The sequence below is a fragment of the Acanthochromis polyacanthus genome, chromosome 9 (assembly GCF_021347895.1).
Source record: "Acanthochromis polyacanthus isolate Apoly-LR-REF ecotype Palm Island chromosome 9, KAUST_Apoly_ChrSc, whole genome shotgun sequence".
NCBI lineage: Eukaryota > Metazoa > Chordata > Actinopteri > Pomacentridae > Acanthochromis > Acanthochromis polyacanthus.
This window is the reverse complement of record NC_067121.1, coordinates 15,410,893-15,555,071: the sequence shown is the minus strand read 5'-3', so window position 1 is coordinate 15,555,071 and position 144,179 is coordinate 15,410,893. Positions and strand designations below refer to the sequence as shown.

Sequence of the window (144,179 nt, the reverse complement as noted above, 5' to 3'; positions counted from 1 at the left end):
AACCCGAGGTGGCTAACTAATCAAGCTAACGTTAGCTAATAATCTCCCCTCTCAAACTATGAACACTATGCATGGTACACAACTCAATCACTCTTCGGGCTTATATAAACCGTATTGACCTTATCTCGTGTCTAGTCCGACGCTATCTAGTTAGTTAAAAAGTTTACCGACAATGGCACAATTAAGCTAGTATTCACTCAGTCACATTAGCTGTTTAGAATTCAGTATTTTCAGATACAAAACCGCCAGAAAATAACTGAAATGTTCAGTGAGCAACGATATAAAGTAATTCTGACAAGCTGTTTCAGTTGAAATTCCAAATAATGAGTTTAGTAAGTAATGAGGAGAAACTTACCGCACTCTTTCCACTTTGAGAAAATGGCGTACGCAACATTCCAAGGAGTTTGAAAATGAGGAGGACGTGGGCGGAGCTCTTCAGAGTACTTCTAACACTGCCTCATTTAACGCTGGGAATTAACACCAACACTGGGAGGCGTTGTACTCCAGCTGTTGTTGAAATAACTCTGATAGAGTCAATGCACTTTGACACTGCATATTTAACACTGGGGAATTTACTGTGTATTGCAATGAGGATTCAATATTTATTATTTATTGTTGGAAAAAACGATATAAACCAGTCTCACAGCTCAGATCAAATATCAACATTTATTCAATGTTGTCTTGCATGCAGTCTCCTTGTCAACCATAAATTGATGGTTTTTCAATCAACGTATTTTCGAGGTCAACCATTCTTCAACTGTTTATCAACACTGGTGTCATCGCCAGATCAACCAGATATAAATGCTAAATCAACCACAGTAGGCGATCATAAATCAATGTTGTTTCCATGTCATAGCCATCAACATCAGGTATCATCTATGTTGCAATGATGATTCAATGTTTATTTATGGTTGAAAAATTGATATCAACCGTTCTGACGGTTCTGATGAAATATCAACATTTATTCAATGTCGTCTTGCTGTCTGGGAAAGCAGTCCAACCTAAATTAGCAATAAATGTACTTTTAAACATAATACAATAGTAATAAACAATGTGTATGTCCAACAGGAATTGCACAATTTCACAAATCCACATCACATAATGTTGTGAAATTTTCAGGTTTGTTGGACATCAGAGCAGTCAAAAAGCAATTTTCCTTTAAACTCTTCCAGCCGTAGCTGCACATAATGGACAGTCAGGCTTCTCGGAGCCAGCTAACCCATTAGCTTGAGCTAATGCATCCAGGACTGCCCACCATGCACTGCCCATCCCTCCAGACTGGATCTAGTTTCACACGGAAGCCGCCTCATCTCTTTGTGCTTGGGGCAACTCACTTCAAAACTATGACCTCTGAGAAACACAGATCGGATCATAGAGGATTTGTTGTTGGATGTAATACAGAGAATGTGCTTTTTCTCTCCCATACTAATAAGTTTGTGTATTTCTTGGTTGAGGTTACAAGGTCAAAAGCATCTTTGATAGAAAGAACAGTAAGTGGCAAAATGGACGACTTTTTCATGGTCGTTATGGACAAATGTGTTGAGGAGGGACTGTGCAAGGTTAGGATACTATGAAAGGTTTTGCTACAGAAAATTTTGAAATGGAAAATGTGTACAGTAAGTCACATCAGATTTATGTTTCTCCTGAAAATGTAAAGTGGATATTGGCTCAATCAGAGGGTGAAATTGTTTTTGACCATGCCTGTGATCTTGGGTTTCACAGCTTTGCCTTGCTAAATGGACCGGGTGCATTAGGGGCCAGAGAGGAGTGTGCTGCAGAGTGCTCTTAAAAGGCAAGGAGAGAAAAACAACTCTAGACAACCTCCCTGTTTTGTTTCAGGCCTGCTGCTCTGCTGTAGAGGGACAGCGACATGTAGCAGCCATGTATGGAAGCATATCAGGTTGCAGCCGTCAAATCAAAACAATCATCCTGATGGAGAGAAGGCTGAATGTATGTGGACGGTATGGTGACTGACATGAGGGCCCTGATGTGATGGAGGGTGAAAGTTTTCCACGGCCTCTGCTTCGTATAATTGGACAGAGTTTTCAAAAAAATAAAAATTAAAACATATCAGGAGCCCACTAGACAAGTAGAATACTGAGAAAAAGAAGTCAAGAAGCCATTTTTCTGATTGGGAACAAGCCTTTGATCATTTGAATTCTTGACAAACATTTAGTTTTTTAGTTCATTCACATCAACTATCGCAGAGGGAAAAAAGAGAGGAAGAAGAAGAAGAAAATTTTTTTACAGTATATTTATATACATATTTTTGTGGATAGAACAAGTGAATATAACAAAAGACATGGTAACTTGCTGGTGGAGTTTAATTTTCAGTAAGATACAGTACAGGTGTCTCAACTTGTTGAGCTCTTTTGTTTATGTTGGATTGAATGGAATTTTCCTTAAAGAATAATGCTGCAGGTTGTTGTTCTACATTCTTTTGTTGGCCGTTCTGTAAAAAATCAAAATCAACTCTGTAGTAGTCCATATCTCAGTGCCTTCTGACTTCCTCACCCTTTCTGTGGCACTTTTCCACATGCCCATTTGTTTCCAGTGAAGACATTTAGTCTAAAACAAATAATTTCGTTTTTGAGAAAGGCTCACTAACAGTAACAGTTGTGTACTATAGTTTAAAGTAAACATTACTGAAACAAGACAACATAGTGTAATATGACTAGTTATAGCTGTGGATAAATATAGATTTGGTTATATAATTAGTATTTGCAGATCCAATGCACAGTATATGGGATTGACTAAACATAAACTACAGCAGTCACTTTGATTGTAAGGAATTTCCATATTCATGTGAAACTTTTTCTAATTAGAAGATTGCACATCTTTTATATCCGATAAATTTGCCACTTTAAATCAATTGCGAACTTTTTCTTTCTATCCATAATACTTTCTATTGTAATGTTACTCACTGAAACGTAAAAAGTCCTTTAACTCAGAGCTTAAAACTCCAAACTGTGGCCTGACAGAAACAATGTCATATTCTGCAGACTTTTCACTCCGTTGTATTTCAGCATTTCAGTGCCTCCGTCTCATTTTCTCTCACTTCCACCATAACACGAGTGACTCATCTCACTGAAGCAAATATGCCAATGATGCGCACTACCAGCAGGGTGTGTAAATTCCACACCTGTCCCATCATCCTCCCTCCCTCCCTCCCTCTCCTCTCCCTTTCCCTCCCCTTCCCTCCTTTGTGCCTTCTCTCTTTTCACACATGCTCCCCTCCTCATTCACCCACACCTCACACTGAACAGCTTGAGGAGCAGAAAGCAGTGCTGTCTTGCTATGAACATGCAACAGCAAACAGAGAAACCTGCAGAGAGTCATCAGGGTTTGAACACACTGAGGGCCTCTCACTGTCTCATCAACCTGCTTTTTACTTCCAAACTGGTAAGCTGACATTTCCATCTCTAACAGACACTTTTCTGACTAGATCAAAGTTTGTTTCTTGCACTTTGGTCAACAGGAGTCACGCAAGGTGTATGGCATATTTTTGTTATTAAGGAAATGTTTTACTGAATATGTTGCTGCCAAATGTAGACTGTTTTTGACTGTGCTGCTCTTTCTGTCTATCCTGCTCTTCCACATTGGAAGTTATCATTAACCTGAGAAGACCAAATCTGGAGAAGCTGAATAAAATCATGGGTGAAGGTTATCGTGGAGGCTTTGTTTTCCTGCCCAAGATGAATCATCACACTTTTTCTCCACAGCAGAGGAAGAAGTGGCAGGATGACAAAGGCTACAACTGCCTTTTCTTCTCCTTAAGCAGGCTGAAAAATTACATAACGGCAGTCAAGCTCAGGTAACTTCACCTAGACACTGATATCCTTGAAATTAATCCAACTATTGGGTTGTGTTTACACAATTTGTGCCACTGTGAAATCTAAGTCATTTAAAAAGCAGTGGTGTGATGATGTCTTAGTTGGGAAGTAACAATAAAGAAGTGATGAAGATTTCCCAGAATTCTCTTATAAATATGTCCATTTTTCCGTTTATTTTTAATTTCCTATGATTTAAAGTATTTTGGGGGTAATGGAGAGATGGCACATGGTGATGCAATCAGATTCTGTTTTTAATTAATTAGAAAGAAGCAAATTGTAGCATATGATACATACACAAATGATACTTCTCTTAGAAAGAAGTTTACCGAAGGCTGCAGATTGAGGCAGCACAAACATGAGAGTAAGTTGTTTTCCACTGAGCGGTGATGTCATGACTCTGCTGTTTGGGTGGACTAACAGTTTTTTTCTGAAAACTGAGCCTGTGTCCTGAGGCTCAAATAAACTCTATGAGCACAAACGATGAAGGTAGAAACTCCTCACAGGCGGGGAGGGAAGAAATATACCCATCATGTGAAAAGAGAATGTGGATATCTGTGTTAGAAGTTAAAACACTTGGGCATGTTTAAATTCACACGCACTTTTTAAAAACTTTTATAGACTGTGCTGCACAAAGGCAAACCTTCAGTCTAGGTGGCCTGCTTTGACCCCATAGTAATTGCATTTGATTGGGTGGATAGTAACAGTCCATTTCCTAAGTACATTATTAAGGTGCTATTCTTGAGTATTTTCATTTGTGATGCTTCAGATTTCTTCTCTACTATATTTTAAGAGAAAATATTGAACTTTTTCCTCCATTACATTTATATGAAAGTAGCAATAATTACTTTGCAAATTGATTTCATACTTTATTTATTAGGTTCAAAACAAACTTCCACACACTGTCTAAAATAATTTAATTCATTAGAATTAGTTGAACATTAACCTTTCCAATAAAGTAAACAGTGTCCTACCTCAACCACTGACAATGTAAACTGCACCTTACATGTTTGTGCACCACAAATCTAACATCTAGCACATCTAACAATAACTTCTACATAATAATACAAGACTGATTCATGTCATTCTGCTCCATGATAAACACAGCTACTCTTCATACCGCACACACATTTAGCTGCAAATAAACTGTACTTTACTAAATATGAATTTGAATATAGAACTTGGATTTGTAATGGATTGTTGTAATCTGACTTTTACATACTTAAATTACTGAATATTTTTCCCACCACTGCATTTAATGGGTGATCTGAGACTTATTAACATGACAAGAGCTATTCAAGCAATGCAGTTGAAAGTAATCTGAGTTCTACCTCTTGGTCTGCTCATCCCTCTGTCATGCAAGTGACCAGTGTAATTTATTAGAATAATGCAGTCTGTTTTGATCAACAGATTACCTCTGTTTCTGTGCTTGCAGTGAAACTGGATTTCTCATTTGGATCAATCACAACAAGAAGGCAGCCACTGGTTTCTGCAGCAGATGTTATGACAGGATTGAGCAGGATTGCAACATCAAGCTAACTCATTGTCTCCATTAAAAAGCTGAACAGGTTTATGAGTTGTACAAAGATTCCTTTTCTGGCAGAATGAGACACACAGAGCTCAGGTTTCCTGCTGGGACTGCCACTCTGGGATGACTTTTCTGAAGATGCAGAACTTAGCTCATTAGTGAGCATTGAACCAAACAGGAATTGTTCACAGTGGCTAAGTTCAGTGTCTGACATGAAAGAATGAGCTCTCACATACCTGAGAGTCTTGGCCTTCCCCAAACACAGAGGAAGAAGGATGGATGGGATGAAAAAGCACCTTAACTGTAAAACCAAGAGGAATGCTTTAAAAGTCTTTGCATGTTCAGACATCTATCTCTAAAAGTCAGTTTCTTTTGATATATGGGGGGTTTATGGAGAAAAAGAAGGGAAAAGGGCAACAATGAATGACAGATGGTCTAGCCTGTGATTTGTGAAGATCTTTCAACACTGTGTGTCTATTTTTGTAGGGATAATCAATGAAATTTGTAAAATATCCAAGATAAAAATTATTTCTGTGACAAACCTGCATTATGTTTACTTTTTAGAATGTGAAATAGAACCACATCTCATTTGAAATTTATGCCTTCAATCATTTTGGAGAGTGTCATAATGAAGCATTTTCTGGGTTGCGTACTCATGTGCCTACTGAACTGGATTCAGTGTGTCTTTGCAGAACTGGCTCAGTCCAGCAGGAACAAGAGTGACACCTAATAAGACATCATCAGTGATAACAGGGCCATCATCATTGTCCCCATTAAATTGATCAGAAGTAACACACCAAAAATGATCACAAACAGCCTCAGTAGCAAGTATTTCGTCAGGATTGGTAACATAAAAAATGATGTGTGTGTTCCTCCATTTCAGTGTGTGCGTGTGCGTGCGTGTGTGTCCTAATTTGTCTTCCTGTGTAGGGGTATGTGGCTGCCTGTGGGTAGTCGTTATCAACAGCAGCTGACTTGTGCTGAGTAACACTTTTACGTTGCCTCTCTTCATTCCTCACACTATAATAAGCTGTCAGTGTGTCTGCAAGTGTCTTCACAAAATTGGGATGCAGCAGCTCAACACCTCTGCAGTCATTATATACCTGAATGGGCAGGCACTGCATTAGCATAAGTAAAACTGATCATCATGAGACATGCTATTGATTTCGGATGCCCTCAGTTGTCAAGGTGCCGTGTGAACAATTACATTTCACCTTGGACCATCTTCCCGTGTACCCATTCATTAAAAAATCTGCAGAGATGTGCAGAAACTAATATAGCTTGCTCAAAAAGAAGGTCTGACCTGCAATAAAATTTCACATTGATTTTCATTAAATTCACTCTATGCATCTGTGATGCACAACTAAACTGCAAGAGAGCATCTAAGTCTGGAGTTTTTATTTAATATATATGTGTGATGACTTTTGCTGCTTCATGGTATAATTTACATCATTATTTACTGTCTGCAGAAGATGTGAAGTGCAGCGAAGAAGTCTTCTCTCTGTGACACTGTGGTTAACAACAAAGAACGGAAAGAAACTGGTGCACATTTGTGCAAGTTTAACAAAAAAAAGTCCGTTGCAGAGCAGCAGTGAGTCACTAACTTGTGTTTAGATGTAAAAATGATTAAGTGATGATAAACTTTACAAAGACAGACTTTATGTATGCGCTCACTGCAGATATTCATTTGAATAATGCTGCCACGCTTGCACCTCATAGGCGAATATCAGCTTCGATTATTTCACTGCATTGAATGAATCTGTAACACTTAACTGAAACACATAGAGCTTCACAGAGGAACAAAGGTTAGGTTTAGATTTGAACTGATTTGCATAATAGCATGCATGTGTTGCTTTTATCTCATCCCCCTGTAACCGGTGGCTTCTCTTCTCTGTGTTGTATTAATTCAGCCGACACATAGATCTTTTTTTTTTTTGAAGCAATCTCCATTACAGCCCTTTACAGTCCATAAAAAATACACACAAAATCTTTGGTCATGCAATATTTGTACTCCTCTTTCTCAGAACATAAACATAAACAAAGGGGGAGGCTAAAACTGCACATAGGGGTACAGGAACCCCCCAGCAAAGGTTCCATACAACAACTGAGAGACAAACCAAATTTATATAGAACAATAAACATGGTGGCAATAAAAGAACAATAAAATAATATATAAATTAAATGAATCAAAAACATAGTCTAGACATTGATTATGTGGTAAATGAGTATTCTAGCTGGAAACAACAGATTTTTTGGTCACTCCTGTGTTCTAATGCTACATTGTGTTAGCTAATAGTGTTGAAAGGCTAACTGATTATTAGAAAAACCTTGTGCAATTATGTTAGCACGTGAATAAAAGTATCAGTTTTCAAGGAAAACATGAAATTATGAGTGACCCCAAACTTTTGAACATAGTGTATATACATACATATATATATATATATATATATATATATATATATATATATATGAAGCCGGGTTAAATCAGACACCAATACTTCAAATTAAATTTGTGGGGGTTCTTTGTTTCCCAATTTATTTTACATATAATACAAAGTACTCAATGAAAGGTGGTTCACAAAACCTGTGGCGCAATATTATAAGAACCAGTACCATAAACAGTACTACAACCATAAAAGAATAGAAGCCTACAAGAAACATACAGCTGTGGCACCTAGCGGATAAATAAAACACACAGTTACCACATTGCCCTGTATAAACTCCTGTGCTCAACACATGCTGCAGTAACAACAAGCAGTTAGAAATATCTCATTAACCAACACAAAAATACAATGCATATAACAATACAGTCATATTTCATGGAACTAAGAACATAAAATGATACACTGGAAGTCTCCTACCTAGCACACGGATGATTAGCACCAGCGGCACACGTGCAGTGTTCTCATTCTCTAAGCATCTGTACTCCTAAGCACAGTAAACAGACATAAAGTGGATTTTCAATGCAAATAACAAACAATTTACCACTCTGTCACTGTATTTCACATTGCAGTCTTTCAAATCATGGTATTATTTACATTTTCTTACTCTCCCGATCCACGACTGTCTCTGTTACCACAACTTCCGGTATCATACACTTTGACCTCAGAACTACCGCCAGTAAAACAATCACAATACGCCCCCTGCTGTCCAAACCAAAAATCAGCAGAAGAGCCACAAACAGGGATTTCAGTGGATTTCAGTTCATTTGAATGTCTCTGTTTATCACCTGGTTACATTCTCCCCTGCTTAACTGGCAGCGTCCTCGCTGACGGAATAACTCATTTTCACCTCATTCAGTGCTTCTCGGAACAGTACAGTTCCCAAACTGGCAATAATGTTTGACAACACTGCAGGGCTCACAGACATAGACTCTGCAACGGATCTGGGCTCATGATGCACATTTGAGTGAGTTCCAGCGTTTACTCTTTTACTCCGGCGAGGAGCAGGTACTGGACGCTGGCCCTTTGGCGCAGAGTTAAGTTTCTGTCCCTGACAACCTGTTTGAATCTGCTCATTAGACTCCTGCCTGGACTCAACAGGTTCGGGTTTCTCCTGATGAACTACAGCAATCCCCTCTTCACTCAGTTCACACACTGAACCTGCTTCATAGTCAAGACTCAAAGGTTCCTGTTCACAGTCCTTCACAGGACTGTTCCCTGCATCAGGACTTTGGTTTAACACAAAAGAAACTTCCTCTATAATCACTCCTTCTTCCGGTTCTTCATTTGACCTCTCTGTCTCAGCCTCCTTGATCACCGATGGCTCACTTAGTGGTTCTGTCACCCCTCTAAGCATTTGTGCAGGTAGATTACCGCATGGTCTGATGTCCACTCTGTTTACCCTTTTTACTGGTCCTCCCTCTGCAGGTTGGACAGAGTAAGTGGTACCCAATATGTCTACAACCTGGTACACTGTTGCATTCCAAGCATCTTGTATCTTGTTGCGACCTGGAGGTCTATGCCTCAAATACACATACTGACCTATGTCTATTTCTGGACAATACACTTGGTCACTTTGGAAAGCAATCCGTTCTTCAGCTTTCTGTTCTGCATATTCTTTAGCCTTAGCATGAGCATCCCTCAACCTCTGTCGATGAACTGTAAGCCAGTCAAGTTTGTTGTCCCCAGGATGCTCATTTGCAAGAAGTGCATCAACTGGAAGATGTGGTTCCACCCCATAAAGCAGATAATATGGGGAATAGCCTGTTGTTGCATGCGGGGTCACATTATAGGCATACACAAGCTCTGGTAAATGGTCAGGCCAACGCCGTTTTTTCTCAGCTGGGAGTGTACGCAGCAACTCATGTAATGTGCGATTAAAACGCATTGCCAGTGGGGTGATACGGCGTTGAGCGTGTCTTTCTTACCCCATACAGTTTACAGAGCTCAGCAATGACTTCCGATTCAAAGTTACGGCCTTGATCTGAATGCAACCGTTCAGGTACCCCGTACTTCATAAACCATTCCCTCAACAGCACTTTTGCTGTGGTCTCTGCTTTTTGGTCTCGAGTGGCAAAAGCCTGAGTGAACTTTGTGAACACATCTGTGACCACTAAAACATTTTCTCGGCCATCTGTGGCTGGCTCTAACACAGTAAAGTCCACTGCCACCACTTCTAGTGGTCTGGATGCCAGAAATGATTTCATAGGTGGGTGAATCGTAGGATGCGGCATTTTCGTTAGAATACAGCGCTGACAGTTTTTAACCCACTGTTCAACATCATGGTGCATGCCTACCCAGAACGCCCTTTGCCTCAGCAACTGAAGTGTCCTTTCAATGCCTTGATGGCCCATGGAGTCATGCACGCTCTCCAATATCTGTTTCTGCAAAGAAGTAGGAACAAGCAACTGAAAACAGTCTCCATGGCGTACATCTTCACGCACCCTATACAACAATCCATCTCTTTCTCTGATATATTTCCACTGTTTTAACAGAGACTTCACAGCTCTAGGAAGACTTTTCCTCTCTGCTGGACTTGGCTTCCACTTCTGATTCCAAAATGTGAGGAAAACACTGATCACTAAATCCTGGCTCTGGAATGTCTGCAACTCTTCCTTTGAATAACCTGGGAGAGTTGGTGTCGCTCCCTGAGCACTAGACTGACACGCACGTGTTTCTAGAGCCCTGACTTGATTGACTTGACAACATTTAATCCCTGTGTAGCAAGACTGCAAAGGCCCTGGAATTCCTGAGCTGATCAAAACTCAGATAAGCTGTCTCTCTCTTCAGCACTGACCAACACCCATCTCTATAGGAGGATTGAGACATTTGTATTTCTGTAGGTTTTCATTCACAGAAGGATGGAACTCCTGTGAACATTTAAACCCCTGGAATAACTTCTTCTTTTTAAAAGACAATGACTTTCAATTATATGCTATGGACGTTTGTTTAATGAACTTTCATGCTAAAATCCCTTTTCAGCTTTAGGAGACCCTCAGCCAGAGATGTCTCTGCATTCCACAGATCAGATAACAAGTCGTAAAACTTTATGGCTGAAGGCTGGAGTCACCCTCTCTCTCTCTTTGACTGAAACAAAGAAACTGGAACTGAACTTAAAAACCTTGCCAAATTAATATTTCTGGAATGTATTTTGTGTTTACAGGATTACCAACGTCAATGGAAATCATTCATCATTAACATATCCGAAAATCAAGATTCTATCTTTCACAGAAGTCTAGATACTAATTTGTGATGTTTAATCATTTCTTCCCCAGGATACTATGATTTTGGAATGAATTCCAGAATTAACCTCTGAATTTCCTCTCCATTTAGGTTGAATGATGACCATTGTATTTACCTGTTACCAAATCTCTGACTTGTTGTTATATTTTCACTGTGATACATATTTTTAATGTCATAAACATAAACATATAGTTATGAATGAAATGATTCACATCATATGAACATATGTATTAATCTACACATTTCACTTTCACACAACTGAATATGGTGGGATAGACAGATCGTGTTTTGCGCGTTTAATATCATATTTTAATCCATTCTGGATTCCTCTTTCTTCTCTACTCTGTGAGAACAAAGAGATTCCAAATTCCACCAGACTCGCGCCTAAAAGTTCTCTCTCTCCGCCCAGGTCCTCCCCTTAGCTGGACCCACAGATAAAGTCAGCCGTAGCCCACATCATCGCTCTCTCTTGCCTCTTACCGACCTACTCTCTTACCCCTCTCTTCCTGAGAGGCCAACCAAAGTCTCTCTCATTATTTTCTTACCTAAAGCGCGTTTTTCCTATCTTCAAAATTCCCTCACCATCTAAGTTTGTTAACTATTTATCTCTTAATATTTTTGTAACTTAAGGAGACATTTTGCTCACACAGCAGATAAAGAACCAGTGTATGTGAATGAATGGCAGAGGGAGGCTTCAGCTCCCGATGATTGAATAATAGTGTTTCTTTGTGCAAAAAAGGTTTTTAATCGGCCTCGGACGGGGAACCAATATATGTAGCAGTACTACGTTATGATTTATTGCTCTCGTTATCAATAATTGGGGCACCACCCTAGATTTCTAGGGAAAAATTTAATATTAATAAAAAAATTAATATTCATAAAAATTTTGATCAATCTCATATCAAAAAGTCTTGAATCCTCGTTTAAATTGACCACATTCTACACAAAGAAACACAAGACTGTAATTTGGTCTATAATGAGGTATTTATTAACTATTCTATGAAAATAATGACAAGTGAACTATGTACAATGTAGATATGGTGTGTGTGTGTGTGCGTGCAGGACTACGTGTGTGCGTGGAATGTGGGAGTGTGTGTGTGGTGTGTGTGCATGTGTGAGGGATGTGGAAGTAGGTGCGAGAGAGAAGGAAATATGGTGAGGATTAGCCAGAGCTAACCTGACGAGGTAATCGGTAATTTGGATTAAGAATTCTAATGATTTGTAAAAGAATAAATTGATGAAGTGAATTAAATGACCAAGCGGTTAGTACATCACCCATAGAATGGAATCAGAGCAAACTCAGCTGGAGTTATTGAAGTGAACCGTCATGGGGCTGGGACTTGCGAGGCCTTCAGATTCGCAGCACACGGTCTGGACCTGTGGGTTCGGAGCGGTGCGTCGTCGTTGTGGTGGCCTAGATGTCCTGCCGCGGGTTGATCGGTTCTATGCAAAGACCTGGTCCAGCAGATCTCTGGAGTTCTCAGCTGAGTGCTTAAAAATGATGGTTCTCAGGCTTTAGCCAAGAAAAATGGGTGTTGATGAAAAACGGTCAAAATTAAGAAAAATAAATGCTGGTTCTGAATCGGTTCTTCAGATTAAAACGAATAACGTTGGTTTAAAATTGAGCAAAATGTCTCCTTAAGTTACAAAAATATTAAGAGATAAATAGTTAACAAACTTAGATGGTGAGGGAATTTTGAAGATAGGAAAAACGCGCTTTAGGTAAGAAAATAATGAGAGAGACTTTGGTTGGCCTCTCAGGAAGAGAGGGGTAAGAGAGTAGGTCGGTAAGAGGCAAGAGAGAGCGATGATGTGGGCTACGGCTGACTTTATCTGTGGGTCCAGCTAAGGGGAGGACCTGGGCGGAGAGAGAGAACTTTTAGGCGCGAGTCTGGTGGAATTTGGAATCTCTTTGTTCTCACAGAGTAGAGAAGAAAGAGGAATCCAGAATGGATTAAAATATGATATTAAACGCGCAAAACACGATCTGTCTATCCCACCATATTCAGTTGTGTGAAAGTGAAATGTGTAGATTAATACATATGTTCATATGATGTGAATCATTTCATTCATAACTATATGTTTATGTTTATGACATTAAAAATATGTATCACAGTGAAAATATAACAACAAGTCAGAGATTTGGTAACAGGTAAATACAATGGTCATCATTCAACCTAAATGGAGAGGAAATTCAGAGGTTAATTCTGGAATTCATTCCAAAATCATAGTATCCTGGGGAAGAAATGATTAAACATCACAAATTAGTATCTAGACTTCTGTGAAAGATAGAATCTTGATTTTCGGATATGTTAATGATGAATGATTTCCATTGACGTTGGTAATCCTGTAAACACAAAATACATTCCAGAAATATTAATTTGGCAAGGTTTTTAAGTTCAGTTCCAGTTTCTTTGTTTCAGTCAAAGAGAGAGAGAGGGTGACTCCAGCCTTCAGCCATAAAGTTTTACGACTTGTTATCTGATCTGTGGAATGCAGAGACATCTCTGGCTGAGGGTCTCCTAAAGCTGAAAAGGGATTTTAGCATGAAAGTTCATTAAACAAACGTCCATAGCATATAATTGAAAGTCATTGTCTTTTAAAAAGAAGAAGTTATTCCAGGGGTTTAAATGTTCACAGGAGTTCCATCCTTCTGTGAATGAAAACCTACAGAAATACAAATGTCTCAATCCTCCTATAGAGATGGGTGTTGGTCAGTGCTGAAGAGAGAGACAGCTTATCTGAGTTTTGATCAGCTCAGGAATTCCAGGGCCTTTGCAGTCTTGCTACACCTGCATCGACCAGTTCTGGTTCAAGAGGTGTCCCTTTCCAGATAATGTTACAAATGGCCACACAATCATCAAGCTGTTCGTCATCCGGATCAGGCTGCGGCTCCCCTGCTAACGGGTGCCGTGACAGAGCATCAGCTGCAGAGTTACATCGTCCTGGCCGATACTGGACTTCAAAATCAAAAGCAGCCAACTGCACCACCCACCGTTGTTCGATGGCTCCAAGTTTTGCACTCTTAAGATGACACAAGGGGTTATTGTCAGTGATTACTGTAAACTTTGATCCAAGGAGATAACCCCGAAATTTTTCTACTATAGCCCACTTCAGTGCTAGCAGTTCTAACTTCATGCTGCTATAGTTCTTGTCATTCCTTTCAGCATTTCTCAGCCGCCTGCTTGCATAAGCAATCACTCTTTTTCTGTCACCCTGTACTTGATATAAGATAGCTCCAAGACCCTGACCACTCGCATCTGTCTCCAAAAGGAAAGGGCTGGAAAAATCTGCATATCCTAAAACCGGTGCAGTGATGAGTTTCTCCTTTAGCATCTCAAATGCCTTTTGACAGTCATTGTCCCACAATGTACTTAGCTTTTGATTAGCCTTAGCGGAACTATAAGAATCACGACACTGATTCACCACATCATGCAATGGGGCAGCGATCTTTGAAAATCCTTCAACATAACGCCTGTAGTAACTACACAAACCCAAGAAGGACTGAAGCTCTTTCACTGTGGAAGGCAAAGGCCATTCCTTAACAGCTGCCAACTTCGAGGGATCTGTTGCAATCCCGTCTGCTGAGATCTGATGCCCTAGAAACCTAACTTCCTTTTGAAGAAAATGACACTTTCCCCACTTTAGCTTAAGACCAGTGTCTCTGAGTCGCTTAAACACTATGTCAAGCCTTTCTAGGTGGGACTGGAATGAGGGTGAGTATACCAGGATATCATCTAGATATACCAGCATTATCTCAAAGATCAAGTCATTCATGGTTGCCTGCATTAACCTCTGAAAGGTTGCAGGACCATTGCAAACACCCATTGGCATGCGCCGATACTCAAATAGCCCAAATGGTGTTGTGAAGGCAGTCTTATGCCTATCATTCTCCTCAACCACCACCTGGTGGTACCCACTGGCAAGATCGATGGTGGAAAAGTATTTGGCGCCTTTCAACGCGTCAAAACTCTCGTCAATGCGAGGCAGTGGGAACGCATCTTTCTTCGTTTTCAGGTTCAGTTTACGGTAGTCCACACATAGGCGGATGCTACCATCACTCTTACGGACCACAACCACAGGGGAGGCGTATGAACTCTCACTCTCCTGGATTATGCCCTTTTTCAACAACTTTGAAATGTGTTCTTGCACTTCCTTGTACTGGTTGGGTGGGATACGCCGATAAGGCTGTGTCACAGGAGTGTCATCAACCAGCTTGATTTCATGTTTTACTTTGTCAGTAAACCCAAGGTCATCATCATCATTAGTGAAAACATCAATGTACTTAGTCAATAAAGCACGCAGAGAGGCTTGTTCTTCAGCTGTGCCTCCAATGTCAAGATTGTCTAAGAGCAACTGCACTTTACTGTCAACTTGTTCATCTTTAGTGTCAACACAGACTTGTTCAACATCAGCAGAGATGCGATGAAACTTAACATCGCAGGTCTGGTCACTTTCAACACAGTCAACTTGAGATATCACACCTAGTCTGGTTCTTGGACACAGCCACACATCCTCCAATGAGAAGTTTACGATCTGAACTGGAAGGATGTGGCTTTTGTTGTTTACCAGTGTTGGAATAACTGCTACACCTGAGGGTAGTGGTGTGTTTCCAGGTTCAATAATCAGCTGGGTATCTTTATGTGCACCCCTTGGATGACCTCTGACCATGACTGTTGCCACAGAAGCAGCTGGAACTCTGACTTTGTCCCTGCCTGCAACTCTGGCCATTGTTTTCTTTTCGACAGTGCATGTCTGCATTTGCTGGAATACAGTTCTCCAAGCCGTATCTAAAGAGCCCTTCAGCACTGTGTCAAACTCTGCTGTCACTAGCTCTTGACATCTACGTATCACATTCATCCCAATGATACAGTGTTCTGTTACGGTTGTACTGTCAGAGGCTTTTAAAACCAAAAAGCCACAGTTTGGAATCTTTAAACCCATCGTCTCCACTTCCAGTTCAACATAACCTTGATAAGGAATATCAAAGCCATTTGCTGCTGTTAACTTGAGCCAACTAGAGGTGGAAAGCATGGAGTCATCATCCCCAAACAACTTCTTCCTGAAAAACTCATCAGTGATGGTACTGACTTGACTACCTGTATCTAACAAACAACGGGCAGGTGTACTGTTAAGTCGAATATTAACAACTGGACACTCGCCTATTGCACGTGCAATCATTTGCTCTCGAGAAATGTCATTTTTTGCTGAGTCTAACCTTTGCCCCTGTATTGCCCGACTCACTGCAACCAGGGGTTCCCGTTTCCCTGCTGACTTAATGCAGGAGGGTTTTCTACACTTTGATGCCTCTTCTGTGGACACTGCTTAGCAAGGTGACCTTCAGTTTGACATTTGAAGCATATAGGTTTACCATCTGCTGTAAACTTGGGAGTTTGTAGCCTACTACCTCCTGGAGCACTAGGTCTCTGATTCTGAGATTTCAAATCCTTTACTGCTTTAGTCAGTTCTGTGATAACTCTACCTTGTTCTGCAAGGACTTTCACAACATCATCAAGTGAGACAGACTTTTCACTACTTTGACCTGTAGTACTGACTCTACCTTGTTCGGTGAGAACCTTCATGGCATTCTCCAGATACATTGGTTTTTCAGTAGCAGTTACAGCTGTACACTGCACATCTGTTGTTATTTGGCTACACGCTTTGACTTTACTCTTAACACACTTTGTGCTTACAGCTGGCTCTTCTGAGGTCCACAAGTCAGCTTCTTCCCTTACTTCTATCAAAGATGATTCAGGATGAGCTCTGACATATTTACGTAGCTCTCGTCTTAAGGAAGGATCTCTCACCCCCTCTACAAACTGATCCCTTAATGCTACTTTCTCATTAGCCACTGAGTTGGGATAGTGTTTCAGTACCAAGGTTAAGGCCTGCGATAAAGCATGTGAAAATTCACGTATGTCTTCATTTTCCTTCTGTTTGCAACTAAAGAAGCTTTGTAGCAGCTGAGAGGCACTGCGCTTGTCTCCAAAAGCTTCCCTGAGGTAGCTAAATAAATCACTGATCTGATCAGTTGTTTCATCTTTGCATAACCTCACTTCTTCTAAAGCTGACCCTCTCAAGAGTGACATCACAAAATCAAACTGTTCAAGGGGAGACTGATTTCTGGCAGCGAGCACTCGTTCAACCTCTTCAATGAATTCATCAACAGACCTCCCATCTCGATCAATGTCTCCACTGAACGGTGCAATATGACGCTCTCTTGGCACATAAACGTAAGATCTGGATGGTACAGCATGCAATGAAGATATCGCGGTCATGACTTCTTGTTGCTTTTTGGCTAATTCACTAATTTGCAGTTGTATATCAGCTTGTGATGCTTCATCATCAGATGAACTGTTCTCATCATTCCTCGTCTCCTGTCCATCACCTAGTACACTATTTTCATCATGCACTGACATTTTATTACTTGTATGAAAAACTTCAGTCTTTAAAGTCAAGTCTTTGATACACAAGCAAAGGATAAATTTGCTGCAGGATCAGTTCCACCACTGTTCCTGGGCGATGTCCACGTCCTGGAGTCCTTCTCCACCGATGTTCCTGGGCGATGTCCACGTCCTGGAGTCCCTCTCCCTCTGGCACCAAACTTGGTAGACGTCCTCTCCAGCCACCAGCACCAATTCCTCGTCGTCTGGCCTGTTTCACAACATCCACCACACCAGCATACTCTGGGAGCCTCCTTGATTCTCGCCACCACCAAACTCCGTTGAAGTCCTCCAGAATCTGATGCCACGCCACTCTTCACCACAACTGTATGTTTCTGAACTACAAACTACTGCCACCTAGTTTTAAATTTTTATATTTGGAAAAAAAAGAAATACAAAGGAAACCCCACTCCTGGTACCAAGATTTGAAGCCGGGTTAAATCAGACACCAATACTTCAAATTAAATTTGTGGGGGTTCTTTGTTTCCCAATTTATTTTACATATAATACAAAGTACTCAATGAAAGGTGGTTCACAAAACCTGTGGCGCAATATTATAAGAACCAGTACCATAAACAGTACTACAACCATAAAAGAATAGAAGCCTACAAGAAACATACAGCTGTGGCACCTAGCGGATAAATAAAATACACAGTTACCACATTGCCCTGTATAAACTCCTGTGCTCAACACATGCTGCAGTAACAACAAGCAGTTAGAAATATCTCATTAACCAACACAAAAATACAATGCATATAACAATACAGTCATATTTCATGGAACTAAGAACATAAAATGATACACTGGAAGTCTCCTACCTAGCACACGGATGATTAGCACCAGCGGCACACGTGCAGTGTTCTCATTCTCTAAGCATCTGTACTCCTAAGCACAGTAAACAGACATAAAGTGGATTTTCAATGCAAATAACAAACAATTTACCACTCTGTCACTGTATTTCACATTGCAGTCTTTCAAATCGCGGTATTATTTACATTTTCTTACTCTCCCGATCCACGACTGTCTCTGTTACCACAACTTCCGGTATCATACACTTTGACCTCAGAACTACCGCCAGTAAAACAATCACAATACGCCCCCTGCTGTCCAAACCAAAAATCAGCAGAAGAGCCACAAACAGGGATTTCAGTGGATTTCAGTTCATTTGAATGTCTCTGTTTATCACCTGGTTACATATATATACATATATATATATATATACAGGGATGGCTGGTATAAATGGGCTAACAGGGCTCAGTCCTCCCAGGCCAACACAAAAAAAAGGAGAAAATTATTTTTCAAATAACTGACAACAGATTGTTTTGAGTTTAGGTGAAAACAAAGGTAGCAACAGCACCAATCAGTCAAAATAAAAACATAGAATATCTCTAAAAGGGCTTTTTTTTTTTTTACAGCCCCAGCAGATACAGTCCGCTTTCATTCATTTCTTTCTTGTAAGTGATTGACAGGTGTCATGTCCCGCCCCCGTGATTTACTGCTCATTTGGGCTAACTTCGGGCAGCCCACAGGCCTTTGACTCAGCGAGAAAAGGTTAAGCTATGGCGGGTGTTAGCATGAACGAGGTGGATTATTTGCTTTCATGTCCAGTTTCCTCAATGTCTTTGGAGGAAAAGCTGGAAGTTAAGAGACTGGGATCACATCGGCCATCGATGTGAGCTTCTTTTTAAATAAGGTAGGCCCATGTTGACTTGTTAAAGGACTGTGACACCTTGTTTTTGCTGAGGTCATCTGAAGGCGGGTTTTGCACTACATGTCGCCAAACAGTTGTAATAAGACAGTTGCAGCAGGCTATCTGTGGGCAGTCGTTGCAGTTGGAACATGTTTTGTAATGGTGTGTGTGTGTGTGTGTGTGTGTGTGTGTGTGTGTGTGTGTGTGTACTTGTTTCTGCTATACCGGTGGGGACTTTGACCTGACTATTTGCTATAAAGGTGGAGACTTGTCTTACGGTGGGGACCTAAAATGAGGTCCCCACGGGTGGCAACACCGTTTTCTTGGCCATATTGTTGTTAATAAAAAATGTAAAAGTGCAAAAACGTTTGTTTAGGGTTAGGCATTGATTTGGTGATGGTTAAGGTTAGGGTTAGGGTAAGGGTTAGGAGTTAGATATGAATGGGAGTCAATGGTAAGTCCCCACCGGTATAGAAAAACAAACATGTGTGTGTGTGTGTGTGTGTGTGTGTGTGTGTGTGTGAGATATGGAATAAATTTCCTATCATAATTCAAGAGCATTTTAAATTGATTTGAGGGCAGCATTTATCGATTTCATTCTCAAATTTCGTGATATTGTCTCTCAGAACTCTGCTCTCGCGCTCAAATTTGCTTTGCGCGTGCTCAAACTGTGTCCTCGCACTCGGTTACGATGTTGCTCGCGCAAATTTCCTGCGCTCAAACTCAAACTCTTCCTCTTGCTCTCACGGATCTCTGCTCTGTTCTCGGATTTTTTTGTGTATCAACGCTGTCAACCAATAGAAGGCCGGCGAGCTTTGACCAATCACATTATCCCTGTTTGTATACGGGTGCGTTCGCTGTTTTTCCGAGGAGCGTCGCATAACGGCGTGCACTCTTTCAACAGGTTTTATCCACTCCCTACCTCCGGGGCTGTAATAAATGTGATTTATTTTTTGACCACTGTTGGAATAAAATATCATTCAATACATACAACAGCGTCCGAGCTTCTCATTAAAATGGCTATACTGTATAATAATAGCGGCATCGAACACTGCTCTTTGAGGTGCCCTGGTGGAGAAAACAATGTCACCATCCTGAAGCTAGTGGGACAGCAGTTGGCTTGCTAAAATGGACCGGTGTTGTGCAATTTTCACACCCCCCGGAAAAATCTGATTCCCCCTTCGCGTGAACGCGCGTGACTTACGTTTCACTCTGTGGCCGTTTGACGGGTTTTCTGTTGTACGTTTACTGTTTTTGCTGTTGTTTTCGGGTTAAATGTTATTAAGTACCGACCTGCAGATGTGTTTTCCTGTCATATATGATTAGGTGACATGTTTCTCCTCCTCTTCTCATCTGTATGTGCGCACCCTAAATGGCATCGGGGGAGATTCTACCTACTCTCAGCTTCACTACTATGAGGACATCGGGACAGGACAGGGTGTAATCGCCAAATATTGTTCATATTCCATCAGTGTTCTACAAGTGTCAATAAAATATTTGTGCACTGAGAAAACTTTATATCTCCTTACTTAAAATCGGACTCCCCAAAGAATGCAAATATGACATCAAAATATGTGTGGTATTTATGTATAAAGTCTTTAATATAAGTATAGTTCTTAAGTATAAAGTCATTTATTGTTGTTATTTTTATTGGGCCAGTTAACAATATAATAGAATTGGATTTCTTTACTTATCCCACACCTGGGAAATTATTTACTACAAGAGCTAAAACACCAAATTACAAGTTTTTTTTTTTTATTATTATTTTTTAAACCTAGTAAATTACAGTCTGTAAGAACAGATCACAGTATGGCAGATTAAGAACAGACAGACTATTTCAAAACTAGGACTTTAACAGAAATATGCAGATTGAATTAACTGTGCAGATTGTATGATATGAAATCAAATCTGGAGTCAGATTTTGTTGGGTCACTTAACAAAATCTGACTCCCCTACTATTTTGGGAATGCAAGAAGTGGCAACCTCCAAATTTTCTTAGCTACAGCATCTGCACCTCTGCTGCTGCTGTGTGAAGTATCAAGTATGTAGTCCCGCTAGCTTCAGGATGGTGACATTGTTTTCTCCACCACCACACCTCAAAGAGCAGTGTTCAATGCCGCTATTATTATACAATATAGCCATTTTAATGAGAAGCTCGGACGCTGTTGTATGTATTGAATGATATTTTATTCCAACAGTGGTCAAAAAAATAAAAGAAATCACATTTATTACAGCCCCGGAGACAGGGAGTGGATAAAACCTGTTGAAAGAGTGCCTGCCCGCAAGGGCGTAACTTTGGGTCTTCCATTGGGGGGGTTAAACTCTGTGCCTGTTTATTGGTATTTATTGAATCGTTTACTTTTGTAAAAGGAGTCGTGGTAATTTGGCATGCCTGTATTAGCAATACATTGGTGATTTACTTGAAGTTGTTGCAGCTGTGTACTTATGTATTTATGCAACAATGACCAATTAATTCCTATTGTGTTTAAGTACTAGCTAGCAAGACCGTAGCAGCTTCCACTTAATTGATTTTGGGTTTATGTCAACTATCTATGAAAAGAAAAATCAAGAACTTTAAAGATTAATCAATTGCATCACTGTATTGACACAACTAAAGTACAAACAGAAAATGTCTTATGCACAATTCATGGCAACACTCAATACATCACACAATACAGGGTGGCACACTGGAGTGCAGCTTGCACCTCTATTCTGGTGTGGAGCATGTATAGAGAAAGCTAACACAGTACAAGGGCTAAGGTATGTTACCGGGTCATTTGTGCCTCCTGTGCTGCCTTTCCCTGAGCTCTCTCTCCCTCTCTTTGGTCACCTGATGATCCTCCATCACCTGGACTTCCTCTGTCACCTCCTCCTCCTCCTCTCTCTTGCTCAACTGTTGCACCTCCTCTGTCACCTCCTCTCTCTCTCTCTCCTCATCTGTGCTTCTCCCTCTCTGGTCACCTGCCTCTCTTTCATGGCCTGTTCGGCAATCATTCTTGAACCTGGTATAAAAAATGCTTTGTTAATGTTAAAATGGTATCAGCCCGGTTAAAAATGAACAGTAAGGTCAAAGAACAATTTGAGGAAATAAATACATTCAGGTATTTCCCAAATTTTGTCAAGATTCACGAAATAAAGTACTTCTCTTCCCCTCCTCTGTCACTGTCACCGGCTGCACGCTCCGCAGCCACCCTGCTGCAGCAGAGCGTCTGTTGTCACCATGGTTACCGCTTCAGGCCGACGTTCAGGACATTCCTGTTCCTTCAGGATTTAGAAATGCCTTGAAAAATGTAGCTTCTGTGTATGCTATTGCGTTGTTTGATCAGTAAAATAGCTTCACTACTGAAAAGATATTTGATGCGGAAAACAGCGACGTTACAACCTGCCCGGTTCCCCCGAGAAATGTAGTTTAACTACGCCGCCATCCATCACTGTGTATTGGAGCAAAGTCAGCAAACAGCCCTTTAAGTTACAATTCAGTGAAAACTGACATTGGTCCTACACAGTACATCCCCGACACTCTCTGGCTGTACCTCACAGGACAAGCTCAAACCAACTCCAGTCACAAATCATCAGGTAACTTAACAGGACAGGTAGGCTATTTTACCTCTTTTTGGTCAAGATATTTCCTTTTATTTTAAGTTGTTGGTGTCGACCAACAATGAAGAATTGTTGTTTGTCCTTTTCGCGCTCTTTTCATTTCTTCACGGCTGTGCTGTCTCCATCCATGCCAAATATACATGGTCAGGGAAAAGTGAACGTTACGTAGAGGAGGCGCCGCAGGTTGGGTGATACCAAGTATTTGGTAGGGGTGTGGGGGGTTACATTAAGATGATTAAACTTGCTACTGTTTTGTTGGAAAATGATAATAATAATAAAAATCAACAAGATGATTAATGCTTTTAATACATTGGAAAAATGTGATTATATTGTGGGGGTTACATTAGCTGAACGTGATTTTTGCGGGGGTCATGACCCCCGTATCCCCGGTGCAAATTACGCCCTTGCCTGCCCGTATGCGAGGCTCCTCAGAAAAACAGCGAACACACCCGTATACAAACAAGGATAGTGTGATTGGTCAAAGCTCGCCGGCCTTCTATTGGCTGACAGCGTTGATACACAAAAAATCCGAGAGCAGAGCAGAGATCCGTGAGCAGAAGTTCCGTGAGAGCGAGAGGAAGAGTTTGAGTTTGAGCGCAAGAAATCTGCGCGAGCAGCATCGTAACCGAGTGCGAGGACACAGTTTGAGCACGCGCAGAGCAAATTTGAGCGCGAGAGCAGAGTTCTGAGAGACAATATCACGAAATTTGAGAATGAAATCGATAAATGCTTCCCTCAAATCAATTTAAAATGCTCTTGAATTATGATAGGAAATTTATTCCATAGTGTGAGAGAGAAAGAGAGAGAGAGAGAGAGTGAGTGAGAGAGTGTTGATGTAGAGCACTAAAAAAGTATAGTGTACCTGTAATTGATGTAACTGTGTATCATAGGTGATGTTGCTTTTGCAGCTGTGTTAACCATTTAATCGGTATTGTGCATTTGTTAGCCCACCCAACAAATTTCACCACCAGTCGCCACTGTATGTGTATATATATATATATATATATATATATATATATATATATATATATATATATATATATATATATATATGTATATATGGTATATTATATATTACTAATACATATATATTTAATCCACAACCACTGATGCAGTACTGACCTTGTTACACTTTCTCCTCTATAAAATAAATGTAACATAATGCTAGCATCTAATTCAAGTAAAGTAACATCTTACAGCTTCATTACTGACTGACATATGCAGTCTCTTGAGTATTATAATTCCTACAATTGTCCAAAAGGTTTACTTACACAGGGAATTATAATGACATTAAGCACTGACAGCTCTACAAACCACCTTTTCCTTAAGATAACTATATTTTACATCCCATCAAACATCAGTTAAACAATTCTATAAGCATATAAATACATAGGTTTCACACTGAAAGACACGTGATAATAAAGTGTATGTCAATTTTAAAACATAACTGAGAAGCTTTATTGTACTTAAACCCCCTTTTTTGTAGAGATATCATTTATCAACAGAAATAATTCACTGACAAATTTTCAGTGTAGACAAGAAGTTTAGGCTTTTGTTTAGAATGAAAAAGAAGCCACAATTTGCATCTGAAATATTATTATGGGGGTCCAAACTGACTAACTAAGATAAGGCAAATTGCTATACATATGGTGTCAAGTGAGCACAATTATCAGTGTCTTTACTTACATAAAGGCATGTAAAAACCCAAAAACAAACCTGTTCCGAAACACGCTTGACCACTGTACTGTATCGGGACCAGAAAACTTGGCCTGGAAAGGGGAACTCACCAGTGGACACAACGATTCCTTTGCCTCTGCAACATACAGCCGATGTCTAAAACCATTAATATAATCAATCAGGTTGGTGGGGGGGGGATCTGATTCCTTTCACCCATCCTTAAACACCGACAATGGTCCCTGGACAGTGTGACCAAACACTAAGTCATTTGGACTGAACCCTGTACTTTCTTGGACCACCTCCCGTGCAGCTAAAAGTAACCAAGGTAGTCTCTCTTCCCAATCACAAGCCAGTTCTGTACAATATGCATGCAACAGAGACTTGAGCGTTTGATGAAAGCGCTCCAAAGCACCTTGACTCCGTGCGTGATAAGCTGATGACTGATTATGCCTTATACCTAGCAGTTTCATCACTTGTGCCAAAAGCTTGGAAGAAAAATTGGATCCTCGGTCACTCTGGATGATCCTGGGGATACCAAACACAGATATGAATTGTGTTAGAGCCTTAACCACAGATTTTGCTGTAATCGTGCACAAAGGATAAGCTGCTGGGTACCTGGTACTTTGACACATAACTGTTAGCAAATACTGGCTACCTGATTTTGCCCGAGGCAACGGCCCAACACAGTCAATAATTAGATACTCAAATGGCTGACTTATAGCTGGAATTGGCTGCAATGGAGCTGGTTTAATAACCTGATTTGGCTTACCAGTCAGCTGACAGGTACTACAGTTTTTAATGTACTGAGAAACCTTTCTTCAGTCGTGGCCAAAAGAAATGCCGCAAGATTCTATCATACGTTTTTCGCGCGCCCAAGTGCCCTGACCTATCATGAGCAAGCCTTAACACATGATTGCGAAATTTAGTGGGAACTACAACTTGAAAAACAGGTTCTCCCACAAACTCGGGATAACCACTTCCTCATCAAAATTTCATCCTGAAGAAAGTAGCCGCTGGCATTATCCCTTGCCTCACCAGGTGTCAAATTTATTTTTCAAAGATGGATCAGCTCTTTGCTCCCTCTTCAGCTCATTGTGTTACACAGACAAAGGAAATTCAGACAAACATGTCAACATGGTTTCCACTCTCTCATCTGTCTCCTTAGGTTCAGCCCAACTCATTGCTCGTGTAACTGCATACGCAGGAAAAACTTCGACAACGCAAGGCAATTTCATCTAATGGTTCCGACCCAGAAGAGTCGAACATAACTACAGGGGCAGGTGACACATTCCTCCAAACATGACAGCCAGCTAAATCATTGCCCAAAATGATGTCAATTCCTTCAACTGGCAATGCTGGTCTCACCCCCATAGACACTTCACCCTGCACCAACTCGCAGTTCAGATTTAATTTATGTACTGGGACTGGTATAATGTTCATTCCCATTCCTCGCATAACGACTTTATCCCCAGTATCAGTCTCATGTGAAAAAGGCAGGACTGACTCCAACACATAAGAGTTGAATGCACCTGTGTCCCTCAAAACCTTAACAAACACCTTCTTATCACAATCTGGCAGTGTTACAAACCCTTCTCTGACAAATGGCTAAGATTTATACTGGCTGTCAGCCATACCCAAATCAGGCCTCAGCCTTTGTGGACCTACTACCACAGAACTAGTAAAACTTGCAGCCAGTGCAGCAGGTTTTAAATGTGCACCTCTAACATGTTGCTTTTTTCACCCGTAAGAGCGGGCAGTCTGCCTTCCAGTGGCCAGCTTCTCTGCAATAATTGCAAAAATTGTCTCCTTTTCCTGTACATCCCTGGGACCTCCTACCTGAAGACTCTCCAGGATGAACAGCCAACCTATCGCCCTTGTCAGTGTGTCCTGCTGTTTCCCTTACCATCTCACCAAGATGAGACTTATGGATGAGAACATACTCATCCGCCAGTTCTGCAGCCTCCATGACAGTTTCAACCTTGCGTTCTGTTAAATAGGTGGTCACTTGACCAGGCAAAGAATTTTTAAACTGCTCTAAGATTATAAGATTGCTCAGAGTATCAAAATCATCTACATCAGAGGCCAAACACCAACGATTAAAATGATTTGAAAGCTCCCTTGCAAACTCCAAATGAGACTAGTTAGCCCTTTTGTCCCATGTCCTAAACCGCTGGCGATACGCTTCAGGAACTAACTCGTAAGCCTTTAACACAACCGCCTTTACAGATTTATAATTTAATTATCACTGGCTAACGATGCCTGAGCCCCCTGTGCTTTTCCTGACAGCACACATTGCAACAGCAATACTTGGTCCGAATCTGACCACTTCCTTGCCTCTGTAATGCGCTCAAACAGGACAAAACACACATCTGGATCCCTCTCATAATTTAGGCAAAAGTCGTAAATTACTCATTACATCTGAGGACCCACAATAGAGAGAAAAGGAATTCCCTTCGTCTTGCAACCCATCAACAAACAGCTTACCTTCTCTTATTAACCCCAACTTTGAAGCCTGCAAGGCTCTCTGTGCCTGCTCTGTCTCACACCGCAGTCGTTGGATTTGCACTTCTTTATCAAGTTCCATTTTGTGTTTTTCCATTTCAAACCTTTGCTTCTCCTTATCATGAGTTAATTACAATAAAAGCAATTCTTTCTGCTGTTCAAATGTTAAGTTTCCCATTGCAGAACCAATTGGCTGTGCTAACAGTGACTGACCTTGTTTCTGTTGCTTTACCACCAGCATGCCACCTTCTACCAACTGTACTTTAACCACAGCCTTTATACTGTCCTTACGTCGTTTATCACCAAGATCACTTAGATCAATCTTATATTGTTCTGCAATTTGAAGAAGTTGATCCTTAGTGCAGCGATCCAAAAATGCTTCAGATGGAGCAGCAACAAACTCTTCTATCCCTGCCATTGTGGTTACTTCCTAGGCCCAGTAACCAGAACAAAACAAGCCAGAACCAACAGACAGTGACACTTTAAGTCCTCCAGAGCCCAAAAAAGGACAATAAATTTGTTCCATAGACAAAATGCGGAAGTCTCTCTCTATCTGACATACTTAAATAAAACTAATCTACCTGATCCCTGTCTTTCTGCATGGAGTTTGCATGTTCTCCCTGTGCATGCGTGGGTTTTCTCCGGGCACTCCGGCTTCCTCCCACAGTCCAAAAATATGCTGAGGTTAATTGATTACTCTAAATTGCCCGTAGGTGTAAATGTGAGTGTGATTGTTTGTCTGTATATGTAGCCCTGTGACAGACTGGCGACCTGCCAGGGTGTCCCCTGCCTTCGCCCGAGTCAGCTGAGATAGGCTCCAGCACCCCCCCGCGACCCTAGTGAGGATAAAGCGGTGTATAGAGAATGGATGGATGGATACCTGATCCCTATCTTCATTTGGGTCAGCGGTGGGATATTTAAACACCAAGCCCAGTAGTCCAGTTAGGCCCCCAGCGAGCTGGTTACCCACTTGATAACTCTAGAGGTGTACCCAAGACAACTGCGCTAGCCGCACCCCACACAAAAATAACAAACGAAAAAAAACAAACCAATGAGCCCAGATGGAACACGTTGCTATGCCTGCGGGGAAACTCCACAACATTGAAAAATACCACAGTAGCGGACCATACAATCACTGCTGATAGCTCAGGCCTGCACAAAAATTATCTTACAACTAAATGCAGGACCAGCCTCACCGAACTGAAACAGCCACCAAACAAAACCATCAAAGCAACATTTTAACAACCTATCCCAGCTGACTCGGGCGAAGGCAGGGGACACCCTGGCAGGTCGCCAGTCTGTCACAGGGCTACATATTCAGACAAACAATCACACTCACATCGGTGGGAAACCGCATAGTATAAATTTACACAAATTCTTCAGTTTGACCTATTTACATCCATCCATCCATCCATCCATCCTCTATACACCGCTTTATCCTCATTAGGGTCACGGGGGGTGCTCGGGGGGTGCTGGAGCCCATCCCAGCTGACTCGGGCGAAGGCAGGGGACACCCTGGCAGGTCGCCAGTCTGTCACAGGGCTACATATTCAGACAAACAATCACACTCACATCGGTGGGAAACCGCATAGTATAAATTTACACAAATTCTTCAGTTTGACCTATTTACACATTTTTTTTTTAAAAAAAGGAGGAATAATACTAATAAGTGTAATATTTTAGAAGTAGGCATGTTTATAAATGTGTTCACAACTTTATAAGATACATAAAGATACCATGGCAATGCATACTGAAGAGAAGTAAAATTGACAACATTGCAATTACTACATTTCACAGTCTCATAAAACAGTTAAATAACTGTAGAGCTAAGAGTGTTTGATCTTACAAAATAAGAACTGATCATAGTTTACAAAAATAAAATAAATTCACATTGTGACAGTAGCTTAGATTGACTATTTACTGAACACTGACATCATGGCCAGGCAATGAGTGTACATAAAGCTTTCATGCAATTGATAGCTGTTTTGTGTATGGCATCATCTTGTGTGCACCCTTAGAGTTAGAGGATACATCAGCCAGAACAAATCAACAGGGTCTAGTTTGTTTCATGCTCTCTGCTGCAGTTCCTCCATAGGTTACAAAATCTGGTTTATTGGATGGATTATGTATTGGCTATGTATGTATGTATTGGGCTGTTTATTATGTTAGCGACAACAAATGTTGCCATGCTTCTGTTTACTCTTCTTATGCTCAAAAGAAGCATGCAGGCATAAAATTCTCATCATATATCTGTAGTAGACCATTTTAAAAATGTATGTACAAAATATTTCAGTTATATCTGTTAATTAAGGTATTTAAATAAATTATTCTTGTACAAGTTTGAAGCAGACATCTCCTTCCATCAGTGCAGGCAGGAAGTAAAGAGGTCTAGTCATGTGACCATTCACACTAGTTACATGACATTGATGCAATTTAGAGGAGGCAACCTATTCTTTGATTTTAAAATTTGCATTAGCTGTCCAAAGCCAAAACAACATTTTTTGAGAATAAAAATTAAAAGAAAAATGAGCGGCAACAATTGTTGTCAGTGTGATTAAACAGGTTTTAAGGTTGAAATTAGTCCAGTGAATTTGCACAAGTCCAAATATTAAGATTAGGACTCTAAAACAGGCTATTATTTATTGTAACGACAAAAGTACCTGACTAAATTAGATGATTAAGACATTATATGGTTAAGACAATATATCAAATACAAGTTTGCCTGACAAAACTAAATATTAATATTGCAAGAGCTTTTTATTTATTCTGTTTGGAAAACTCATAACATACATCATTTTTTTATATTGGAAAGCACTTTGGTGAGGGGGCTGCACAGTGATGTAGTGGTTAGCACTTTTGCCTTGCAGCAAGAAGATCCCCGGTTCAAATCCCGGGGTGGGCCTGGGATTTTTCTGAATGGAGTTTGCATGTTCTCCCTGTGCATGCGTGCGTTTTCTCCGGGTACTCCGGCTTCCTCCCACAGTCCAAAAATATGCTGAGGTTAATTGATTACTCTAAATTGCCCGTAGGTGTGAATGTGGGTATGATTGTTTGTATGTGTGACCCTGCGACAGACTGGCGACCCAGGGTGTCCCCTGCCTTCGCCCGAGTCAGCTGGGATAGCGGTGTATAGAGAATGGATGGATGGATGGACGGATTTTGGCTATGCATGTGTTATCTTAAACATGCTACACAAATAAGGATGGCTTGACTTAATATCACTCCAGGCTTTGACAGGTTGAGATGTGGGTGAAATGTGTTTTCTGTTTTCTTATAGATATTGCATGCCGGATCTTTAAATAAAACGTGATTAGTAACTGAATATGCTAAACTGAAGTAGAAGTACATAGTAGGAACAGTATAAATAGTCCAGTAGAAGCAGATGTACGACATGACAGAACCTGTAGACACCCGTGTGAGGTGAGCTGGATGTAATACCTCGACTCTCCACTATGGGGCGCACAAACCCCACAGATCACCTGAAGTAACAAATTAGAGCAATTAAACTTTTCCCTCCATTAAGTTCTCCTACTGAGCGCAGTTTAAGTGTCGCCTTCTCTCGTCCTGTCTTGTTTTTTCCTCTTTCCTCTCCTCTGTTTTATCTCCTGCTGGCTAAAAGGTTACATCTGTGAGGTCGGTGAAGAGAAACAGTCCGTTTATTTCCCACCTCGTCGGGGTGTGTTGGTGTCGGTGTGTGTGGAGAAATGTAGGAAGTAACTGACTCTCCGACCTGGACGACTAGGACACGTTCCTCTTCAATTTCTGTAAGAAGCTGTGATTTATAAGAGTAATAACGACGCCGAAGTATTTGGGAAATCACTTTCTCGTTATTTAAAACTCGACATGAGCACTTTCTTGGCTCACCTTTTTTGGGAGTTCAGGTGAACTTTTTCTTTCCAAGTTGTGTGATTGGAGTTCGTTAAGGCTTCCGGAGCTGCGGAAATTTTCCCTTTCTGTTCGCTGTCAGCGATATTTCAGCTTTTAAAGATGAAATGAAGAGTTTTTCTCGACAGGTGAGACTTCTTTTGACATTTTGTTCCAGTTTTAAACGTGTTACTGTTTGTCATTGATCCCCTGGATGAATGTATATGTGGGAAAACGGATTGTAGTAATGTAGAGGAAATGTGCATTATCGGTGATACAGTGGCATGGTATTTACATGTTGCCGCTGAAGGTTGAGGTGAAGCAAGGAAAGAAGTTTAAACACAAGAAAAAGTGCATTTTCTTGTAACTTTAACATAATTTCTAGTCTCTTTTTTTTTCAAACTGCCATTGGGTGTGATTTTTTGTGTTTGCAGTGGATGCCTGCAGAGAGTTATGCTGAAGTTTGTCTCTGAGCATCAGGATGAGCACCACAGATGGAGCAGGGGTCTCTGAACAGGATGGAGAGGTCCATGTTGTGCAGATCTACCCCAGGCTGTCCCAGGACACCGCTACCTACTGTCCCGTACAGGTCAGCGCTGGGGACACGGCGAGTGCGGTCATCCACAACGCCGTGGTCACTCTGGGCCTGGACTCTAGCCTGACGTACTGCTTGCTAGAGGCAAGGGAGAGTGGTGGAGAGGAGAGGCTGCTGGAGGCTGGGGACTGCCCCTTAGACCGAGTCCTGCTGTGGCCCCCAGAGACACAGAAGTGGCACCCTCCGAGCCACGGGTACTACTTCATTCTGCAGGAGCAGCCGGCCAACAGTGGAGGAAAGCGAGTAGAAACCATCAAAGAGGACTATGATGACCTCTGCAACCTCCCCACTGTGACCGAGGAGAGTGTTCTGGAAGCTTTACGTCAACGCTTCTACAAACACAAGATCTACACCTATGCCAGCAACATCCTCATAGCCATCAATCCCAATAAGTTCCTACCCGTTTACTATAATCCAAAGTATATCAAGATGTACGAGAACCAGCCACTGGGCAAACTAAGCCCTCATATATTTGCCATAGCAGATGTGGCCTACCGTGCTATGCTGAACAGGCAAATTAACCAGTGCATTGTGATTTCTGGAGAGAGTGGCTCAGGAAAGACTGAAAGCAGCAGTTATCTCATTCACTGCCTGACTGGACTCAGCCAGAAGACATACTCCAGCGGGCTGGAACGGACCATCCTCGGGGCCGGTCCGGTGATAGAGGTAGGTCACTGTGACATGAACCAAGGCCCCTTGCTGAAACAGCTGACATCAAATTGTGGTGCAGCGGTCCACAGTGTGACCCCTAAGGAGACCTCAAAGGGTTTCGTTGCTTGAGGTGCAGAGTATCTCAGATTATCAGTGTTTTGATTTAGAAACACTGAAAAATGCCATTTACAGTTGTCTAAACCTCAAAGTGATGCTTTTAGACATCAAATTTTGTGAAAGTCCATACCACAAATATATTTCCATTTGCAGCAAATTCTTCAGTCACAAAAAGCCAAAATCAGTGAATGTTGAGCATACTTTCTTGAAAAACATACTTTAGCAGATTTTTTTTAATATTTCACTCTTCACACCCCAAGTAATGCTGCTGTTTGCATCTTAGTTGACACAGTCAATCCTGGATTGATTTAAAGAATGATTATCTAAATGACTGAGGAAAACTGATCATTTGCTTCTGCTGCCGTCTGATCAGGGTGGGGTCTGTGAAGTCAGGATGTCGATGTGAGTTTGCTGGTCACCGAATTGATGTGCGTAATTTTTTGTCTTTGTTTTTGTTTTGTGCCAGATGCACTTACAAAGAGCCCATCGTAGTTCCACATTAGACCTGCTAATCATTTCTTTTCAGAACCAGAGGGCTGTAACCATTTCGTTTTCCTTGTACTTTCTGCAATAAAAATGTAGTATAATTGAAAGCAGCCACTAGAAGCTGTGTAAGCTAATCCAAGAAAGTTGTTTTGTTGATCAGGTATTTGTGAGCAAACCTGTGTTGACAAGGCTGCAATTTTATGATCTGAAATACATCTAAAACATGGTGTTTACGCACTTGGTTTTGTGGCATTTCTCTTACATTGGGTTATAGATGAAGCCCAGACATTTCCTCAAATCAAAAAGCACCAGATTGCAAAACAAAAATCTGCTGGCTGGAGATGCCACTTTTTTTAACATGTAACTACAGTGTCACTGGTGTCCCCGTTGTTTCTACCACTCCAGTGCTGCGCTGCAGTTGCTGTCAGTGAGTAACAGGACGCCACATTTCCTCTTGCTTTCTGTTTCAGTCATGTGTTGCACAGTTGCACAATATGTTAAATGATTACTGACGTGAAACTAGGCAAATTGCTTTTAAAGGGAAATAACGTCTTGTTAGGAAAGCATCCAAGTTTGTGTTTTATGGGGGAGGGGGAAGCTGATTTCAATGTTAAGGCCTGAGAACAAATCAAGACATTTAAAGCAGGGTATTAGTGGGTTTCACTTCATTTACAATGCGGTATTGAGAAACAATGTAAGTTAAAGTTACCATATCAACAGTTTCATCTACTGCCTGTTGCGCTTTGCTTTGGACCATTTACATCTGTTCCAAAATGTGTAGTAGGTGTGGGGATTTAAACTAAATTCTTCTTCAGATCTCTGCACATGTACATGGTTTATCTTTCTATCAACACTGCAGCTAACATTTTACATAAAGAATCTTAGTACACTGTGTGTGTGTGTGTGTGTGTGTGTGTGTGTGTGTGTGTGTGTGTGACCAGTCACAAACACAATCCCAAGGAGCTAGCCTTTTATTAGGCAGTGACTAAATATGTATACGTCTTGTCTCTGAACAAGTCCAGCAAGTTTCTCCTTGTAATTAGCAACAGCTTAAGCATTTTTCCTGTGAACTGATCTGGCATTTGGTTGTTTTGTTCTCTGCTCCCAATAGGCTTTTAAGGAAGCACAGATTTAGCTTGAGGAAAGAGCATGGCTTGTTGACCCTGTGTGATTAATTTATTGTTTCACTGAGAAAATGGGAGAAAACTGACTGAAGCGTGAGATCTCACACTACAAAAACAGCTGCCCTCAATTTAACCAGAGAATGCAGTGCACAAGTGTTTACACCAATAAAAAATGTTTTTCTGCTGCTTTGGGTATTTAGGGTTCTCTAATCTTGTTTTAGACAGTCTAGGATGTCACACCTTGTGACTTGCTCCTTTTAATCTAAAATCAAAACACTGTAACTCCTTTTTCCCCTTCATGTGTAAGTATATGTTTTCTCACCTGTCATCAGGATGGAGTAACTACATACGATTTTGATCTTACTGGTGCTAGAAAACGCCCAATTTCTCATTTGAAATGTTTTTGTACTGAAGATAATATTGTATTTTGTTCACAGCTTGCTTGTAAGATGAGGAAAATATCTGCAGTCAGATGCCAGCACGTGATAGCACCTTGCTCTCATTCAAAGTGCTGTTTGCATGACTGACTTGGTGGTTGGTGTTCGAGGTTTGTGTTGAGTCTCGGTGATAAGGAAGCTGAGTGCTAAGCTCCACGAGGGGAATGTGCAGGGCGTTGTCTCTGAGGGAACACCAAAGAGAGAGGAGAAACAGGAACGTGTCAGAACAGGCTCAGCCAGATTTGCTTGCAAACCTGCACAGCTCTCAACTCTTACTGTCTAAAACCGCTTTTCACAGAGGGACCATTCCCCCCCACCCCTCTTCATTCTGCTGCGTTTAATTCAGGGAACATGGATTTTTAGAGGTTTACATTTTAGGGGACATTTCAGTCCCATGTTTAATATTTGAAAGCATTTTCAATACCATTTTCTCCTTATTTGGTGTGATTTTTATCAGTCTTCAGTGTCCCACAATGTCTGTGGCACCGACCGCATCAGTTGGACAGGTAGTAAATCTCAGGGGCAACAAGCCAGTTGAGAAGTTGATAGCATGTTTCATTCATATTTTTTTGTGAATTATAGGGACGTTATTAAACTCAGTTACCCCTAAAATGTATTTAATTATTAAAGGAGAAACATTACTGTATGGTTGACCTGGTTAAAAAAAATTAGGTCATTTTCCTACCCGTGGCAGCAAGAGTCACAAGCTGTTTTGCAGACAAATTGGGGAACTACCAAATGAAATGAATGAAAGAGCACCTGCAGGATGTAAATATATTATGTCAGGCATAAAAAAAACTATCTATCTATCTATCTATCTATCTATCTATCTATCTATCTATCTATCTATCTATCTATCTATCATTTTGTCAGAAAGTGAAAATGACCATTAAAATTATGTCCTCAAATTACTACTTTAGTCTGAAATCAGGCAAGAACCCGAATACTTCACATTTATAATCAATTAAAATAGAAAAAGCTGCATTTTGGCACTCTTGTCAGCTCAGTATGTAAACTCAGCTAACTGCATATTTGTTTTGCATTCTGGTATTTACCACACTGTAACACTTCACAAGTGGTCTGCTGTCTTCCTGCATACAGTCATTTCTGTGTCCTTAAAGGAGAAAGCGAAAGTTCTTAGTGTAGAATCTGAGGTTCTGACCTTCGTAACATCCAGTCCTTACACTGGGACATGCCAAACACCTGCTTCTCTTTCTACTCTTATGCACTGTTGTCTTCACATACCTTTCATTTTTGTGCTGCTGCATCCACGTTCTTTGTGTGAATTTGATTGATTTTGCATGTTTGGCCAACCCCCCCCCCCCCCCCCCCCCCCCACACACACACACACACACACACACACACACACACACACACACTGTATTTAGAGAGGTGCACTGGATAGGAGCATTCCAGCGATTTTGAGCTGGTCCTGCTGTGTGTGTGATCAGTGCAGTCTGCAGGTCTAGCTCCCTGCTGTCTTGCTCTGGCCTGTTAGAACACAGCCCTGGTGCTGGAATGAAGTACAACAATACTTGCAGAAGCCAACATAGAATCAGTTTAGATTTTCTTTTTTTGGGGGGAAAGTTAAAGCTTAGAAAAGTGGAAGCTGATCAGAAGCAGCTAATAAGTCCTTATGATCCTGTCATTTAGCCCAGTGACTTAGTGTAGTGAAGTCTGTTGTGTTATTGATGACAAACCTTAATAAGAGGTCATATAACTGAGGGATCAATTGTTCAGTTTTCTCTTTGGCTGCAAATAACAGTGATCTTTATCAGTTATTATAGTATTTTGTTTTTCAATTTATAGTTTAGACTACAACATGATGACCCAAATTGTCTTGAAGTTGTTTACTTTGAACAGTATATGCCAGTTTTAGTTCCTTTTCAAGAGCTGATTAAATTATTGTCTACCCAATAATAATACGTGGCAACAGTAGTAGTTTTCTTGCTTTGCTGGCCCTACTTTAACAATAAATTTTTTATTTAGTTATGATAGACTACAAAGAACATGTGCACAGAATATCCTACCCACTAAAAATGTAATTGTGCTTCTGCTTATTCAGAAGCCTCACTGGGCAAATGAACAAACTAGACAAGCCCTCAGTAGATGGCAGAACCACACCCATGCATGATACTCTGTATCAATTTTGATCATCCTACATATATCCCTTCCTATACAAATGATGCAGTATGCAAGAAATATGCTAAGTGACCCCTGTGACCTTGACCTTGATCTGCTGAACTCTTAACTCCACAACTGAGCAGTTTCAGCAAGTTTGATTATCCTGACTTCAGCACATGCAGAGATATCTGAACGGACATACGTACTTACCCAGCCAGCTAGCCAGATACCGAAGCGAATGCAGTAACCCCGCTGACGTACACGTCAGGCGTGGTTAAATACTTCTTTAGACCTCAGTAGTTAAGGTGAAACTGTGATATTGATTTTGTGGTTGAATTGTAACTTGTTGTTAGTGACGATTCACAGGCAAAAAGTGTCAGTAGATGCAGAAAAAAATGCACAAGACATAAAAAAGTATATCATTTTGCTAATGCTAATGTTAATTCTATTCCCTTAATGGATTGTGTATTTGTTTCTTACAGCATTTAGATACTGCCCACTATCACTGCACTACTATTGGTGTTGTTCTTCATTCTTGAAACAGGCTGTGTAATACAACATAACCAAATTAATTCAGCACCAGCGTGATCTTTCTCAAGTACATACAACTGCTAATGGAAACAGCTGCCATCCAGAAAACAAAATAATTTATTTTGTAGCCCCCCTGTGCAGTCAGCATTTACAGTGTTATGGGTGAGTGCCATGTCTGTTGGAAACATGTCTACAAATTTCTCTGTTTATTTTAGTGGAAGTTTATGTTTTCAACAGGCCTTTGGCAACGCCAAGACTACAGAGAATAACAACTCCAGTCGCTTTGGGAAGTTTATCCAGCTCAACTACCTGGAAAGTGGTGTCATCAGAGGGTGAGCCATCATGTTATATTTTTCTCACTGTAATTGCTAAGTGAATTTCAAGGCTTCTGTTGCAGTGTTGCATGTTTATCTAAGTTCATTTGCTTTGTACACTAGTTCATTTTCTTCCAGTGTCATAATTGAGCGATGTTGACAACTACACTGAAGCTTCACAGGTGTAACATTCTCTTCCTCTTGCATGTCTTTTGCAGGGCAGTTATTGAGAAGTACCTACTTGAAAAGAGCCGCCTGGTGTCTAGAGAGAAGAGTGGGAGGTATAATTATGACTCAAATAGATGGCATTTCAAATCAGCACACTTCTTATTTATATTTTAATTCATAATCTGGGCATGAAATGAATTTTCTGATACCAGCCTAACTAGCAACTTCACCAGATTGTACCTGAACCCTGACCTCTAAGGCCAGCCATAAAATGCAGACCACATTCTAAGCACTCGGGCCAAATAAACCAGTGCAGTGAAATGTTCAGTCAGTAACAGAACTGAAGTGAAATTTACATTAGCCCTAATTGATTATCATTTCCGTGTGACCTCTGACCCCTAGGAACTACCATGTGTTCTACTACCTGCTGATGGGTGCGTCCAAAGATGAAAAGGAGGAGCTTCATCTGTTTAGGCCGCAGGATTATCTCTACCTCAACCAGGTACCTTTGATCTTCACATTTTACAGTCACAGTGATAGAGGAAGAGGAGAACAAGCATCAGGCACGATGTGTCATTTGATATGTACAGTGCCTATCATAAGTATTCACCCCCTTTGATGTTTTACCCTTTTATTGCTTTCATAAAGCAATCATGGTCAATAAAATTTAGCTTTTTTAACAAAAAAAATATTGGAAAAAACTCTTTAATGTCAAAGTGAAAACAGATTTCTATAAAGTAATGTAAATGAAAGAAAATTATATAAATGAAAATAATTGTTTGCATAATTATTCACCCCCTTCAAGTCAGTATTTAGTAGATGCACCTTTGGCTGCAATCACAGCAGTGAGTCTGTATGGATAGGTCTCAATCAGTCTTGCACATCTGCCTACTGCAATTTTGCTCCATTCTTCTTTGCAAAACTGCTCAAGCTCTGTCAGGTTGCGTGGGTATTGGGCATGAACAGCCCTTTTCAAGTCCAGCCACAAATTCTCTATAGGATTGAGGTCTGGGCTTTGACTCGGCCACTCCAGAACATTTACCTGGTTGTTTTTTCACCATTCATGTGTAATTTTTGCAGTATGTTTTGGATCATTGTCTTGCTGGAAAATAAATCTTCTCCCAAGACGTAGTTCTCTTGCAGACTGAAAAAGATTGTCCCCCAGGATTTCAGTGTATTTTGCAGCATTCATTCTGCCCTCTATCTTTACAAGCCTTCCAGGTCCAGTTGCTGAGAAACATCCCCACAGCATGATGCTGCCACCACCATGCTACCCAGTGGGGATGGTGTGTTTTTGGTGATGTGCAGTGTTTGGTTTCCGCCAAACATGACGTCTTGTCTGATGGCCAAAAAGCTCAATTTTGGTCTCATCAGACCAAAGAATCTTCTTCCACTTGACCATGGAGTCTTCCACGTGCTTTTCAGCAAACTCTAGTCGAGATCTAATATGACTTTTCTTCAACAGTGGCTTTCTCATTGCCACTCTCCCATAAAGCTTTGACCGGTGAAGAACCCGGGCAGCAGTTGCTACATGTACAGTCTCTCCCATCTCAGCAGCTGAAGCTTGTATCTCCTTCAGAGTAGTTGTAGGGGTCTTGGCTGCTTCTCTCACTAGTCTCCTACTTGCACGGTCACTTAGTTTACGAGGGCGGCCTGATCTAGGCAGATTCACACAAGTGCCATATTCCTTCCATTTCTTAATAATTGATTTCACTGAACTCCGGGGGATGTTCAGTGCCTTGGAAATTTTTTTGTAACCATCCCCTGAATTGTACTGCTCAATAACCCTTTCCCTGAGTTGCTTAGAGTGTTCTTCTGTCTTCATGGTGTAATGGTAGCCAGGAATACTGATCAACCACTCTCTGGACCCTTCAGACACAGGTGTTTTACAACTCAATCACTTGAAACACACCCACACCACTCAGGTGATCTTCATTTCACTAATTGTGAGACTATTGGCAACAATTTGATGGACCTCTATTGAATTACACCATTAAATTAAAAAGGGGGTGAATAATTATGCAAACAATTATTTTTATTTATATAATTTTCTTTCATTAACATTACTTTATAGAAATCTGTTTTCACTTTGACATTAAAGAGTTTTTTCCAATAAATTTTTTGTTAAAAAAGCTAAATTTTATTGACCATGATTGATTTATGAAAGCAATAAAAGGGTAAAATATCAAAGGAGGTGAATACTTATGATAGGCACTGTATAAAGATATCTGTGAATTTTTAGGTTGATATATCAAAACCTCTGGCAATAACATTTTTTCCAAATTGTCCATTGACCCGCTTCAGCAGGTTTCTTCAGGCATTGAAATTTAAGATATGCTTGAAACACAACATGTCAGGAACTATTTAGGATCAAGACCTGAGATTTCTACTGGTATTTGTCATCATGTGAGTTCAGTTTTATTCATATAGCAGCAATTCACAACATTTGTGTTCTCAGCACATAACATAGTAACTTGAAGTCCTTACAAATTTTGAACAGAAAAATCAAAAATTCAAAGTTGTGAGTTGAAATATGAAAAAAGTCCCATCTTTTAAAAAACATTGATGATGCAGAAGTCAAAATAAAAAAAATATACCCATATTAAAAATCTATTTTCTTTGTTATACTTGAGAAATATCTATTTGAAACTCCAGAACTCTGCTCTGTTTGGATCAGGCTATCAAGAAATATTTTAGTTTTTTTGGTACAGCTTATTGAACCTGCTCCATCAGTTATAAATGTTCAGGGGAAATTGAGATGAAGTGTTTTAAATTAAAAAATATTGCATATGTTTTTTTTAATCTTATCGTGACATGCAGTTGCATGTGGTTCAGAAAATATCACTAGCTGACTTCTGATTTGTCATGTTCTTTGTAAATCTGTGCTCAAAGATGACACTTCATGAGGGATTCACTTTCTTTTCTAATTTCAACTCCCACATGATCAGAGATTATTTGATCTACTTGTCCAATATTGCAACATATATTGTCCAATATAATGGTTCCTGAGATATTGTTGTTTAAACAAGCCCTGTACTTTGTGTGTACAAAAAAACATGTCAAAAGTGTATCAACATTTTTTTGTTTTGTTTTTTTTTAATTATAGAGCTAAAATTCCAAACAAAAGTTTCAGGTAAATCAGAGCTGGTCGAGCAGAAGACCCTAGATGATATGAGGTGGAATGACCAATACAGACATTTGTATATTTCTGGTGATGCAGTAACTGAGCTGCTATCCTAAGGAGTTCCTGATCTTCAACATCGGTAGCTCAGTTGAAACAGCACTACAAGTGCCTACACAACCTGAGGAACATTAAATCATCAAGTGAAGTTGTAAAGCGCATTATAAATGATGAAAGTGCTTTCAGAACTGCATTGTGTTGCATTCATCTGACTGTAACTAAATTTGGGATTTATGTCTGAATCAAAACTCTGGATGGAAAAGTGATGGGTTGGAAACTGCTTCACCTCGTCTTGTTTCTACAGTATTAGGCGTGGACAATTTAGAAGGAGAGTGTAGTCTGCATTCATGCATACACCTCCTTGGCTGGTCCTAATGTTCATCCCCTCCCTCCACATCTTCTCTGTCTGTTCTACAGGGAGATGTTCATTTAGATGATGACGAGGACCTTGGGCAGCAGTACAAGAGGCTCCATCAAGCAATGGAGATGGTTGGCTTTCTGTCATCCACTAAGAAACAGTATGTATTTTTACAATAATGAGCAACATAACTGAAATGCTACAGGCTTAAGTAGAACTAGCCACTGTAGCTATGTAAGGCAAGGCAAGGCAAGGCAGCTGTATTTGTGTAGCATATTTCACAGGGGCAACTCAGTGTGCTTTACATGAAAACATTAAAAACATTGGAAACATTCAGACAAGCATAAAAAAACACAATTAAAATGACAAATATAATACAACATAGAAAATAATAGGAAAATTAGAAATATATTAAAAATAAAATTACAATTTGCATTTAAAACAATTTTAAATAAGTTATAGTAGGAAAGCAGTGGCAAGCAGAAAAGTCTTGAGCTGTGATTTAAAAGAAGTGACAGTTGGAGTGGACCTACAACTTTCAGGGAGTTTTTTCCAGATATGTGGAGCATAATACATAAACGCTGCTTCACCATGTAGTTGGAGGTCAGATCAACAGGATAAATGAGTGAACCGCTGTGATATAAGCCTCCGAAACACTTTCTGTCTGTAAGATATGTGCCTGATGGAAATAACCAGGATTTAGGGAAATAATGTTTTGAAATAATAATTAATTTTCTTTCTTGCCAGCAACATTTCATACTGGCTTTCAGACAGTGTTTGCAATGTTTCTAATGACAATTTCAGTAGCTGTATGTGCTTACCAACAGTGCAAGTACAGTAGGCTGGTGTATAATTTAGCTGAACACTTTTGAAGGGTTTCTGTTTTCTGTAGTGGTGTCAGTAACAGGTCAGAGCTTGTCAAGTCAAACAGGAGAAAAATGCAACAACTATGACAGCCTCAGGACACAGCACATGCTTTAAAGCACCAGCAGTATAGTTACCTCTTCATGTTGGTTCGGCTGATTAGGAACGACAAAGCAATGTATAGTTGTAAACGCAACAGAATTCTTTTTAAAAATTGATAATGGGCTTCAAAGATTACTTAGCAGACAGTCCAACTGGAATCCATTGGAGAATTGTCATGTAGTACAGTGCGTAAAAATAAAAGCACTTTTCCTTACCTTTTCAGCTCAATTGCTCTTGAACTGCATGCACTGCTTGATTTTATGCTTCGTTTCCTAATGTAGAAAATGACACATCAGTGTTGAAATGGACTGATGTGTTTCCACAGAGCAGATATTAGACAAATATTGAAGCTAATTAAAGATATAAGTAGTATAATATCTAAAGTAACTAGGCTTCCCATTTTATCTTATTTTTAGTAACATTTGGGGACACTTGGAAAAATGTTTTACATGTTTATTCCAGGTTGTTGTTTTTCTTTTCTTTTCTTTTTGCAAAATATGTTATCAAAGAGATTTAAAGAACTCTAACTGAGCTTTTGTTTATTTCTTTTTTTTCTTTCTTTTTTTGATTTATGGCATTATGGTCTCGATATACTGCGTGTTTGTGAGTTCTCTCTTCTTCTACCCATGGTTGTGCTGTATCCATAGAGGTACTGGACTTCACATTTATCTTTAAAAGAAAGCCAAAATAATAAAAAAAAATTACTGAAACTCCTTGGGATATGGTGCAACTACAGTTCTACTAAAAACACATAGCAAATAAGAATTCAGAGAATTCAGACACAAGATCAACTGAATGTGTTAAAACACATTTTGCTTAGCTTTGGTAAGGTTACTCAGATCAACATTTAGCTGTCAGATGTGATCATTTAACCTTAAAATTACTGTGTGCGTGTGTTTCTACCATGCAGCATATTTTCCATCCTCTCTGCTGTCCTGCTCTTGGGGAATGTGACCTTCACACTGTCAGAGGACACTCAAGTCCTGGAGGCTGGACCTGCTGAAGTCTTGTCTACACTTTCAGACCTGTTGAAGGTTTGTTCAGTAACAACTGATTATGTATGCTAATTTTTCAATATTAGCATACAGTGCTGTACACTGCTAGATTTGTTATGTTCACTCGAATAATCCAGTTGATTTCTAGTGTTGTGCTAGTTCAGCAAAACCTGGTAGCTGGAATGAAATCACAGACATTTAAAAGATGTTTTACTAAACTGTGTCATCTCTATTATTTAAAAAGAAACATGTTAACATGTGTACCTGTCTGTCTAATGCAGCAGTTTGTGGTGTTTTTGGGTCATTTTTATTTTTAACAGAAATGAAGATTTGTCCTAACAGTTTGATATTTCCTGTTTATTTCTAGGTGAAAAATGAACTACTGGTGACGGCTTTGACCAAGAGGAGAGTAGTGACTGCCAACTCCACTGTAGTTTCACAGTACACACTACAAGAGGTACACACTTTAAATTTAGTATTACAGATTTAAAAAAAAGAAAAAAGTTGCTAAGTGCCCACAGGTGTTACCTGTATTCAATTTTTACTTTAATTTGATAATTTAATTTGTTGTCCCTATGTGTTCTGTGAAAGCAAAGCCTGCAGTTTAGCCAAAAGTTCCTGAATTTTGTTGGTGACTGTTGATTGCAGTTGAGTGCATGGCTTCTCAGTTCCATCAAAGAGTGCTGATTTTTTTATGTTCTGTTAATTCCAGGATTTAGTTTTAACATTTTAAAATAAGACATGTAGAATAGAGAGATTCTGACAACATATTTAAATCAAGTCCAGATTTTGGTTATTTGTGAGATTTTTTCCCCCACTTTGCTCAGTCTGAGTTACATATTTTACCTGCTTTGTTTGTTTGTTGTGCTTTCAGGCTACTGCAATGCGGGACTCCATGGCCAAATCTTTATATGGTGCTCTGTTTGACTGGATCATCCTTCACATCAACCACGCACTACTCAACAGACGAGACATGGAGGAGTCCATCTCTGTAAGTTCTGTGATTTAGTTAGCGTATGCAATACTATAGGCAAAAACTGCAAAAATGACTGCACAGGAGTCTGCAATAACGTTCAAAAAAAGGTCTTGTTCTTAAATTTTCTTATGTTGTCAACTTTTGAAGCGCTGAAAATTGAATTTTTCGAAATGCCTCTGTACATCAAGTCACGTTACTGTTGTATTATTTGGCAGCAATGTGCAGCCTAATGTAGCGTATAGATTATCGTGTTATATTTCCAAAGTGCTGTCTTTGAATTGTCAGAGATTTGCTGTTTTGTTTTCAGTGTTTGTCCATTGGTGTCTTGGATATGTTTGGGTTTGAGAACCTCCAGACAAACAGTTTTGAGCAGCTATGCATCAACTACAGCCATGAAACACTGCAGTATTACATCAACCAGAACATCTTCAAGCTTGAGCAAGTACGTGCATTTATGCATTTGTGTAGATAAAATTCATTAATTTTTTTTTCAAAGTATATGTTAAACCCTGACACAGCTGGCACAAAATACCCTGGACACTCACCTGGAAAAAATTCATATCCACTGAAATTATGTTTACAACATTAGACACAAATATTCGGTGGTATTGTATATCATAAAGTCAGTTCTTGATTTATTTTTTTTTCTGTTATTTTATTTTTTCATAATTTTTAGATCCAGTTGAAATTTAAGGGTCTTAACTTTGCAGACATTATGAATGCTTAAAGCACTGTTTGGTTGTTTTCAAAACATGGCTGTATCCATGCCAAGCTGATTTATTCTTGCTGCATTGTAAATTAAATTAATCTATTTGTTATTAACATAAACTACAGAATGATTACGTCTCTGAGGGCATCAGCTGGCAAAACATCGACTTCACTGACAACCTCAGTTGCATTCAGCTGATCAACAGCGAGTCAGTTGGACTTTTTGACCTGCTGGATCAGGAATGCAGGTAGGTGAACTGTACTTATAGGCTGGATGGTGTTTCTAGTATTTTTCTAGGCAAATGTTTGTTGGTAGTTTTGTTCCATTTTGCTATTAAAATAACACTTGGATTCTAGCTTTGCCGTGTTTCAGTGTATTAGCAGATGAGCATAATTTCTGCTTCTATTGACTTTGTTACCTGTTTTAATTAGATCAGTCTAGAGTTCCTGTATTGAAGAGTTGCGACATGACGGGTCCAAAAAAATTTGGTCACGTGATCTATGGGTACCATTTTGTTTCCAATTCATGAACGCCGGGTTTTCCTGTTGACGTTGTTTACACCGCAGAGAGTAATTCTAGGTCTTCCAATGCTTCCTAAATGACTGAAAAATGACGGGCTGTTGTGCCTTTGGGTGCGCAAATCGATCAGAGAAGGGATTCTACATGTTCAGATTTCCCAGTAATCGTGAAAGAAGGAAACTATGGGAAAATAAAGTCTGGAGAGTGGGATGGAAACCAACTTCATCATCGTTTTTGTGCCAGGTTAGTCCCATGTATGTACTTTCATGTTATGAGATGAACATGAGAGAGATGAAAATAGATAAAAGAGAGAGGGGAAAAGATATATATATATATATATATATATACAGTGCCTTGTGAAAGTTTTCGGCCCCTTTGAACTTTTCAACCTTTCACCACATTTCAGGCTTCAAACATAAATATATAAAATTCTAATTTTTTGTCAAGAACCAACAACAAGTGGGACACGATCGTGAAGTCGAATGAAATTTATTGGATATTTTATACTTTTTTAACAAATAAAAACCTGAAAAGTGGGGCATGCAGTATTATTCGGCCCCCTTGCATTAAAGCTCGTGTCCGGAGTTTCCGTTTGTTTTCAATTTATGTATCATTGTTTAACAAAGCTTAAATGTGTTAGTCTAGTTCGATACTATAATATAATGTTAGTATGACGCGATATGAAAATGTATTCCTGAGCTCCGCCTTCCTCTCATAGACCCCCATGTTATTCCAAAAAGCGCTGGTCGCTGCCGACCAATCAAGTTCGAGCTTCCGCTTTGTCATGCTGTCAATCAACGGTTACGCGCACAGCAAGTAAGCCCATGCAGAGGTGGGCGAGCTACGCACTATGCAACCGCGAGCACATTTGTTTTGCTTGTGGAGGAGCTGAGAGAGCATCAGGGATCAGCAACTTCCAGAAAAGTTACCAATCCCACGGCTTGTCAGGCCAAGAGACTGCAGGACGTTTTTTGGCTCGGGGTGCTCGCGTCGCTCCCCGACCACGGCCTCCATAGCCCGCCTGACGGCTTCGTTTAGATGCCCGACCTCTGGAGGAAGATGTTGGGGCGTCTGGGACATACTCTTCGTCAGAGGAGTCATGCAATTCTGAACTCTAGATAGAAATAAATAAACAATGTAACACACGCGTAAATGCACTAAGTTTGATAAACAACGTCATCAAGAGGGATTCACGAGTGTAATCACATATTGAAACTTTACTCGTTCGTCCTAGCAGATTCATGTTATTTTGGTATTAGGACCAGTTAGACTCAATACAGAATTCTAACGTAATTCCTTTATTATTTTCTAAATGTACTAAATGTAGAGGAGTGGAAAACAGCAAAACAGGCAAGATGCTGCAGCACTCCGGGCACTCCTGTCAGGTACTGCGCGCGTGCACAAATAAAGGGGCGAAATCAGAGGGAGGGTGGGACCAACAGTGTTTTGGGAGACGCTGCGATTCAAACTCCGGACACGAGCTTTAATACTTTGTAGCGCCACCTTTTGCTGCAATTACAGCTGCAAGTCGCTTGGGGTATGTCTCTATCAGTTTTGCACATCGAGAGACTGAAATTCTTGCCCATTCTTCCTTGCAAAACAGCTCGAGCTCAGTGAGGTTGGATGGAGAGCGTTTGTGAACAGCAGTCTTCAGCTCTGCCCACAGATTCTCGATTGGATTCAGGTCTGGACTTTGACTTGGCCTTTCTAACACCTGGATACGTTTATTTGTGAACCATTCCATTGTAGATTTGGCTTTATGTTTTGGATCATTGTCCTGTTGGAAGATAAATCTCCGTCCCAGTCTCAGGTCTTTTGCAGACTCCAACAGGTTTTCTTCCAGAATGGTCCTGTATTTGGCTCCATTCATCTTCCCATCAATTTTAACCATCTTCCCTGCCCTTGCTGAAGAAAACCGGGCCCAAACCATGAGGCTGCCACCACCATGTTTGACAGTGGGGATGGTGTGTTCAGAGTGATGAGCTGTGTTGCTTTTACGCCAAACATATCATTACCTCAGCCAGGAGGTTATGTAATCACCGGAGTTTGTTTGTCTGTCTGTCCGTCTGTGTCCGTGTGTGTGTGTGTGTGTGTGTGTCTGTGTGTCTGTGTGTCTGTTAACAGCATAACTCAAAAAGTCATGGACGGATTTTCACCAAATTTTTACAGGATGTCCGGAAGAGCAAGAGTAACAATCGATTAGATTTTGGAGGTGATCCGGATCACCGTCTGGATCCAGGATTTTTTTGAAGGTCGAAGGACAATTGCGAGGGATGGCCGCCAGGCCATCTCTCAATTGTACAGACAGAGGTCGCCGGATCGATCCCAGGCGACGGCCAAATTCCGCGCGGCCGGTTCGGCCTGCCCGAGCGAGTCGGGACCGACGGAACGAAGCGGCGGCGACGCGTATGGTACCGTCACACGCGCGCGCAACGCTACCGTTATGTGCGTGCGTCAAAACACTGTGCTGTTACACTGTGCATGCATGTTATGCTTTGTGCACAAACTGGTAAAACTAAATTAAATCCGTCCATTACGTTTAGGGTTATGCTGTTGACAGACAGACAGCCAAACAAACTCCGATTGGTCATCTGTACAATTGAGCGATGGCCTGGCGGAGGTCTGCACTCTCCGAGTGCTTTTCTAGTTTTGCATTGTGGCCAAAAAGTTCCATTTTGGTTTCATCTGACCAGAGCACCTTCTTCCACATGTTTGGTGTGTCTCCCAGGTGGCTTGTTGCAAACTTCAAACGAGAGTTTTTATGGATATCTTTGACAAATGGCTTTCTTCTTGCCACTCTTCCATAAAGACCAGATTTGTGCAGTGTAGGACTGATTGTTGTCCTATGGACAGACTCTCCCACCTCAGCTGTAGATCTCTGCAGTTCATCCAGAGTGATCATGGGCCTCTTGGCTGCATCTCTGATCAGTCTTGTCCTTGTTCGAGGTTAAAGTTTAGAGGGACGGCCGGGTCTTGGTAGATTTGCAGTGGTCTGATACTCCTTCCATTTCAATATGATTGCTTGCACAGTGCTCCTTGAGATGTTTAAAGCTTGGGGAATCTTTTTGTATCCAAATGCGGCTTTAAACTTCTCCACAACAGTATCTGGGACCTGCCTGGTGTGTTCCTTGGTCTTCATGATGCTCTCTTCACTTTAAACAGAACCCTGAGACTATCACAGAGCAGGTGCATTTATACAGTGACTTGATTACACACAGGTATATTCTATTTATCATCATCAGTCATTTAGGACAACACTGGATCATTCAGAGATCCTCACTGAACTTCTGGAGTGAGTTTGCTGCACTGAAAGTAAAGGGGCCGAATAATATTGCACGCCCCACTTTTCAGTTTTTTATTTGTTAAAAAAGTATAAAATATCCAATAAATTTCATTCCACTTCACGATTGTGTCCCAATTGTTGTTGATTCTTGACAAAAAATTTAAATATTATATCTTTATGTTTGAAGCCTGAAATGTGGCAAAAGGTTGAAAAGTTCAAGGGGGCCGAAACTTTCACAAGGCACTGTGTACATATATATATATATATATATATATATATATATATATATATACACACACACACGTGGACAAAATTGTTGGTACCCCTCAGTTAAAGAAGGAAAAACCCACAATTCTCACTGAAATCACTTGAAACTCACAAAAGTAACAATAAATAAAAATTTATTGAAAATTAAATCATCAAAATCAGCCATCACTTTTGAATTGTTGATTAACATAATTATTTAAAAAAACAAACTAATGAAATAGGGCTGGACAAAAATGATGGTACCCATAACTTAATATTTTGTTGCACAACCTTTTGAGGCAATCACTGCAATTAAACGATTTCTGTATTTGTCAATGAGCGTTCTGCAGCTGTCAACAGGTATTTTGGCCCACTCCTCATGAGCAAACAGCTCCAGTTGTCTCAGGTTTGATGGGTGTCTTCTCCAAATGGCATGTTTCAGCTCCTTCCACATATGTTCAATGGGATTCAGATCTGGGCTCATAGAAGGCCACTTTAGAATAGTCCAACGCTTTTCTCTCAGCCATTCTTGGGTGTTTTTGGCTGTGTGTTTTGGATCGTTGTCCTGTTGGAAGACCCATGACCTGCGACTGAGACCAAGCTTTCTGACACTAGGCAGCACATTTCTCTCCAGAATGCCTTGATAGTCTTCAGATTTCATCGTACCTTGCACACTTTCAAGACACCCTGTGCCAGATGCAGCAAAGCAGCCCCAAAACATTACTGAGCCTCCTCCATGTTTCACCGTAGGGACAGTGTTCTTTTCTTCGTATGCTTGGTTTTTGAGTCTATGAACATAGAGTTGATGTGCCTTACCAAAAAGCTCCAGTTTGGTCTCATCTGTCCAAAGGACATTCTCCCAGAAGCTTTGTGGCTTGTCAACATGCATTTTTGCAAATTCCAGTCTCGCTTTTTTATGAGTTTTTTTCAGCAGTGGTGTCCTCCTTGGTCGTCTCCCATGAAGTCCACTTTGGCTCAAACAACGACGAATGGTGCGATCTGACACTGATGTACCTTGGCCTTGGAGTTCACCTTTAATTTCTTTGGAGGTTGCTCTGGGCTCTTTGGATACAATTCGAACGATCCATCTCTTCAATTTGTCATCAATTTTCCTCTTGCGGCCACGTCCAGGGAGGTTGGCTACTGTCCCGTGGGTCTTGAACTTCTGAGTAATATGAGCCACTGTTGTCACAGGAACTTCAAGCTGTTTAGAGATGGTCTTATAGCCTTTACCTTTAAGATGTTTGTCTATCATTTTTTTTCGGATGTCCTGGGACAATTCTCTCCTTCGCTTTCTGTTGTCCATGTTCAGTGTGGTACACACCTTTTCACCAAACAGCAGGGTGACTACTTGTCTCCCTTTAAATAGGCAGACTGACTGATTATGAGTTTGGAAACACCTGTGATGTCAATTAAATGACACACCTGAGTTAATCATGTCACTCTGGTCAAATAGTTTTCAATCTTTTATAGAGGTACCATCATTTTTGTCCAGGCCTGTTTCATTAGTTTGTTTTTTTAAATAATTATGTTAATCAACAATTCAAAAGTAATGGCTGTTTTTGATTATTTAATTTTCAATAAATTTTTATTTATTGTTACTTTTGTGAGTTTCAAGTGATTTCAGTGAGAATTGTGGGTTTTTCCTTCTTTAACTGAGGGGTACCAACAATTTTGTCCACGTGTGTATAGAGAGAGAGAGAGAGAGAGAGAAATGTAAGATGAGACGATGGAGAGAACCTATATAAGATGAGATGATGAATAAAAGAGATGAGAGATGATATGAACACTCGATGAGAGGGATGAAGAGCGATAGTTAAAGAGAGAGAAGGTAAAAAGAAAGAATAATGAAGGAGATGGGGGCACCAAAAGACTATACCAGAATGCCGAAGCAAATTATTTTGCATTGCTCAAATAAGTCTACATAAGTGTCCCTTCCCCCTTTCTGTTTCTCCTGTCTTCATACACAAATCTGTCCTCTAAATTGTAAAAAAAAAAATCATTATTATTGATAAGCAATCATCCTTTTTTAATTTTGAACGATGACTAGAAAGCTTAGAATGTAAAAATCCAAATAAAACACATAGCACTAAGCGAGTACACACACAGTCACGGGTGCATTAGTGTGTGGCACAGTGAATGGAAACAAAATGGCGTCAAATCCCCAGTTGTCGCAACTCTTCAATACAGGAACTCTGGATCAGTCATACTTTCTGTCCCAGATTTCGAATGTGGAATCTGACAGTCTGTTCTGTCTGTGTATCTTCAGCCTCCCTCAGGCCACAGATGAAAACCTTATGGACAAGTTAAAGCAGCAATTTCAGGACAATCCACTCTTTGTACCCTCTCAGAATACAGAGCCAACTTTTGTCATTCAACACTTTGCTGGGAGAGTTAAATATCACGTCAAGGTGAGGTATAAAGCTCACACGGCAAACAGCTCTATTCCAAACTTTTTCCTCCCACACTTGAAATAAGATAAATTTATTTTCCGTCTTCCAACTTGACCCCTGTAACAATGTTGGCCCGCAGTAGCCTTGTACGATAGGCCAGTGTGGGAAAAACCTAGAAAATCTATAACCAAGTAAATGATTAATTCATTTCCCGATGAACACTCTGAAAGTCCATAGACGTTTATTGTTGTGAATATATTTAAATACATGTGAATATAAGTTGTGAATATTAAGAACTGTAGCTACTGCCGTGTAGTGCAACACGAACATATTTGCTATATTAATCAGGACTTTTCATTAGGATTTCAGAAAGAAAAACACAGAGCACATGCGTCCTGAAGTCGTATCACTGCTCAGGAGCAGTGGGCGCTCATTCCTACATCACTTGGTTGCATCCAGCCCAGAAGCTCTGTTTAGATGGGGCGTCCTCCGAGCGACCATACGCATCCTCACAGTGTTCAAGAGCATGGCACGCCAGCGGGCAGAATTGAGTGAGTTGCTTTGGTTGATTATTAAGCTACATTTTTAAATAAACTCTGTTTGTAAATCCTAAAACCATTTTTTTTAAATGGAGGTGTTTCTTTGCAGAACAAGATGGTCTCTGCTTATCAGGAATTGCTTTTTTGTTTGTTTTTTGTTTTCTTTTGCAGATTTTTCTTTGAATGGCTCTTTCAGCCTTTGTTCCACCAAACTACTTTCTTCACTTTACATATTAGAAATGTTGTGATTATTATATATAACTGACTTGCTGTTCTGAAACTACAGTAGCTGAAAGACGAAGCTCCCGCAAATCTCTCAAAGACATGAGACAGTGTAGCAGTCCTATGGGCAGGCTATCCAGGTAAATACTACACCCAGGTGTATTTATAATAAATGCTTGGAACCAGTCAGTTGCTTGTAATTGCATGGCATATAAAATCCTACTAATCTGCGCAATACTGTAAATTAAAAAGGAAATGTTTCTCTTTGCTGATGAAATGAATGCATCTTTTATATTACAGCAAAAGCGAGCCTCTGGATTTCTCCTTTGATCGCTCTGATGAACATCCTATTGATATATTTGAGGACATCTTTGTCTCTTATGAAAAGAGAAAGTAAGTGGTCTCTGTGGCTTTTGTTTAAACACGCTGAATTTTATGAATTTTATGTTACGCAGCTTTTCACTTTCTGCTTTCAGAGCTTAGTGTATTTATGGCTACATTCAGACTGCAGGGCTTAATGCTCAATTCCGATTTTTTTGTGAAATCCGATTTTTTTGCAAGTTCGTTCACATTTCCAATTAAATGCAACTTGTATGTGATCTCCTGTGTGAACCTCACATGACCCAAAAGTGTCCCGCATGTGCAGAAGAGGACACAAGAAGGACACGTAGAGAGTGTGTTCAGTGTTTACGGAAGTAAACATGGATGCTAACAGTAGAGCATGTCTGGCCATTTTAAAGTTGTTGTCCAGCCGGAGCCGGCATATTTATAACTTAATCGCTTTAAGGAGAAGGTCAAGAAGGAAGAGAGCCAGAATTTTGTGGGGCAGTGGCAGCAACGTCTGTCCAGAGAACTGTGTGGGTGCGGAGTCGCAGCCAGGAGTGGTGGGATAGTAATGTGAGAGGCTTCACAGATGCGGACTTCATTCAGAATTTTCGAACGACAAGGGCAACCTTTACGTACATATGTGAGCGCCTCTTTTTAACACACTCACGGCAAGACACACGTCTTCGGCAGTCCGAAGACATGTTTTTCTTGAACGCAGAATACTGACGTTTGTCGTGTACCAATGACGTATAGGTCGGATAAATGTGACCTGGCCGTTCAGACTGAAGTCGCATGGCAAAAGATCCGATACCTATCGGAATTAGGATCACATATCCAAGTGGCCTGGGTCGCATTTGAAAAAATCGGATCTGTGTCGTTCAGACTGTCATGAAAAGATCAGATGCAGGTCGCATAGGGGCAAAAAAATCAGATTTGGGTCACTTTAGCCTGCAGTGTGAACGTAGCCTATGATGTCTCATTTTGTCTGTGTTGTCTGCAGAAAAAGTAGAGGCGGACGACAGAAGCAGCTAATTCCAAAGGTAAGGCATAACTAAAGCTTGAGGTGTTGATGAGGCTCAATGCTTTTCATGTCATTTCAAAAGAAGAGTAGATATACACTACCATTCAAAAGTTTAGTGTCACCCAGGAAAGTTCATGTTTTCCATGAAAACTCACACTTTTATTCATGTGCTAACATAATTGCACAAAGGTTTTGTAATCATCAATTAGCCTTTCAACACGATTATCTAGCACAATGCACCATTAGAACACAGGAGTGATGGTCGCTGTACGCCTGTGTAGATGTTCCAGTAAAAATCAGCTGTTTCCAGCTAGAATAGTCAATTACCACATTAGCAATGTCTAGACTGTATTTCTGGTTCGTCTATGTTATCTTCATTGAAAAAAATTCAAAAATAAGAAAGGACATATCTAAGTGACCCCAAACCATTGAACGGCGGTGTACATCTGGATTTAATCTTTCTATCATACACATCCAGAAACTACTTGTGTTGAGAGTCAGGAAACTGATGGTCTTCTGAATGTTTTATTAAACAGAACCTCATGAATTTGCAATCGCTCCAACACATCGTTGGTGTTACGGCACATGACCGAACCAGCAAATCCATCTTCCACCCTCACCGGACATCAAAGCTCCCAACAGTTAATGCTCAGTTTCAGGTTTGTCTTCTGTGTAATTTTGCTACATGTTATTTGTTCTTTTTCATAATACGTAACTTCAAATGTAGTAAGAAGGTAAGATTGAATTTTAGTGCTGTCCTAAAATAAAATATCTACTAAGTAACCAAAGTGATGGTTACTTTTATGATAATTGTTGTTGCTGTTAAAATTAATAGTTATTTTAAAGATACCAGGTAATATATGCATTTTTACAAATACTTTTGCTGATAATTGTGATAGAACCAGTAGTTTTAATTATTGAGAGTACTTCAAATTTCTGCTGAAAGCTGATGTAGTTCATAATTCTTGTAGGTCTCACAGTTGTGTATCCAGAGGTTTAATGTGTTTGGCGGGAGATTAGCTTTCTAATTCGCTTGTCGTATGTCTCCAGTCCACCCATGACAATCAAAATAGCCTTCAAAAGGGACTCAACTAATCTATTTGTAAATTAAAAATAATAATGCATATTTTAATCACTGAAAATCAAATACACTCTCCATATATCTCACAGGCGTCACTCAGAAATCTGATGAAGACAATTGAAAAAGCTGAGCCTTTCTTCATTTTCTGTGTTCGAGCCAATGCTGAAAAGGTAATATCTACAAATGTGTTGCATCATTCTGGGGAATTTAACCCTAAATATTTGACTGAAAGACATTGTTTATCTTTCTGGAATTTTTTTGTTTGTTTTTACAGAAAGAACTGCAGTTTGACGATGAACTAGTGCTCAACCAAATCAAGTATACAGGCATACTGCAGATGATTCACATTCAAAAGTTTGGCTACAGTGCTAAATACACATTCAAGGTAGGCACTCCCTTTAGATTGATGTTGAATATTATATCTACTTGCATACAGATAAGCAACGTCGCTGCATAGTCAAAGGATCTACCATGAGAAGGACAATTATCTCATACCTGTACATGTCATTGAGAACAGAGTTTCTTTGCACTTTCTGAACATTATGTTGTTTTCCTATTTATGGCAGGAATTTGTCAAGAAGTTTAGGATGTTGCTTCCAAAAGGAACCACTGCAACTCCAGAGCACATAACTGAACTGTTCGAGAGGATGGAGTTGGATAAGAGCACCTACCAAATAGGAAAAACCAAGGTAAATCAACAAATCAATATCAAATCATGTACCTATATTCCTGTTAGTCTTTGGATTACCCTGTCAACCAGATGATGTACAGAAATTTTGTGAACATCAAAGTGCCTCTTTCATTAAATGTTTATATTTTCTCCCACAAGAGAATATCATCATTAATCAAGGAGTAATATTATAAGATATAATAACATGTAGCAGTCTTTCATTTATAAAGTAATGAAATCACATAAAAGTCACAAAAGCAGTAATAAAAAAATACTGTACAAATGTGTTTTCATTCCACATCATGCATTGCATGCTGTACTCAGGTTTTCCTCAAGGAAAAGGAACGACAGCTGCTTCAAGATACTCTTAACAAAGAAGTAATGCGTCACATCATCATCCTGCAGCGCTGGTTCCGCGCCTGTCTGATACGGTCGCACTTTCTGGAAAAAAGAGACGCCTCTATGATCATACAGGTACAGTTTATTTGCTATGGTAACTAGTAGACAAAAAAAGCTCCTCCCACACATTTCCAAAGATATTGTGGATGATATGACAGCAGCCTATCCACACCTTAAATAGCAATTCACTTTTCAAATGTGGAAAAGGCCATGGACTGTGAATTTACACGCCTTCTCACAGAGTGAAAGCTATATAAAACAACCTGCCACTTCTCTCATGGCAGCATCAGATTAAGGGTAATTTGTTGGATACTTGTTCCTCGTGCTCCCTGAATTCCTAATGCCCTTCATGTGCAGTTAAACTTTGCCCTTCTTATTAGTCTAGCTAAAATAAGAAATGCTCCCAAAGTCCAAGAACAAGAAAAGAGCATAACAACAGAATTAAGCTAAGTGAACATTTCTGTTTCTTTAGAGGTGCTGGCGTGAGTTTTATGTTAAACAAAACCGAGCTGCTACAGTGATCCAGACAGCGTGGAGGAGTTCTCTGAAGAAGTCAAAGCACCCGGATGAGGAGGATGAAGACAAGTCCAAAGCCCGGCCTGGACGAGACAGGTACACATTGTACTGTAGCTGCAGTGTTTCAGCTGTAGGACCACCAGTTCTTGCAGCTATACATATATATATGCAATTTTACTAGAGTTTGGAAAAACACCCCTGCATGATTATAAAGTAGAAAAGAACACCATACTTGTATTTTTTCAGGCTTCAAGACACACCATCTAAACCTTTAAAGAGTAAATACTACGTCCAGTTTGTTTGCGTAACTTGACAGGTGTCTAGAGCAGGGATTTTCAAAGTGGGCGGGGTTCCAGGGGTGTCGCGAAATTTTCCCCCTCTCGTGCTGATCAGAGCTGCAAGGCTTCTATTCATTGTGTAGGCGCTGGACCCCGAGCCGATTGTGTAACTATACCGTCAGCCGCTACAAAAACGCATCAATTTAGCGCAGCACGGCGGGCCAGCAGGTGGAGTGAAACGAGTGTTCCCCTCCCTGCGTGCACTTTTGTTACAACCAATCACAAACTATCTGACTGTAGCGTTAAACCATAGACCGCGAAATGAGAATGAAAATGGATAAGTTTCTTGTAAGAAAAAATGCGACCCTCGATCCGAAAGGGACAGGGACCCCAGAGGCTGTGGCAGATGAGACAAGACCAGCAAAACTGCAAAAAATAAGAACTTATAGCAACAGCTACCTCAAGTATGGATCTAGCTGGAGGGGAGATGCTGCGTTCCCCGAGCCAGCCTTTGCCTGGAGAAGTTGGCAAATGCAGCGCTGATGCCAAGTAAATTATTACGGCACCTGGAAACAAAGCACCCTGAACACAAGAACAAAAACATTGAACATTTTCAAAGACTAAAAACTCAGAATGAAAGACAGACTGAACGGATGCGATCATCTGTGTGTGTGTCCGAAAAAGCACAAGAAGCTAGTTTTCTTGTGGCTGGGCTGGTTGCCAAGTCCAAAAAAACCACACACCATTGCAGAATCACTAATACTACCAGCATGCAAGATAATGGTTGAAAAAACGTTTGGACCGGATGCTGTCAAGGAAATAGAGAAAATCCCACTCTCGGACAACACTATCAAACAGTGTATTGATGACATGTCAGATGACGTGAAATCTATCCTCTGCGAAAAACTACGGCTGAGGGGGAACTTCGCGCTCCAAATTGATGATTCAACAGACATAAGCGGCCATTGTCAGCTGATTGCGAATGTGAGATATGTGGATGAAGATGAGATCAAAGAGAACTTCTTGTTTTGCAAGGATTTGGAGAGCCAAGCTACAGGTGATGAAATATTTAAAGTCACAGACAAGTACTTCAGGGAGTATGACCTCAACTGGGATATGTGTGTCAGCATCTGTGCCGAGAGCGCTGCGTCCATGACTGGCCGGGTTAAAGGATTTCTTACAAGAGCCAAAGAAAAAAATCCCACCATAGTCACAACCCACTGCATGCTGCACAGAGAGACTCTCATGGCAAAAACAATGCCTCCAGATCTCACTGATGTTTTGAACCAAGCTGTAAAAATTGTGAATTACATCAAGTCCCGGCCCCTCAAGACGCGATTGTTCTCCATTCTCAGCAATGAAATGGGATCAGAGCACCAGGGCCTCTTATTACATACGGAGGTGAGATGGCTGTCAAGGGACAAAACCTTGGAACGTGTTTACTCAAGGAGGAGCTGGTAAAATTCTCCGGTGAGCATGACATTCCTTATAAGGAACAGATTAGTGACGCCACCTGGTGGCTTAAACTAGCTTACTTGGCTGACATTTTTGGCCACATGAATGTGCTAAATACTAGAATGCAGGGAAGGAAAGAAAATATCTTGACAGCAACAGACAAAGTAAATGGTTTTAGATCAAAACTCAGTCAGTGGAAACAAAAAGTGACACAAAAAAAAACATTGACATGTTTCCCTTAACAGCTAAGAGCACTACAGCCAAGACAGCAGGGTTTTACAAATCTGTTTCTGCACATTTAGCTACACTGGAGGAAAGGTTTGAAACCTATTTCCCACATTCGAATGACCAATACAACTGGATCAGAGATCCATTCCACTCTCGGGCTGCAGAGACAGCATCAGCATGCTTGAATGCAAAGGGTCAGGATGTGCTTGCAGGGCTTCTAATGGACCGGACACTGAGGTTGCAACACAATAAACTGACTTTGAACCGTTTTTGGGTCAGTGTGGGGCAGGAGTACCCCTCTCTGTCAAAGAGTGCCATCAGGGTCTTGATACAGTTTCCCACCTCTTACCTCTGTGAACTGGCATTCTCCAATCTTACATACATGAAGAATAAACTGAACAGGATCTGAGAGTTGCCCTGTCCACAATCCCCCCTCGTATCAAGAGACTTTGCAATCAAAGACAGGCACATGTGTCTCATTAAATTGTCAAGCTGGCTGTGTGGAAACCAGACACAGTTGAAGTGCCTTGTAACACTTGAAATGTTTAATTTGATTAAAGAAGAAATAAGTATTAGTTAAATGAGTGTATAAGAATATGACCTTGTATGAAATGGTTACATTTGACGTTTGACATGTTGAAGTTTGCACTCAAAATGTTTTTCACTGTGAAATATATATATATATATAAAATCAGTTGAATGTAAGTTGCACTTTAAATTTGCCACATTTGGTGACCAACATTTTTGGATATTACTTTAACTGTTACTTGTTACTTATTTTACTGAATATACTACTTCCCAATAAAACACATTCATTCAGATGTTGTCATCCTTTTTTTCAACAAAAACTTTAATAACGGTAATTACGGTAATAGTGAAATATGCCTCAAACAGAAGGTGCTCGGAGTGCAAACTATTGAAATAATTTAGGGGTGCCTCAGATTAAAGTAACATTTCTTGGGGTGTCCTGAGCCAAAAAAGTTTGGGAACCCCTGGTCTAGAGTACCGCGTAGCATGCAAGTGCACTGTCCCTACCCAGCCCGACTAAAAAACAGTATCTATAAAACCTGCATTTATAGTGTTAGGTGAATGAATGTTTATACAATAACCACAGTAAATGCTGTGATTGCCTTTGAAAAAAATACCTTTATCTATAGCCACAGAAACAGTGTTATTACAAGAAACATTCGTGAGATGTTGCAGCATTGTTGTCAGACCTGAAGGAAGGACCTTTAGTCAAGTCTTGCACACGACACTGACTTCAAGTTTTTAGATTGATGTTGTGTTTAACACTCTTCATGACACATGATGCATGAAGTGTGTTTATTTGGCAGTAAGTGCTGCATTCTGTTGTATGTATGCAACTGGTACAATGTTTTTCAGAAACAATAAATGCTAAGAGCCAATTAATGGCTATAAACACATGTAAAAACAAAAAGTTTTTTTTTTTAAAAAAGGATGGCAAAAATTTTACACATGGACAGAAAGGCATTTTGCTGTTGCTAGTACCTGCCAGTGCTCTCTGGTGGACAGACATAGCATAAACATGTGTTTCAGTGTTTCTGTGATTTCTTATTGCTTGTAGGCGAGTATACATGCTGATACTAATACGTCTCTGACAATCTTTCATGGGGCAGCAGCAGCATCACTTTATTTTCTCCAGTAGTTTTGATAAGATTATTATTCTATAGAATTCTTGTGCAAGTCACTCTTATGGCATTTCAGGGTAACTCTGTACCCCAAGCAACTTCTGGGTGTTTTCTGTTCCTGTTGAATTTTTTTCATGGTGAGCTAATTTTTCATTGCAATATAAAATCCTGCACCTCCACGAAAACAACACAGCTATGGTTAGAAGGGTAAAAAGTTAAACAATGACTTTTGTGCATTGTGAAAAAATATAAACCAATATGCCATACAACAAGGAAAAAAATAAGTTGAATTTCTTAGATTTTTTTTTGTTTTCCGAAACTTTAATCTGGAATCACCATGCCTAATGTTTTCCCAAGTGCCCACACTGGAAAAATGGTGAAAATACATACTATATATATTTAATATTTACATTTTTAATTTGTTTTCATGCTTGTCTCCTCTCTGCTCCGGGAAAACGCAGCTTATGGTTAAGCCAAAAAGTCCCTGAGTTTTTCCTACTTGACTGTTGGTTACAGCTAAGTCACTGTGACTTCTCAGTTGTGCTAAGAAATACAAAATATAGTTTTTTGTTTTTACCCTATCCAATTAGAGCAAACAGATTATCTGTTGTGAATTTTTTAGTGAGACATGCATATTGAAGTGATTTTTTTTTTATATTATTTTTTTTGGCCTTTTCGGCTTTATTTGATAGGAGAGATAGAGGAGACAGGAAATGGGGAGAAGAGTTGGGGGAAGACGTACAGCAAAGGGCCGCAAGCAGGAATCGAACCCGGGCCACTGCGTCGGAGACCAGCCCCTATATATGGTTCGCCTGCTTAACCCATTGAGCTATACAGGCGCCCAGATTGAAGTGATTTTGATGAAAAGTTATGAGTTTAAGCTAAGATTTTAAGTTTCCTAACATGATGATTCACTCTGTTTCTAGTGTTTCTTACTGGTAAATATTGTACTTTTGGCCATTTTTGTAAATGCAGCATGCCTTTTAAACCGACTATTGGGGTTTGGGCTTCAGAGGGTTAAACTGAAATCCAAAACAATGTCAGTATTAAGGTTGTGATTGCTGTGATATCAGTCAGATTGACTGCTTTTTACTTAACAGTTTGGCAAAAAAGGAGTTGAAGAGGCAGCACAAAGTGGAACTCAGCCCCAGCAGGACCCAGCAGCCTGACCCAGGCAGGAGCAGGAGCAAGGATAAACGAGAAGGCAGAGGATCTCCTCCCCCACTCAACAGACCCCTCTCCCTCCCTCTGGACCCTAAAGTTAGCACTGACGATTTCTCCAGCAGCCCTAAGAGCAGCTTGCTTCAGCGCTACCAAGATGTAGGGGGCATCAAGGAAAAGGCCATAAGGTGGAGAGAACGACAGAGTGAAGGTGAACCAACAGACGAATCAAGTCCTGAAATACAGCGGCGAAGGGATAAGAAGAAAGATGACTTTTAGTAAGTTTTTCACTAAACAGTGTTCTTAGCCACAATAAAACTGAAATCTGTGTTCACATGTTAGCTCTTCTAACATGTCCTCAGCAAACCCTTTATAATGCTGTTCTAAACATTCTTTGGGTGTGTACCCGTACTACATCGTACTATATGCCAGAAAGTATTCAGTATGTCCCAAGACATACAGTCATGAACAAAGATCCAGTAACTTCTACAACTTATGACAAATCTTTGAAATTACCAAAAAGGAGAGTTGTTTTTTGTGACAATGATGCATTATTGATGAGCAGATGATGAATGATCAGCATTGAATTTCCCTTCAGGGATGAATAAAGTGATTCTATTCTATTTATGTTTCAGTTATTCCATCATTGAGAATTAAGAGTTGTAGGAGTCACTGGACACGCAAGACTGCTATGATACACATGATCTTTACAAGTGCTTGTGGACTTTTGTTCACAACTGTAGTATGTCATAGATAAGATGCAAAAAACACATAATGTCCTACTAAATCCACTCAGATTTTGTAGGTTGCAAGCTTTTTTTTGGCCATTCTAATGTAGTCCTCTATGCAGTCACATCACATATGTCGTGCTGTGTCTCCCAGAAGTATGAACAGCTTGAGCTGCTATGAGCGTACAGACAGCTATCAGCTGATTTCACACCAGTGACTGTGATGGTCTAAGCTTAAGGCACAATATTATGTGTAAGTGGTACATCCTAAGTGTATACATACGGCATGAATCAGTATACACTCTATAAAAGAAGATGTAGTACACACTTAAAAAAGAAAAGCACTCAGAGAGTGCAGCACTCTGCAAACACTGCTCCATCGTTGTATCATTTCTGACGGATGAAATCGTTAAAAACTTCATGGTCCGCAGCAGTGGATTTGTAGTAAGATCGCAATCATGTTATCATCAGCAGGCAGCTGATGTAGTGTTCACTTGTTGTCATAGTTACAAGATTTCTGTATCTTGCAATAATGCAGAAATCTTTAACAAATCTGTGGATCTAGACTATAAGCTGCATCACTACCAGAATCTAATCACTTGGTCCTCGTGTCATTTCTGACCTTCCGTGAAAATTTTATCTAAATCCATTTGTCTGTTTTTGAATAATGTTGCAAACTGACAAACCAATGCCGATTGTCACATTGCATAATATAAACAAAAAGTATGTGATTTGTTTCTTACCAATTTGAACATGTGTTTCTTCTTTTGGATTTGGTTTATCTATCTCATAATAAGACATTTATAGGGCAAAAACATTTGCCATATATGGGTTTTGTGGGTGACTGCGAAGTTTTTGATATTAGTTCAACAATATTTGAGCTCTGTTCTTATTTGTTTTTGTAAAATAGCCGGAAAGCAAAGTCCATGTCTGCTGATGAACTGTCCAAGATCAGCTCATCAGGCTCTGACAGCTCACCTTCTACCGCTGAGGTAACCGTTTCACTTGTTATTGCATAACCCAAAGCATAATTCAAAACAGTGCATCTTCAAAAAGAGTATTTAATCCGTATTTATATTTGCCTCATATAGAGACAGTTCTTATAGTGTTGTTGTCAGGGTCCTTTATAAGATGAATATTGGCTCTTGTGTGTACTTTAAGCTTATGTAATGTTGACAAACACATCAGTGGAGGCTCCTTACACATCAAGCAAAGGAGAGCTCGGAGTCTGTGCCTCATCGCTTTTCCTGGCCCAATTAGGTCAGAGTGCGTCCCCGCAAGCAGAACCAACGCAGGCGGCGGTTAGCCTACGCCCGCAGCGGTTTGGTGATTAACTTTGCAGCTTCCAAGGAGAGCGAGTACTGGAGCTTTCCACTGCCTCCCATCAGCCCACTTGTGCCCACCCTGAAGAGTTCAGCTAGTAGCATCGATGTCCAGGCCCTCAAATCCCAGGTCAAGGTACTGACCAAAGGGATGTATTGACTGACCACAACTCTCCTCTGCATGCAGACCTGGCATGTGTATCTCCCAAATGCACTGGCTGCATACTTTGCATTGTTCTGGCACTTCTGATTTCTGCTATGCAGCCCAGGACAATGAGAAAATGAGCTGCTGCTTTTAAACAGAAAGGAAATATTAACGCCCATTTCCAAAGCTTATTTCTGATATTTTTTTGTTTCTTCATCCAAATGGATGAGCAGGTGCAGAGTACACTCACAAAATATCCATTGCTTTGATGTGAATGGGTTTTGATCACTTTAAAATTAAGATACATCTTTGATCATTGTGGCTTCAGAAATTGCAGGTTATTGCTTGATTCACACTCATTCTGATTATGGATTTTATACACTCAACAAAAATTAACCTATTGTGGTTAATACTTAATTATTACTTGGAATAAAAATGTGTACAGACTTTTCATTATAGAGGCATGAACAAACTTTCATCTCATGTGTTTTTAATTATGCACAGCAACATATATGTATCTCAAACTACACAATCAAAACAATTATTGATTCAACCTATGTCCCCTATGTTATGGCTAAAAAAACACAGTATTTACTAATGTAAATATCACACAAACATTGTTGATTACTCTGTCTACAGATTTATCATAAGCTATGAATGAGCCTATAATCATGTGAATTTAAATATAATTTAAAATCTGTCAGTTTGTCAGGTCTTACTAACCTGTGTCTGTGTCAGTGATGCATGTTCATATGGGTAGCAACACAATCTAATTGAAACATAACAGATCAAAATTTAAGTGGTGGCAGGGCGCAAGTTAGCTTTGCATGACAAGTGTAAATGGTGAAGGACTGTCACTGTTGTGGTGCTTTTATTATCATGCTGTAGCTTGGTGGTGCAGGAAATATGGGAATCCTTTTGGAAGAGAAGGGTGCAGCCGCAGCAAGGAAACATGGAGGGGAAAGAAGACTCTGTCACTTGGGGATGTCTGAACAATATGTTCAGTGTTTGTGTATTTGTTTTTTTTTTGTTTTTTTAGAGTTTTTTGTTCACAAGTTTGGTACAATAACTTGAAAAATATTTTGCGTTTTAACACTACTGCAGTTACCAGCAGAGCCTGATGGCTCAAGGTTCAGCCTTCCACCCAGGACCAGTAATGAGGGCTCAGGACAGCAGAGGTCTAGCCAATCACAACTCACAACCCCTGAGAGGTAAAACCCTTCACTTACTTAATGCATAATTTAGAAATTCTGAATCAAGTTTAACGTTCTTAATATTACGTAGTGTTTTGCTACTACATGGAATTTGAACAGGCTGTCTTTTCTGTAGGATTTGGTTTCTCGGTAAATTCCTGAAGAAACGAGCACCCAAGCTTCCCCCAAACAGTGACTCTGCTACAAGTAAAACAGGTAACTAAGATTTTGAATAGGCTGACTCCCCTATGTGTCTGATTTAGTGCTTATATTTATTGAATTATAAACACACAATGAACTTTAAATAGGCTTCAGGAGGTATGCTATGGAGGGGAGTCTTTAGGACAGATTGTAGGAGGTATGAATCAAATAGAAATTATTTAAGGTTTGTACAAGGGTGGGAACATGGCTCAGGTTTGTGTATGTAAATGTTATTTTTGTTGAAGTCATGGTGTACCTGATTGTTGATGACTGAGCCACACAAATGGAGGTCACAGATTACATCATATCACTGGGTAACATGTCTTCTGTTTACTGCTATCTGGAGCTTATTATCTGACAGACAAGTAATGTCAAAATAAATAAGCATTACATATCCTTCAAAGTACATAAATTACTATTAGATATGATGGTAGTTATGGTATTTAAGCTTCTTTTTCATTTACATGTGACTAATAATGCCATATATTGATCTACTGCCTCCAGTCACCTTGCCCAGTTACACTCCACCTCCTTACCACACAGCAAATCAAAACAGTGGAAGGGCCAGTCGTAACCCCACGATTCGAATCAGCCGAGCTACACGGGCGTTACAGTGGGACGCATCCCTGGACCGAGAGATCACTGACCCCAAGGAGCTACGAAACCTTGACGAGTTCCTTGGGAATCAGGTGAGATCACCACCTAAGGAGGGAAAAGACACTCTCTCTTGTTTACATTGGAGATGTGCTTTGTGTCTTTTGCTCTTCATTTTCGGATAAATGTCATTGCAAATTGGTCCTGTAACTGTAGCTTTAAGATTACAGGCAAATTTATTGTATACAACCTTAAAACCATGTTTGAGGGATGCTTGAGGGGTGACCCTGGGCATTTCACTCAGCAGCCATTACTTGCAAACAACCCTGATGTGAATGCAGGAGATTGTGTTGATACGAAGTCCTGTTATGAATGAGTATGATCATACATCACTGTGACATATAGAAAGCTTTTCAAAAAGTGTATTTACAAAAGCAACCCTTAAATAATATTAAAAGTAATAAGATACTTAAAAAAACTAGAGAAATAATGGATTTTTTATTATTAATTGTATTGATTTAACACATCTGTTTTTCTGTCAGTAAACCTGATGAATATTTTTAATTTATAATGCCTTAGGTTTGGAGTTTTATACTGGAATTGCTGGTTTATGTGTTACATTATTGCCTGAACTCCAGTTGATTTCTGGAATTTTTTGAAAAGAAGTCAAGCAAGGTTAATCGGCTGACCAACACATTTTGCACACTTTTGTTAGTTAATATTGTATTCTTTGAGCTCTCCAGTAGGGACCATTGCTTTATGCCAATACTCCTTTTTGATCCCTTTTCCCTTGTCCCCGTCTTCAACTATCCATTTTTAGACACTAAACAGATTTTGCAAAAAAAAAAAAAACCAAAACACTTGTGCTCCACTTGTTTATAACTACTCACCTTTTTTCATCAGGTGAATGAGCTGCGAACAAGAATAAAAGAGCTGTCGGCAACAGAGAGCATTTTCCTCACTGCCACCATGGAGTTCCGAGAGACCATCAAAGGCATGTACTCTGTTCAGGTCAGTCAATGTCTTCCCCAAATCCAGCAAAAAAAGTTAGGCAGACATTATATTATTATGTTTACCTTGTCAGAAAATTAATTACAATCACCTACGGAATGCCTTCCACTGCCTGCATGCCATTTACAAAACAAAAACAAAACTAGAAAAGCACTCGGAGAGCGCAGACCTCCGCCATGCCATCTGTCTGTCTGTCTGTGTGTGTGTCTGTTTGTCTGTTAACAGGCGGCCATCTCTCAATTGTCCTTCGACCTTCAAAAAAAATCCTGGATCCAGACGGTGATCCGGATCACCTCCAAAATCTAATCGATTGTTACTTTTGCTCTTCCGGAAATCCTGTAAAAATTTGGTGAAAATCCGTCCATGACTTTTTGAGTTATGCTGTTAACAGACAAACAGACACACACAGAGACAGACAGACAGACAAACAAACTCCGGTGATTACATAACCTCCTGGCGGAGGTAATGACGTAAAGTTTTGAAGGTAAAAATGGCAAACAGTTTTATAAGTTTTCATGGCCACTTTGTGACCAACAGAAGCCCCAAATTGGTTACAAAGATTTGATGAAGGGCTTCCATAACAAAGTGAACACACTAGCGGGACCCAAGAAGAAGGGAGAAGTCTCACTGGTGGTGAACCTGTTCCAGTCTGTGCTAGATGGCTTCATTAGGGGGGAAATAAAACGGGTGGAGTCTGAACCAGCCAAGGTAAATTTGATTCTTTTAGTCAATTATTATTTGCTAAACCATTTTGAGAATGTAAGCAACTTACTCATTCATGGTTCTTGGTTTTTGTCAGGCTACTAAAACGACAAAGAAGAGGAGAAAAAGAAAAAATGTGTAAGTTGAAAGTCTGTAGTAAGTTCTCTTATTTTGAATATTGGTAAGTAATACCAGTCTATTGCTATGTGTCCTGTTTCTACAGCCTGACAGCCCTCTGGACCACCTGTTCAGCACATACCAGGTGAACATTATGCAGTCATGTGACTTGTGTGGTTCCTACATCTGGGGAATGGAGAAAGCCTACATGTGCAGTGGTGAGTACAAAAAGCTGCGAGACCACAACATGTAACCTCTGTGTAAGAAATACAACTACACAGTTAAATTCAACTTTTTTTTTCTTAGCTTGCAAGTTAATATGTCACAAGAAATGCCTGAAACAAATCATAACAGATTGCTCAACACGATGTGCCATGAAGGTAGGAAATGACATATTTAGTCAAATAACATATGACTGGATAGCTCTGAAAATATAAACATCAATTTTTAAAGGCTCCTTGTACATAAATGTCTCAGTTATACACTTTGTGTCTTTCAATGTAATAGGACGACAATGTACCTGGCTCCCTTCACTTTGGGGTGCAGGTGTGCGTCCTCACCAGTAAAGCCAACCCTGTGCCCAAAGTGGTGGAGTTGTTGCTGATGCATGTGGAGCTAAACGGCCTCTACACTGAGGGTATTTACCGCAAATCAGGCTCAGCCTGTCGAGCAAGGGAGCTCCACCAGATTCTGGAGACCAGTAAGAAATTCTTTGCACTCAGCTGAAACTTGAAATCTACAAAATTTTATCTTGGGAACCCCATCAGCTCCAGTCTGCTTGACAGTTTAGAGTTCTACATATTGTGATGTTCCTTGTTTTATAAATTGCCGTTACTGGTATGGAGATTCATTTTTGATACTTGTATCCACAACCTCATTCTTTTTGCCATAACTCAGAGCTCATGACCATAGGAAAGGACTAAAATGTATAACAGCCTGTAAATTGATTTTTTTTTTTTGCATTCTAGCTCAGCCCCTCTTTGCATCAATCCATCTGTGTATCTCACGCTCTTTTTTTACTGTCAGATGTGAATAAGATTGATTGGGCATAGGCATCCAGAAGGAGCTCAGGGTACAGTCACTGCACCTTTGTTTTGAAAAGAGGCAGCTGAGGTGGTTCAGGACATCTTAGTCGGATCCTTCCTAGAAACCTTTCTTTGGAGGTTTTCCAGGTGCATTCAGCTGCGAGGAAGACTGCAAGGTATACTCATATCTCATCTGGCCTGAGAAGATCTCTAATAATATCCGGATCTCAAAATTAATATCCGGATACCACCATCACGACCGAATATTCGGATATTCAGGTCCAGCCCTGTTTGTTTTATTTATTTATTTTTATGTTTAGCTCAGTAGTTGATGCTCAAGAAATCCAAAATTTCCTGATCAAATTTTGTCACATGGCTGTACAAACTGAAAAATGAATTCAAAAGCTAATACAGTAATGTGAGTTGTTCATTAGTGTGCTCTGTCTTGTGCCATCAGATCCAGAGGGAGCATGCTTGGATAACTATCCTATCCACACTATCTCAGGCCTTGTTAAACGCTGGCTCAGAGACCTGCCAGATCCCCTCATGACGTTTACCCTCTACAGTGACTTTCTGCATGCCGTAGGTGAGAAAAAACTCATAGAATTTTTGAGTGTTAGCACCTACATTTTTGAGGAAGGAGCTTATTTATCTGTTGAATTAAAGATGTACACAAACGCAATCAGTCGATCTGGTATATTATCTTATTTTGAAAATTAAACTATCTGTTACTGGTTGGATGGAACATAGTTTCTATTGCTATGTCATTATGTAACATAATGCACCGATATTGGAACAATGGCGGAGTTAAGATAAGATAAACTTTATTGATCCCACAGTGGAGAAAGTTCACAGTTACAGTAGCTCAAAAGACAGGTATAAGGGCAGTATAAGAATATGCTAAAAATACAGCCTAAAAATTGTAGAGAACATTATATACACAAGATGAAATTTTTTAAGAACACTATATACAAGAGGCTGAGGTTGTAGCTGTTATTTCACATCAGTCAGTGGAATGTGTATGTAAGAAGAAAAAGAGTGAAAAATAGAAATCAACTTTCCTCTCCATTCATAGTGCACATATCAACATATACGGTGCTTGAAATAAATCTGCTTTTTTAATTTGAAATATCAGTTGCTGTCTGATATGGATGTTGAAAATGTATGAATTCTTTTGTTTGATTGCCTCTAGAGCTGCCAGAGAAAGCTGAGAAAATAAGAGCTGTATACAAATTGATTGAGGAGCTTCCTCCTGCTAATTACAACACATTGGAGCGGCTTATCTTTCACCTTGTCAGGTAAGAAGATTTTTTTTTTCCCATATTTGCATCATAAAACTCCCATAAGATTTTAAATTGTGTCTTTTTAGGGTTGCAAAAGAAGAAGACCACAATAAAATGTCGCCGAGCTCTCTTGCTATCGTGTTTGCCCCATGCATCCTGCGTTCACCTGATGCTAATGACCCCTTCCTTGGTATGAAGGATGTGTCCAAGACCACACTGTGAGTCACTGTCTTTGCACTACTGTAACTATGCCATCTGTTTTATATATTTGCTTTTTTATTGCTGAGCCTGATTTCAAAGTACTGTATGTGTTTTTATTAGACATTATGTATTTTTTTGTGATCACATTTTTATGAAATTTTATACATATACAAAGAAGAATAGCATATGAACAATGCAATAAAGAAAACAAGATAAAAATAGGCAGTGAACAGTAATCATAATAGTGATAAAAATAATGATAACGATAAAAAACAATAACAAAATAATAAAAATAATGATTATAATAATATTAATAAAATACACACAATCCCTCCCAATACCACAGGGCACCCCAGATCCCAGTGGTAAAAGGTAATAGCAGACTAGATGACTAGATCCGCTCTTTCAATTTTCTTGCCATTGATACCCATATATCAATCTTTGATTCATCAATCCCAATCACCCAGGCAGTGGACAGCTCCAGGTAGATTATATCCAGAAATGTAAGAATCCTGTTGATCACTGACAGCTTATCAGGGTGTTTCCATCTCACAGCTACTAATTTATTAGCAGCAGTAAACCCAGCAAGAATAAGTTTCCTCTGGTGCCTAGGCAATGATAGCTGAGATAAATCATTCAATAGTAGGGTTGTTACTGACACAGGGATAGTCAAAGAAAAAATATCTGACAACTGAGCACATATCCCGTTCCAAAAACGAGCCACTGGTGGACATTCCCAGAACATGTGCAGGAAAGTGCCAGGAGCCCCCAGAGGACACAGAATACATCGGGAGTCAGCCACGAGACCCATTAAATGCATTCTCCTTGGAGTAAGATAGGTTCTGTGAACAAAATTCATGTGGATTTGCTGGTGATTAAGGTTACGAGAGGTTAGCAAAATGTTAGATCAAACTGAGTCCCAATCAAAATCAGGACTCAGATCTGGGATGTCACCTCTCCACTGTTTGTCTAAGGGCAGACCTTTATAAGAAGACTTCAGTAAGAAGGTATAAAAAGTAGAGACAAAGCCCCTGGACGTTCCTCTGTTCACGATAAGTTTATAAAATGGGTGTTGTTTCAGTGGCTGACCCCACGGAACCCCGTAGGCCCTGATGGCCGCTCTAAGCTGCAGATAAAAAAAGAGGAATGTACCAGGGAAATTATAACATTCTTTCAGGTCTTGGAATGAGCGAAGACCAGTGTCATTGTAAATATCCCCTAGGATGTGAACAGTGGCAGCTGGTGACTTTTTCTCTTGGGGGGGGCGCACTTAATTTACCAAACCAAATAGCAGAGTTGGCAACACCGGAATACAAGAATTGATGTAAATTATGTTCACAGCCATTTGATGTGCTATTACTATGCACCACTACGAGGGTACCCCTAAGCACTACTGCTGAGTCAAATAGACAATTAAATACACGTAAATGTTACCAGCTAGTGAATTTAAATTTTTCTCCCCAGTGTTTGATATGATTTGCTCCAGATAAGGTGTAATTGGTACACACAAACCCTTAAAATCTCCTTTTCTATAATTAAACAAATTCTTCTTCTTCTTCTTCGTCGTTTGGAGAAAGATCTTGCAGCAGAAAGTGTAAACCGTTATATCTCTGGGCATATGTTAGTCAGCCAACTGACTAAGGTCTCATCTGCACTAGTCAGACCATGAACCCCATTTGGATGGCGGTATATGGGGCAAGGTGTTATCACATGGTCTGCAGTCTGCTCCTCTGCACCACACTCACATGCGCAGTGGAGGCCATACCCCATTTATGCATAGTTGAGTGGAAGAGGCCAACACCAGTTCGAAGGCGGTTAAGCCTGACCCAGGTGGGTCTAGGAAAAGATATTCCAGGTGGTGATGTGCTGGCCTCTGCAATGAATCCACAAAGTCTGAAAGAACTTTCTTTCCATTTCGTGTTCCATTTGCCGTCCGCCCAGCTAGCTGCGTTACTGCCTAACTGATTTGCATCATTCAGCAGTTCCAGTGCAGCAGGGACAAATGGGTGTCTCGACTTGAGCTGCCGGTGTCCTCTAGATGGAGGAGAATGGAGACGGTCATGCAAAAGATGACCAGGTTCCAGCGCTCGGCGAGCCACAGACAATTTGGCTCTCTTGCGGCGAAGCTCAGATGGATGGATGCCGGAAAGTATATACAAGTCGTCCATTGGTGTGGGACGAAGGCATCCAGTCACTAAACACAAAGCATCGTTGATCGGCTTATCTACGAGACGAGTGTGAGCACTGTGGCATCAGGCTGGTGTGCAGTACTCAGCGGCAGAATGGACCAGTGCTAGGGTGGCTGTGCGGAGTGTCTTACTGCCAGCGCCCCAGCTTGAACCGGCCAATCGCCTCAAAAGCCCGACGCGTGTTGTAAGCTTTTTGCGGAGTGACTCTGTTGACGGTACGTGAGTGCTCTGTTCAATTTAATGCCGAGATATATAGGCCCAGCAGAAAATGGCAAAGAGCGTCCATCAACAGTTACGTTAAGCTCACGTTTTGCCTCCCTGTTGTACAGGTGGAAGGCTGTCGTTACTGTTTTTGTTACACTGAGCTTCAACTTCCATTTCTGGAGGTAGTTCGATAGTGACGCCATGTCCTGTGTGAGTGCCCCTCTAACGCCTGCCAGTCCCCAGTTGAGTGTACAATTGCCAAGTCATCTGCGTAAGAAAATTTCTTAGCGGTAAGTGCTGGCAGGTCGTGAGTGTAGATGTTGAACAAGAGAGGGGCCAGGACTGATCCTTGCGGAACGCCATTTCGAAGACGTCGCAACCTGCTTTTTGTGCCATCACCGGTAGTGAGGGTGAAACTGCGGTCTCGGACAAGTTCCATGATCATAAAGACCATGTGCCTGTCAGGCAGAAGGCACAAAAGCTTGCAGGTGAGGCCACGATGGAATACGGTATCGTAGGCTGCTGCGAGATCAACAAACACAGCGCCTGCTTTTTTCTTTGTCGAGAAGCTGTCCTCAATTTCTTGAGTCAAAAGAGTGACTTGGTCTACAGTTGATCTACCCTGTCGAAATCCAGCTTGCTCCTGAGGGAGAAGTGGATCGATGATGGGTTCAATACGGGCATAGATAAGTCTTTCCATGATTTTAAAGGGGATACACAAAAGAGAGATTGATCTATAACTCTTTGGATCCCCTAGTGGCTTTGTCGGCTTTGGAATGGCGACTACTAACGCTTTTCTCCAGATTTTGGGAATTTTGAGTGTGTACAGGCAGGAAGACAGAAACTTGTTCAACCAGGACTTTAGAGCAGCTCCGGCATGGATAATCAGCTCTGGGCAGATGGAATCAGGCCCCGGGGCTTTTCCAGGCTTCAGTAGTTGGAGAGCATTGGTAAACTCCTCCAGAGTGAAGTCTTCGGAGATAGTTTCACCAGGGGGCGTAGGAATTTTCCAGAGTTCAGTCACCTCTTTGTTCACAAGATAGGCCGATTCGCGATCTTTTGTCCTGTACACCCCGTTCTTTACCAGTTGTGAAGCAATGGAATTAGAAGAGATGGGGCAAACACGTTGCGATTGTCTGGATCTGCCCGTTAGGTTATTAATGATATTCCATGCCAGCCGGCTAGAGTGCGTAAAGTTGATGGAGTTGACAGCCTCTGACCAGCGTTCTTTCCGCTTTTCATCCAGACGAGCATGTAGAGCAGAGGCAGCATTACTTGATTCCTCGCCCTGTGGTGCCCGTAGAAAAGCCTCATAGAGGTCTTTGCACTCTGCATCCCAACATGGTCTGTAGTTGTTTCTACGACCGCGTGGGATCAATTGTCTGGCTGCTGTGAAGATGGACTCACAAAAGTCCTGGTATGCCTCATCAGCATGGATGGTATCAGGAGAGGGAAGGTCCTGAGCCAGCTTGTTTGTGATGAGGTCATACAGTTTCCAGTTGGCCTTGCGAAAGTTCCAATGCTTATATGGCTCACTTGGTACTGGGACCACCATTCTTGTGGCCATGATAAGCGAGGGTTGGTGTTGGGACCTCGGAAACTTTTCTAGGACACGTCTGTCCAGGTGCCAGCTGTTTGGACCAGTGCTCGCGAACGCAGTGTCTGGATTGGTTCTGGTGTTCCAGCGACCAGAGAAAAAGCTAGGAGCATCCTTTGGATTGTGCAGCAGCACAAGGTCGCTCTTGGTTGCCGAGTCAACCAAGCATTATCCATCTGGGCTGATAGAGGTGTAACCCCATTCGGTATGCTGGCAATTGAAGTCGCCAGCATAGAGGCTGGGGTGTGGAAGCACCGGGATGGCTGATGGTATCAGTCGCGAGGGTGGTGGCTTGTAAACATTGACAGTCTTGACACCGTCGATGTCTACAGAGAGCCACTCAATTGCTGAACCAGCACAAGACTGGTCAACAAGGGTCCATTTCAACTTTTCGTGGACAAACGTAGCAAGGCCATGCTTCCTGCTGAGAACCGCTCCAGCTAGTGTGAAATGTGGAATGACTAGCTGGTCTGCATTGGTGCAGTGGGTCTCCTGGAGCAGGATGACGAGAGCTTTGTGTCTTGTAGCCAGTTGGCTTATCACGCAGATCTTGCTTGCGTGAAGGCCCTCGGCATTAAGCTGTAAGGTTGTGGGCAGTAATGGCCCACAAGCAGCATCCTTCGGTTTATCACCTCTTTGCTTTCGGGGCCGAGGGTCTATCCTTTTACCACCCCGAAAGCCTCTCCTGGTTATCATCTTTAGCCTGGACATAGAACTGACATAGTTCGACTGGATCCAGTTACCGGGGTTTACCACGCGGAGGTAGATGACTTGAACAAATTAAGAATGTATAAATATGCAAATCTATTTTTTACTTCAAAAGTAAAAACAGAAACAATTCATTTTTCCAGCTTCAAAGAGTGCCAAGTGCTTCTTCTGTCCAGCAAAATCTTTGGAACAACATATTTATATTTACATGCTCAAATAAACAAAAACAAATCCATACCTATGAAACCAACAAACATTGGACATTTTGTTAAAAAAAACCCTAACTATAAGGCTTAAAGCAGACAGTGCTTCTGTGAGCTAACTTTTACGTTAACAACCTTACTGTGGGCGGCATGGCTCAGTGGATAGCGTGGCCGTCTTGTAACTGGAAGGTTGCCGGTTCGATCCTCGGCCCGTCGTATCATGTAAAGCGCTTTGGATAAAAGCGTTATATAATTACAACCATTTACATGACAATGAGAAAACAGGAAATCTGCATATTTAAGATCAAAGCAATAAAAATTTGTCACTTTGCCTGAAAAAAAAAAATACTGAAACCATTAGACATTACACACTGCTCAAAAAAATTAAAGGAACACTTTGAAAATACATCATATTTCAATACAGGGAAACAACAAACTGGATATTAGCATTGATATGGACTGGATAATGTGTTAGGAATTCAACATCCATTCCCACATTGTTTGATGGAAATGAAAATTATCAACCGCCCAGGAGGGCTAAATTCAAGACACCCCAAAATCAAACTGAAAAACTGATGTGGCAGGCTAGTCCATCTTGCTGAAATTCCTTGGCAGCAACTCAAAATTGTATTCAGTAGTTTGTATGGCCTCCATGTGCTTGTATGCATGACTGACGATGCCGGGACAAGCTCTGAATGAGACGACGGATGGTGTCCTGGGGTATCTCCTCCCAGAACTGGACCATGCCATCGCTGATCTCCTGGACAATCTGAGGAGCAACCTGATGGTGTCAGATGGAACAAAACATAATGTTCCAAAGGTGCTCTATTGGATTCAGGTCAGGTGAGCATGGGGGCCAGCTAATGGTATCAGTTCCTTCATCCTCCAGGAACTGCATGAGTTCTCTTACCACATAAGACTGGGCATTGTTGTGCACCAGAAGGAATCCAGGACCACTGCACCAATGTAGGGTCTGACAATGGGTCAAAGGATTTCATCCTGATACCTAATGGCAGTCAGAATGCCATTGTCCAGCCTGTAGAGGTCTGTGCGTCCCTCCATGGATATGCCTCCCCACACCATCACTGACCCACCACCAAACCAGTCATGCTCAACAATGTTACAGGCAGCATAACGTTCTCCACGGCTTCTCCAGACCCTTTCATGCCTGTCACATGCGCTCAGGGTGAACCTGCTCTCATCTGTGAAAAGCACAGGGCACCAGTGGTGGACTTGCAAATTCCTGTGTTGCCAGCCGAGCTCCACGGTGCCAGTCAGCGAGCACAGCGGGCACTAGAGGACGCTGGGCCCTCAGACCACTCGCATTAAATCTCTTTCTGATTGTTTGATCAGAGACATTCACACCAGTGTTCTGCTGGAGGTCATTTTGTAGAGCTATTGCAGTGCTCATGTCACGGCTTAGCGGGTCGGACCCGAGCAGAGAGCCACACTACCAAAGCTGGTTGGAATGAGAATGTCCTTTATTGTGAGGGAGTGAATAGTGGCTCGGTGGGGGGAAACCAGGGTGCAGGAGCGGGGAGCGGCTGATGTAATGGGGGGCTTGGCCAGGTGGGTCTGGAGGCTCAGGGAGGTGACGAGCAGCAGGCTTGCTGCTGTGGGTCTCCGGGTGGTTGGGAAGGAAGCAAGTCGGGGGGTCCAGGCAGGAACGGGGGGTCCAGGCAGGAACGGGGGGTCCAGGCAGGAACGGGGGGGTCCAGTGAGGGGGAAACCGGTGACGAATGGGTTGGGGAGAGCCGAAGGGCATGGAGGACAGCGGAGATCCCAGACAGCTGGATCTAGGCGAGGGGCAGGAGAAAACAACGTAAGAGAAATGGCAAAACTCAACATATTTTACAGGAGGCTAGAGGCTTGTTAAAAACATAGGTTATACATGTAAATGTAATTTTAAAAACGTTTTATTAAAGGAAGGGCTGTGACTCTACATGATGTGAGACAGAGGGGGCGGCGCCCTAGCGCACATCCAGCCGCCCCTGGATGTGAATACCTTTCCTTTTCCACTGAGAGAAAATAATGGGTCTCTGACCAATTAGAAGTTGGTTGTTATTAAATATTGGGGACTCAGGATGCCAAGGACAATGAATAGCACATAATTTCTGGCAATTACGCAAGACCTGAATTATATGTGTAATTAGAGGTCCAACCCTTAGCTGACACTGTTTAATAGAGATGTTAGTAAAAATGACATCCTGAAGTCTCCAAGGGGAGACCAACTGTTCCTCTAGTGCACGCCAGGAAACCAGCACCTTAGGATTAAACCAATTTATCAAAGGTCTTAATGAAAAAGACCAAAAATGAAACTTAAAATTTGGGACTGCCAGACCACCATCTAACCTCTTCCGTTGCATAGTAGACGTTTTAATTCTGGACCGCTTATTATTCCAAATAAATTTAGAGATAATGGAATGAAGTTTCTGCCAGTACCCATTAGGTGGAGGTAAAGGGAGCATTAAGCTGACAAAATTAACTCTGGGTAATGTATTCATTTTAATAATTGAAACACGGGTCTGTAATGAGATGGGCAGGCTTGACCATCTACTAAGGTCCTGCAGCACCTTATTGTACATGCCTATGTAATTATGCTTCACAATCTGGTTTAAGGTGGGGAATATTTCTACTCCAAGATATGTGAAATGTTCGACCTTGGAAATATCCACTGGAAGGTGAGCCAGTTTGGCAGTCTGTTTGAGGTAAAAACGCAGATTTTGGCCAATTAATCTTAAAACCGGAGAGATCACCAAATTTTTCAAACACATTAAGTAAATGAATAGCAGACGAGGAAGGATTACTCATAAAAATCAATATACCATCCGCATAAAGGGGTATGTGGTGAGATGTGCCACGTATACATATGGGGCTGATATTCTGTGATTGTCTTACGAATTGCGCTAATGGCTCCAGAGATATTGCAAACAGCCCAGGGCTCAAAGGGCATCCCTGTCTGGAAGACCTTCCAACTGGAAAGGGTGATGAACAAATTTTACCTGTCATGATCATAGCTGTTGGAGCAGTGTAAAGCACCTTAACCATATGAATAAATCCATTTCCTAGTCCCATCGTCTCCATAACAGCCCACAGATATGACCACTCAAGTCAGTCAAAAGCCTTCATTGCATCCAAAGACATGACTGCTGTTGGTGTTATTGTATCTTTGCTAGCGTCAACTATATGTAATAAGCGTCTAAGGTTATCAGAGGCTAGGCGACCTTTTATAAAGCCAGTTTGGTCCAAATGTACTAGAGATGTCATATATTTCTGTAATCTAAGAGCCAAGACTTTGGCGTAAATTTTACCAAGTAGACTCAAAGGTCTATAGCTGCCACAGTCAATAGGATCTTTATCCTTTTTTAGGAGTACAGAAATGAGAGCCATATTGACATCCCTGGAGAATCTGCCTTTTTGAATTGAGTATTCAATCATGGAAAGCAACAGGGGACCTAAGATGTCCCAGAAGGATAAATAGACCTCTACTGGAATGCCGTCCCATCCAGGCGCCTTGCCCCTCTGCATATCAAGTGGTGCAGCTTTAAGTTCTTCTAAAGTAATATGCTCAGACAGGTGTTTAGCATCATCTGATGTCAAACAAGGTAATTCCAACCCACTGAGAAAAGCCTCATATTTGGTCTTATTAAAACTTATTTCTGATCTGTACAAGTCAGAGTAAAAGGACATGAAAGTATCATTAATCTTTTTTGGGTCAGTGGCCACTTGCCCCTGATAGGTCCTAATGGCCGGAATATCCGCAAAATTGTTCATTTGCACGAATTTTCATCGCAAGTAAGCAGCTAGATCTGGAACCATGAAAATAATAATGTTGTCTAGTCCTGTGCAACCGGAATTCAGAGTGCTGCCTAAGAATAGAGTTTTGTTTTTTTTTTTTCACAATATTCAACTGCAGGTCCAATTGTTCAGTGTAATTAGACTGAAGTGAGGTAGTCAGTTTGGCATATACTTTTTCCAATTCTTCAAGTTTGGAGAGACGTGCTTTATGTAGATTAGATGCAAATAGTGTTGTATGGTTTCTGATGAAACCCTTGATAGAGTCCCACAATATTCTGGGGTCTTCAACAGACCCCTTATTAAATAAGAAGTGAACGAAAATCTCCACATTACCGGTTTTGGCGTGAGCTATCGCGTGATTTCGGAATGAGATTTACTTTCTAGCGTCCTGAGCTTTGGATACAGACCACAACAAAGAGCGATCGCCAGGTAATGTGGAGGTTTTCGTTTACTTCTCATCTCTAGTATGTTGTGGGACACTCGTTGAGACTATCCGAGCTGGTCAGGTGGGGAAAAAAGCATGTTAGGGCGGACTTTGACGCGGGGGGGCCTCTTGCCCCATACTTTTCGCTAGCTGAGCTGCTAGCTGAGCTGCTAAGCTGCCTCCCTGGCTAAATACTGGCGCTATGTTGAAAATTCACTCACATGTATGAAATGACATATGAAAACAGACCCCAGGTTGAAAAAAAACGAATTTCCCCTTTAATACCGTCGTCTTTCAGAGTTTTAGCCGCCTTCCCCCTTCAAGTCTGGCATCTTCATCGGCTCTTGAAGCATTCAGCACAGAACAATGCCTGTTTGGCGCAAAGTTACTATTATATTTATAAAATAAAGGGATGTTGCTGGAGAGCTCTTAACTCAGGCAGTCATTCAGTCCGCACGGTTGCCGACATTATGTATTTTTAAAGATGTATCATTGACTTTGCTCTCTGCAGCTGTGTGGAAATCCTGATCTCTGAGCAGTTCAGGCGCTACAAAGAGAAGATGCAGAATATTCAAGAACTGGAATACGCAGAGGCCCTAGCTGTCAATCAGCTCAAACTGAGGAGACAAAACACGGTGAGATGACACCAGAAAGACATGAAATAACCCCTGGGTCAAGGTCTGTCAGTTATTTAAGTCAGTAATCGTGGAAGAACAAAAAGGTTATTCACTGACAGAAATATATATTAATCCTCTGAACCCCAAGCAGTTTCTGTGTGTTTTTCTACTGTTTTTTTTTTTTTACTGTAAAGTCTTTTCTTGTCTGTCTGTCTGTCTGTCTGTCTGTCTTCTACTGCATCTTGTACTGCATCTTAGTGAAGTAAAATTCTGCTTTATATTTTGACTATTCCATGTATTTACACTTGTGATATGGTCATAGAATAATGATATTACCGAGAATTAGCCATGGTTTGCAATTTAAAGATGCTCTGTGGAGGTTCCTTGTTAACAAACTAAATTTCCATTTCTACTTGGTGTTGGTCACTAAAACACATTATCTGGGCTGTATCACACTACCGAAATGCAAGTGCAGCCTTGTGTGTTAATGAGATAGAGCAACATGGAGACCAGCGCATTAAAGAAACCGCTTGATGGTCTCATAGGAGGTCAGTCACTCCTGAGGATGCCACTGTACAAACAGAAGCTCTAAATCTTTGCCTTTTTGGCATATGACTGACTTGATGACCTACTGACAACTGACACAAACACTGCTCTGATCTCTGCAGGTTGTTGAAAAGCCTTCACAGCTGGATGTTCCACAGCAAACACACTGTGATGAAACGGATAAACTCATTGAAAGGATCAAGTCCATCAAACAAGAGAAGTGAGCTGAAGTAGTTTCATTGTAGTTAAACTCACTCTGCATTTGTAATTACACGTTTGAATAATAATGTCTTGTTTTGTCATTTACAGAGTGGACTTGGCCTGCACCTTACCTAACCTGGAGCAGGAAAACTCTGACAATGACAACCTAGACTCATCATCATCGATGAGCACAGAGAGCCTTGAAGACCGTCTGGGGAGCCTGGAATCGGAAGGTCAGTAAAGAGGTAAAGTACTTTCACCTTCCTCTGGGTTTTTTAAAAGCTCGGACTGGAATGACGTAAAGAAATTTGTGTTATATTTTTAATGCCCCATCCATATAGTATATGATATATTGGAGATGATCAGGATTGCTATTTGTGTGTGGAAAATAAATGTCGGCTAATGCATGGTGAAAACAACATTCATAAGGGTTCAGTGTGCCTCAAAGGAGTTATTTTGTACATTGTGTTGTTTAACCACATCTAAAGACAGCAATGTTTGTTTCAACTCCCCACACTCAGTGGTAGGTTTTTGAGCTATTCACATGTCTCCTCAAAACATTGAATTATACAAGCAAGGTTAAAAGCCCCCACATTTTCCTCAAAAGCAATAATGGGTTTGCACTTTGCATTTGGTTGCATCATAAAAACAGCTCAAGTAGTTGTGTAAAGAATAAATTAAGTGAGCTTCAGAGTTGGGATCAAACCCTCTTTTACTTTTACAGTTCTTAACATCTTACTTATCTGGGAATAATGAGGCCTCTTTTGTGAAGTTTCAAAAATCCACTTCTAGAATCACAAAAGTGTGTGTGTGTGTGTGTGTGTGTGTGTGTGTGTGTGTGTGTGTGTGTGTGTGTGTGTGTGTGTGTGTGTGTGTGTGTGTGTGTGTGTGTGTGTGTGTGTGTGTGTGTGTGTGTGTGTGTGTGTGTGTACTTGTTTCTGCTATTCCGGTGGGGACTTTGACCTGACTATTTGCTATAAAGGTGGGGACTTGTGTTACGGTGGGGACCTAAAATGAGGTCCCCACGGGTGGCAACACCGTTTTCTTGGCCATATTGTTGTTAATAAAAAATGTAAAAGTGCAAAAACGTTTGTTTAGGGTTAGGCATTGATTTGGTGATGGTTAAGGTTAGGGTTAGGGTAAGGGTTAGGAGTTAGATATGAATGGGAGTCAATGGTAAGTCCCCACCGGTATAGAAAAACAAACGTGTGTGTGTGTGTGTGTGTGTGGTGTGTGTTGGGGGGGGTGTTCAGATGCTGTTTCACTCTCTAAAACAATTCAGTTGAAGCACACGGACTACGTCTTCTGTTTCACCTTTCTGATGCTGGAACTAAGAGACTTCATTTAGGATTTTCAGTAAACCAACAATCACACAGTTGTATCACTTTTTGCAGCTATTAATCAGGTGTGTGAGCTTTGATTCCTGCCAATTTTAATTTATCTCAAATTTAGACCTTTCATTATTCACTTTACAACTTATTTTAGTTATGTAAAAACAAGTGCAACACCTTAATCCTCTCTATTAAAGATTTTACTAAAGTATGCTTCATCATCCTCATGTTTAACCTTTTGAAACCAGAAATGAAGTATTGTTGGATTTTCAACTTTCTGACTATCCTTGCGACATCTGCGATGTGCCATTCCATTGGAAAGCTTCACTAAATCTAAGCAAAGGATTGTGATATTTCTTTAAAATCAGTTTATTCCACGTGCCTTTTTGACATATATTCCAAGTATTTTTTTGAGTTGTCTCTGCTTCTGGATTTAGTTGTACTGTATATGCAGACGTCCAAGACTTTACAATGCAATGAAAAATGAGTCCACCCAGTGAGTAAAATTGGGACAGAAGAAAAAAAACAGAGACTGTGGTTGGGATTCAAAGGATTAAATGATTAGGGTTTTATTTACCATAGAGTGCAACCATTAACAACAGCTGCAAGCACTTTCTTTCAGACCAGGTTGTTTAATTTTTGAAGCATTACCTTGTTGCTACAGAGAAGATGTTAACTCTCAAAAGTACTAAAACTTTATATCTGGGTACACTGGTTATTGTCATATCTACAGTGCCTTGTGAAAGTATTCGGCCCCCTTGAACTTTCCAACCTTTCGCCACATTTCAGGCTTCAAACATAAAGATATAAAATTTTAATTTTTTGTCAAGAATCAACAATTGGGACACAATCGTGAAGTGGAATGAAATTTATTGGATATTTTATACTTTTTTAACAAATAAAAAACTGAAAAGTGGGGCGTGCAATATTATTCGGCCCCTTTACTTTCAGTGCAGCAAACTCGCTCCAGAAGTTCAGTGAGGATCTCTGAATGATCCAGTGTTGGCCTAAATTACTGATGATGATAAATAGAATCCACCTGTGTGTAATCAAGTCTCCATATAAATGCACCTGCTCTGTGATAGTCTCAGGGTTCTGTTTAAAGTGCAGAGAGCATCATGAAGACCAAGGAACACACCAGGCAGGTCCCAGATACTGTTGTGGAGAAGTTTAAAGCCGGATTTGGATACAAAAAGATTTCCCAAGCTTTAAACATCTCAAGGAGCACTGTGCAAGCAATCATATTGAAATGGAAGGACTATCAGACCACTGCAAATCTACCAAGACCCGGCCGTCCCTCTAAACTTTCACCTCGAACAAGGAGAAGACTAATCAGAGACGCAGCCAAGAGGCCCATGATCACTCTGGATGAACTGCAGAGATCTACAGCTGAGATGGGAGAGTCTGTCCACAGGACAACAATCAGTCGTACACTGCACAAATCTGGCCTTTATGGAAGAGTGGCAAGAAGAAAGCCATTTGTCAAAGATATCCATAAAAAGTCTCGTTTGAAGTTTGCCACAAGCCACCTGGGAGACACACCAAACATGTGGAAGAAGGTGCTCTGGTCAGATGAAACCAAAATGGAACTTTTTGGCCACAATGCAAAACTATATGTTTGGCGTAAAAGCAACACAGCTCATCACCCTGAACACACCATCCCCACTGTCAAACATGGTGGTGGCAGCCTCATGGTTTGGGTCTGCTTTTCTTCAGCAGGGACAGGGAAGATGGTTAAAATTGATGGGAAGATGAATGGAGCCAAATACAGGACCATTCTGGAAGAAAACCTGTTGGAGTCTACAAAAGACCTGAGACTGGGACGGAGATTTATCTTCCAACAGGACAATGATCCAAAACATAAAGCCAAATCTACAATGGAATGGTTCACAAATAAACGCATCCAGGTGTTAGAATGACCAAGTCAAAGTCCAGACCTGAATCCAATCGAGAATCTGTGCGCAGAGCTGAAGACTGCTGTTCACAAACGCTCTCCATTCAACCTCACTGAGCTCGAGCTGTTTTGCAAGGAAGAATGGGCAAGAATTTCAGTCTCTCGATGTGCAAAACTGATAGAGACATACCCCAAGCGACTTGCAGCTGTAATTGCAGCAAAAGGTGGCGCTATAAAGTATTAATGCAAGGGGGCCGAATAATATTGCACACCCCACTTTTCAGGTTTTTATTTGTTAAAGAAGTTTAAAATATCCAATAAATTTCGTTCCACTTCACGATTGTGTCCCACTTGTTGTTGATTCTTGACAAAAAAATTAAAATTTTATATCTTTATGTTTGAAGCCTGAAATGTGGCGAAAGGTTGAAAAGTTCAAGGGGGCCGAATACTTTCACAAGGCACTGTATGTCTTTTTGTTTTCCGTTTACATAAACGAGTCAAACTAAAACGTGTAGTTGGTGTTGACTGGGCTTGTTTGCCACGAAGTGCATTCCAAGTATGTTTATTAATGTGATGTTTCTGTTAGCAGGGAAAGTGAAAGTGCAGTTGAAAACCCAGAGACCCAACTGCCCACATAAACCTCCTGACCTGGCACAGCGAGTCAGAAATCTAATGGCTCTATCAGACAATGAACAGACAGAGCTCACATCAGGACAAAACACAGATGTTATGCAATCCATGTGTTTCCTGCCCAACCAAGACGCCCCGGTCCCGGCCAGCAAGCCCCAAGACACCAGCAAGACTTTAAATGGTAGCTTTGATGACCTGGACATCCCTTATATTGATGAGGATGAAGATCCAAGCTGAGCATAAAACCACAAGCTGTAATAATTTGAATCTTCCCAAGTATGTGCTAACAGAAGAAAAAATAATATGCACTTTGTTTTACAGACTTTTCCATTTGTCAGTGCTGCTATGGAAATAAAGTGCCTTGAGAATTTCGATGTATTTAATGGGAGTTTATGCTGACCATTCCTTCGGGTTTTTATAGCATATCTGAAGAACTATTTTTCATCTTTATATCAATATACTACTTGTGAATTTAAGCACGTTTTACTATCTGTACAGTCAAGGTTTTATAAATTGCAGATATTGTCTTCTGTGTGATGACCTCTGAAGAGGGAAAACAGGACAGCATGATGAGCAACAATTGAGTGCATGAGAGTCTCCTTTACTAAGGACAATACTCCACCATTGTGGCACTAATGGGAGTTTATTCTGTTTGTGGGGGGAAACTATCTTTTAACTGTACCTTGTACTGAGAGTGATTATCCATTGTATAGAGGGTTTTCCTTTTAGTCTGTGCCTGAATCCTTTCAGTTTTCTTCTGTTCTTTTTTCAGTTTCTTGTGGTATTCATAAAGCTGTGACTGATGGCTGATTTAGTATACCCATAAAGGAAATGTTGCCTTTTAGATTGACTGACTATTTTTGTTATTGCAGGCTGTTCAGCTTCACCCAGGAAGCTTCTTTGTATACATTCTTTTTTAGCATTTTTATGTGCATGTCTATATATATTCTAGGAGGTTGGACTGATGGATATTATAGTTGGCATTCCCAAATCTGACTTACGTCACCAACTGAAATAAAAGAACAATTGGCAAGTGTCTCCTCCTGTAATACTAAGAACAGTGACACAAAACGTCTTCACTTAAACCGTAGCTATTGTAGCTACTGTTTCACAGCAACAAGTCTCTTGATGCATGGCATGTTCTTGTCAGAACTTAGAAGTACTTCAGTATCACTCTGACAAACACAAACTGCATTTGATTTGAGAAAATCTATAAAGTGAAGGATGAAACAAAGAAGACATACAAAAAGCCAATTTATGTGTTAGAAATGTAAAATGTATGTCCAATAGTATATAATATTGTTAAAATACTGATGCTTTTACAATTTAATTGACGGGTTTTCTCCAGTGTTTAAATTTTGAATGTTGGACTATGGGAAACACAGAGTTTGTCACTAAATTGTAATATATGATCTAAGTTAAATGTATTGCATAAACAACCTTAGACTCAAAATGATCCAACAAAACAAACATTTGAGACTACTATATGGTCAGAAAAGTGCCTAGAAAAACAGGCACTGCACTCACCCTGTGGCCAGTTTCCTACACAAGCTTAGTTTTTAAAATTTCTTTTTTCATTATTTCCCAACCCATCCTTTTCCCAGAACTCTGAAACATTTTATCCATTCCAAATAAAGTGGTGGATTGAAATATTATCTGTGGATTTCACTTTTCTTGTTCCCAGAAGTAGAACATGGCTAAACAGTGAAGAAAATCTAATGTTTCTTTTCACCATTAATTTTTCAGCAAACTTCCATGTTTTTTGTTGTTGTTTTTTTAGATTTTATTTTCAAATTTGATTAAGGGAATTGAGGTGCACAGTAAAATCTGTAATTTTCTTTTTTTTTCCTTTATATTTTACTTGATTTTTGATAGACAAAATTTTAATAAAATCACAAAATGACTGAATTTCCATGTTTACTGTAAAACAGCTTTAAAAACCTCTAACAGTGAAAAACTATTAAGTGGATATTTTTGAAAAGCATTTTTATGACAAAAATTGAAAATCTTGTGTAATTTCATAAATATTTCTTTTTTATTTATTGGATGAAACAGGTACATTTAACTTTAATACTGTAAGTATATTTCTAAAATTACACACATTTTCTGACAGTTAACAGAAAGAGAAGTATTGATTCTGTTATTACATGTGGATTTCTTTGCTGAATGAGATATATCTAGTGTACAGATTACAGAGGTAGCAACAAAAATGTTGAATTAATGTGTTTTCATTTGTTTTTGTATATTATTTAATCACTTAGCATTATGGCTATCTATGTACTTACCTATCTATGAAATTTATAATATTTTCATATAGGTAATTCAACCATCCATCAATGTTCACCCATGTACTATATAGGGTTGCAGGAGGCAGCAGATGATTCAGGGTAATTTTATAGGAATTACAAATATTGCTTTTCATTAAAAAGAAGCCAAAAAATAGCTTATTTTAAATCAAGGCTACAAGATGTATATAAAACAAATACGAAATTAAGCATTATTACTATCTTTTACCGTTTATTTTATTTTATTACAGTGTACATAAAAAAATTGATGTAAAGTTCATTCAAAGGCATTTGGTCTGGATCATAGACTGTATACTACAATATTGTACAGTCTGTGGTCTGGACACATGAGATAGCGCGTTATATGTCTCTGGCTTTACTAAATTTTATTGAGTGGCTTCGTGTAAGTGCCCGAACATCTTCCTTCATAGACGAAATCTCTCGCCATATAAGGGATTTCCTCTTTGTTGCCCGCGGTGTGATGTTCGCAAATCATCATGTGAGTATCAAAAGCACGGATCGTTATTGAACCAATTACATACACAGTTTGGTTTTGCTATTTCATCAGATAGCCAATTGCTGGACTGTATTGCGTTGGAGGGGCGGGTCAGTGTTTGGTTCAGGAAGACGGACTGAAGTGAGGTGGAGATGAGAAATCATCATTTAGTTAGCTCGCCGTTAGCTTCCTGAAGCCGAGTGCAGAAGTGTGATGAGCTTCGGAGCCGATATTAGTACATTATTTTACTTTCGATAGACGCAACGATGACCCTTTGACATCAAGAATGGACATAAGTTAACAATGACGGGGGAGAAAAAGAAGAAAAAGCGGCTGAACCGCAGCATTCTTCTTGCAAAGAAAATTATAATAAAAGATGGAGGAAGTGTGAGTTAAATATTTATTTATCTTCGTTAACTTAGCCTGCCAGTGCGCTAAGCTGGTTCTCAGCCACTGGTGTTAGCTAGTAGCCTTGTTTATTTTGTGAAAACACAGCAGTCAAAGCGGTATTTGTTTACGGCTGTCAGTATTAGACTGTTTGCCACAGCAGATAATATTATCCGTTAACGCTAGTGGGGTGTTGGAGGGACCGCCTAGCTAACTGGCTAACACAGCTAGCTAGAGACTAGCACTAGCCAGTGTTAGCGGCCTACATTAGTCGTTTACACGTCAGCTCGGGTAATACTAGCTGGCTAATGGCAACGTTAGCTATGCTTTTTTAAAATCATCTTTCTTACTGGTGAAATTCACTCGCCTTGAGTGTTAGCTTATCCTGCCTAAGTCTATGTTAAATGTTAACATTTGTTCAGATCTTGTGCAGAGTACATTTGATACGGGAAACTGGTAGTAGCTTAACATTAGCTCACTAGCATATGTTTATTTTTTACCCTACTGCAATTAACAGATATCTTTAGCTAATTTTAAACTACGTTATGTGCTACCAAGCTCAAAAGACTCAAAATAAGTTAACTTGTTAGATAATAGAGCCTTACGGTCAATAATGTAGTTTGTAATTAGGTGAGTGCAAGACGTTTAAACACCGGGTTTGGTGATGTTTGTTGAAAACAAGCTTACGCCACATTTAAGTCTACATTCCAGACGACCGAAAACAGAGACTAACCTCTTGCAGCCAACCCTACCCCTGTAGTAACGGAACATAGAGTCGGATATGTTAGGATCTTAACATACTGACGGTTTGTCCCGACCCAGCATGTTTATATTTTAACCTGGTAGTTGCACTGTACCAGAATAAAATTCATGTAAAGTATGAGACGCTGTACTCTGGCCAAAGTAATGTCTTTCCACTTTAATTTAATGTTAAGTCCATGTTCCACGTTAATATCACGGACTGCAGGATAGCTAGACCAGTGGTGATGAATATTTACACAGTTACAGTCACATGTAAATGTGTGCCTTGAAAATACCCTTTTTAAAAATAATAATAATAACTTAGGTGACCAGCCCTTTAAAAAGTCCAGGAGCTGAGATACAGGTGCTTGTGAGGAGAAAGAGTTTGCCTAAAAAATACCACTTTTATCTAAATAAGTAATTGATAATATTCTGCAAATCTGCTGTCTGTTTTGCTGACAGAAACATAATTTTTATGTTGTTATTTACCAAAAGCAGCTTATAAGAAAACATTAAAGTGTGTTTTCATTGTTACGACTAACCTGTTACCATGTTTTGTCAGTTACTTTGATTACTGAAGAAGCCATGTTCTGTGTATAGTGATAGGAAGCGTCCGGACAAACAGTATTGTTATTACTGCAAATATCCAGCAGTCAGTACGATTACATAGGACCTTTTATTCCTCTTTAATTCGGAATAAAAGTTAATTCTGCTTTAAAATGTCCTTGTAAACACTTAATTCCAAGTTAAAAAGTTGATTTCGAATAAACATAATTCTGTATAAACTACCTGGTTTATTCAGATGTTAATTCCGAATAAACTAATTCCTGTGTACGTTCTATTCATGTATACAGTTAATTCCACTTTAATTAATTCCGGTCATTCTGCGCATGTTTGGCTCCACACGTAGCGACATACACCTTCTGTGACCTTTGTCGAGTTGCTGTTTCAAAACGACAAAAAAAAGCAAAGTGAAAAGCGTGCTTATTAGTTGTTCCTCCATGTTGTTGGGGAAAAGAAATGCCGCGGCAAATAGAGTTTGTCTTCCGGTAAACAGGGATGCGTCACGTTCACTCCCTGTCCAGTCAAAATCCTTTCCAATGCCCAAGCGTTACAGTGGAATTAAGGAAGCGGAAAAAAACGTGTGGTCCTTGTAAACCTTAATTCAGAATTAATATTTCCATGTAAACTTGAAGCACAAAACTTTAATTCCGAATGAGTTGATGAAACACTTGGCATGAATGAAAGTATTCAGATTTTAGTAAACTTAGTCAAAATATATGAACAGTATTTTGAACTATGTTTTTTGATCATCTATGTTATATCATTTTAATGCGTGATTGCACTGACATGACTTGAATTCAGTTTTATTTATAGAGCACGGATTCATAACATACACCAGCTCAAAGCGCTCAGCATAGTAAGAGACAGACCTTATGGATTCCGAAAACAAACCCTGGGATGGGGGGAAAAAATAAAAAATAATAAAAAACTGTGTGTGTGTGTATATATATATATATATATCGGGCTTTGCAAAAGTTCTGTTACACGGTTTCATGATCTTTAGAGACGTTTGCATGTCGGAGTGAAAAATTCCATTAAATAAACTGAAAGTTCTACCTTATAGGCAGGTGTCCTTAATACAATTTTTTTCTCCGGTGAAGTTGTATCAAGATGGAAGTCAAAAGAGTTGAGATATCTGCTCTCCTTCATGCTGGCCACAACAAGCCTGACAGAGCCAAGCAGCTGAACATCATCCGAATGACCATCCACAGAGTCGCGGAGAGGCTCAAGAATGGTGAAGATCTTTCAGTGATCTTTCAAGAATGGTGAAGACCTGAAAGATCTTCACCATTCTTTAGCCTCTCCACGACTCTGTGGACGGTCATCCGGCTGATGTTCAGCACAAAGGAGAGCAGATATCTCAACTCTTTTGACTTCCATCGTGATACAACTTCACCGGAGAAAAACATTTGTATTAAGGACACCTGCCTATAAAGTAGAACTTTCAGTTTATTTAATGGAATTTTTCACTCCGACATGTAAACGTCTGTAAAGATCATGAAACCGAGTGTAACAGAACTTTTGCAAAGCCCGGTGTATGTATGTATGTATGTATGTATGTATGTATGTGTATATATATATATATATATATATATATATATATATATATACACACACGTGGACAAAATTGTTGGTACCCCTCAGTTAAAGAAGGAAAAACCCACAATTCTCACTGAAATCACTTGAAACTCACAAAAGTAACAATAAATAAAAATGTATTGAAAATTAAATAATCAAAATCAGCCATTACTTTTGAATTGTTGATTAACATAATTATTTAAAAAAACAAACTAATGAAACAGGCCTGGACAAAAATGATGGTACCTCTATAAAAGATTGAAAACTATTTGGCCAGAGTGACATGATTAACTCAGGTGTGTCATTTAATTGACATCACAGGTGTTTCCAAACTCATAATCAGTCAGTCTGCCTATTTAAAGGGAGACAAGTAGTCACCCTGCTGTTTGGTGAAAAGGTGTGTACCACACTGAACATGGACAACAGAAAGCGAAGGAGAGAATTGTCCCAGGACATCCGAAAAAAAATGATAGACAAACATCTTAAAGGTAAAGGCTATAAGACCATCTCTAAACAGCTTGAAGTTCCTGTGACAACAGTGGCTCATATTATTCAGAAGTTCAAGACCCACGGGACAGTAGCCAACCTCCCTGGACGTGGCCGCAAGAGGAAAATTGATGACAAATTGAAGAGACGGATCGTTGGAATTGTATCCAAAGAGCCCAGAGCAACCTCCAAAGAAATTAAAGGTGAACTCCAAGGCCAAGGTACATCAGTGTCAGATCGCACCATTCGTCGTTGTTTGAGCCAAAGTGGACTTCATGGGAGACGACCAAGGAGGACACCACTGCTGAAAAAAACTGAATCTGAAGAATATCAAGGCATTCTGGAGAGAAATGTGCTGCCTAGTGTCAGAAAGCTTGGTCTCAGTCGCAGGTCATGGGTCTTCCAACAGGACAACGATCCAAAACACACAGCCAAAAACACCCAAGAATGGCTGAGAGAAAAGCGTTGGACTATTCTAAAGTGGCCTTCTATGAGCCCAGATCTGAATCCCATTGAACATATGTGGAAGGAGCTGAAACATGCCATTTGGAGAAGACACCCATCAAACCTGAGACAACTGGAGCTGTTTGCTCATGAGGAGTGGGCCAAAATACCTGTTGACAGCTGCAGAACGCTCATTGACAAATACAGAAATCGTTTAATTGCAGTGATTGCCTCAAAAGGTTGTGCAACAAAATATTAAGTTATGGGTACCATCATTTTTGTCCAGCCCTATTTCATTAGTTTGTTTTTTTAAATAATTATGTTAATCAACAATTCAAAAGTGATGGCTGATTTTGATGATTTAATTTTCAATAAATTTTTATTTATTGTTACTTTTGTGAGTTTCAAGTGATTTCAGTGAGAATTGTGGGTTTTTCCTTCTTTAACTGAGGGGTACCAACAATTTTGTCCACGTGTGTATGTATAAATAAATATATACAGGTCCTTCTCAAAAAAATTAGCATATTGTGATAAAGTTCAGTATTTTCTGTAATGTACTGATAAACATTAGACTTTCATATATGTTAGATTCATTACACACAACTGAAGTAGTTCAAGCCTTTTATTGTTTTAATATTGATGATATTGGCCAAAAAGTAAAGAAAAACCAAAAATCCGTATCTCAAAAAATTAGCATATTCCATCCGACGAATAAAAGAAAAGTGTTTTTAATACAAAAAAAGTCAACCTTCAAATAATTATGTTCACTTATGCACTCAATACTTGGTCGGGAATCCTTTTGGAGAAATGACTGCTTCAATGCGGCGTGGCATGGAGGCAATCAGCCTGTGGCACTGCTGAGGTGTTATGGAGGCACAGGATGCTTCGATAGCGGCCTTAAGCTCATCCACAGTGGTGGGTCTGGTGACTCTCAACTTCCTCTTCACAATATCCCACAGATTCTCTATGGGGTTCAGGTCAGGAGAGTTGGCAGGCCAATTGAGCACAGCAATACCATGGTCAGTAAACCATTTACCAGTGGTTTTGGCACTGTGAGCAGGTGCCAGGTCGTGCTGAAAATTGAAATCTTCATCTCCATAAAGCTTTTCAGCAGATGCAAGCATGAAGTGCTCCAAAATCTCCTGATAGCCAGCTGCATTGACCCTGCCCTTGATAAAGCACAGTGGACCACCACCAGCAGCTGACATGGCACCCCAGATCATCACTGATTGTGGGTACTTGACACTGGACTTCAGGCATTTTGGCATTTCCTTCTCCCCAGTCTTCCTCCAGACTCTGGCACCTTGATTTCCGAATGACATGCAAAATTTGCTTTCATCTGAAAAAAGTACTTTGGACCACTGAGCAACAGTCCAGTGCTGCTTCTCTGTAGCCCAGGTCAGGCGCTTCTGCCGCTGTTTCTGGTTCAAAAGTGGCTTGACCTGGGGAATGCGGCACCTGTAGCCCATTTCCTGCGCACGCCTGTGCACGGTGGCTCTGGATGTTTCTACTCCAGACTCAGTCCACTGCTTCCGCAGGTCCCCCAAGGTCTGGAATCGGCCCTTCTCCACAATCTTCCTCAGGGTCCGGTCACCTCTTGTAGTTGTGCAGCGTTTTCTGCCACACTTTTTCCTTCCCACAGACTTCCCACTGAGGTGCCTTGATACAGCACTCTGGGAACAGCCTATTCGCTCAGAAATTTCTTTCTGTGTCTTACCCTCTTGTTTGAGGGTGTCAATGATGGCCTTCTGGACAGCAGTCAGGTCGGCAGTCTTACCCATGATTGCGGTTTTGAGTAATGAACCAGGCTGGGAGTTTTTAAAGGCCTCAGGAATCTTTTGCAGGTGTTTAGAGTTAACTCGTTGATTCAGATGATTAGGTTAATAGCTCGTTTAGAGTACCTTTTCATAATATGCTAATTTTTTGAGATAGAGATTTTTGGTTTTTCTTTACTTTTTGGCCAATATCATCAATATTAAAACAATAAAAGGCTTGAACTACTTCAGTTGTGTGTAATGAATCTAACATATATGAAAGTCTAATGTTTATCAGTACATTACAGAAAATACTGAACTTTATCACAATATGCTAATTTTTTGAGAAGGACCTGTATATATATATACACACATGCACCCATGTGTTTGAATATATCCAGAGCTTTTTTTAAAAAAAAAAAAACTATTAGTCAGTGTTTCCCCTACCATTATATTAGGGGGGCGCCCCGCCCCCCCAACGGCACCCCCCGCCCCCCAGAAGGTCAAGTTAAATTAAAATAATTGTTACTTTTTTACACGCAAACTTTAGTTTTCCTGCATAAAGGCCGCTCCACATGCTGTCCTTACAGCACTCGCTGCAGCACTCCACTGTGTCTACTCCCCCCCCCTCCCTCCGTCTTGTAAACAGTCACACTGCCCCCCACCCCACAGTCACCACACACACAAACACTAGTTTGCAGTGGCGCGTCTCGTGTTTTACTTTCTACAACAAATTACGGCCAAAATATAGAGTTATTTCAGCCATAAAATAAAGAAGCAGAAGAAAAACCACCTCTGATGACAGTGACGCGTGCCATGAGGTAATTACGACCGTATAGCGGGGCCATGTGTTGTTGTTGTTCTCAATCGTGTAGGAGTGTTAAAAATGAAAAAAGAACGAAGGGAAGTGGGACCCGCGATGAAACTTCATAGAGATAAAAAAAAAAAAAAAAAGAAGATGCTCTTTTTAACAGCATGACTTCTTATGATGCAAAATTGGTCCTTTGAGACGACGTCTGTCGTAATATTGGGCCTAAAATAAATAAAGTATTATTATTATTATAAAATAATTAGATGAAGCCTTTCAACACCGTAATGTAAAAATGGGCTAAAAATGATTCACACGCTCAATAAGTGGTACAAAATGGTGAAAATTATATATTTTAATATCGGCATGCGCGCACACGTGTACACACACACAAGCGTGAGCGCACATGTGAGCAGACTCCCGCCAGCGACTGTCGGAAAATGGCACATGAAAAACAAAGCAAAATCTCAGCGTTTTTTTAAACGCTCACAGTCACAGGGTGATAATGGCAACACCAGCCGCCCCTCTGGCTCTTCAAGCAGTAGCACCCAGAGCAGCTCTGCCTCTCCCGGGCCAAGTGACAGCAGCCAAAGTTCTGCACGGAAAGCCCCCCCACCTGCCCCGCAGCAAAAGTCATCATCTCACCACCGCATGTCGGGCTTTGACCATAGACTGTATATATAGTGGGCGTAGCATCTGGCTCCAGAATTGAAGCCAACCCGGAAGTGTCAAAAACTTGCAATATCACGCCGTCCGCTAGGGTTGGCTCCAAAAAGCTTTTTCTCCATAGACCCTTTAATGACCCACGTCACGAATGACGTCACAGCTTTAGCTGGAGGCAAAAGAGGAAGCCCGCGGCCGGACAGAAAGGCGAAAGACTGAGGGACTAGGCTCCATCAACTTTTCTAAAATGTCGTCCTGCTGTGTTTTTGGATGCCAGAATAGGAGGAATGACGTTGGCGAACGCAAATTAAAGTTTTATATGATTCCACCGAACACTCATGCTCAGAGGGAACGAAGACAGTTGTGGTTAAATGCACTGAGGCGAAAAGGTGGATTCATGAGAATCTAAGCTTTCCATCGGCGTATAGTGTTTATATAATCGCGTTTGCAGCCTTCGGACATTCTTGAAATTCCTATGCAAATCAGTAAGTGTACCGCCGGCGGTACACTGAAGTTTAACGGGTTAAAAATGCTCGAGTTTGCAGTGCAAACTATATACTCCCGGTCCCGCTTGACTTCTCGCTCTGCTTTTGCCTCCAGCATAAGCCCCGCCCACAAAAAAGTCACAATGTTTGTAAACAAATAAAGGGTCTATAGGGCAGGTCATAGGTCACATAGTAAAGATTTACAGAGCCATCTCCTGCCAACCTTGGCGAAATATTTTGAGTACCGCTTAACCCATTAAGCTTCAGTGTACCGCCGGCGGTACACCTACTAATTTGCATAGGAATTTCAAGAATGTCCGACGGCTGCAAACGCGCTTATACAAACACTATACGCCGATGGAAAGCTTAGATTCTCATGAATCCGCCGGTATAAACCACTTTCAGATGCGATTACCACAGCGGGTGAGAAAAACACATTTGTCCGACAAAAACGAATATTCATCCATCCGTTCTCTATACACGGCTTCAACGCACACAGCGCGACTCACATTTCCAGGTTCATTATTACACATAAAAAAAAGATTCCACAAAAAACGGCCATAATCCAACCTTTAACATCCAGATGACACAAGCCAGTAAACTATTTTGTCCAAAACATGTCCTGAAGTCGGTATAAAATCCCCGAATCGGTCATTTTCAAGGAAATGCACCTCGCGATGCCCATCCAATATTCCCCGTATTTTTCGTCATTTTGAGAATCTAAGCTTTCCATTGGCGTATAGTGTTTATATAATCGCGTTTGCAGCCTTCGGACATTCTTTAAATTCGTATGCAAATTAGTAAGTGTACCGCCGGTGGTACACTGAAGTTTAACGGGTTAAAAATGCTCGAGTTTGCAGCGCAAACTATATACTCCCAGTTGACTTCTCGCTCCACTTTTGCCTCCAGCATAAGCCCCGCCCACAAAAAACGTCACAATGTTTGTAAACAAATAAAGGGTCTATAGACCCCAATTCATTTTTGGAAAAAATAAAATTTGATAGACTGATTTTCTACGGCTCAGGATTTTTTTCCCGTTAGTTTTCATGGTCAAAATGAGAGATCAGGTGGCCGATCTCAAAATAAATCAATACTGAATTTTAAATAAATCGTTAAAGTTGGCGGAGCCAGGGGGCGTGGCTATACTTGATGGACAGCAACAGAAGCCTCTGCGGTAAAATGTGGGCGGGATAAGAGAGTCCTCAGCCAATCCTGCCCCGAGTTGCTCTCCGGTCCAGTCTGTTTGATGACGCTTTTTACGTCACTGGCTCCAAAAAATCCAAAACGGCGACCAGGAAGTAGCAAAATCTGGGCTTCATTTTCTCGGCGTTGAAACCAACGGGTGACGTCATGGTTAGTTTACGCCTGGCTTTGACCCAGCTTGGTTGTCAGAGGGGAAATATTCCCCCTGGCTGTACAAAACTGATATTGGCAAGTAATTAATGCTTAGAGCACACTATGCGATATCAGGCCAATTTTAGTTTAGTGTCGGGTGAGACAAGAGCAGACAAGCTCCGACAAAAAACCTAGCCAAAATCGGCCTGATATCGTGTTGTTAGCTCTAGACATAAGCAAGTAATTAATAAAAATACATACATTACATAAATGTAGGTAGGTAATTAAAACAGTATGACTCAAATTCCTTATTTCGAGTTTTTGTACGACGGCGACAACGACCGACGCACGTCATAAAACATCACTTAGAGAAAACATGGAAGATCGGCAGGAAAATGTCACAACTGGGGTTCAAACCCAGGCCGCCCGCACCAAAGGTGACAGCTCAATGCGCTGAGCTATGAGAGATAAATCCTGACAAGTCATTATGCCGCCTTCTTCAGTGGCAGACATGCTCCTGACAGCAGTGTTTCTGAACGGGAGCGCAACGTCGCGTTCTGCCGGTCCTTACGGGCTAACCGTTAATCCTAGGTGAAAAGTGAAATGACCGTGAGCGAGAGGAAGGCTGTGGCTAACCAGAAATGTAATTATGTTCCAAATATTGTGAGAAATGACCGCGTGACAGCGATTTTAAAAAAACACTGTCCCTCCATGAGGCAGATGATTCAGTTTACATTGGTGCCTATGGAGAGAAGGGTGCGACTTTGCTGTAAACTGCTGCCTGCCATTTCACTTTAGAAAGAGCTAGGTCTTCAAATTTGGATTCATTTGAATCCCAGGTAAATTGTTTACAATCTGACCAAATTTCATTCTCCTAATACTTGTCGTTTGGTCGTGAGAGCGATTCGATCGTGAAAGTTTCAGGCGGATTTTTCACCTCTCCTCCACTCTAGCAAGTCACATGACGCACTCTAAAGAGAGCAGATTTTGAGAATTTTCACTTTTTTGAGGACTCACTGATCAAAAACTGTAAATGTCAGCCTGACATAAAATACATCCCTGCGAAGACAAGAAAAATCACTGCGTTTTCATGGTTAAATGAAGTTTGTAGGTGAAAGTATGGCGAAGCAGTGGCGCTGTGAAAACAGGTGACTCTTACGTCTGAGTGATTCAGTCCTCCCATTCATTGTGTATGTGGAAAATTAATGCAGTTTTTTGCTCATAACTCTAGCAAATATGAATGAATGTCTTAGAAAAGTCATAGCAATTGATTCCCGATAAAACTGCACGAGCTGATATATAATTTGTGTGTGATTTCTCAAAGCCCTAGGAGAAAAGTTTTAGGCGGAAGAAGAATAATATGTTCCATGCCCGAGCCCCTAATAATAATTAAATGGTTGTATTTATATAGCACTTTTATCGAAAGCGCTTTACATGATATGTCACATTCACACACACTGATGGCGCAAGCTGCCATGCAAGGCACTAACCACGACCCACCATCCTCGACGGGCCAAGGATCGAACCAGCAACCTTCCAGTTACAAGACGGCCACTCTACCCACTGAGCCATGCCGCCCCATAATTAATCACTCAATTGAGAAAGTAATGGACAGATTGAAAAACAATGAAATGACCAATTAATTGCCAGCCAAAGAGCAGCTGAAGTCCTGAATAGCAATATTACAGGAAGAAAAAAACGCATGGGTTAACAAGTTGGGATGCACAAGGACCAGGGGATTTGGGATGAGGTGTGTGTGTGTGTGTGTGTGTGTGTGTGTGTGTGTGTGTCTGTGTCTGTGTCTGTGTGTGTGTGTGTGTGTGTGTGTGTGTCTGTGTGTGTGTGTGTGTGTGTGTGTGGCAAAGGGGGAGGAGTGTTGGTGGAAATGGAGTAAGCCAGGTGCAGAGAGTGAGAGTTGTAGTCCGAATCCTTTTTTTTCTGATTGGCTGAGACGAGACACATGACAGTGTGCATCTATTAATGATCGGAAGCATTACGGTCGTTCTGGTTCTACTCGGTAGCGCTCTTCAGTAAAGGAGACACGGTTTGTTATTTTCTTTGATTATCGCTCGGCAAATTCCAAAAAAGTTGTAGGCTAACCTTTATTTTCACATTTATTAGGCAAAATTAGCTTTGCCACCGTGGCTAAACATGTTAAAAATGGTTTCGCCATCCTAAGGAAGGCTTTGCCTATGGCGAAGTGGCGAATGGCTAGTGCAAGCATAGAATTACCTCACTATCATATCAGGGCTTTTAATCAATTTGGTCTTTAACATAGTCGAAGTAATGATTGTGCTAAATTAGGCAAAGAGTGAGGATGGTGGGATTGTTATACGTGCTGTGAGGCATCAGTACTAGTTATATAATCAGTTGAAAAGTAATGCCAAATGTGCTGGAAATCCATATGAAGACAAAGAGTGCAGTCTTAATGAAGAGAGCTGTAAACAGTTGTTTTCCGTCAGGGATGGTCATGTTATCCTGATAGCATTTTTGTTCTAAACATCTCAACATTTTACATGGTATGGCTCTGTTCCAATCAAGCTCTTAGTTCATATCACTATTGTTGCACCACTGGGTTACTGGGTCTGATTCTGACCACTCAGCCATTAAGATTCCACTTTCAGCAGCCAGCTATGCCAAATAATAGGTTTAGACACTCAGTATTCAGTAGCAAAGCATGGTCTCTAAATGCCTAGCTGGTTGTCATTTTAATGGAGAGGAAGTTTCAACATTCATGTGAGACCATTACAGATGGTTCCTCATTTTGTCAGAAAGCAGTTAAGTGTAGTTGTACATTTACCATGGAACAAAAGAGGTGGGAGTTAATCCAATCTGAGCCCTGAACAGGCTTGTAGGCTAGTTTTCAGTGATGTTAAGTGACAAACCACAAGTGAGTAGCAGCTAGTATCTTTAAGGTGGCCTTGACCTATTATGTAGTCTCCACAATTAACACAACTCATTGTGTTTCCTGCCAAAGATCCTGCTCAGCATCCACTCTCACACCAACACACTATCTCTTCACCTTACAGATTTTGGTAAGCTGCAGAGTGTGTAAGATGTGAATTTTACTCGCAACAGATACAGGTCTGCATTTTTAGAGTAACCTAGTACACTAATATTGTGCTGTTTCACTTGTCTAATGAATCTGTGTAATTTTCAGCTTCACCATATTGTCTTACTTCAATCAATGTTGTAACTAGACAAGCCCTCAGTAGATGGCAGAACCACGCCCATGAACAGGAGCAGGGCTTGTGGCGGAGACGGCCCAGGGGGGCTGTGGTGGCGGCTGCTTGTGGCGGAGATGGCTTGTGGCAGAGACGGCCCAAATATTCGGATCCGTTCATCTGGTCTCGGGTCCAAATTTTGCCTTCGTTTTGTCTTCAGTTAAACTGAAGAATTCCCAAACAGCGGAAGCCTTCAGCATCTTGTCTTGTGTTTATGCAACGAAGTGAAGCGTGACGTCAGAGTCGGCAGCAACCTGGCCATTTGGGTGGTGTTTACAAACACAAACGGAGGAGCCGAGATGAGCCAAAGTGGGCTGAAGGCAAAGGAAAGAGAGAGCTCCGAATGTTTTCGTCTGTGGGGAGGAAGGGGTGATCACATAGACATACGTGTATATGTCATAGACATATGTGCATATTTTTATGTGATCACAGGACGAGATGAGCCGACATGAGACGATGTGGGCCGAAGGTGGAAGGAAAACAGTAGCGCCGCACATTGTTTCCACCCGTTAACGTCCGACGGCGGGGGGGGATATTCGGATACCAAAATTAATATCCGGATACCGCCGTAGCGAACGAATATTCAGATATTCGGGTCCAACCCTAGTGTTTATATCATGAGGAGAATACTGCCTTAAAATAGGTTCCAGTTTAAGGTTTGATCTGTTAATATGTTACCATGAGCGTGCAGTGTAATGCACGTTGATACCTTTGTTAATTGTCAGCTGACCACCTTTCTGTCTGTGTTTCTGCCTCTGGTTCCATCTAGCCTCAGGGAATCGGTGAACCCAGTGTTTACCATGCTGTGGTGGTCATCTTCCTGGAGTTTTTTGCATGGGGTCTCCTCACCACTCCAATGCTCACGGTAAGCCAAGATACGCACGCTCACATAGACACACCGTTATGTAGAATGACATAAGTGTGTTTACACACCTATCCTCTCTTCTTTGAAAACCTTGCCAAAGAGTGGCATTTCCCATTGACTGAAATCACACAAGGTCCATCAGGGTCTATAAATAATTAAATCCTATATCAATTAGGGGAGATCTTGGGTGGAGCAGTTTTGCTTTGTGTTGGCAGATATTTTTGCTAGGTGCTAATGAACTGAGAAATATGAAAAGGGCATCAAACAGTAGTATTGTCTGAGCTCTAGTTCTTTGTTGAAAAGGCTTATCAGGGGGTCACGAGGCTGGTTTGTGTTGTCAGCCCACAGCGCAGATGATGGCTAGGCAAACCGAGCAACGCATTCACCCCAGCATATCAGTGTAATGTAGTATGGTTTCGGTATTTGCTACAAGCAATTTGAACAGCATTATGTAACAAAATTTCACCTCAAATGTTGCACACAGAAATTGAGTAAAATACAGACATGTGCTTCATTAAAAATCTGCTTTGTAAAGGAAGTGGTAAGATTCTTTATAACCATGATATGCTTTACTTCATACCAGCAGGAATTGCCTATTAATAGTTTTAGTTCTTTGTAGCATTCTCTGTGGCTTTTTTATCTTTCAGCCAGATTCTGCATTGAGTGAATTCCTGTCCTTTTTTTGATGTACGTACTTTTCCCTTACAACATAAATTACTTTGGGAAGAAACTGGTATCTCTAACAAATTATGAGTAAACATCTGTGAGCCACATGATGTAAACCAGACAGGCTTACGCAATGCATGCTTCTCAGCAGTCTCGTATTTGCAGAGGTGGTTGTATGTGTAACTGTTAAGCATTAATCACTGGGGGTTTGTTGCCCTCACAATCCTTGGGCAAAGGCAGGATTTGCATTTTGGACTAATCAGAGGCTGCCTGAAGATGAGAAGGACTGCTTCACTGCTCCCAATGAACACACTGCTTCATTAGTATCCAGCAGCAACAGTCTTCACTGAGCATTCAGTGTGTGTGTGTGTTGGGTAGCTGACTCCCAGAGGAAGAGAGGGGATTCTTAGCTATGTCATGAGCTTTTCCCTCTGTATCTGTGAACAATAACCAGATCCTGTTGTTCAGTCCCAGTCAAGCTCCATATGTCCTAAGTTAAACCAAAGCTTCATGTTCCCACACCAGTGTCAATGACACTTAACCACAGTACCTGCTGGACACTGACGTTATGGACTTTGAAGTCATAACCACTGTGCTCCTAGGAAAAAAAGTTGGTCTGGAGCCCTGTCACAACAGAATAATTGTCAGTATTTTTCTTCAGTGTCTTTACAATTAGAGTTATTAAATATCTTTATTTTGTTTCAATTTTTGATGTAACCACATACAAGTTGATAGTCTAGAATTGGAATAAAATGAGTATTGTTCAGCTATGAAAAGGTATGTGTTCTCTGATTACTGTTGTATGCAAAAGTGGGTTTTTTTGTAACACAGCAAGAGAAATTAGAGCCTTAGAAATAATAAACTGATCTTACACTGTTGTCAAATACAATAACGTTATTAATCCCCAAGGGGAAATTCAGTAATATAAATATTATTATATAAATAAATATTAGAACGTGTTTAACACAGGAGATTTAACAAACATTTGAGATTGATAATAGGCAGCTCTCACAACCAGATAACAGCCTTGAAAGAGGCCGTAAAGCTTGTAGTTTCTGTTGCTACATTCCAACTATTTCAGACATATTTACTGCATTAATAAATGTTTACACTGAACACAACACAGGGAAGCAATCATGGTGTTAAAAAGGTAAATTATCCAGTCATTCATTCTCTAGTCATGAATTGTTCAGCAACCATGACAACACCAGGCATGTTATTTGGTCACTGATCCGTGAAAATTCGCGTATGGAGGTATCAATTTTGAGACCCAACATGAATCGCCCAAATTCGATGAGAAAAAAAATCTAGGGTGTAAGGGGTATAGGGTTGGATCGCACGTAGTTGTCAACAGTGCGCTGGCAAAAGCACGAGTTGGAAACAACGATTGGAGAGCATTATCGAAAGTTAGATGTAGCTGGGAAAGCGAGGTGCATGGTGTGTGACGATGAGACAAAATACAGCGACAGAGGATGCCAAGCGCTGATAGACCACATGAAAAAGAGAAATCATGCCGAGAAATTGTACGAAAAGCGCTCTAACCACCAAATGCCCAGCAATTTTTTAACCCGGCGGAGTGAAGAGACGCGACAACAGGACCAAACATACGGGATCAGTAGTGTGTACTTGCAACCATAGACATAATAAAGAGTAGACACCGCTCGGGGTGCTGCGCAGCGAGAAATACGGCCGCCCTCTTGGTCCGGTCACCCGCTCCACTCTGCGCTGTTTGACAGCGCATTTAATCCATCTTAACTCTGAATATTAAACTGATTTTCACGCGTTTTTATTTTTTGCTGCAAATGTCATACATGTAGCTATGATACAGGACAAATGGTTCGGCGTATTTTAATATTCATAGCGGGAATAATAGATAATAATAATAGGTAATAGAATATTCTGATATTAAGCTCGACTGTAGACAGGTATTTTGCAAACACTGTAAACACACACACACACACACTCTAATATATGTTAGAGAAGCAGATAATGGCAGTAAAGTCAATTAGCCTATTTTAATAATTTGAAGAGACAATATATGATTATGCTATATATACATACACACGTGGACAAAATTGTTGGTAGCCCTCAGTTAAAGAAGGAAAAACCCACAATTCTCACTGAAATCACTTGAAACTCACAAAAGTAACAATAAATAAAAATTTATTGAAAATTAAATCATCAAAATCAGCCATCACTTTTGAATTGTTGATTAACATAATTATTTAAAAAAACAAACTAATGAAATAGGGCTGGACAAAAATGATGGTACCCATAACTTAATATTTTGTTGCACAACCTTTTGAGGCAATCACTGCAATTAAACGATTTCTGTATTTGTCAATGAGCGTTCTGCAGCTGTCAACAGGTATTTTGGCCCACTCCTCATGAGCAAACAGCTCCAGTTGTCTCAGGTTTGATGGGTGTCTTCTCCAAATGGCATGTTTCAGCTCCTTCCACATATGTTCAATGGGATTCAGATCTGGGCTCATAGAAGGCCACTTTAGAATAGTCCAACGCTTTTCTCTCAGCCATTCTTGGGTGTTTTTGGCTGTGTGTTTTGGATCGTTGTCCTGTTGGAAGACCCATGACCTGCGACTGAGACCAAGCTTTCTGACACTAGGCAGCACATTTCTCTCCAGAATGCCTTGATAGTCTTCAGATTTCATCGTACCTTGCACACTTTCAAGACACCCTGTGCCAGATGCAGCAAAGCAGCCCCAAAACATTACTGAGCCTCCTCCATGTTTCACCGTAGGGACAGTGTTCTTTTCTTCGTATGCTTGGTTTTTGAGTCTATGAACATAGAGTTGATGTGCCTTACCAAAAAGCTCCAGTTTGGTCTCATCTGTCCAAAGGACATTCTCCCAGAAGCTTTGTGGCTTGTCAACATGCATTTTTGCAAATTCCAGTCTCGCTTTTTTATGAGTTTTTTTCAGCAGTGGTGTCCTCCTTGGTCGTCTCCCATGAAGTCCACTTTGGCTCAAACAACGACGAATGGTGCGATCTGACACTGATGTACATTGGCCTTGGAGTTCACCTTTAATTTCTTTGGAGGTTGCTCTGGGCTCTTTGGATACAATTCCAACGATCCGTCTCTTCAATTTGTCATCAATTTTCCTCTTGCGGCCACGTCCAGGGAGGTTGGCTACTGTCCCGTGGGTCTTGAACTTCTGAATAATATGAGCCACTGTTGTCACAGGAACTTCAAGCTGTTTAGAGATGGTCTTATAGCCTTTACCTTTAAGATGTTTGTCTATCATTTTTTTTCGGATGTCCTGGGACAATTCTCTCCTTCGCTTTCTGTTGTCCATGTTCAGTGTGGTACACACCTTTTCACCAAACAGCAGGGTGACTACTTGTCTCCCTTTAAATAGGCAGACTGACTGATTATGAGTTTGGAAACACCTGTGATGTCAATTAAATGACACACCTGAGTTAATCATGTCACTCTGGTCAAATAGTTTTCAATCTTTTATAGAGGTACCATCATTTTTGTCCAGGCCTGTTTCATTAGTTTGTTTTTTTAAATAATTATGTTAATCAACAATTCAAAAGTAATGGCTGTTTTTGATTATTTAATTTTCAATAAATTTTTATTTATTGTTACTTTTGTGAGTTTCAAGTGATTTCAGTGAGAATTGTGGGTTTTTCCTTCTTTAACTGAGGGGTACCAACAATTTTGTCCACGTGTGTATATAAACAAAATACTGACTAATGAACACATATTTCTATATAAAACAATAGATAGAAGTTGTATATCAGAGAAAATGAATATATATAAATCATAGATGGAGTATTAATATAATCAATATATCAGAGAAAATTATTGTATAAATCATATATAGACTATCAATATAATTCATACATATATATTAAAAAAGGTATATCAGAAAATGATAATATAGATATATATATTGTTTTATATAGAAATATGTGTTCATTAGTCAGTATTTTGTTTATATATGTATATATGGTGCAATCATATATTGTCTCTTCAAATTATTAAAATAATTGACTTTACTGCCATTATCTGCTTCTCTAACGTGTATTAGTGTGTATGTGTTTACAGTGTTTGCAAAATACCTGTCTACAGTCGAGCTTAATATCAGAATATTCTATTACCTATTATTATTATTACCTATTATTCCCGCTATGAATATTAAAATACGCCGAACCATTTGTCCTGTATCATAGCTACATGTATGATGTTTGCAGCAAAAAAATAAAAATAAAAACGCGTGAAAATCAGTTTAATATTCAGAGTTAAGATGGATTAAATGCGCTGTCAAACAGTGCTGAGTGGAGCAGGTGACCGGACCAAGAGGGCGACCCCACCGCTCGTCAGCCCCAATGGACAGTAGCGGTTGATGCGGCATCTACTCTTTATTATGTCTATGCTTGCAACAACCCAGTGGCATTGCCCCACAAGTTCCTCAACAGAAGAGGCTCACTCTCATGGTCGATCGGAAAGCACACATAGTGATGACTTCATGTGGCTCATTCAAATTTGAATCCAGTATAAATATTTGGTTTCATCACATTAACATGACTTTGTGCTGTTTTTGGGGGGTGCCTAGAAGGTCCCATACAGACATTTTTTGAAGCCTTCATGTTTAAAGAATTCTAGGTGTCAGAGTTCACCAGAATGCACCATTTCAGCCTTTAAATTTCAAAGGTTTCTTGCTCCACTCCCTCGCTTCCAAGGATTCACTTATTTAGTAATTTCCCAATGACATGCCTGCAACACTTAGTACAGACCAAAAACTGGCCACTTCATTGGTTTTAGAAACTGTTTAGGTCACTTGACTGTTCAAGCAACTGCAAGTGTGGGGTTTAGCTGCCAGGTAAACAAAAAACCACTGACTTTACAGTCTTTCCCTTCTAATGTAGTAGTTGGTGCTTAAACTTGTTTGAGATATCTTCTGAGGACTGAGAATAAATCCAAACTCAGGTTTTCTAGTATTTCTACTGGCCCCCCTAGGAAAGTTGTCTGCAGTTTTTATTACCAAGGTACATATGTAAATTGAACTAGATTTAGCGCTCACATGAGGAATGGCAACAATGTGTATCTGCAGAGTGATCCTGGCATTAAGCAAATAATGCTAAATGCTTAAATCATGCCTAAACGGCCAAGCACCAGAATATTTACTGGTGTTTGAGCATACTAAAGACCAGTGTGGGCAATTGGAAATTTCATCAAAATTCAAAAGATAAGCTACACTTGGGTGTGTGGGTGCTAAAATTGGGAACAGCTTTTCAGATATCGTGAGATTTTTGGGATCTGTTACAGTTTTTAAGGGCATGGGAGCAAACTCTCCAGCAAATGAGATGTATCACAATGAAATGGGTGAATTTATGCAGCGCTGTAAATGTGTAGAGTTTGTGAGAGTAATATAGTACCTGCAGTCGATCGTGTAGTAATCTGTGGTGACATGACCTCTATGGACATAAGTTAAACAGATTTTTAGGGTTGTTGGTATGGGCCATGCTTCAGTTTTATGGATGGTTAAAAACAACTTTATTCAGTTTTTTTTTATTCAGCTATATTTCTGTGTATTTATTTTATTTGTTTTATTTGTCTGTGCTTGCTTTCCAGGTTTTACACCAGACATTCCCCCAACACACATTCCTGATGAATGGACTTATTCATGGTGTGAAGGTAAGAGATTACATGACACATGAACAGAAAAACTTGGTCTATCTGTGGTCATCATAAAGGAAATATACAAGTGACACATGCAAAGCAACAGAATACAGTCTTGAATTCTAGCAAATTATCTCTGATCTTTACATTTACAGTATCTCCGTAGCATGCAGTATCTTTGTGTTGTGTATGATGACTTGCATGTTTATTGCAGACGGTTGCTTTGGGGATTGACATGTGGGTTTATCAGAGCCAGTGCTAATTCTTGGTAAAGAACCAAGACCAATATCTGATACTTGACACAATTTACAATAAATATTGTATTTTAACACCTTGTGATAGCAGGAAAGCTGTCATTCTAGACTTCTTCATTAAGGTTTACTATAGGTGAATATGTACAAAAACAACAGAAGTGATGGGGTCAAAATGTCATGGGACACTCGGTCTTCTGTTCAATGTGTGATCGACAACTGTTTGTCTCCTCTTCTCTTGCAGTTGGGTCTGCTATTCTCTGTTTTTTAATCTTCCACTGTTTTATCACTTTTATTGCTCACTAAAGCCGATATCTTAAAGCATTATTTGTTTTGTTTTCCAGACTCTTTCGAGGTAATCCGTGGCTATTTCCTAATTTACCATTAGCATAGTCTTAGCCACTGTGAAAGCAGCTAATTTCCCGATTTGTTTCAACAGACTGTTTTTCTTTTTTTTTTTAAACACTCTTTATTGGGTTTTTTTTGCATTATTATATACAGTCCAGCCCAAAATACAAATATTAAGAATAACATCTGGACCTTGAAATTGAAAAGTAAAGAAGTACCTCTTTCTATATTAAACCAAAATAAAGCAAAACAAAGAACAAAACAAACAAGAGCAGAACAAAAGGGGTGGATGAGATGATAATTACAAATTAAGTTGGCATGACAAATGTATATTTATATTTAATTGCTGCCTTCTCGGTACAGATTGTAAAAAGGTGACAACACTTTCCAAAACTTCTCCTCTCTTCCTTGCAGAGAGTATCTAATCTTCTCCAGTTCCATATGCATCATTACATCTCTGAGCCAGTTAACATGAGTGGGGGGCTCTGCCTGCTTCCAGTTCCATAAAATTAATCTTCGTGCCAACAGACAGCAGAATAAAACTGCTTTGCATTCTGATTGTTTTTTTTTATGACATTTTGATCTAAGATAAGATAAGATAAGATAGACTTTATTAATCTCGCAAAGGAGAAATTTAACATTACAGGGCTCTTAGAAACAAAAACAAAAACAAAAAACAGGAGTGCAAAAGTCACGAAAGTGCAAGAACAAGATAATAAATATTGCACATAATAACAACTACACAGTAGTGTTATACAGTCTGATGGCAGTGGGGATGATGGACCTGCGGTAGCGCTCCTTCTTGCGCTGAGGGTGTCTGAGTCTCGTGCTAAAGGAGCTGCTCAGCTCCACTACAGTCCGGTGCAGTGGGTGGGAGCTGTTGTCCATGATGGATGAGAGCTTGGTCAACATCCTCCTCTCACCCACATCCATCACAGAGTCCAGTGGGCAGCCCAGGACAGAGCTGGCCCTCTTGGTCAGCTTGTTCAGTCTCTTCATGTCCCGCTCTGTGCTGCCCGGGGCCCAGCAGACGACAGCGTAGAGGAAAGCAGAGGCTACCACAGTGTCGTAAAAAGTCCTTAGTAGAGGTCTGCACACTCCGAAGGACCTCAGCCTCCTCAGAAGGTGGAGGCGACTCTGGCCCTTCTTGTACAGAGCATCGGTGTTGTGGGACCAGTCCAGTTTATTGTTGAGGTGAACACCCAGGTACTTGAAACTGTCCACTGTTTCAATGTCCTGCCCCTGGATGTTCACTGGTGGATGTGGGAGTGTCCTTCTCCTGAAGTCGACCACCATCTCCTTCGTCTTACTGGTGTTGAGGCACAGATGGTTGCGCTCACACCAGTCCACAAAGTCCATGATGACCGACCGATACTCCAGCTCGTTCCCCTCAGACACACGGCCCACAATGGCAGAGTCATCAGAGAACTTCTGGAGATGGCAGCTGTCCGTGTTGTAGGTGAAGTCCGAGGTGTAGATGGTGAAGAGGAAGGGCGAGAGGACGGTGCCCTGGGGCGCCCCCGTGCTGCAGACTACCACCTCTGACTCACAGCCGCGCAGCCGCACGTACTGTGGACGGTCAGTGAGGTAGTCAGTGGTCCAGGCAGCGAGATGTCCATCCACTCCCGCGTCCACCAGCTTCCCCCGCAGCAGCGCCGGCCTGATGGTGTTGAAGGCGCTGGAGAAGTCAAAGAACATGACTCTCACAGCGCTGCCGGCGCTCTCCAGGTGAGTGAGCGCTCGCTGCAGCAGGTAGATGACAGCGTCTTCTACCCCCATGTTGGGCCTGTAGGCAAACTGCAGCGGGTCCAGGTCGGAGCTCACCACTGAGCGGAGGTAGTGGAGGAGGAGCCTCTCCATGGTCTTCATGAGGTGGGAGGTGAGGGCGACAGGTCTGTAGTGGGCCAGTTCCTTGGCGTGAGCTGTTTTAGGGACTGGGACCACACAGGAGGTTTTCCACAGGACGGGGACCCGCTCCAGGCTGAGGCTCAGGTTGTAGAGGTGGCAGAGGACCTCACAGAGCTGGTCCGCGCAGGTCCTCAGCAGCCTGGGACTGATGCCGTCTGGTCCAGCAGATTTCCTCTGCTTCAGTCGCCTCAGCTCTCTCCTCACCTGGTCGGTGTGAAGGAGAGGGGGGAGTGAGGGGGGGAGTGAGGTGGGCTGCAGGGGGTGGGAGTAGTTCGTGTGGGTGAGTTGGGGGCCGGTGAAGGTGTCGCAGGAAGGGGAGGGTCTGCTGGGCTGGGGATGTGTGAAGAGGGGGGAGCAGGAAAGGGGGCAGAGGGGGTGGGGGGAGAGTCAAATCTGTTAAAGTAACAGTTCAGCTCATCTGCCCTGCGCTGGTCTCCATCAGCTGTCCCTCTGGCACTCTGTCCATGTCCAGAAATGTTCTTAAGTCCTCTCCACACGTCCCGCGCGTTGTTCTGAACCAGCTTCTCCTCCAGCCTCTTCCCATAGTCCTTCTTGGCCCTTCTGATCCGCCACTGGAGCTCACGCTGCACTCTCTTCTGCTCCTCTCTGTCCCCTGAGATGAAAGCCCGTTTCTTCTGGTTCAGGAGGGCTTTGAGCTCAGGGGTGACCCAGGGGTGGTTGTTGGAGAAGCACTGTACCGTCCGAGTTGGCACAGTGCTGTCCACGCAGAAGTTGATGTAATCTGTGACGCAATGCGTGAGGCCATCGATGTCATCTCCATGAGGACTGTAGAGCACGCTCCAGTCAGTGGTCTGGAAACAGTCTCTGAGTCTCTCACTGGCCTCATCTGTCCATGCCTTCACAGTCCTCTTCTGCACAGGTCCTCTTCTCACCTTGGGTGTGTAGTGGGGGAGCAGATGAACCAGGTTGTGGTCCGAGCGGCCCAGTGGGGGGAGGGGGCAGCGGTGTAGGCGCCTTTCACATTCACATACAGTAAGTCCAGTGTCTTGTCGCCCCGCGTGTGACACGTGACATACTGTGTGAAAGTTGGGAGAAAGGCAGAGAGGGAGGCGTGGTTGAAGTCTCCACTGATCAGGACGAGCGCCCGGGGATGGCGGCTCTGGGCTTCACTCACGGCGCTGTGGAGTCTTTCACACGCTGTCCCTGCATGAGCTGATGGTGGGATGTATACGCAAAACACAATCACGTGCGAGAACTCCCTCGGTAGATAATATGGCCGCAGCGCCACCGTAAGCATCTCCAAGTCCCGCGTGCACAGCTGTTCCTTCACGTGCACATTTGCTGGGTTACACCACTGCTCATTCACGTACACAGCCAGTCCTCCCCCAGACTTTTTGCCGCTTCCCACCGCGTTCCGGTCCGCGCGCGCGAGTGTAAATCCGTTCAGGGAAACCACAGAGTCCGGTGTATGTCCATTCAGCCACGTCTCCGTGAAACACATGAGGCTACACTCACGATGCTCCTTCAGCCGCGTCAGCGTGGCCAGCTCCTCTACCTTGTTGGTGATGGCGAGGACGTTCCCCATGATGATAGAGGGAAAGTAAGTCCTGCGCTTTCGCCGTCCTCCTCTGCAGCCTCTTCTTTTCCTCCGTATCTCCGCGGGGACATGGGGCCTCTCCGTGTAGAGAAAGGATGAGCTGCGGAGGCCGAGAAGGGTCTCACGTGTGTAGCGTCTTTGTTCCTCAGAGCGGCCGCCGCTGTGTCCAGAGGGCTCACCTGAAGCAAGTCCAAAAAGTGCAAAAAAACAGCACAACTCCGAATAAAAGTGTGATAAAAGTGGGTTTCCTATATGCACGATTGCACAAAGCTTCACCCACTTTAAGGAAAAATAGGAAAAAGTGCCTATTTACAATAGAAAAAACGAAAAGTAAGAAAAAAGGGTTGAGAGCTCCCGTAACCAGCTGCTGCTCGCACAGCGCCATTTTGGAAAAACTACAATGCCAAGTACTGCTAAGAATGGATTTAAAGCAATGGGCTTGTGAAAGGCTTTTGACAATGTTGAGAAAATTCTCGTCCAGAACATTGACAGTACAGAACAACCCCAAAACATGTGTGAAAGAGAAGCTACCGAATCTTTACAACGTAAGCAGAAAGGATCTACATCTGGAAATACTTTACTTAATTTTAGTTTGGACCAATGTTGTCGGTGTAGGATTTTAAACTGCATTAGACAATGTCTTGCACAAATGGAGGCTGAATGTGTACAGGTAAGAGCTTGCGTCCACTGTTCCTCTGAGATACTCATACCAAGCTCCGTCTCCCATGCTTGCCTCAAGTGACATAATGTAGTAGAGTCGTTAAGCTGAGACAATCTATTATATAGAACTGATATGCCCCCTTTAACTGCAGGATTATTTAGAAATATAGAGTCAATAGGTGATTGTGCTGGTGCCCTTGGGTAATTTACATTATTTTGTTTTACAAAATTACGAACTTGCAAAAACATAAAAAAATGTAAGGTAAATCAAATTTTCCTCTAAGCTGCTCAAATGAAGGGAACATATCCTCAATAAAAATGTCCAAAAAACTGTCGAGACCCTTTTGATGCCAATCAACAAATGTGTTATTTCCAAGTGATGGTGCAAACATATGATTCTTTAAAATGGGTCCTTGCAATGGGCTTGAATGAAGACCCAAGTGGTTTACCAATTGCTTCCATATTCTTAGGGAGTGAGAAACAACATCATTATCTGTAATTTTAGGAGATATAGAAGATATATTTGAAAAAACTAAAGCTCGAAGAGAGGATGGATGACAACAGTCTTGTTCCATCATTATCCAGTAAGGATATTGCTTTTGTACCCAGTATGACATATTCTTCAAATTACAAGCCCAATAATATAATTGAAAGTGTGGCAGACCCATTCCACCTAACGATTTTGGTCAACAGACTGTTTTTCTTGTTTATTTTTTGTGGGCTGTATATCTGTTAGAGAGACAAGTCCTTCAGTTGGAGCAGATTGTTAAAATTAATCTTAGATTTTAAAAATGTTACAGGTACTCTGGATGGCATTAACCACATGCCTTACTTTTAGCATCTCAGTGATAGCTTAGCTTTGACCTCGGGTTGTCAGCAAAAAAAAGTTCCAATTACTCTGATCTAGGGCTGGGCGATATGGCCAAAAAATAAAATCTCAATTTTTTTTTAGTCATCTTGGACGATTGCGATTTTAATCAATTTTTGTTGTTTCTTTGCGGTCTGTTTGCTATGGCTAGTGCTAGCCATACCTAGGGTTGCCACCTTTCAGAAACGAAAATAAAGGACACCCACCACGACTCCTCGGGGCCACAGTGATTCTGTTGACACTACAGTGTATCAGAGTAAGGTTGTTGAATATTTGTGTCTCTCTTTGCTGTTGCAGCAGTTTTGCAATTTGCAGGCGGTCCCTGTTCACAGTCGGCTGCTCATAGACACCAATGTTATTTCTGCAACTTGAAAGACAGCTACTTTTGATAAAACTGCCTTACATCTGCCTTACAACGATGGGAAAGAGGCATCGTTTATGTTTTGACAACCTATATCTAATGAGTTATTGATGCTGAAAGTCTGAATCTGTGAATATCTTTCCAACTTTACCAAACGTGGGCCACAACCACCCAAGGAGTGGTATATTTAATTTTGAAAAAAGCATTTAGTCATACTTAAAGCTTTAAGTGCTTTATTAACACAAAACTAAGAGTTTTGTATTGTTTTATGATCACAGGTTCTGTCTAAAAAGATGTGGCATCATTTTAAACGGTGAAACCATACTAATAAATGTAATGGCCAAACCAGTGGGTAATGCTGGATTCTGCAAAAACTGAATGCAGAATACTGGACAAAGAAATTCTCTTCAGATATTTTTCCCATCTAAATATTTTCTTAACACAATGAATGTATTAACTTATTTATGTGTGTATGAATGTATTTACTGACTTATTTATTTAGTACCGTTAACATATCAGAGTTCTGAGTTAGTTTTTCTTTAGATAGGCAAAGACCATTTATTGATCATATATAGGCTATTAAATAAATGGGTTCCAGTCTTCCCACTCACGCCTGTGCTTTTGAAAACGTTTTTGCTTCTTGGACGTGGTGGAGTTTCGGGTGTAGACATTTTTAAACACACGGGAGCAGCAGCGTCTGTAACCAGGAAACCCACGGCAGAACCGGCAAACAGACCTGCTGGACCTCGCATCGGGTCCTCGCTACATAGGTCTAAGGAAGATGAAACTGGGTGCCTTAATATTTCCTGTGTTTTATTTTGTTTATTATGCAGTTTTGATGTGTGTGTGACAGACGTGTATGGGACATTTATGAAAATACGGAAAAATTAGCGTCCCGTATTGAATCAATACGGGAAAAGTGCCTGCAGCTACGGGAGTGCGGCATAGGGTTGCCACCCGTTCCTTAAAATACGGAATCGTCCTTTATTTGACTATTAATTGTAGCGTCCCGTATTGATCCTATGCCACACTCCCATAACTGCGGGCACTTTTCCCATTCTTTGGGATGCCTCTGCCGGAGGTGCTGAAGAGGTTAGTTGTGCTGCTACTCTTCGTTTTCACAGTACTTTTGCAAACCTCGCACATGACTGTAGTTTGCTCTGTGTCAGTCTTGTCAAAGCCGAACCACTTCCATATAATTGATGTAACATGAGGCCCTTTTCTCGCGACCAACTCTTCGTCTGCTGTTGTGTCCACCATGACGGGGGTGTGAGTGTTTTGGCGGAAGGAGATGAGAGACGGAAGCAAACGCCAGTGCACAAGTCGTGAAAGGCAGAAGAAGAATTTGTATTGTTATATATTTAAGCTCGCCTCGATTTTACGATTTCGCAAATTTTCAAATCATTGGGTTTTAAAAATGCGAATTAATCGAATTAATTCGATTTATCGCCCAGCCCTACTCTGATCTGTCCCTGTCAATATACAGTAGCTTTGAGTGTTTATTGGCAGTTACTTGTGACCATAGACTGTATATATAGTGGACGTAGCATCTGGCTCCAGAATTGAAGCCAACCCGGAAGTGTCAAAAACTTGCAATATCACGCCCGTCCGCTAGGGTGGCTCCAAAAAGCTTTTGCTCCATAGACCCCAATTCATTTGAAAAAATAAAATTTGATAGACTGATTTCTACAGCTCAGGATTTTTTTCCCGTTAGTTTTCATGGTCAAAATGAGAGATCAGGTGGTCGATCTTAAAATAAATCAATACTGAAGTTTAAATAAATCGTTAAAGTTGGTGGAGCCAGGGGGCGTGGCTATACTTGATGGACAGCAACAGAAGCCTCTGCGGTAAAATGTGGGCGGGATAAGAGAGTCCTCAGCCAATCCTGCCCCTAGTTGCTCTCTGGTCCAGTCTGTTTGATGACGCTTTTTACGTCACTGGCTCCAAAAAATCCAAAACGGCGACCAGGAAGTAGCAAAATCCGAGCTTCATTTTCTCGGCATTGAAACCAACGGGTGACATCACGGTTAGTTTACGCCTGCTTGTGACGCATAACCAATCAGCTGTGGGCACGACATTGCCGAGGCCACGAAGTAACTACAGGCAAAGACAGGCTGCTGCATCAGGGCCAAAGTAGACCATTTAATTTATCGACTGTCCCTATTTTCTCTGTGGGCGTACTTAATGCTTCTTCACAAGGCATTGAGAAGTAGATTGCTTTCATTATACTTCTGTAATGTTTAGCACTGTGAGTTGAGCAAATATTAAATTTATTTATTTATTTTTTTTTGGTCAAATGATGCCATACAGTAAGGCACACCAGCAGATAAATAAAATGTTTTTTACAACTACAGCTGTTAATTCACATCCTTATTCCGGATCAAGCTATTCTTACTTTTATTTTCCCATGAAAGATATGCTTAGCATGTCTACTCTGGTTCATCACTTACTATCAATGCAGTTACATGTTAACACCTGCAAGCTGCATAGTAACTGTGGCAGGTTCTGTAGCTAGCCGAAGCAAAGCACACGTTTGAGGTTGAAGTGCTTCAAGCTGGCAGTAGTTGTTCAGTTCGAGGAAGGGTTATAGTTTCAAAATTTCGATTTCTAAACTGGCATGCCTGTACTTCAGTCCCCAGTGAATTTAGCTTCTGTCAGGTTGTTTTTTCTCAGCACTTGTCTGATACCTCTGTTTTTGTCATCTGTCTGTCTATCCATCCTTCCTTCCTTTCCAGGCCTATTATCATTTCTTAGTGCTCCACTGATTGGAGCATTGTCAGACGTATGGGGACGGCAAGTCCTTCTTGCTGCTAACCAGTCTTCTTCACATGTGCACCCATTCCCCTGATGAAGATCAGCCCATGGTGAGTGCAAAATACTGACATCACTGTAGAATTATTCAGCCTTGTTTTTAGGTAGAAGGTGAAATTTTGTTATGTCCTGGCTCCGACGCTTAAGATTCTATAATACGTTCTATTACAACAACTGAATGAAGAAAAAACACCAAATTGCCAGTTACCAAGATTAGACCCTTAACAAAGATAAGATTTAGAATGTAACAGTGTTTCATGTAGTGCAGCTATTTAAAAGTGCCTGTGCTCACAAGACTGTTTTTGTCTTTCAGTGGTACTTTGCAGTCATCTCCATGTCTGGCGTCTTTTGCTGTCACCTTTTCTGTGATTTTTGCATATGTGGCAGACATCACGCAGGAGCATGAAAGGAGTACAGCATATGGTTTGGTGAGGAGATGTGTGAATTAGACGGATCATGACAGTTTGTGAATTCACAATGTCCTCCACGAAAGAGTTAAAACAGTTCACTGTTTGAAAGAAATGGTCAGTTTTGTTTCTTGTGCGTATTTGAGCTCTATTTCCTTGTCTCCTCAGGTATCGGCTACCTTTGCGGCCAGCTTGGTTACCAGCCCAGCCATCGGAGCTTACCTGTCTGTAGCCTACGGTGACACCTTGGTGTGGATCTTGGCCACAGCCATCGCCCTACTCGACATCTGCTTCATACCTGGTGGCTGTACCAGAGTCACTGCCAGAGAAGATGAGGCCAGCATCATGGGGAGCCCCCATCTCCTGGAGCAGGCAGACCCCCTTTGCTGTGAGTAAACAACACAATACTGCTTTCAGTCCTTAGTTTGAATATAAAACATTATACCGTGATAATAGTTTAGGGGTAAGCTATTAGGTGAATGTTTTTAGTTCACATTAGAATAGACGATGGCGGCATGGCTCAGTTGGTAGAGTGGCCGTCTTGCAACCGTAGGGTTGCCGGTCAATCCTTGGCCCGCAGCGCTCATGTCGAGTGTCGAGCAAGACACCGAACCCCTAATTGCTCCTGGTGGGTCATGGTTAGCGCCTTTGCATGCAGCTTCCGCCATCAGTGTGTGAATGTGATGTATTATGTAAAGCGCTTTGGATATCTTTCAGGTATAGTAAAGCGCTATTTAAAATACCAGACCATTTACCATTTAACCAATATTTGAATGTTTTCTGTTTTAGCCTGCTAAAAATCACTTAATCTTGTGTAAGGTCAGGTTGTTCACGAACAAATTCCCTCAGTCGCAAAAAAGACACATTTCTAGCATTTAGTCACTGATTATTACATAGCAGCGCAATGATACATGACCAGAATACCTCAATTATAATAAATTAATTTTAATTAGGTAATAGTTTTGTAGCTACAGTGAGGACTTGTTTCTTTCTAAAGAAAATCAAATGTTCTTTATCTTCGGTAATCCTCTGGTAATGACAGCCATGACAGGAGATATTTTGTTGTGAGGTTGTTTGTCCATTTGCCTTTCCCACTGATGTGACATATCTTAAACACCTTCAGGGAATTTCTTCAAATTTTACATAAACATTCACTTTAACTGAACAATGAAATGATATGAATTCTGTGATTAAAGGTGTGACTTTGCAAAATATCATTTTGATTATAACTCAAACTGAAAAATACCGGGCTTTGCAAAAGTTCTGTTACACTCGGTTTCATGATCTTTAGAGACGTTTACATGTCGGAGTGAAAACTTCCATTAAACAAACTGAAAGTTCTACCTTATAGGCAGGTGTCATTAATACAGATTTGTTCTCCGGTGTGAAGTTGTATCAAGATGGAAGTCAAAAGAGTTGAGATATTTGCTCTCCTTCGTGCTGGCCACAACAAGTCTGACATAGCCAAACAGGCTATGTCAGACTTGAATAGCCTGATCTATGTCAGACTTGACATAGCCTGATCTTTCAGGTCTCACCATGGTGAAGACCTGAAGATCTTCACCTCTCCGCGAGTCTGTGGGCAGTCATCTGGCTGATGTTCAGCTGTTTGGCTATGTCAGACTGTTGTGGAGTCACTTGTGTGAAACAGTGTACATCTACTACATGAGACAAATGCACAAAATTTGTATAAATTATATCAACATGTACTGGAACTTGATTAGTTAGCAAGGCATGCAATTGTGACGGAGTAATTCTATTCAAGTCTGATACAGTACTTTGTACTTCTGAGTAGATACTAAGGGATGGGAATTTCGACTAATTTCCGAACCGACTAAGTCGCCAATAAATTAGCGACTAGTCGGTTCGGACTAAGTCTATAAAGCCAGAAAACTTGCAATTTAACCGCCAAAGTCGCAATATTGCACAAAGCAACATTGCTGAACATAACAAGCCATAGCTTCAAATATACTGCCTCATGTAGTTCCTACTTTACACCAGAGATGGTATGGCGGACATCTGGAATTTCCAATCTGAGCATCATTTGTGGGCATGTTGCAATGCAAAGTTTTGTGGAGTTATCAGAGTTTGAAAACCGAGGAGATGAGACTCGTCGTCGAAGCGTATCAGAGCGGCAAGGACGGCACATTTTAGAGTGAGAAAACTCACCATACCGAAGGTCTGCTCAATGCTGACAAAGTACTTTGTCAAGTAATGGCTACTCATATTCTGAAGAGGAATATTCACCCTCTGATGAAGATGTTAAGTCGTCCAGTGAGACAGAAACTGCCGCTGCATCTGTGCGTAACGGCAGCGGGTTGGTGCGCCATGACAGTCCACAACAACACATACTGAAATCGAAGCTTTGCTTCACCGGTCCGGGATGGCAGGAGGGGACGTGGTGGGTGTAGCTGGAGTGGTCAAAACACCGCTAATGATGAGGGGGATAGCGGGGGGTTTGGAAAAAAAAAAAAACGGCGAAATAGCAGCAGACGCGGGAGAAAATGCCTGATAACGATGGAGGCTGCAGTGGGGTTCATGGCCCCACTGCAGGCGGTCGTAAATGACGATGAATGATGGCTGGGTTTGCTTGACAGATGAGGAAGAGTTTCACAAGTGGATCAGACATTTTTGATAAGCCTGTTGGGTATCGTTGAGAACAGGGATCTGACAAATTCTGAGCCAAACAATGCCATTTTGATCGCTAAATATCAATAGTTACGATAATGTCCGCCGCCTGGTGACGTCATAATATGCAAATTCGATGAGTGAATTTACTCCCATCATAAACTTTGGGTCATACTGATGATTTTTCTCATTTACAGTTTGCCTTTATCTCTAACTATTTTCAAGTTACAACCTTTTGAAAAATGATATCAAAACTGATATTTTATTGAAAAAACTCTGGCACCTAAAGGGTTAATACACATATTAAATTAAAAGTTTAAAATGCAATTTTTTTTATTTAGGAGCTATTTAACCCAAACATTCAGGACAGCTGTTGATTTAAATTCTATTGTAACAACAACTGACTGAAAAAAGGTTAATATAAAGAGAAATACATTTCTGTTGTTTGCCAATGCAATGCATGGCATTTATTATACTGTTTCAGTATGAAACTTGGATGCAGCATGACAATTCCAAACGTACAACATAGTAGCCTCGAATAGAATTTTCCTGAAATCTGTGGCACTTAAGACTAGTGCACAATTCAACTGACATTGCACAGAAATATAAAATCAAATAAATAAATAAAATAAAATAACACTTCACTGGCACCTTGCCCAGTGCATTATATGAACACTGCACACTTTAATAACAGCAAATAAAAATAAATAATTCACCATCAATAAGTTAAAAAAATGCTCTGAAATGCAGGTGGCATTATGAACACTGCACAAAAAATAAATCGCCATCAGAAACACTACTAGGCATGGTAAGGCTACATTAACAATTCAATTGCTGCATCAGTCAAAGGAGGAATTTTTGTTCAGTGCAATCAACATATCAACATGTTCTGGTGTCAGGCGAGACCTCAGCCTGCTAAACTATGAGTCCAGCAGCTGAAAACACTCTTTCCGCCAGCACAGATGTTGCAGGCACACACAAATAGCGATGTGCAAGATGAGATAGCTTTGGGAAGGATCGCTCCTTCTCACACCAACATAACGAGTGGATCCTTCTCAGTCTGCTGGGATGGCAGGCTTCCAGCCAGTACCGCTCCAGCTCATCATGATCTTCTGCATGCTCTCCATAGCCATCCCCAAAAATTCCAGCATGGAACTTTTCTTCCGTTTTAGTGAGGTTGAAAGGATTCAGCCCAGGAATTGGAAGCTGTGTTGTCCTCTTCGTCTGGCCCGTCATGGTCTTTATCAGCAGAAGCAGCAGCCTCCTCATCTTCCTCCTGAACATGGGCTGCGAGCTGGAGGCTATCAAACTGCTCAGCAAGCTTTTCTCTTACTGCCTGTCGCATCTCCATTGGGAGGAAGCTGAGGTGCTTATGGCGGGGATCAAGGCAGAGGCAAGCAGCGCCACACAACCAGCTTTCTCTCGGTTTTTGGACTCATTCTTCTTTCCAGCCGATGCTGCCACTGTCTTCTTAAAGTCCACCACCAACTTGCTGGCGTCCCCTGCTGAGTTGAGATGCCTATAATTAAATGGATGGAAATTATTAAAACATAAATATAACTAATTTGTGTCTCTGCTGCCCCAAACATCCCCCCACACATAGCACACTCACAGTACACTCTCTCACACACACAGTGGCACACACACACACACACACACACAGCACCCACACACACACACAATGTATGTATACTGTAAATCATTAAAGTTAAAACTGACAATCTAGTTATTTACCTGTTCAGCAAACTCATGGTGATGGGGTAAACCAGTGACACAGACACGTATGTCTCGCCAGACAGGGCAGAGGTGGCGGTTTTGAGCGAGTCCAGCACAGGGAGCATAGACTCGATTGTGTGCCAGTTTTCGTCAGTCAGCTCCAGCGTCCTGGCATCTGTCAGCTTCGTTACTGTTCGATCCGAGAGGACAGCAGTGATGGCCATCGTTCTGAGTACAGGCGCTGAAACATATCGAAGACGGAGTTCCAGCGTGTCTTGCATGATTGTATCAGTTTGTGTGGCGGACTCTTGTCTCCTGGATCACGCAGTTGAGCTGCTTTTCTTCAGCGCCACCGTAGCCACGGTGCTGTGGTGGAAATGGCTCACCAAACGTGTGCAAGCACCAATCAGTCGGCCCATCACGTTCGCCTTCAGCCCGTCATTGATTGCTAATTGCAGAGTAATGCGCAAAACACGGTACTGACTCCCAGTCCAGCAGTCTCATTTGCCAGCACCATGTTAGTTGCATTATCATGCACACAGGTGACGACTTTGTTATCCAGTCCCCATGTACTCATCGCACTTCGCAGGTGGGCAGCTAAGTTTTCAGCGGTATGTCTTTCCTCCAAAGCGAATGTCTGAAGCACACAGCTGCAGAGATGTCCTTCGTCCATATAATGACATGTTATAGTCATGTATGACTTGTTGGTTATGGACGTCCACCCGTCTGAAGTTATGGCCACATGTTTGGCCCCTCAAACGCTCGTTGCATCTCCTCTTTCATTTTAGAATGTCTGATCTCGAGTCGAGACACAATTGTTTTGCGACTCGGCACCGTGTATTCAGGCTCGATATATTGCATCAACTTTTCGAAGCCTTTGCCTTCAACAAAAGACAGCGGCAGCATATCACGGGCAGTCATTTCACAAATAAGTTCTTTAATCTTTCCTGTACGGTGAGCATCACAGCGTCTGGCTGGAACAAAAGCTCTCATGCTGGTCTGCCTTGCCCCACCGCCATGCCCGCCGGGCCCGGCCTCGCCATCTTCGCCCTGCAGGTCTACATGGAGGTGTCTACGGTGTATGTGGTTTCTCATCGCTGAGGTAGAGTGGTTGTAAGCGAGTTTCTGCTTACATAGCCGACACTCGACCTTGTTGTCATCTGCTGCATCAAAGTACTGCCAAACTGTGCTGAGTTTCTTACGTGTCACCATCTTCCCACTTTACCTTCCAAAGTTTCTTCCCCAAACTGTGTGGCCCCGCCCCCTGCTACGTGTGAGGGAGGGGAGGAGGAGCAATTCTCTCCCTGTCTGCTCAGCTTGTTTACAAAGAGGCAGAGGCGCGAAGAACAAGGTGCATGATGCTTAATGCAGCGTTTAACCGACCAGTAAAATACTAAACGTTTAATAAATGAGTCGGCGGTTAACCGATTAAACGACTAGTCCGCACATCCCTAGTAGATACGATCAGATGTTCGCCCTCAGTACAGTAAGGACAATTTCATTTACCTGAAATTGTGAAAACCATTGAATGAATAGTTCATTAATGTTGTTGGACAAAATCCACAGTCCTTGGTCTTTGCAAAAGTTAATTACAAAAGTTATCTTGTGGTCATATGAGACTTTGGTGATTGGGATTAGTCAAGTTAACTATCTTTCAAAGTAAAGATGCGCCGATCCTGATACTGTATCGGTATCGGGCCTCAGATATAAATTAATAAAGTATCGGACAGTATCTGAATATGACATGACGTCGCCGATCCACCTTCCGATACAATAACAGCTTCACTGCATGGTAATAGTGATTCCGTATCCACACATTTAGGGCGACTTGGCGGAAGTAACTTCTTCTGCTTCGACGCGGGCGGAAGTGACGTCCGCCGAGGTAGCCGCGTTAGCGCGCACAAACGAAGCTAGCATGTCCTTAATTTGGAGGTTCTTTTCACTTGAGATGCAAAAAAGTGCCACAGCAAAGTGCAACATATGTGAAGCCGATGTTCCGAGGGGTGGACACAAACCTTCAACGTTTAATACCACCAATTTGGCCAAGCATTTACAAAGACGCCATGCTAAAGAACACGAGGAGCTCTAGCAAGCTAAACAGCAGCAACAACAAGCCCAGCAGAAAATAACCAATTCATTCAAGAGGCGTGAAAAACTTCCAGCAGACAGTCCGAAGGCTCAAAGAATTACAGAGAAGGTGATAAATTTCATTGCACTGGATGATCAACCTCTGTCTGTGGTTGATAATGTAGGCTTTCGTAGCCTGATGGAACACCTTGAGCCCAGGTATTTGATCCCCGATAGAAAATACACTCTACAAAAGAGTTTCATCGCAGCTAAAAGCGCAGTTAAACGATGTTAAAGCTATGAGCTTTACTACAGACATATGGTCCTCTGAAGTTAGCCCAATGTCGCTGATAAGTCTCGCTGTACATTGGCTGAGTGCAGACACTTATGCTTACAACAGTGCGGTGCTGCAAGTTAAACAGTGCAGGGGCTCACACACCAGTGAGTTGATAAAAACCACAATGAGAGAGATGTTGGATAACTGGAACATTCCGTTGTCTAAAGTACATGTGGTTTTGAGAGACAACGCAAACAACGTGAAAAAGGCAATGGATGAAGTGCCTGTTAATAGTTTGGGCTGCCTGGCACATACACTGCAGCTAGTGGTTCACGAAGGGGTTTTCTCACAACAAAGCGTGATTAATGCACTCGCAAATGGAAGGAGAATATTGACGCATTTCAAGCATTCACAAGTGGCGCAGTCAAAGTTTGAAGACATTCAGAAAGAAGTGCAACCAACAAAACAAACAAAAAGGCTCCAGCAAGACGTTCCAACGAGATGGAACAGCTCGTTGTACATGATTCAAAGCCTCCTTGAACAAAAGCGAGCCCTGTGCACATATCATGCGGACGTCAGCCTGCCTACCACACTGTCTGCCAACGAGTGGTCATTGTTAGAAAAAACCGTGACAGTACTGGAACCCTTTGAGGAGATAACGCGGCTCATCAGCTCTGCAACCTCCACAGCAGCAGACGTAATTCCAGCCACTGTCCTGAAACGACTGCTCCAGCGGGAGACCAGCACTGACAGCGGGATCAAAACCATGAAGCGAACCCTTATGGAGGCCATAAACAGGAGGTTCAGCAGCACCGAAGATACACCCCTCTACGGTGTAGCAACTTTAGTGGACCCCCGTTACAAAGACAGGTAAGACAACATTTATAAAATGTTTTATTAAAATTATACCCAAATGTTGTTGGCTGTTTTTAAATGTGAAATATGGCACAAAGTAGATTCCTCGAATTGTCCATAGCCTAAATATGAGATGTGAAAACTGTGTGAGAGAGGAAGAGAGAGAGAGAGAGGCAATTGTTTCTACCAATTTAGTCAGCAGTAACGTGTTTATTTTCATACATCACTGTCTGATCCTTTGGTACACCAAAGTTGTGCTCAACCTATTTTACAATCTATCTTATTTTTGTGTTAGATACTTCACAAATGCTGTCACAGCCAAGCTTGTTTTTTTAAATAATTATGTTAATCAACAATTCAAAAGTAATGGCTGTTTTTGATTATTTAATTTTCAATAAATTTTTATTTATTGTTACTTTTGTGAGTTTCAAGTGATTTCAGTGAGAATTGTGGGTTTTTCCTTCTTTAACTGAGGGGTACCAACAATTTTGTCCACGTGTGTATCTCTAAGTGGATTCATGTTCATAAATAAGATTATATTGAATGAAGTTCATTCAATGAACCCTGTCTCAGGTTTGTGTTCTTTGCAACAAAACATTGTAGTCTTGTGAATCTATCTGTACAACTGTACGTTGATCATTTATTTCATTAAATATGACTTTACACTGAGTAAATGTTATGGTGTACTATACTATACTCACTGTAGCGTAGTCACTATATAGTGACTGACTACTTAGACGATATAGTCTTTGATGAATATACCAGTAGCCACTATAGTATAGTGGCTGCTAGTAGTGTGACTAATTGGCTATCATTCATGTCAGTTTACGTAAGTAATTTTAATCTTGTTTCTCAAGGTGCCTCGCATGGAAGCAGCTGATCCAACTCCAAGCTGGAGCAGCTTGATGTCTCTGTATGATGACATTCTGGAGGAGAGTGGTGATCTTGGAACAGGGAGTAGGACTGATGATGTTGCTGTAGTTCAACTGCAAAAATATTTTCAAGAGCCAACAATTCCTCGTTCTGAGTCCCCTTTCCAGTTCTGGGGAAAAAAACACGATTGCTTTCCTGCAGTTGCAGCCATTGCATTAAAATTTCTCAGTGCCCCCTCCACCTCAGTTGAAACTGAGAGACTGTTTAGCACCACATCCAATATAGTGGATGAAAAGAGAAACCGCCTTACTGCAGAGGATGCAGAAATGCTAATTTTCCTCAAGAAAAACCTGCCAAAGTTCTCCTAAGTGAGACTCGTCTGTGTTAACCTGAGGGTTAAAAGGTAACCTGTTATACCTGATGTTAACTTTAAAAAAGCCATGATGAGATGTGGCTCTCCTTGTTTGCAGTTGTTGCTGCTGCATTGTTGTTGTTTAACTTGCTCCAGCTCCTCATGTTCCTGCTGCATTAAAATAGACTTACAATGTTTAATTTATGTTTTTGCATATTATTTTAAGAAGCAGCTAGTATGCACTTTCTTATTGCCACCTTTTTGTATTTGTCACTTTTTCACTGCCAGACTCTCATTTATTTGACTAACCTAGATACCTCATGTTAAGTTCAAGGTAACAAGACAGTGACTGATGTCAGTGATGTGTTTTCCTTTCATTGTTTACAGTGGTTGCTGCTGCACTAAAACAGAGATACAAAATTATATTTTGTGTTCAATATAATTCTATGAAGCAGCTATGCACATTGTTTTATTTATGTAGGTATACTCCCAGATAGCAAACTATGGGTGAATCAATGTTGAATCTATGTTGAGACCTAACGTCGAAATTATACAGAAAGTGCAAGGTTGATAAAATGTTGAGTCAACGTTTGCTTACATAGATTACATGTTTGCAAACACAGATTCAACATTAATTAAACATTGACCTGTCAAACATTTTAATTAAACCAAAATACAATGTAGATTCAATGGTATCTTTTAAACACAAACTTCAATGTTGACAAAATGTTGTTGAATCAACGTTGATTCAACCATCAGTCTTCAACCGTAACCACAATTCAACCTTCTTAACCCTAATTCAACATTGATTTAACATCTTTTGCTATCTGGATAAAGTGTGATTTATGGTTGAAAAGCAAACGTTGACTCAACATTTTATCAACCTTGCGCTTTCTGTATAATTTCGACGTTAGGTCTCAACATAGATTCAACATTGATTCACCCATAGTTTGCTATCTGGGCTGTTATTGCACTAAATATTCCGTCAAAAAAGGAGGTTGCAACTTAAGCATTTGCACTTTGCACTGCCAGGCATTTGTTATTGTTGTTCTTTGAAGAGTTGCCTGTTGCATTATGTACTGACTGCACTTGTTAATTGAACCCAAGCCTATTATGCAATTAATAAATGGTTTTAATTGTAAAATAATGCAATTTTTTTTACTTAATTTTTTTCTATGTAGTCTACATAAGTATCGGGAAATAGCCAAATTAATATATCGGATCGGATCGGAATTGAAAAAAACATGGATCGGAGCATCCCTATTTCAAAGTACAGGTTATCAGTAAAAAATTCTCTTTTTGTCATCTGTCCATTTTGGCTTAGCACGAACCTCAATACAAAATTAGTACGAGGAAAGTTAAGATACTCGCTTGATGATTAACACAGATTAAGTGTCAAGTGCAATCTGTGTACACATTGACTTGAAAATGTTTTATTGACACACACACACACACACACACACACACACACACACACACACACACACACACACACACACACATATATATAGCATATGTGCACACAAAATTTAAATTTGCCTATTTGACTTCATCAGCCTATCATTTAAAGTATTTGTGATGATAATGGCAGAGCACTGGCCAGTAGAGGTGGTTTTGTTGCTAAGGGCTTATTGAATAAAGAATGTTGATTAAGTCAACATATCAGAGAAGTCCATAACATTGCTCAAATTTTTAATTCTTGTAATGAGTTTAAGCTTTCTTGCTTGTCTCTTGGTTAGTCTCTGCGTAAAGTGGGCCAGGACTCCACAGTGCTCCTCATCTGTATCACAGTGTTTCTCTCCTACCTCCCTGAGGCCGGCCAGTACTCCAGCTTCTTTCTCTATCTCAGACAGGTAACACTCTTCATTCCCTCCCTGCTTACACATTTCTAGAAAGACTAGATTGCATGCAGGACATTGTTTAGACACATTGCTGTGACCACATGGAAATCAGACTCCTTCAGTGTGGCACAGAATTGTTGAATTCCAAGGGAAGACACCATTTGTTCTTAAAATGTGCATGTTGTATGCGACACCTTTTTAGCTTCATCATTTATGTTGCTAATTTAAAGCTGAAATTGCTACTGGAAAGCTCATGGAATAATCTCAGTACAGCTAGAGGAAAATTGCAGACAACATAATTCCACCTACATTACTCCGAGATTATCAGGTTTGCTGAGCAACCTGTTTTCAATGTATGAATAAGTAGAGCAGATTCATTAGGTCTCTTAACACAATGTTACCGCTGGAAAACTAGTGCCATTTTAAACACAAGTAGCTAGAAATAGATCACTTTATTTGTAATGCTGTGATAGCATGTGGTTACAGCTGGCAGCATCGCGGTGAACTAAGGAGGTGTGATCTCTTTCTTTTAGCGCACTACTTGAACTAAAGTTTCAGTTTGGGTAAACAGTGTCAGATAAACCAGTTAGGCAAGTCTATCACACATAGGCTCATACTTCACTGTTACCATCATGATAAAGATAATAAGGTAGTTCTGGAGCACTGGGGCTAATATTACTCACCACACCTTCTGCCCCTTTTGTCTTAAAATGGCTTTATCGTGTATCTCTGTACATTCATTATCATGAATTATGCACACCTCGAATCAGCAGCCCTACTCCTTCTGCTGCCTGTAAAAGTGGAGATAATGGGCATTATATCTAGCCTGAGTTCACCGCAGAAGGGAAAAGAAAAGTACTTCTTCACAGAATAAAGGAATAAACATTACATATTAACAAAAGACCATAAACGAACGGCCTTCTTCTATTACCTTTGGTGGAAAGTGGGTAAAGGCTTTTTGTGGAGATCAAGTGTCTCAGTCGGTCATGTCCTAGCTTGTGCTCTAACTGACGCTTTTTCACCCTCAGGTGATAGGCTTCTCCTCAGAGACAGTGGCTGCCTTTATCGCAGTTGTGGGGATCCTCTCAATACTAGCCCAGGTACTGAAGCATAAACATCTGTTATCTACATAAATCTAAATGCAATATCGAGCCTTGTTCTGTTAAAGTTTATCCCTCTGGGCAGTTTCTCAGACGAGTTTCTGGGAGATTTTTGCTCCTATCTCATTTTTACTCGCTGTGGGCCGATTTTCACTGTAATATGAAGTCCTGCACCTCTATGGAAACAGAACAGCCATGCCTAGAAGTCAAGACAACTTAATAATTTCTTTTGTGTAATATAACAACATTATTTTGCCAATAAAAAAGTTTATTTTACAAAAAAATAAAATAAAATGGAATCACCATGTACAATATTTGTGCCAACAGGTGCTGTTAACAGTGCTCCCGTTTGCCCTGTGTAAGAATAACATGCAGTTCAGCTTTGATTTTTCTTTTTCCCTACAAAAACAAAACACACACATGGTCAATTCAAGGGCCGTCAGAAAGTTGAAAATCCAATGATTCTTTCTGTTTATAATTTCCGGCTCTGTGTGTAATTTTGGTGATAAAAATGTGCTTGCTATTTACATTAATTAGCGGGTTTTGGGGTTCAGAGGGTTAGCTTATCTTGTTGGACTTAAATTTTTGTAATTATTTACTTTGACAGTTGATTATTTGCTTGGTCAAATTGATTTTTTCCTTCATTTTAGAAAACTATCCAAAACCCAGTCATTCTTTCAGATATTATTAATTGTTAATAGTAAATATCAATAAAGACTATGGAAAACACTTACTTTGACTTGTACAATGTCAGTGACTACATGGAATTCTGATGATTAATTAGTTACTCATTTACTTATTTCAGCTGTATGTCAGAGTCAGCACTGAAGAGTAAAAACTGTGAAACCTATTTGCGACGTTGATCAAGGCCTGCTAAGGATTTTCTTATATATCTTGTGTCTCCTTAGACAGTTGTGTTGGGGATCCTGATGCGTTCAATTGGGAATAAGAATACAATCCTGCTCGGCCTCGGCTTCCAGATCCTTCAGCTGGCCTGGTATGGCTTTGGCTCTCAGCCTTGGTTAGTATTTGTTAATATTACTAACACATGCACACACAACACCTTTCTTTTTTGTTCAGTTCAATAGAACTCAAGGTAAACAGGATGCTGTGGGTTGAATGAGTATAAACTGAGCAGCTATGACCTCAAATGAAATTTTCTGAAAAACAATACATCTATTAAAAAGGGTGTGTTTTTTTTTTAATTCCACCTCTTGCTTCTTCCACTGATTTCTTCAATCCTACGTACCTAAGAAAAATATAATTACTCAATGAATAGAAATACATCATCTTCAGCTGCATGGTGTGGAACTTTATGCCTCTGGGTGAGTGTTGGCTTATTCAACCCAACAAAGCAGTAAATATTTAACATGAGGCAAGACAGAATGTTTTTGTCTTAATTTTAGTTTTAATATAATCAAGGACATTATTTACACAAACAATATTTGTAGAACTTGAAGTAGGATATCATAAGATTACATCTTAAAGCAGAATTTAAATAAAATCATTCAAATCTACTATTGATGCTCAGTCCCCAGTAAACTCAGATATTTTATTGTTTCAGAATTATTAAAATGTCAAGATTCTTTGCTGGTTTTAACTTCTGGGTGAGTTTGTTGTTTGTTGTTTTTTTTATTTCACTACTCTGACAGACCACTAGAGGGAAGTATAGCCTTAAGTTGCAGTAAAACCTTTTACAGGTGTCATATGTTACCTAAAAAATTTAGTTTGATCCGTTCACAGACATTTTACCATTTTTGAATTTGCAGTTTGAGATTTGGTCCTTTCAAAACAGGATTTCTGTTTCTCAAAAGTAGTGCAGCTAATGTTTTTGTTTGTACATATTCAAACCCTGTAGTTAATTAAATTGTACCAATTTAGCAAAGTAAAAATATTCTAGAACAAGTAAAAGTCCTACATGAAGAATCATACTTAAGTAACAGTACAAGTATTAGCAGCAAACTGTAGTTAATATCAAAGTAAAAGTCCTGGTTTTGTCCCTCATTTGAACATTTATTGAATTGAAACCATGTAAGACGTTACTTTTCACCACTAGCTTTAAGTCTTTAAGTATGAAGAAATGTGCTGTCAAACAACTGACCACACACATAGATCACACATTAGGGCTGCACAATTAATCGAATTTTGATCGCGATCACGATTTTGGCTGCCACAATTAAATTAACCTGATCGTTGGCAATATTTACATTTAAAATGCGGGCTCTGACGCATATCTTATCAAGTGCCTTGCCAACCAGTAGTCGGCCAACCATCAGGAGGCGAACACATGGTTAAGACTTCATTAAGCTGCCTAAATAATAAGTGAGTGCACCCTGCAGCGGCAGCCTCAAATCACTCAGTGGACTGGGCTGATAAGAGTGAGTCATGTTGAGAGAAGAAAGCAATTGGAGATGAGGAGCATCATGGTGAGGAGCTAGTGCCTCGAAACAGATCAACATCCATCGTCTGGACTTGTTTCGGATTCAGGGCAACTGATGTTAAACAAGAACAAGTCATATGTAAAGAGTGTAGCAGAGTTGTCTGCTCCGCACAGTAACACAGCTAATCTGTTTAACCATCTGAAAAAAATCACATACACAAATACGAGGAATGCGTGAAGGCTAAAGCTAGTGTTGATTCACAAAATCCCCGTCTATGTGTAGCGGCAACGCAGAAAACCATTACAGTGACCCTGCATCGGGCAACACCGTATCCAGCTACCTCCCAAAGACACACAGAGATAACAGACGCAGTATCGTTTTATTTGGCCAAAGACGTGTCCAATAAATACAGTGAGTAACAAGGGCTTCAGAAAAATGGTCAAAACACTGGACAAGAAATATGTGATCCCTACGCGTAAATTTTAAATTCTTGGGCAAATTTTATTTTACTATTACAGTATTTATAATTTATCCTTATTTAAGGTTTCATTTTGCACTGAAAACGCTTCATATATTGTTTGCTTAAAAGTAGTGCAATAAAAATACAGATATTTTCCCTAACATGATGAACAATCGTGATTAATAATCGTGATTACAATATTGATCAAAATAATCGTGATTATCATTTTGGCCATAATCGTGCAGCCCTATCACACATTGGTTTCATTTCTCTTGAGGAATGGGATCAAAATAGCTTCTGTGTCTCGTCTTTGGCCTTGAGGAGAAGGCACTGTGAGCATAATATCTATTGATTCTATACAGAAACATTGACAACATATCTCTTCACTGCTCCCTTGCTTTGGTCAATACCCTGGAAATTAAGTTAAATAAAGGTCAAGTTGGTTATGTTATATAATAAGGGGAGAATTCTCTGCTTGTTCACAATAAGGGGACAAATGGCTGTTTTTCACCCCGTGTCTCTACTTCTGAAATTAAAATAAAATCATGTGATTTCTAAACTTAATTTATAGTGAAATAGGTGGAGTTTTATTTGTTTGTTTATTGCTTTGTTTTTGGATTTTTTCCTGGCTGAGTGTTTTAACAAGAGCAAACCTAAGAACTTTTAAATCACCTTCACGGACATGTACAAATCCAGTTTTCCAAAGGTTACATAAAGGTTTTTTGTGTTCCTAACATAAATGTGTCATTGGTTGTAGGATGATGTGGGCAGCTGGAGCTGTTGCAGCCATGTCAAGCATCACTTTCCCTGCCATCAGCGCCATTGTGTCCCGTAATGCAGACCCTGATCAGCAAGGCAAGTTTCTTAACTTTGTTCTTAATTTGTTGGCATGTATTTGCAGGGCTTTGGTTCAGTGCTAGTAAGACACAAAGCAAAACAAGTTACCAAATGCCAACACTTAGGCTCCATCCACACAAAGACAAAACGAGGTCTAAACGCATAAGTTTCTTGCCGAATCTGCGTATCATCCACACGAAGATGGCGTTTTTGGGGTCTCTAAGTGATCGTTTTTGAAACCAGGTTCCAGAGTGGAAAGATTTTGAAACGCCATATAGGCAGCTCTGTGTTTACTGGCTATCCACTACTTTTCAGATACGCTTGCGTCATAGTTTCGTATCTTCATTGACACGCATGCGCCACACGCGACAACGAAGCTAGTGACCCTACCATCCCTGTTGCAGCAAAATCTCCTTCTTCTCTTTCAAAGGTCTTTTTATTGAGATTTCACAGTTCAACATGAAAACATCAGGCACTAACAAAGTGACTTTTCTTTTTTTTTTTACCCTTAACATGTGCAGCACTCTCAGTCAAGAGAACGGTAGTGCTGGAACACAACAACAAAGTGCACACCTACCCACCAACCCACTTACCCACACCCCATAAGAAAAAAGAAAAAAACTAGACAAAAAACCAACAACATCCCACACACACACACACACACACACACACACTCACGGGAGGGGGGGCTACTCTGAAATTATTGTTGCAGGTTTGTTAAAGAAATCTAGGAAGGGATGCCAAATCCTGTGAAACCTGTTGATTGATCCTGAAATAGTGCAACGAGTTTTTTCGAGACACAGAAGTGTCATCATATCAGCAATCCAGTGTGAAAAGGAAGGAGGTAAACGGTCTTTCCATCGTAGAATGATGGCTCTGCGGGCTATTAATGAGGAGAAGGCCAGGATCTCATTTTTAGCTTTTGGCAGGTCACCATCTAGAGGCAGACCGAAGATGGCAGTCAGAGGGTTTGGAGGGATTTGATAGCTAAGCACCTTGGAAATAGACTGAAAGTATGATGTCCAATAATTGGACAAGGAGGGGCAGGACCAATACATGTGGAGGAGGGAACCAGGGGCAGATCTGCACCTATCACATATGGGGTCAGCGTCTGGATAAATGCAGGCTAACTTAGTCTTAGAGATATGGATCCGGTGAACTACTTTAAACTGTAAGAGTGAATGCCTGGCACATATAGAGGAAGAATTGATACGCTTGAGAATGAGGTTCCATGTAGGATCTGGAAATGGGGAACCAAGATCTTGCTCCCATGCTTTTCTGATTGCTGTAAGGGGATGGCTGTGTATGTTGGAAACAGCATTGTAAAGCTTGGATAAAATACCTCTTGATGTTGGATTAAAGGAAAGAAGTGCATCTAAATGGTTTGCTGGGGGCTCTTCTGGGAAGTTTGGAATAAGTTTCTATATGAAGTGTCGCACCTGGAGGAACCGAAAGAAATGGGAGCGGGGAAGACAAAAAGTTTGGCTTAATTGGGAGAAAGAAGCAAAGTTTCCATTCATAAATAGATCCCCAAAACACCTAAGATTCTTATCATACCAAATATTAAAGGCTCCATCAAATGTAGAGGGGGTGAAGAAATGATTGGCAGCAATGGGGGACTTAAGTGACATGCTCTGAAGTCCAAAGTGTTTTCGGAACTGAAGCCATATCCGCAAAGACTCGCTGACGACCATGTTGCCATGGAGGCCAGTTAAAGAAGCAGGGAGTGCAGCGCCTACAAGAGCAGGGAGAGAAACTGAACCTGATGCACCAGCTTCCATCGTCACCCACACGGGGGGAGGGGTTCCGATGAAAGTACACCCAGTGTAAAATGCAGCAAATAGCCGCCCAACAGTAAAACTGGAAATTGGGGAGAGCCAATCCCCCCTCCTGCTTTGGCCTCTGCAGGAACACTCTGCGCAGTCTGGGTGGCTTGCCATTCCAAATGTAAGAACCAAGCAGAGAGTCAAGGGTTTTAAAAAAAGATTTGGGGATCAAAATGGGGAGACATTGAAAAAGATATAAAAATTGAGGAAGTATGGTCATTTTAATCGAATTAATCCTACCAATAAGAGAGTGCGAGAGAGGGGACCACTTTGATAGAGAAACCTTGACTTGGTCAATCAGGTTGAGAAAGTTGTGCTTGAAAAGGTCCCTATATGTTCTTGTGACACAAACACCAAGATAAGTAAATCGTTCAGCCACTACTTTGAATTTGGAAACCATGCCAACTGCCATGTGTGCGCATTTGCTAACTGGAAATAGTTCACTTTTGCCCAGATTGATCTTGTATCCAGATATACGGCCATACGTTTCGAAAAGCATGAGAGCTTCAGGAAGGGAGCTGTTAGGATCTGAAATGTAAAGAAGAAGGTCATCTGCATAAAGGGAGACCTTATGCTCTATGCCTCCCCTTCGAATACCCTTTATACCACTGTTGCTACGGATAGCTATAGCCAGTGGCTCTATGGCAATGGCAAAGAGAAGCGGACTGAGAGGGCAGCCCTGCCGTGTTCCTCTGTGTAGATCAAATGGATGAGAGTACAGGCCATTAGTTAAGACCGAGGCAGAGGGGGACTGATAGAGCAGTTTGATCCATGATGAGAATAAGGGCCCAAAACCAAAACTGGAAAGAGCTCGAAAGAGAAAGTCCCACTCTACTCTGTCGAATGCCTTTTCAGCGTCAACAGAGAGAAGGCATTCCTGCTTGTCTTTCTCACTGGAGTAAATTATGTTAAATAGTCTCCGGATGTTATAAAAAGAATGTCGGCCTTTATGAACCCAGTTTGGTCGGGTGAAATAATGAAAGGGAGGACATCTTCTAATCGGCTTGCCAGAACTTTCGCTAAGATTTTAACATCTGTGTTCAGTAAAGAAATGGGCCGATATGAGGAGCAATCTAAAGGGTCCTTTTCTTTTTTAACAACAAGGAGATGCAGGCTTGGCTAAATGTAGGGGGGAGTGCACCGGAATCAAAAGAGTCAGCAAACACCGAACAGAGAAAGGGAGATAGGTCTGCTGCCAGTTTCTTGTAAAGCTCTGGTAGTAACCCATCAGGACCAGGGGCTTTACCTGTTTGCATGGAGGATATTGATGTCAATATCTCGCTCTGGGTGATTGGAGCCTCTAGTTTGTTCTTCTGGTCTTCTGTCAGTGAGGGCATATCTAAATTATGGAAAAGGTTTTCCATCATGTCGCTATCTGGTGTAGAGTCTGAGGTATAAAGATTAGAATAAAAGGACCAGAATCTCTCATTGATTATTTTCTGATTTGAGGATACAGAACCATCATTAGATCGGACACCAGGGATGACCTGCCGAGCTCTAAGACCCCGCAATTGGTTAGCCAATAACCTGCCTGATTTCTCCCCATGCTCATAAAAAGTACACTTGCTTCTAAGAAGCTGACCGTCCACATGACGGGAGGTGAGGAGATTGAGCTCAGACTGTAGTTTTAGACGCTCTTTATACAGCGTGGGGGAAGGAGAAATGGCATGCTGCCTATCAATGCACAAAATCTGGTCCACAATGTCTGCCTGCCTCCTTTTCGAAGTCGTAGTTTTGTGAGCAGCAAATGATATGATTTCACCCCTCAAGTAAGCCTTCAATGCTTCCCAGATCACTTTTTTAGACATACCCGGGGTGTCGTTATCTCTAAGAAACAGCTTAATGTGACTGGAAATGTGGAGTGAGAAGTTTTCATCCACAAGTAGAGATGGGTTCAACCTCCAATGCCTCCTTGTCTTCACAGTTCCAGAGAAAGAAAGATTAAGGACAACTGGCGCATGGTCAGAAATAACTATACCCTCATAGCTGCAGTGATTAAGATTTGGAAGCAGGGAGTTATCTAGGAAGAAATAATCAATCCGCAAATACGTTTGGTGGACATGGGAGAAGAAAGAGTATTCTCTGCTGGAGGGGTAGAGGAAACGCCAGGGGTCGGAGAGGCTGCAATCAGACAGGAATGATTTAATTAACCTAGCTGATTTACTTAAAGCTGCTGTCCGGAGTTTCCGTTTGTTTTCAATTTATGTATCATTTTTTAACAAAGCTTAAATGTGTTAGTCTAGTTCGATACTATAATATAAAGTTAGTATAACGCGATATGAAAATTTATTCCTGAGCTCCGCCTTCCTCTCATAGACCCCCATGTTATTCCAAAAAGCGCCGGTTGCTGCCGACCAATCAAGTTCGAGCTTCAGCTTTGTCATGCTGTCAATCAACGGTTACGCGCACAGCAAGCAAGCCCATGCAGAGGTGGGCGAGCTACGCACTACGCAACCGCGCGCACATTTGTTTTGCTTGTGGAGGAGAGAGCATCAGGGATCAGCAACTTCCAGAAAAGTTACCAATCCCACGGCTTGTCAGGCCAAGAGACTGCAGGACGTTTTTTGGCTCGGGGTGCTCGCGTCGCTCCCCGACCATGGCCTCCATAGCCCGCCTGACGGCTTCGTTTAGATGCTGTGGTCGGGGTGCTCGCCTCGCTCTCCGACCACGGTCTCCATAGCCCGCCTGACGGCTTCGTTTAGATGCCCGACCTCTGGAGGAAGATGTTGGGGCGTCTGGGACATACTCTTCGTCAGAGGAGTCATGCAATTCTGAACTCTAGATAGAAATAAATAAACAATGTAACACATATACACGCGTAAATGCACTAAGTTTGATAAACAACGTCATCGAGAGGGATACACGAGTGTAATCACATATTGAAACTTAATCGTTCGTCCTAGCAGATTCATGTTATTTTGGTATTAGGACAAGTTAGACTCAATACAGCATTCTAACGTAATTCCTTTATTATTTACTAAATGTACTAAATGTAGAAGAGTGGAAAACAGCAAAACAGGCGAGATGCTGCAGCACTCTGGGCACTTCTCTCATGTACTGCGCGTGTGCACAAATAAAGGGGCGAAATCAGAGGGACGGAGGGTGGGACCACCAGTGTTTTGGGAGACGCTGCGATTCAAACTCCGGACAGCAGCTTTAAGATGGCATGTTTGGGAGAGGAACGATCCAAGTTCTCATTCATAAAACAATTGAAATCTCCACCAAGGAGTGTGATTCGAGGTTGGGAAGTTTGGAAAAAAAGCTCTGGAAAAATTGTACGTTGTCTGTATTTGGGGCATAGAGGTTGGCCATGGTGACATTTCTGTCCCCCAACTTCCCTGAAACAATAATAAATCGACCGTTCCTGTCAGAAATAACTTGAGAGGAAACAAAGGAAATATGTTGGTCTATAAGGATTGCAGTGCCCCTGGCCTTGCTGTCAAATGTGGAATGAAAAACCTGCCCAGTCCAAGCTCTCTCCAGCCTGCACTGATCAGAGGGACGTAGATGGGTTTCCTGGAGAAATACAATTGCTGCTTTAAGTTGTTTTAAGTGGGAGATTACTTTGGTCTGTTTCACAGGGTGGTTCAGCCCCTTCACATTCCAACTAACAAAGTTAATATCAGTCATTAACTAGCTGGGTAATATGGTGAAAACTAGTTCGAGCAGCCATGGGAGAGGAGGGGGAGAAGGGAAGGGGAAGAGGAGGAGGGGCACATACATACCACACATCCACACACAAAAAGAAAACAAACCAACAATTAAACCAAAAAGAAACTGCACATGTAAAACCCACGATGAGGCTTGATAGGACATCAAGGCCTCCAGTCTTTCCATGACTAACCTAAGAAGCCTGCTTCCTAAGCCTGCCAAGTCCCACATAACATTAAGGAGAATAAAAGATAGTAAAAACAACCCAAAAAGACTATCAGATCGCTTAAATATATATCCGCAGCAGTCTTTTAACATAATATCAGTAATAATATTAATAATAATAATAATAATAATAATATAATTATAATAACAATAGGATTCTTCCCGACATCAAGCAGCATTTATAACAAACCCTTTCAGTAATGAACATATGAGCAGCAGCTTTATAAAATATAACAGACAACATCTGCGCTACATGTTGCGTGCCCGGGGGGAGAGGGGGGAGCAGTATATTAGTCACAGAACCGACTGGCAAGTCCAAGGGAGAAAACAGAGGAGTGTTGCTTGGAACCCGATCACGGAGGAGAAGACGGGCCACCATCCATGCTCTTCAGGAAGTTAGCTGCGTGGGCCACAGAGGGAAGCCATCTCCTTCAGGACATCCGCGGTGTAGTCTTCGTAGATCCGGATCTTGTGCCCGGCGTACTCCAGGCCACCACGCTTGCGCGCCTCCCTGATGACCGCGTCTTTGACCTGGTAGCGGTGAAAACGGATTATTACCGCGCGCGGCCTCGAGCCCGGACCAGGCTTGGCAACAGGGCTGCGATGGGCACGGTCCAGCTCCGGGGCCGAGGAGAGCACGCCATCACTGAGGACATCTACGAGGAGCTGGGAGAAGAAGGCAGTGGGGCGACCCTCCTCGGTATCTTCAGGTAGGCCGACGATGCGGATGTTTTGTCTCCGGCTGCGGCCCTCCAGCTCAGCCAGCCTGGACCGCAGCCATTTGGTCTCCTCCTGGAGAGAGGCGCAGGCGGCTTCGCTGCGGTCCAGACGACTGCCGACCTCCCCCGCGTCAGCCTCCAAGTCTGCGATGCACTTACCATGATCAGAAACCACGGCTTGGATCTGATCAAGCTTCTCTTCGAATGAGGCGAATGAAGTCTTAAAATCGGTAGCCAGAGATGCCCGGTGCTGCTCCAGGAGCTCAGTGATCTGCTGAACCGTTAAGCTGGCCATGCTGCTGCTAGTATCCAACGAGGTGTCCGCGTGCGAGTCCTTCTTTGACTGCTTCCCAGACTTCGACATTGCAAAAAATGAGTCAAAGCTGCTAAAAATCTTGCCGGTAAAAAATGAGGACCTTAAGAACTAATAAACGGGTTGTTTTTACACAAAAATCTTTCAAGGTCGTGGGAGCTAGCGAACTGCATACCTACTCCATCTACTGCCAAACCGGAAGCCTAAAATCTCCTTCTTCTCAATCACCACCGAGTTAAACAAACAATTATTGAGGACACATTACGGCACTTTATTTACTTCCCGTCTTGGTCTCTGTTTACAACTTTTGCCGCAAGTGCGCATGACCACTGTTTTTTCTTGTTTGCGCCAGGTGTGAACTAACCGTGACGTCACACGTTGGTTTCAACGCCAAGAAAATGAAGCCCGGATTTTGCTACTTCCTGGTAGCCGTTTTGGATTTTTTTGGAGCCATTGACTTAAAAAGCATCATCAAACAGGCTGGACCGGAGAGCAACTCAGGGCAGGACCAGTCAATGGGACTGTCAATCAAGTATAGCCACGCCCCCTGGCTCCGCCAACTTTAACGATTTATTTAAAATTCAGTATTGATTTATTTTAAGTTTGGCCACCTGATCTCTCATTTTGACCATGAAAACTAACGGGAAAAAATCCAGAGCTGTAGAAAATCAGTCGATCAAATTTTATTTTTTCCAAAAATGAATTGGGGTCTATGCAGCAAAAGCTTTTTGGCGCCAACCCTAGCGGACGGCGTGATATTGCAAGTTTTTGACACTTCCAGGTGGGCTTCAATTTTAGAGCCAGATGCTACGTCCATCTTTATATACAGTCTATGGTTTGCTCATGTTTCCGACATTAGAGTGCCTATATAATGAGAGTTGCGACATGACGGGTCCAAAAAATTTTGGTCACGTGATCTATAGGAGCCATTTTGTTTCCAATTCATGAACGCCGGTTATGCCTGTTAACGTTGTTTACAACGCAGAGAGTAATTCTAGGTCTTTTTTGGCTTCATAAATACCTGAAAAATGACGGGCTGTTGTGCCTTTGGGTGCACAAATCGATCGGAGAAGGGATTACACATGTTTAGATTTCCCAGGAGTAATGAAAGAATGAAACTGTGGGAAAATAAAGTCCGGAGAGTGGGATGGAAAATGGCGTATGGAGTGGATTCATGTAGACGTATACATTTTCTGAGACACCTTCGTCTGTATGGTGATTGTTTTTGAAACTGTTAAGCGTTTTGTCTTTGTGTGGATGGGTTCTTAAACAGTTCTTGTTCATGGTACGGATAACAAAAATGTTCTGCTGGTAAATACGATGCGTTACATTTTTAGAAGTGCATCAGTGTGTGCTTTTGTCCTAAAAACAGCTATAACAACTTTACCATAGAGTGTAAAACTAGTTTTAGTAATGCACGATAATATCTGCATCATTAACATCTGTATCGGTTAATGATGGCTTTACAATTAAATGAAGCCCAGACATTTTTCATTGAAACTAATGAATAAAAATGAGTGAAGCATGTTTTAGATGTGAATTAAGATATTATTATGCTATATTATGTTAGCATAATTATGTTAATTTCACTGCAGCAGTGACTTTATGTTCTCTGCAACTTGGTAGAATAAAGTTTGTGCATATTGTAATTTAATGTCAGCAATTATCACAAGAGTTAGAAAATATTGGCAGAAATGTAATGCCATCTGTTCGATATGGGGTGCTAGATTTCCTGTTGCTGAGATACAGAGAACCTGTGCTCAAGCATTATACGCTTGAGTATGTGAGGTGGAAAAGTCTAAAGTATGTAGCGGTTCAACTAAAATACACTGTTGCTATTGCCACGACTCATCTGTTTAAATGCTATTGGTAACTGTATTTGGAAAATAAATGTCACAGCTGTCAGAGAAGAGAAGACATACTCAAGGTTTGTTTTGTTCTTTGCCTTGTGTATGATAAATAACAGCAGTTCTCATTCTGAATATAAGCTAAGTGCACCTGATTAAAATTGTACATGTTTATATGTCATTTATAGGTGTTGTCCAGGGTATGATTACTGGAATTCGAGGCCTCTGCAATGGTTTGGGTCCGGCTCTGTATGGCTTTGTTTTCTACCTATTCCATGTGGAGCTGACCGACACCGACGGCTCTGATAAAGGTGCCAAACTCAACATGGCCAACCCAACAGATGAGGTGAGATGGAAAAAAGTCATTTAAAACTCTGAACCCCAAGTAGTTTTGAGCCTTTTTTTACAGCAATATAAAATCCTGCACCTCAATTGAAACCCCACAGCTATGGCTAGTAGGAGAGAGAATTTAAAAGTCTTTTTTAGTGTAGTATATCAAAGTTACCATGCCATAAATCATTAAAAGTGGGAAAAAAAGGAAGGTTGAATTTCTTAGATTATTCTTTTTTTTGTGAAAAATGAAAAGAAATTGGCGTGTCCAGCATTTTTTTCAAGGGCTCATAAGTGTTACCAACTAGGGCTGCAACTAACGATGAATCACTGAATCATCTGAGCACAATACGGCATTAAAAGCAGAAGTGAGCGCGCAATGCCACAGAATTTACCATCCGAGCGGAGCGCTGAACACGGGTGGACATCCGTGCTGTGTCATACATATATATGCACAATACAGTGCGGATGTCCGTGTTGTCGTAAACGCAGATGTTTACGACACAGGCATCCGCGGTGTATCGTACAAATTAAAGTATGTGCATATATTATATATATACACGATACAGCGCCGATGTCTGTCTGTGTTCGGCTCGGATGGTGATTTCTGTGACATTGTGTGCTCACTTCCTCTTTTGATGACGTATTGTGCTCAGACGATTAATTGATTCGTTAGTTGCAGCCCTATTACCAACATTGGAAAAACTATCACAGTTTTTCCCAAATAGATATTTTCCTAGATACATTTTTAATTAGTTACTATACTTGTGGTTTTTCTGCTCTGTGTATACATAGTTCAGCCAAATACAGCCAAAAAATCCATGAATTTTCATTGCGACTATTGATTGCTGTAGAGTAGAACACAAAATCTTTTGTTTTTTACAAAATTTGACTTTGTAAACAATTATTTTTGACACATTTTTAAATGAGATGTAGATTGTAGTGATTTTGATGAAATATCCCCAGTTTAAGTTTAGATAGTTCAGTTTACGTTTGTTTGTTTTTTTTCCTCACAAGACCTAAAGTTATGCCGTTAGTTTGAGGGCTGTCAGAAAGTTGAAAATCCATTGATTGCTCCTGTTTTTCAGTTATTTTCCATGATAAATTTTGTAATTCTGATTCATGTCTTTCAACTCTGCAGACTGGTTGTGGGTTCAGAGGTTTGAGTCATGTACAAGCATATTTTGTGCATAATCAGAATTTGAGCAGCTTTCTAATTTATGTGCTATGTCTCACTTTAGAGCGCCATCATCCCAGGTCCTCCCTTCCTCTTTGGTGCATGCTCAGTGCTGCTGTCTCTGTTGGTGGCTCTGTTCATCCCGGAGCACACGGGGCCTGGCATGAGGCCTGGTGCCTATAAGAAGCACAGCAATGGGGCACAGAGTCACTCCCACAGCCCCCAAGGCAGCGGGGCAGAGGGCAAGGAGCCACTGTTGGAGGACAGCAGCGTATAACCTCAGCTAAGGGGGGCGGACTCCCTGTGCTTCACCACAAAAGCCCCTGCACACATGGACAGATACACACATTTTACCACATGGACACACATGCACCTCAGGCACTCATCAGACTCGAGTGCCAAGAAGAGGTGTTTTTGTCTGTGTGATTGTGTCCACAGCACAAAAGTGGGCAGTCCTTCCTTAGCAGCCCTTTTCCTTTTGAAAGCAGAGTATTCTGAGGACTCTCTAAAGACCCTGTATGAAGAGCTTACTGAGCGTTTTTCAGGCTGCAGTGGAAAGGTGTGTGTTTGTATGGCTGAGCTGGACTTCAATTTTTCGTTTCTCTAAAGTTGTAAGAAAGTGGAGCATACAACAACTTGCCCCCCTCCTGGCGCAAAACAGAACCGAAGCATTTCTGAATAACAGTATGAGTCGGGGTATATCTCAAATGTTACTAAATCTTTGTGTGACTCTTGATATTCCTCTTTAGTTAGTCAAGTGGCAATACTGTTTGTCCACGAGAGTGTAACAGTTAGTTGCACACTTGTGTAATGCTCTTTCACAAGCTAACTTCTATTGTGATGCTTGTCGTTGCGACTACAGCTCTGTTAAAGCATCCAAGAAGGGAACATGGTTCTTCCTCTGTGTGGACTACAGGGAAGCACAGCAACTGTTAACCTGTGAGAGGGGTCTCTGCAAACTAGAGAGGCCCTGCCTGATCTCTGTTAGGATGGTCAACCAGTTCAGATACAGAAAGCTTTGTTAGGACCACACTTTGTTTAAATATCACACTTCTTACAGAGAGAATTGTAGGAGAGAGACCACTTTATTAGCTCACATGGTTTTTCAGTGTTTACTTGCCATTCTCTAGATTAGTAGTACAGTTTGGGTTGTATATTTTTCTCTGTTCAAACTGAAGGCTTGTTGTGCTTCAAGTTTTTATTCAAAAACAAATGTTGCCTTGAAGTGACTTAAGATAAAGATATAGAGACATTACGTAACCTGTATGAAGACCGAGGTCTGAGAAGGCTTTGTAATCTACGCTATCGCTCCCATCGGAGCCCTTACACACTTTCTATTCCTTTGTATTCATGCCCTTTCTTTGACTTTGTTTCCTGACATTTATCACCATCAGGGTTAAGGCTTACAAAATCATGGTTTCATTTTAAGCCTCTGGACCATTTGAAGCAAGAGCATTGCCATCAGCATGTCAGTGTTGGCACTGACTGTTAACACAGAGTCTTTGAATTAATATCATTAAGTTCAACAGAATATCAGTCATGCTGCTGTAGTAGAAAATTCTAAGTTTAAGTGTGATGTGGGGAGGTGGATAATGATTTCTACAATTGTACCTGGATAAAAACTGCAACGGTTTAATATAATCCCTAACAATTATAAAAGGGGCACTGCACATTTCTCAAACAGATGACAACCAGTTGTCAAAATTATTTGACATGAAGAAATTGAATCCGGCTGGTAAATCGTGTTTAAAAGACTGCAGATTTTCCCCATGGACAGTCATTTGGTCATGTCAGACTAGCTCTACAAATGCCAGCCTGCACCACCTATATGAGCAAAATCAAGAGCAGCAGTGGTTTAGGCTTGTAGTGGTGTAGAACTGTACGGGCCAGAAAAATAAGGTCTGCTCTAGCTTTTGGAGATTAAAGAGTTAATAGCTGTACAATTATCATTTTAAAGGCTGACATTAGAATGTTTGTTTTGTTAAGGTTTTACATTATCCAAAAACATTTGGCTTCAGTGAATTGCTAGAACATTGCCAATGGTTGCCAATGCCTAATACCAAGACGTCACATTCACAATTCACTTTAGATTACAATAGGAACCATTTAAAGTACACAAACCATAATTAAAATTAAGTTGAAACTACCACCTTTTTTCTAGCTTTCATTGGAGATTCAGCCACTGAACAAATTCAACTAAATTTAACAATGCTTGAAAATAAGATGATTAAAGGATCTGTTTCTTTTTCTTGCCTGTACATGGCCCACATGTCTGTCTGCTGTCCCGAACTACTGCTGCTGTTTTTTTCTATCAATAGGTGGCACAGTTGGGACTTCAAGTGCAGGCTTATAACTGCTGGTACTGTGCCTGGTTTTAATACTTTGTCAGTGACACTGTTCCCTTTGTTCACAAACTGTGTTAGAAACTGGTAAACTTTGGACCGTTCTTTCATGTATGCCTCTTCTAGCCAACAGTGGATTTCAAGCTGTTTAACATTTTTCTGAGCTGAAATGTGTGTCACATAGTTTGTGCCAAAAATTTTTTTGGTTTGCTTTTTTGTACTGCGTGTGTAAGTGCTTATGCACTTGAGTGGTTTGAGTGTTTTTGTTGTTGTTGTTTTTCTCTTGTCTAATTTTTTTGGCTGAACATTTAAGTTTTAATGCTATTTTTTTATAGCTTTTTAAAACTTCATCCAGTCATTTTTAGGACTCTTCCATTTAGATGGTAAATAATCGAATGTCCATCTGTCTGTTTTCAGTCTTGGTCTTCATTTAATAACAAGCATTTCACAGTGGTGCGTTACATTTGTTAAGCTTATTTTTTCCCAGAATTATCAGTCGATCATAAGTCACTGAATGTTCGAAGTCGAACTGTATATGTTGGCCACACTATGCCCTCAACATACTGACTTAACCCGTCATAGTTTTTATTATTTCAGAGGGGGTGTTACTACACAGGAGGTCGTTAATTTTGATTTAATATCCCTGCATATAATTCTTGTTTCATTTGTCATTTATTGGATCTACACTTCAGTGAACGCATAAATTCAGATCCCAAATAAATTGGTAAGATTCTGCACCAGCCCCATGTGCACTCGCACAGCCTCCAAACAAACAACTATAAATGTGCAAAAATCACCTGTACTTACAGCAAATGTATATATTTATTGCTCAAGGAGATGGCCACTTCGTGGTCTATTTGGTTGTATGGGGCAGTTATTATGATATATTTCTCAAGACTTACCTGCTAGCCACTCCTATTTTTAGTACAATGTGGTCTGTGGCCTGAACCCCCTCTCTGTGTGCCTAAAATTAGCCAAGAAATGAGTATGGCAACATAAGTAAATGGTGGTTATTATGTAAATATGGGAAACTAATGACAAACTATTTATTAAAGGTTTATTGTACAATGAAATATTTTAATTAGCCTCTGTGTATTTTTTATTTGGGATCAGTTACAGACAACTGACACAAGCACTGTTTGTAGTGAACAGGTTGCCTCTAAGGAACAGTAATCATTTTATTTTTCTGGAATGTTGGGTTTAAGACAAGGATCCTTTTTTCAGGGCTGCTAAATCCTAGCACAATAAACAGTTGGTGCTCCTGTTGGCAAACAATACCAGTCATTTTGTTTAATGCTCTAACTTTGCTGGTTGTTTGTTTAGTAATCCTGCCCTTTAGAACTTCATGATGGCTCTAATGC

General features: G+C 40.9%; 2 protein-coding genes across 2 annotated transcripts; both read left to right on the top strand.

Annotated features, from left to right (window-relative positions):
- Positions 1–30,500: 30,500 nt before the first annotated feature.
- LOC110967931 (unconventional myosin-IXb-like) lies at positions 30,501–85,056 on the top strand. Its single transcript, XM_051953615.1, has 40 exons — positions 30,501–30,967; positions 31,253–32,079; positions 37,121–37,215; positions 37,416–37,478; positions 37,768–37,867; positions 40,964–41,064; positions 42,781–42,904; positions 43,233–43,322; positions 43,740–43,856; positions 44,149–44,283; positions 44,676–44,797; positions 50,868–51,009; positions 51,353–51,542; positions 51,817–51,892; positions 52,053–52,145; positions 53,080–53,119; positions 53,637–53,759; positions 54,271–54,351; positions 54,456–54,566; positions 54,748–54,870; positions 55,176–55,325; positions 55,723–55,862; positions 60,477–60,815; positions 62,176–62,257; positions 63,837–63,943; positions 64,062–64,141; positions 64,631–64,815; positions 65,624–65,731; positions 66,269–66,439; positions 66,531–66,569; positions 66,657–66,768; positions 66,857–66,930; positions 67,058–67,250; positions 68,033–68,161; positions 68,768–68,873; positions 68,945–69,076; positions 78,694–78,817; positions 79,468–79,565; positions 79,655–79,779; positions 83,358–85,056. Exons 2-40 carry the CDS (start codon positions 31,300–31,302, stop codon positions 83,636–83,638), a joined length of 5,481 nt encoding a protein of 1,826 aa, XP_051809575.1. The 5' UTR covers positions 30,501–30,967; positions 31,253–31,299; the 3' UTR covers positions 83,639–85,056.
- Positions 85,057–86,293: 1,237 nt separating this feature from the next.
- mfsd14a2 (major facilitator superfamily domain containing 14A2) lies at positions 86,294–143,899 on the top strand. Its single transcript, XM_051953616.1, is given in 16 exon segments — positions 86,294–86,569; positions 99,421–99,516; positions 105,782–105,845; positions 114,519–114,577; positions 114,579–114,599; positions 114,601–114,651; positions 114,908–114,940; positions 114,942–115,022; positions 115,170–115,298; positions 115,300–115,389; positions 125,509–125,622; positions 126,639–126,710; positions 127,619–127,731; positions 130,309–130,406; positions 139,158–139,315; positions 140,541–143,899. Coding segments are annotated over 16 exon segments (1,476 nt in total). The 5' UTR covers positions 86,294–86,485; the 3' UTR covers positions 140,754–143,899.
- Positions 143,900–144,179: the final 280 nt, after the last annotated feature.

Coding starts and splice junctions, on each gene's coding strand:
- LOC110967931 (XM_051953615.1), top strand. CDS start 31,300: ATGAGCACCACAGATGGAGCAGGGGTCTCTGAACAGGATGGAGAGGTC. Junction 54,352..54,455: donor TTCGAGCCAATGCTGAAAAG/GTAATATCTACA, acceptor TTGTTTTTACAG/AAAGAACTGCAGTTTGACGA. Junction 60,816..62,175: donor AAGAAGAAAGATGACTTTTA/GTAAGTTTTTCA, acceptor TTTGTAAAATAG/CCGGAAAGCAAAGTCCATGT.